Source organism: Salarias fasciatus, chromosome 22 (assembly GCF_902148845.1).
Source record: "Salarias fasciatus chromosome 22, fSalaFa1.1, whole genome shotgun sequence".
NCBI classification, from domain to species: Eukaryota; Metazoa; Chordata; class Actinopteri; order Blenniiformes; family Blenniidae; genus Salarias; species Salarias fasciatus.
Genome location: NC_043765.1, coordinates 346,372 through 490,550, shown reverse-complemented (window position 1 = coordinate 490,550; position 144,179 = coordinate 346,372). Strand labels below are relative to the sequence as shown.

Here is a 144,179-nt window from a genome sequence, read left to right as displayed (position 1 = left end):
GCTACGCAGCGCTAAAACGTTAAACCATGACCGGGACACTGTCACGCCAGTATATCTATAACTTTCAGTGAATCAAATGCAGTTTTTATAGCTTTTTAAATAGTATACAGAAAGCAAGCTTACATCTGTGCGACTCCTCGGTGGGCGCCATGTTGTTTTTTTTCTGGCCAATGCGAAACTCCGCCTACCCCTATAGAGAATAGGGAGCATTGATGCAGACTTCTCTTAAAGGGGTGAATAGCCCTCCCCTCTCCCCTCCCCCTATTCAAAAAGCAGAATTGGGATAGTCCTTAAAGGAATACTCCACCCAAAAAACGATTTGGCCTGGTTTTGGACTCACCCTCATGCTGAGCAGCTCTCTGGAGCACCTCAAACATGTCTCCAATGCAGCCGGAGGTCCAGGGGGTTTTCGTTGTCAACAAACTTCCTGATAACAGGGACCGTTAGAGCCCGGAAGAAAAAGGTCCATAAAGTCCACAGAACGTGTCCATTTTCCTTCATGCTGCTCCTCCGCTGTAATCCGAGAGTCCTGAGCGGTAACGTCCAGAATTCATTCTTAACGAGGTCATTCAGTACATTTTAGAGCCTAAACAGTGCTATATCGTACTTCCCCACTGCACGTCTGCACACACCCTGAACTACGGAAGCCGCGGCAGACCAAGACAGACGCTTGGCGCTTCCAGCAGGACACCGAAGTCAAAGCTTTAAACAGTCACCAATCACTTTTGTGATTGTCCACAGCTCGGTCACTCAGCAGAATATAAACAGCGGAACTTCTTCTTCTATGCTTGCAATTTAGCAGAGTCGTCGCTGGAAGCGCTAAGCGTCTGGCTTGGTCTGCCGCGGCTTCCGTCGCTCAGGGAGCGCGCGTTGACGTGCACTGAGGCAGTAGAGAGAGCGCTGCTTAGGCTCTAAAAATGTACTAATTGACCTCGTTAAGAATGAATTCTGGACGTTACCGCTCAGGACTCTCGGATTACAGCGGACGAGCAGCATGAAGGAAAATGGACACGCTTTTGTGGACTTTATGGACCTTTTTCTTCCGGGCTCTAACGGTCCCTGTTATCAGGAAATTTGTTGACAACGAAAACCCCCCGGACCTCCGGCTGCATTGGAGACATGTTTGAGGTGCTCCAGAGAGCTGCTCAGCATGAGGGTGAGTCGAAAATGAGGCCAAATGGTTGTTTGGGTGGAGTATTCCTTTAAGCCTCGTGAACGTGCATATCATAGGGGTCGGGCTGAGGGGAGGGGTGAGGGGTAGACCTGGGACTGGCCCTTACCCTTCACTGGATTCATGTTCCCGTTACCATATGTACCTTCTGTTAGTTTTCCAGATTGAGTTCTATGTGAGGTAAATATCCCTCTGACTGTCTGAAATTATGCTGAACTGGACTTTAGGTTCCCGCTCTGTGAGCAGAATCATCCAGGACCAGGAGCAGGACCGTCCAGGAGCTGCTGGTGTTTCTCTCCCAGTGCGGAGACGGAAATAAAGACAACAGAAACAGACGTAGACGACCTGTGATCCTTCCTCAACAGGGATCCAGAACCTGAATTCATCAAAACTTCCTGAGACCATCGGAGCACTCTGGTCCTCTGCCGCTCTGGAATCAAACCTTCAACCTTTTCTCTTAAACTAGAAGCTCTGCTCAGCTAACTTTGTCACGTTGTAAATTCTGTCATGTATGTACGCGAGCCTCGGCAGAGTTTGGACTCTTTCAGTCCTCTGTGTGTCTCTACAGCTGGTCCCTGTGTCCAGAGGACAGACCGGGCCATGGACGGACTCTATTAACGAGCCCCAGAAGCTTCATGGTCGTGTTGCTCCATACCTGATCCAGAAGAGTCCCCTCCATGATCCGTCCAGACCAGATCCCGTAGCCCTGCACGGAGATGCAGCTCCTCCTCCAGCTCCTCCTCCTGTAGCTCCTCCTCCAGCTCCTCCTGTAGCTCCTCCTCCTGTAGCTCCTCCTCCTCCAGCTCCTCCTGTAGCTCCTCCTCCAGCTCCTCCTGTAGCTCCTCCTCCTGTAGCTCCTCCTCCTCCAGCTCCTCCTGTAGCTCCTCCTCCAGCTCCTCCTGTAGCTCCTCCTCCTGTAGCTCCTCCTCCTCCAGCTCCTCCTGTAGCTCCTCCTCCAGCTCCTCCTGTAGCTCCTCCTCCTGTAGCTCCTCCTCCTCCAGCTCCTCCTGTAGCTCCTCCTCCAGCTCCTCCTGTAGCTCCTCCTCCAGCTCCTCCTGTAGCTCCTCCTCCTGTAGCTCCTCCTCCAGCTCCTCCTCCAGCTCCTCCTGTAGCTCCTCCTCCTGTAGCTCCTCCTCCAGCTCCTCCTCCAGCTCCTCCTGTAGCTCCTCCTCCTGTAGCTCCTCCTCCAGCTCCTCCTCCAGCTCCTCCTGTAGCTCCTCCTCCAGCTCCTCCTGTAGCTCCTCCTGTAGCTCCTCCTCCAGCTCCTCCTCCAGCTCCTCCTGTAGCTCCTCCTCCTGTAGCTCCTCCTGTAGCTCCTCCTCCAGCTCCTCCTGTAGCTCCTCCTCCTGTAGCTCCTCCTGTAGCTCCTCCTCCAGCTCCTCCTGTAGCTCCTCCTCCAGCTCCTCCTGTAGCTCCTCCTCCAGCTCCTCCTGTAGCTCCTCCTGTAGCTCCTCTCACAGACTTGTTGCTGTAGTGGTCGGTCTTCCAAACCATGTTGAGGAGACGGTGGACATGGTCCACCACGGGGACATTCCTCTGGACGGACAGCTCCAATCTGCAATTGAAACAGATTCAACATAATTTTAAATATTCAGGACATTGCTTAATGTCCTGTCTCCAGCCTGGCGATCCAGCGGAACTCCCTGTGTGGCAGAAAGTGACCGCTGACCACCTGTCTCCTCCACCCACCTGTCTCCTCCACCCACCTGTCTCCTCCACCCACCTGTCTCTGTCCCTGGCTTGTGGACGGCCTCTCTGGTCTCGTCACACACACCTTCAACTGAAATCATGTTATGCTGTGCACAACAGTTTATCGCTCCTTCAGTGATTACTGTAGAGACAACCAGCCTGTCCTCACTCCTCCCAGCACCATCATCAGCATCAGCACCATCATCAGCTTCATCATCATCATCATCAGCATCACCATCATCAGCATCAGCATCAGCACCATCATCATCTTCATCATCTTCATCATCAGCATCAGAATCATCATCATCGTCAGCAGCAGCATCAGAATCAGCTTCATCATCATCAGCATCACCATCATCATCATCAGCATCAGCACCATCATCATCTTCATCATCAGCATCATCTTCATCATCATCATCATCTTCATCATCTTCATCAGCAGCATCAGAATCAGCTTCATCATCATCATCATCATCATCATCATCATCATCATCATCGTTATTGTTCTGTCAAAACTGGCCGTGAGCTGGCTCCGCCTCCCGTCCCCCATTAGGAAGTCCAGGTGAGTTCAGTCACCTGATTGATGCCCCTGGCCAGCTGGGTGTGAAGGAGAGACCTGTCTTGCAGCGTTCCTTCCTTCTTTGTGCAGAGCTCTGCATAAGGATATACCGGAGCACAGCAGTAGCAGCCACAGACTCAGCCGCTGTGCTCCGGTATTTCCTTCCACAGCTCTGCCATGTGCAGGTCTGTGTATCAAAACGTTATTTAACGGATTGAAAAGAAAACGCGTCTTTTAAAATGTTTTATAACCATTGGGATTGACTTCCCGTGCTAATACGCCGTCCCCTGGACCACTGGAGGGAGGATTTTGTCCACTTTCATCAGTGCGGCTCTGTCTCCTCTTCACCTCCAGCAATTGAGCTAAGCTAACTACGATGCTAACAGCTGGGATCCAGCCACTGGACACACAGACACATAAAAGGTATTTATGAGCTTGTCCCACTCTGTAAATGATAGAGAAAGGGCGTGGGTCCAGAGTCTTCGGAGTATTCTTTTAAAACCACCAGTGCATAATTATTGAGACATAGCAGGAACCTAGCTCTCAACCTAGGCCAAACCACCGGTCAAACAGCGGTGCAGAGTGAGGCGGACGACCGGACCAAGATGGCGGCCGCATTTCTCCACAGCGCCCATTGCTGGTAGGGGTCGATGCAGGGTCTTCTCTTTATTATGTCTATGGTCTCCCTACACCACATTTTTGAAAATGAAACTGAAACTTAAGCTGAAACGGTGGAGGGCACGTGCCTCTGACTGTGCCCCCACCGTGTGTGAGAGAGTGGGCGTGGCCAGATGCGTTCAAGTGCATCCCGGAAAGTAGGCTGTGAAAATCAGGCTGTTCTGACGAGGGCTCCTCAGAGCCACTTTCTAGACCCTCAAACTCCGAACATAAGATGAATTTGGGGCAAACAAACCTATATACTATGTTTTTGGGCTTCTGTAACCGATATGACGTGACTGAAAAATAGCATATTATGGGAGCTTTAAGTTAAAATTCACTGAAAATGAACTTTAAGATGTGTATCTGGGAGAAGCATTTGATTTATTTCTGTTTATTTTCCACCTCTGCTTGAACTGTTCAATAAGTTTAACATTTAGAATCTACCTTTGTCCTTCATGGCCAGATCATTATTGGTTCTTTATTATTTTTGTAAGAGAATCAAAATACTACACCCAGGAGTAAATGGCATATTTTGTGTTTCCCTTAAGGTTTTCACCTGAGAACCTTCTAACAACCATGAGCTAAACTAAGAAACTAAAGAAGAGCCCAAAGAAACTAAGAACCCGCTAAAGGGTTATGAAGTTAAAAGAAAACTAAAAGGATCTAAAGGAACCAAAAAACTGTTGCCAATAAAAGAATTGAAAGAAAACCTGGACTGGTTCTTTGAGTGAAATCCTGTTTAAACATCCATACGAAGAGAACGCTTCGTTCAAGTCCGGAGCAGCACCGAAACTCAGATGACTCGACAATCATCATCATCATCATCATCATCATCATCATCATCATCATCATCATCAGCAGCAGCAGCAGCAGCAGCAGCAGCATCGGCATCATCATCAGTATCGTCAGCATCATCATCATCATGGTTCTCAGGACTGGACGCTGCTGTGTTTGCTGAGTCGTCTGAAGGAGGCCGCAGAACGCCGCGATAGAACGCCGCGATAGAACGCCACCACAGAACACCACCACAGAACACCACAGCAGAACGACTCCACAGAACGCCACCAGCAAAACGCTGCCAGCAGAACACCACCGCAGAACGCCGCAGCAGAACGCCGCCGCAGAACGCCGCAGCAGAACGCCGCAGCAGAACGCCGCAGCAGAACGCCGCCGCAGAACGCCGCAGCAGAACGCCGCTGCAGAACGCCGCTGCAGAACGCCGCCGCAGAACGCCGCTGCAGAACGCCGCAGCAGAACGCCGCCGCAGAACGCCGCCGCAGAACGCCGCCGCAGAACGCCGCAGCAGAACGCCGCTGCAGAACGCCGCAGCAGAACGCCGCCGCAGAACCGTTCCAGGTCCAGTACAAGAACAGCCAGATGGAACCACAAACGCAGACCTGCCAGGACAGAATGCCGGCGTGGCGTTCCGAGCAGCGGCCTCCTGAGAACATCCGGGTTCCACATCCCGTCACACCTGACCTTCAGGCTGTCTCCCCCATCCCTGCTGCTCCGAGGACCTGGTCTGGGACAGCAGCGGTCAGACCTACGGGTCTGGATCTGCACCGTGATGTGAGACAGCAGAGAACTCTTTAGAACCGGTATGAGCACAGAGATCAAGTTTGGACTTCACCGGAGACAGAGATGATCGGACAGGGACCGACTGGCTGAGCAACAGCTGATTGACTCAGAGACGAGCTGGGATCCCATGATCCTTCAGGTCAGTGAGAGCGAAGAGGAGATGGCGCCGTGGAGAACGCCAAGATATATGTTCAGAGCTAACAGACATAGAACACTGACCAGAGACCAGAACCTTCACCAGTCTCCCTCCAGAGACCAGAACCTTCACCAGTCTCCCTCCAGAGACCAGAACCTTCACCAGTCTCCTCCAGAGACCAGAACCTTCACCAGTCTCCTCCAGAGACCAGAACCTTCACCAGTCTCCTCCAGAGACCAGAACCTTCCCCAGTCTCCTCCAGAGACCAGAACCTTCACCAGTCTCCCTCCAGAGACCAGAACCTTCACCAGTCTCCTCCAGAGACCAGAACCTTCACCAGTCTCCTCCAGAGACCAGAACCTTCACCAGTCTCCTCCAGAGACCAGAACCTTCACCAGTCTCCTCCAGAGACCAGAACCTTCACCAGTCTCCTCCAGAGACCAGAACCTTCACCAGTCTCCTCCAGAGACCAGAACCTTCACCAGTCTCCTCCAGAGACCAGAACCTTCACCAGTCTCCCTCCAGAGACCAGAACCTTCACCAGTCTCCTCCAGAGACCAGAACCTTCACCAGTCTCCCTCCAGAGACCAGAACCTTCACCAGTCTCCTCCAGAGACCAGAACCTTCACCAGTCTCCCTCCAGAGACCAGAACCTTCACCAGTCTCCTCCAGAGACCAGAACCTTCACCAGTCTCCTCCAGAGACCAGAACCTTTCGTTCTTCCTGCACAGAACCAGGATCAGGGATGAAGCTGGGATATGTTGCTTATCCTGGATAGAAAAAGCGCATCCAAGAAATGTGGGTGGAGCCACGGGGTGGGCGGGGCTTCATCAGAGGAGACTGTAAAGCTCCGCCTCCTCCTGTTCCTCCAGGAGAACTTCCTGTTCCTGGAGAGAAGGACTCCTCTCAGGTCGTCATGGTGACTCAGTGACTCTGGGATCGATTGCTGGGCCTGTTTCAGGAATCTGATCCTGGATCAGTTCCACCTGCTGGATGGATCCTGTCTTCTCATCCTGGAACCAAGTCATCCTGAACCCTCTGGTTCTGGACTGGATGATCCTGGACCCCTCCTGGTCTTTTCTTGCTGTAGTGTTTTCTTGGTGTTGTTCTCTCTGTTGTTTCTGACTGTCCCCACTGCTCCTGTTGCCCCCCCCCCCCCCCCCCCCCCCCCCCCCCCCCTTGTGTAACCCTGCTGGCTGCTCTTTGCCTCGCTGCCCTTCGACTTGTTGTCAACGATCTGTTTTTTTCTTTGTTTGTTTGACCTCTGACCTCTGAAGCAGTTTGCCAGCTCTGAGTCACGAGCAGCAGAGGATCACCGCGACGTGACCTGCTGCCCCCCCCCGACCCCTGCTGACGGGGGTCCAGACTGACGGGGGTCCAGGCTGACGGGGGTCCAGGCTGACGGGGGTCCAGACTGACGGGGGTCCAGGCTGACGGGGGTCCAGACTTATGGGGGTCCAGACTGACGGGGGTCCAGGCTGACGGGGGTCCAGACTGACGGGGGTCAGCTGCTTCCCCCGCTAGCCGCCGCCTCTTCCAGACAGTTCTTACCGTCTCAGGCTTGAGGGTTTGTGGGGAGAAGCGTCCGCCGCTCGCCGTGCTTCCTGCCCGCCGGGGTCTACACGCCACGAGCGGCCGAACGGTTGAACGGTTCTCTACGCCTTCCTGATGATGAGGAGATGCTGTATGAAAGCCTGGATTTCTTCGCATTCCCGTCCGTTCGATATGTTGAAGCATTTGATTCAGGTTCAGGTTCGAAATTCAAAATATGACAATGACAATGCCGAAATGTCGAAAAATAAGTCCCAAGCTCTGAAGGGGGACTTTATTCCACGTTAATATTTTTCATAAAGAATAAAATTTGATGAAAATGGACGACTGCACTTTGGAGGTGTGTCTGAAACCAAACCAAGAGAATTTTGTAAACGTGGAACTTATTCGGCCCCAGAAAACCCGGGACAGTAGTTTCACTGATGTCTCATTTTGGTGTCTCTGGAGCTGCCCAGGTGCATGCTGGGATACAGACAGGTTTGGACACTTCCGGTCGTTCTGTCCATCTCACCCACTGTCTGCGGGGCTGCAGTGCATGCTGGGACGTGAGTCCTCTGCCCGAGCCGCTGTGCTTCAGCTGTGTTTGGCAGCTCGTTGGGGCCGAGTCATCGACGCTCCAGAGGTCAAGCCCCGCCCCCAGCTTCCTGCCCCCCTGTGTTTGCGCGACCTTGACGGTGGAGGACGTTCAAACAGATCAATGAATGCTTGACGGCGGTTTCACGGTGTCCTCAGGAGAACCTCCCGCTGTGGAACCGCAGAACGTTCCTGCCGGGGAACCCGGCCGCGGAGCAGCACCGCCTGTTTTTGCGTAACCGGGGAAACGCCCAGCGGCCCACGGCCCCGGCGGCGGCTATAAAAGCCCGGCGGCGGCCAGAGACACCGCACTGCCCTCCCAGCACTGACGCCATGCACCGCCTGCTCGTCTGTCACTTCCTGTTGGCGGCGTTCTGCCTGATCGGCGCCACGCCGACAAAGGAAGAATGCGAAGAGCTGCTCAAGCCGCTGTCTCTGGAGGACCGCTCTGTGGTAAAACACTCCTCTGCTTCCTCACAGCGCCGCCGCTGCCGTCGCCGCCCCTCAACGTATCAGCCAATCACAGGGTTCTGGGTCCAGTTCCAGGCGGGACCGGCTGGTCGGGTTTGGGACCGCTGGTTCAGGTCAGCTGGTTACCAGGGGTTAAAGAACGGGTGGAGACTCGCTGGTGGTTCCCATGCGAGCAGAGAGAGAACATGCAAACCCAGGACTCTACCTTTAAGTTAGCTGCTAATCTTTCTTCGTATATTTTTAACGGGATTTAAAGGCAACTTATTGTTACCATAGCAACCTGAAGGTCTGCTATTGGCTGAAGGAGACTGTGAAGCCCCGCCTCCCTCTGTTAGTGTTTAGAGCGGAGCAGGTTCACAAGAACCAGGTTTCCTCAGGTCCAGAAGTCCTGCTTCTGACGGCATCCTGAGCCGAGGCGGATTGTAAAATAGTCCTAAACCCTGAGAGATCCGCTGCTCTCTGAGTGGATCACATTCCAGATCCAGATCCAGGTCAGTAATCCGCTCCGGGTCTCAGAAACAGCAGAGCGGATTAAACGGGATTATTGGTTCTGCCAGGCATTCCCTCGTGCGGAGTGACGTGATGACATGACAGGAAACAGGAAGCAGGAAGCAGGAAACAGGAAGCAGGAAGCAGCAGAGCTGGACGGTGCTGAGAAACACTTTCTAATCAAAGAAACACTGCAGAGCAGAGGTGGAGCCGGGTGTTGAAAGAGCTCGGTGGTAGACTACCAGCAGACCGCCGCCCGGTGTTCTGGATGAACTGGTTGCCATGGTAACGAGTGACGGTTCCTGTAAACACGCTGGAAGCAGCAGATGTTAGAATCAGACTCACTGACGACTCTGAACTGATGAATTTACTGGAGCTGTAGAGAACCGGCGTCACTAGAACCTCTACAAGGTTCAGGTTCAACACCTGCTGGTCACCAGTTAACACGGACACCAGTTCATCTGGAACACCGGCAGGCAGAGCGGAGGCGTTCCGCCGGGCGGGGGAGGGGCTCTCTGAGCAGAGAGGATGACCAGAACCTCAACGGTCCTGACAGAACCCAGGAGCTGGGCTCAGGACACCAGATAATCCGCTCCACCCAGAGCTCCACCCAGAGCTCCACCCAGTGATCCACCCAGGGATCCACCCAGAGCTCCACCCAGAGCTCCACCCAGAGCTCCACCCAGGGATCCACCCAGAGCTCCACCCAGAGCTCCACCCTGGTGAACCAGGACTGAATGTGGATCAGAAACACATTTCATCCGATTGTTTTCAGTCAGATTGATAAAAACAGCATGAGAACTGGGCCACTGAACAATGTCTGGAGGCTTCAGACTGTAGTCCGATTGTAGTCTGACTGTAGTCCCACTGTAGTGTGACTGTAGTGTGACTGTAGTCCCACTGTAGTGTGACTGTAGTGCCACTGTAGTGTGACTGTAGTCTGACTGTACTCCCGCTGTAGTGTGACTGTAGTGACTGTAGTCTGACTGTAGTACGACTGTAGTACGACTGTGGTGTGACTGTAGTCCCACTGTAGTGTGACTATAGTCTGACTGTAGTGTGACTGTAGGCCGACTGTAGTCCCACTGTAGTGTGACTGTAGGCCGACTGTAGTCCCACTGTAGTGTGACTGTAGTGACTGTAGTCTGACTGTAGTGTGACTGTAGGCCGACTGTAGTCCCACTGTAGTGTGACTGTAGTGACTGTAGTCTGACTGTAGTGTGACTGTAGGCCAACTGTAGGCCAACTGTAGTGTGACTGTAGTCCGAATGTAGTGTGACTGTAGTCCAACTGTAGTGTGACTGTAGTCCCACTGTAGTGTGACTGTAGTGACCGTAGTCTGACTCTAATGTGACTGTAGTCTGACAATAGTCCGACTGTAGTCTGACTGTAGTGTGACTGTAGTGACTGTAGTCTGACTGTAGTCTGACTGTAGTGTGACTGTAGTCCCACTGTAGTGTGGCTGTAGTATGACTATAGTCTGACTGTAGTGACTGTAGTCTGACTGTAGTGTGACTGTAGTCCCACTGTAGTGTGACTGTAATCTGACTGTAGTCTGACAATAGTCCGACTGTAGTCTGACTGTAGTCCCACTGTAGTGCGACTGTAGTGACTGTAGTTCCACTGTAGTGTGACTGTAGTCTGACTGTAGTCTGACTGTAGTGTGACTGTAGTCCCAATGTAGTGTGACTGTAATCTGACTGTAGTCTGACAATAGTCCGACTGTAGTCTGACTGTAGTCCCACTGTAGTGTGACTGTAGTGACTGTAATCCCACTGTAGTGTGACTGTAGTGACTGCAGTCTGACTGTAGTGTGACTGTAGTGTGACTGTAGTCCGACTGTAGTGACTGTAGTCTGACTGTAGTGTGACAGTAGTCCCACTGTAGTGTGACTGTAGTCTGACTGTTGTGTGACTGTAGTCTGACGATAGTCCGACTGTAGTCTGACTGTAGTCTGACTGACGGCGGCTGCTTCACAGGTGTTGGGAACAGGAACCCTGCTGTTGGGCTTCGTTGACCACGACGCCTTCACCGCCATGCTGGAGGTGCTGGAGAAATCCCACATCACCATGAAAGAAAAAGGCGACGAGCTGGTGATGGACGAGGAGCTCAAGATGTGAGAGCACACACACACACACACACACACACACACACACACACACACACACACACACACACACACACACACACACACACACATACGTTTGACTTCTCCTGTTCCTCCAGAAATGGAACCTGCTTCAACTTGACGACGAGCATGAAGGTTGAAGGAGACAGAGCCGTCTTGTCAGGTGAGTCTCGGCTCAAAGTTCTGACGGCACCAAACCAGGAACCCGAACTCACAATAGTCCTGGAGAGCTGAGAGCGCTGTGGTGCGTTTCCTCTAGAACAAGTGTTCAAAGAAATGATGTGGAGAAACCCTTTACTTCCAGTCTAGCAGCTCACTGAACCAACAGGCTTCCAGCTGTGAGGCGAACGCTCCACCCGCCAAGGGTTCAGGGGACAGGGTGTTGGATGGAGGGTCTAGGGCAGGGGTGGGGAACCCTGGTCCTGGAGGGCCGCAAACCTGCATGTTTTCCATGTCTCCCTGCTTCAACACAGCTGATTGCAATGAGGCTCGTTATCTGGCTTTCTGCTGGACTTGGCCATGAATCTTGATTCGATTCAGGTGTGTTGAAGCAGGGAGACATGGAAAACATGCAGGTTTGCGGCCCTCCAGGACCAGGGTTCCCCACCCCTGGTCTAGGGTCTAAGGTGTAGGGTCTAGGGCAGACATGAGCAAACTACGGCCCGCGGGCCACATACGGCCCGTTAGGCTTTTCAAACCGGCCCGCCGAACTCGTCCAAATTATAGTAAAAACCTCGTTCATTTCCCCCTTTCCTGCAATGCCCATGTTTCCCCACTAGATGGCGCGCTCTAAAAACATTGTCCGATGTTGGAGTGGCGCCACTCTTTGTTTCACCTGTCTGTCGCCATCGAGCCCTTCTGTAAACATGAGCGACCAAAGAGAAGGACAGTGGACAGTGGCTGCCGAGTGTTAACAGCAACAACACTGTTCACTCTGAAATTAGTGAGTTTTTCTGCTGTTATGAAAAAATCCACATGGAAAGTTTGGAGGAGCGTCTTTTAACTTAAAGCACGGTGAGCATTTCGCACAGCGGCGGTACAGCAGCTTCATCAACACGCCGCATATCGGTCTGAATTTCCATTTCTGGTTTCTGCTCCAGGCAGGATATTTAATCCAGCCTGTCTGTCTGCTTGATGTCTTCAGTTTGCTGTTATTGAGCTTGAAAATATGTTTTGAATGTTGAAAGTGATTCCATTTATTTTTTCCCAATAAATGTTGATTTCTTTAACTTTGTACCTTTGATTGAAACGTATTAAAACAGACATAATCTCCAGGTTTTAGAAATCACAGTGCGTGTGCTATTTCAATCTATTTACATTTTCTCCTCCCAGTATTGTGCATAACAGTGTAGAAACACCGTATCTCGCACGTTCCTTGAGACAAAGTTCTGAACTGATCAGGGCTGCTTTGTATATTTGAAAGTGTCTTCTCAAGAAGGACTGAAGCTTCAAACTGATGTCTACAGAAGAGCATCAGGGCTGGGAAATGGAATTTATAGTCCTCACCAACTGTTAGTGCTCACATCTCTCCAAAAATAATGACCCAGCACTTTAAAAAAAAATGTATTTCTAATTAAAAGTTCTTTTAAAGGCAGGACAGAAATTATTCACATCAATTGTATTCAAAATATTTTGATGCAGTGCTTTAGTATATCCGGCCCAAACAGTCCAACACTCCTGGCCCCGCCCCTCTGACAAATTTTAGAACTCATTGTGGCCCTGAATCAAAAAGTTTGCCCACCCCTGGTCTAGGGGATAGGGTCTAGGTTGTTGGGTTTAGGATTGAGGGGATACGGTGTTCGGTCTGGGGTCTAGAGGACAGGGTCTGGGGTCCAGGGTCCTGGTTGGATGTTGTGTCCTGCTGTGAAGCAGCTGAGTTCTCGGGTGGATGCTCACTGACTGGTTCTTTGTATTTCTTAGATATTTTGGTTCTTCGGTTTCTTCTTGTAGTTTGGTTTTCTTGATCGGTGCCTGAGCCGAGTTCTCGGTAACTGCTGCAGACTTTTTGCTGATTTCATTTGGGTTCCAGCCGTGAACTTCACCTCGGTGTACCACATGCTGCCGAGCAGCGAGAACAGCTGGGCGATCTACGGGAACAGCAGCGGAAACAACATCAACCAGATGTTCCAGTTCATGAGGCTGAACATCCATGTGGAGGGCGACGTCAGCGCGTCAGGCCTCTACTTCTACGGTACGGCGCCGACCGTCAGAACGCCGCAGAGGAACCGTGGTTCCTCTGGAGACTGCCGCTCACTGTCGCCGTCTGCTTCCAGCCAAAAACATAACCGCCGTGACGGACGCAGATCGAGAACGGTTCCTGCATCAGGCCAGCTGCCTCGGCTTCAAGGGAAACTCAGCCGTCACGTACGACGAGGAGAAAGGTACGTCACCTGCAACCCAGGGTAGAACCCAGCGAGAACCGACTGCTTCCTCTAAGAACCGAGTGAGAACGCAACTGACTGTTTCCTGTTTGTGTCCCTGCAGGTCATTGCAACCCAGAGGAAGTCATCACGATGCCCGTTGTGAGAACGTCTGAGAATATGTGAGAACGTGAGAGAGCGTGAGAGAACGTCTGTCTCTGGAGCTGAAATAAAGTGTTGAAGAGAACCATGAGTGTGCGGTGTTCTTTGACTCCACGCAGAACCCTGTAGAAGCTGAGAGAGAACGTCTGGTTTGGCTCGGTCCTGGTGAGACTTGGTTAAACTGGTTAAACTGGTTAAACTAGTTAAACTGGTTAAACCTCCAATGGGCTATTTTCACAGCTCCACTACTTCCTGAAATTAACTGTGCACATTCATTTCCTGTCTTGCATTATTGGCCAAAAGGATTAATCCAGGTGTGTCTTGTTGCAGCGGTCTAAACCAGACACACCTGGATTAATCAGTACGGCCAATAATGCAAGACAGGAAATGAATGTGCAGTTATTTCCAGGAAGTAGTGAAGCAGCTGTGAAAATAGCTTATTCAGCCGCAAACAACAGGACAGCGTTCCACACCGGTCCAACCTGGGTCCTGGTCCTGGTTCTGGTCCTGGTCCAGATTCTCCTGGACCATACTTTCTTTCTAAGTGGTCCTGTCCAGCATGGACGCAGCAGAACGGAGGTTCTGCTGCTGTTCTGGTTCAGACGGATCTGCTTGTCGAAGAGGAGCTCCTGTTGTTGACACTAGAGGTGTCCCCGACTAAGAATTTCCATAGTCGAATCTGATTCGTCCGATTCTGGGTGGGGGGGGGGGGGCTGCAGAGCGTGCCTACACGGGAGTCGGAGCAGCGCACAATGCAGAGCTGTGCTCACACAGCACACGGAGCGTCGAGGCGCCTATACCCACAGCCGGCCCTGATTGCACTAATAATAAAAAATACAAATAATTTAAAAAAAAAAAAAAAAAAAAAAAAAAAAAAAAACAGTGCAGGCAGGTAAAACAACACTCTTTTTTTCCTCCACACTGAAACACAGACTTGAACAAAGTGTCGGTGACTCTAAACATCAAACAAATGAAGTATAGTTCAAATGAGCAGAACCAAACCCTCTTCTAACAAACGGGCTAAAGCATGTCATTTATTTATATCTATAATCTCTGCAGATAAGCTCACATTTTTTGGCTAAACAGTTTCTCACATTATCTGCTCAAATTAAATGAAAGGCTTAATTGCACTGTGTCGGTCCGTTTCGCAGCGCAGCATCCATGCAAAAACAAACACTAAATTAAATAGAATTAGCCTTTTAGATCAATAAACATAATAATATAATAATAACCTAAAATATTACAATTAAACGAAATAAAAGTCAGCATTAAAAATGAGAATTGAGTAACAGAACCGTCTTTTATTAGCCCAATTATCTGGCTACTTACCCGTTTAAGGTGGAAAGCCATGTTGTTGTGAAGTGATATGAAAGGACACAATCTGCATTTGACTTTTTTTGGATCATCTTTGACTTGGTCTGAAGTTCTGTTTTTTTCCGACATTGTAAGACTTTTAAAGTTCAGCCAAATCACCACCGAGATGCTGCTCTGTGACGGAGCTCTGCGCAAAATGGGATTGTGCCACTCACCATGGTGGTTGATTCACAGACACTAAATAGATAGAATATTGAATAAAACTACAAGTTAAGTAAATTTTTCCACAGTATATTTGATAGGCTAACATGTATATCAAATAGGCTTTATATCATGTTTATTTGGGGAAAAAAAAACCAAGCAATTCTATGTAAAATCAATCATTCAGCACCCCCATACAGCTGTGATGGAATGGTCCTCGTTTAATAATCACATTTTTTCGATGCTTCGACTGCGTGATTGGCAGTCGAATCAGGCCCCTTCGAACGAATCGTTGAATCGTCGACTATCTGAGGACACCCCTAGTTGACACGCTTTATTATTTTAGTTTATTTTGAGTTTTGATACATGACATGCTGGACCTGACAGAAAGTGAGAGAAACACAAGTGAACAACAACAACAACAACAACAACAACAACAACAACCAAAGTGGGTGAAGAGCAGAGAGGGAAGAGAGCGAGGACGGACAATCGGCCACTGCTCCTCCATAAAGACATGCCAGAGGACGTCTTCCGGACTCTTGTTGCAGAACCCAGCTGGTGGTGAACTGGGCCATGAAGCTGAGGATCCAGGTGTCGAATTACACCTGGGGTCTATTTCACCAAGCAGGTTTACAGAAAACTCTGTGTTCAATAACCCGGAAATGAGGGAAACTCTGAGATTTCCATCCCACAAAGGGAGAGAACTCAAACCAGAGACAGAGGAGTAACTCCAGCTGTTCCACCAGGAGAGGGAACCTAACCTGCCGCTCAGCCACCGCAGTAACACACTCCCTGACTCTAACCTGGTCAGAAGCAGGTTTTTCTCAGTCAACCCTGAAGTTTCTCTCTGGCTCCGCCCCCTTTCAGCCACACCACTGCTCCATTTCCTCATTCTTTCAGTCAGCTGGAGAGTTTTTGTGTAGCTGTCAAAATGTCATGTCCTTTTCTCAGCGATCCTGCAGATGAAGCAGCAGCTTTACTGCAGCGGGAACTGAATCTTCGTCGGGAGATTATTTACAGACCGCAGAGATGTTTTGGCGTTTCCGGACAGTTATCTTTATGAACGGTACCGCTTCACGTCTCGATCCATACGCTGCATTTCACAATCTTTTCCGTCCATATTTTGCAACATAACCAAACATAGTCGTGCACTCACATCCCAGCAGATGTTGTGTGTTGCGCTGCGGTTCTTCGCAAAAGGGAGTTTTTTATATAACACTGGAGATGCAGAGCACTGAGGAGTTTAATGACCACCATCATTACACCACAGCAGATAAAAGACATGACACACATTTCATTTTGTCTTCTTTATTTCCTACTAAATAAAATAAAGGGTTCAGTTCATGTTCCAGTAGTGAACATAATTCACTGTGACCATGAACCCACCTGCAGCTTCTGCTCCAGTGTCTCAGTTTCCAATTTCATCTTCTTCATCTGGAGGTCCAGATCCTGCTGTTCTTTAAGGGATTTCTCTATCTTGTTAAGTGGATTTTGTAAATGTCTCTGACTGGTAACTGGGAATACATAGAGGACATTAAATGATCCAGCTGCTCATGAACTGAATGAAATGAGCCTCTGGTGTTTACTGAACATCATCTCACAGTGTTGATCTGTGATGTGGGAGTTGAGGGACCATCCTGCTGCTGACCAGCCAGGATCTGTTAAAAAGGACGACAATGTTGAATATTTCAGTGTCGGCTAAATGTCAAGCTCTATGTTCCACAGGAGGATTCAGAGTTTTAATGGAAGAGAACAATCAGTAACGTACCTCCATATGACTCTCTGGATCCTCTGTGAAGGCAGCAGACACGGTTTCATCCTCATCCTGGATAAATAATATCTTTCAGTATATTTGCGTATATTTTTCCAAACTAATGTTTGGCAGAAATATTCTGAGTATTTCCTGCTGACAGTTTCAGGTTGGTTGTAGCATGAAGGGGCTCCAGCAGGGAGAACCTTCACAATCTGGGCCAAAAGAAGAAAAGGACAGGAAAGACAAAATAAATATTTGTATCAATAACATTTTTAAAGTATTATACTCAAATAATAGATAATAATATTAGATTAAATAGGATTATTTATTTAACATAACATGATATAGATGTGTGACATAAAACAGCTGCACAGTCCATCAGCCACTTAGTATTTAGTATCATGCTTAAAAAGATGAACCTCAGTGAGATTATGCCGAGGTCTGTTGAACAATGTGTTTATGTTTCATCTTTAGCTGCTGCCATGTGGCTTCTTCCCCGCTGGATTACAACTAAATGAAATACCTTCACTGGTGACCATTCAAACCGTTTCCCTGTAATAATATTCAATATTTAATAATATTCTGATATAAAGGACGACATTTAAACTTACTCATTGACACGGGCAGCAATTTTCTGCCACGCCATCTCCCTCTCCTTCGCTGCTGTCGCTCTGCGCTTCTCTGTTGCCATGGTGACTCGTCTATCGGCGCTCCATTGATGCTGGCTTTTTATCGTTGTCGTGCTCGTGCTAAACTCCAGGTGGAACTACTTAGGGTTGAGTAATCCAACTCTAATCAGCTGTTGTGGAACCAAAAACCCGGCGTTTCCCTTCAGAGGAGATCCACAGAGTTCAGGATTTCTCTGAGTTTTTTCAACCTGCCTGGTGAAACAGACCCCAGGTCGTCATGGTGACTCAGTGACTCTGGGATCGATTGCTGGGCCTGTTTCAGGAATCTGATCCTGGATCAGTTCCACCTGCTGGATGGATCCTGTCTTCTCATCCTGGAACCAAGTCATCCTGAACCCTCTGGTTCTGGACTGGATGATCCTGGACCCCTCCTGGTCTTGTCTTGCTGTAGTGTTTTCTTGGTGTTGTTCTCTCTGTTGTTTCTGACTGTCCCCACTGCTCCTGTTGACCCCCCCCCCTTGTGTAACCCTGCTGGCTGCTCTTTGCCTCGCTGCCCTTCGACTTGTTGTCAACTATCTGTTTTTTTCTTTGTTTGTTTGACCTCTGACCTCAGTTTTCCAGCTCTGAGTCACGAGCAGCAGAGGATCACCCCGACGTGACCTGCTGCCCCCCCCCCTCCCCGACTCCCGCTGACGGGGGTCCAGGCTGACGGGGGTCCAGGCTGAGGGTGTAGCGTCTCTTCAGGTTCTTTCAGGCTTCATTGTTTGTAGAGAGAAGCGTCCACCGGGTCACCACTTCACCCTGCCAGCCGCCGCTCGCCCTGCTTCCTCCTCGCCCTGCTTCCTCCTCGCCGTGCTTCCTCCTCGCCCTGCTTCCTCCTCGCCGTGTTTCCTCCTCGCCGTGCTTCCTCCTCGCCGTGCTTCCTCCTCGCCCTGCTTCCTCCTCGCCCTGCTTCCTCCTCGCCGTGCTTCCTCCTCGCCCTGCTTCCTCCTCGCCCTGCTTCCTCCTCGCCGTGCTTCCTCCTCGCCCTGCTTCCTCCTCGCCGTGCTTCCTCCTCGCCGTGCTTCCTCCTCGCCCTGCTTCCTCCTCGCCGTGTTTCCTCCTCGCCGTGCTTCCTCCTCGCCCTGCTTCCTCCTCGCCGTGCTTCCTCCTCGCCCTGCTTCCTCCTCGCCGTGCTTCCTCCTCGCCGTGTTTCCTCCTCGCCCTGCTTCCTCCTCGCCGTGTTTCCTCCTCGCCCTGCTTCCTCCTCGCCGTGCTTCCTCCTCGCCGTGCTTCCTCCTCGCCCTGCTTCCTCCTCGCCCTGCTTCCTCCTCGCCGTGCTTCCTCCTCGCCGTGCTTCCTCCTCGCCGTGCTTCCTCCTCGCCGTGCTTCCTCCTTGCCCTGCTTCCTCTCTTCCTCTCCTCCTCCTCCCCAGCTGCCGGTGTTTCTCTCAGCGACCCCTGACCCCTGTGGATTTGCGACCCGAGCCGTGACCCTGCAGCTCAGCAGTTCTCTTTTACAAATACAAATGTAATACAGTCATGTAAATTATCTTGTTGTAATTATATTTGTGAATAAACAGAATTGATTGATTGATCGATTGATTGATTGATTGACTGTTAGCGAGCGAAGCCTGAGGCTGGATGAAGCGGGACGACGGAGCCTGGATCCAAAATGAAGCAGAACCGACGAGAACCTGGAGAACCGAAGTAGCTTCAGGCTGGTTAGACGTCCCGCTCAGGAGCTCAGAGGAAGACAGCAGCTTCCACATTCCAACACGTTCACTGTTTACAGGACGCAGGACCGCAGGAGTGGACAACAGAACCTCTGAGGGTCTTTAGAGCAGCTGATCCAGGAACTAGTCCTGGTTACAGTGAACCAGGAACTAGTTAAAACTGGTCACCAAACCGAGGCACTGTGAAGACCAGAACCTAGAGCAGGGGTGGGCACCCTGGTCCTGGAGGGCCACAAACCTGCATGTTCTCCATGTCTCCCTGCTTCAACACACCTGAATCGAATCAAGATTCATGGTCAAGTCCAGCAGAAAGCCAGATAACGAGCCTCATTGCAATCAGCTGTGTTGAAGCAGGGACACATGGAGAACATGCAGGTTTGCGGCCCTCCAGGACCAGGGTCCCCCACCCCTGACCTAGAGGATGAACCTGGACGAGACCTGCTGAGAGCTGGAGGGGCCTGTCAGTCAAGAAGCCCCGCCCCCTCGTTAAGAGCCAGCTGGACCAACTGAACTCTGACCCGGAATGCAGCTGGGAGCTGCAGGAGCTGCCCAGGTGCATGCTGGGATACGGGCGGGTTTGGACACTTCCGGGTTGTTCTGTCCGTCTCACCCACCGTCTGCAGGGCTGCAGTGCATGCTGGGACGTGAGTCCTCTGCCCGGGCCGCTGCGTTTGGCGGCTCTTCACTGAGGTGAGCGTTGGGGCCGAGTCGCCGACGCTCCAGAGGTCAAGCCCCGCCCCCAGCTTCCTGCCCCCGCTGTGTTTGCGTGACCTTGACGGTGGAGGACGTTCAAACAGATCAATGAATGTTTGATACGGCGGCTTCACGGTGTCCTCAGGAGAACCTCCCGCTGCGGGACCGCAGAACGTTCCACATGCCGTGGAGCATGTAGGCGCGGCGCCTGAGCCCACCCGGCCGTGGAGCAGCACCGCCTGTTTTGCGTAACCGGGGAAACGCCCAGCGGCCCACGGCCCCGGCGGCGGCTATAAAAGCCTGGCGGCGGCCGGAGACGCCGCACTGCCCTCCCAGCACCGACGCCATGCACCGCCTGCTCGTCTGTCACTTCCTGTTGGCGGCGTTCTGCCTGATCGGCGCCACGCCGACAAAGGAAGAATGCGAAGAGCTGATCAAGCCGCTGTCTCTGGAGGACCGCTCTGTGGTAAAACACTCCTCTGCTTCCTCACAGCGCCGCCGCCGCCGCCGCCGCCCAGCTGGCTCTCAGCGTATCAGCCAATCACAGGGTTCTGGGTCCAGTTCCAGGCGGGACCGGCTGGTCGGGTTTGGGAGCGCTGGTTCAGGTCAGCTGGTTACCAGGGGTTAAAGAACGGGTGGAGACTAGCTGGTGGTTCCCATGCGAGCAGAGAGAGAACATGCAAACCCAGGACTCCGCCTTTTTCTCTGAGTGGATCACATTCCAGATCCAGATCCAGATCCAGGTCAGTAATCCGCTCCGGGTCTCAGAAACAGCAGAGCGGATTAAACGGGATTATTGGTTCTGCCAGGCGTTCCCTCGTGCGGAGTGACGTGATGACATGACAGGAAACAGGAAGCAGGAAGCAGGAAACAGGAAGCAGGAAGCAGCAGAGCTGGACGTTTCTGAGAAACACTTTCTAATCAAAGAAACGCTGCAGAGCAGAGGTGGAGTCGGGTGTTGAAAGAACTCGGTGGTAGACTACCAGCGGACTGCCGCCCGGTGTGACAGATGAACTGGTTGCCATGGTAACGAGTGACGGTTCCTGTAAACACGCTGGAAGCAGCAGATGTTAGAATCAGACTCACTGACGACTCTGAACTGATGAATTTACTGGAGCTGTAGAGAACCGGCGTCACTAGAACCTCTACAAGGTTCAGGTTCAACACCTGCTGGTCACCAGTTAACACGGACACCAGTTCATCTGGAACACCGGCAGGCGGAGCGGAGGCGTTCCGCCGGGCGGGGGAGGGGCTCTCTGAGCAGAGAGGAAGACCAGAACCTCAACGGTCCTGACAGAACCCAGGAGCTGGGCTCAGGACACCAGATAATCCGCTCCACCCAGAGCTCCACCCAGAGCTCCACCCAGGGATCCACCCAGGGATCCACCCCGGGATCCACCCCGGGATCCACCCAGGGATCCACCCAGAGCTCCACCCAGAGCTCCACCCTGGTGAACCAGGACTGAATGTGGATCTCAAACGCATTTCATCCAATTGTTTTCAGTCAGATTGATAAAAACAGCTTGAGAACTGTTCCACTGAACAATGTCTGGAGGCTTCAGACTGTAGTCTGACTGTAGTCCGGCTGTAGTGTGGCTGTAGTGTGACTGACAGCAGCTGCTTCACAGGTGTTGGGAACAGCAACCCTGCTGTTGGGCTTCGCCGACCACGACGCCTTCACCACCATGCTGGAGGTGCTGGAGAAATCCCAAATCAGCATCAAGCAGAAAGGCGGTGAGGTGGTGATGGAGGAGGAGCTCAAGATGTGAGAGCGCACACACACACACACACACACACACACACACACACACACACACACACACACACACACACATGTTTCACTCTTCCTGTTCCTCCAGAAATGGAACCTGCTTCAACTTGACCACGCCCATAAAGGTTGACGGGGACAGCGCCGTGGTGTCAGGTGAGTCAGGGCCGGCTCTGGGTCTGGGTCTGGGTCTGGGTCTGGGTCTGGGTCTGGGCGAGCTGGGCGGCCGCCCGGGGCACAGCACACAGGAGGGGCGCCGAATTGCCTTCCAAAAGTTCTTCTTACTCCCTCCAGACCTGCCACCTTAACGTGGAGGGGGAGTTTGAGCTCTGTTGTCGGGGGGCTTGATGCCAGAGACCGGCTCTAGGGACCTGGACTTTCTCCTCGCTGAGGGGGAGGAGCCTGAGCTGGTGAGGGAGGCGGCGAGGGACTGGCTGGATACAGTTGGACCACTTCCACACAGCCGGGGCTCCAGAAGCCGACCCCTCCAGAGGGGCTGGACTCTCCACTTCTCTGGCGTTGCCCGCGGTGACAGGCGGTGTTCTGGTCTGGTCTGGTCTGGTCTGGTCTGGTCTGGTCTGGTCTGGTTCTCTTATAGCCCCACAGCTCAGCCGCCATGTGTTGGAGTTCTCCCCAGTGAACCAGAGGGTCCCTGGTCCTTCGGGTCGGGGACAGGTATCTCACTGTTGTTTCGGCTTACGGGCCGAACAGCAGTGCAGAGTACCCGGCCTTCCTGGAGTCCCTGGGAGGGGTGCTGGACAGTGCCCCCCCAATCCGTCCACTGGGAGGAGTTTGGGGTTCAATGTCTTGCTCAGAGACACTTCAACATGCAGAATCGAACTGACAAACTTCCAGTTGTGAGACGACCACTGTACCAACCAAGGGGTACAGGAGGGTTCAGGGTTCATGGCAGGGGGCAGGTTTGGGGTTTGTGTCTAGAGTTAGGGTATAGGTCTGGGTCTTGGGGACAAGACTGAGTCTTGGGTCTGGGGGAGAGAGGACAGGGGGTTGGGTCTGGGGTCTAGAGGACTGGGTCTGGGGTCCAGGGTCCTGGTTGGATGTTGTGTCCTGCTGTGAAGCAGCTGAGTTCTCGGGTTGATGCTCACTGACTGGTTCTTTGTATTTCTTAGATCTTTTGGTTCTTCGGTTTTCTGCTGTGGTTTGTTTTTCTTGATCGGTGCCTGAGCCGAGTTCTCGGTAACTGCTGCAGACTTTTTCATTTCATTTCATTTCATTTCATTTGGGTTCCAGTGGTGAACTTCACCTCGGTGTACCACATGCTGCAGAGCAGCGAGAACAGCTGGGTGATCTACGTGAACAGCAGCGGAACCGACTTCGGCCAGACGGCAACGCTGATGAACCTGAACATCCAGCTGGAGGGCGACTTCAGGGCCCAGGGCTTCTACTTCTACGGTACAGCGCCGTCCGTCAGAACGCCGCAGAGGAACCGCGGTTCCTCTGGAGACTGCTGCTCACTGTCGCCGTCTGCTTCCAGCCAAAAACATAACCGCCGTGACGGACGCAGATCGAGAACGGTTCCTGCATCAGGCCAGCTGCCTCGGCTTCAAGGGGAACTCCACCGTCACGTACGACGAGGAGAAAGGTACGTCACCTGGAGGCGGGGCGGGACGACCCCCCTCACTACTCTGTCAAAGACGTTAACCACTCTCTGGACGTAGCCTACGGTAAAAGAACAGCGAATGTTCAGGATTTTTTCCCAAACCTGAACGGTTTTATAAACTCGGTTAAGAAAATAAAGAAACAGTCTGGTCCTGAACAGCTGAGCCAAAAGACGAGGTACAGGTTCTCCACATTGTTAAAGGACCTGTATCCTGCATTTTTAGCTCGTCCAAACCCTAGAAATGGCATTAACATGGTAATAGTTCATTTTTGGCGCGAAGGAAAAGTCATTTTGTGTGAAATAAAAGATTTTCTGGGGCTAATTCTGAAACCCGGAAGAGAAAACGCTCCGTTTCACTGAAATCCCGCCTCTCCCCCTGTGGACCTTGACTGACAGCTACTTCAGCCAATCAGCGCTTCAAAACAAATATGCTAGCTAGCTTTAGCTCTTTAGCTCTAGCTTCTCTACACGCAAAGACACGCAAAAACGTCTTTTCCTGTTAGAAACTCACCAAGCGCAGACCCTCCAGACCCTTCAGACCCTTCAGACCCTTCAGACCCTTCAGACCCTTCACACTAGGGCTGTCGCGGTAAACCGGTATTGACGATAATCGTGGTAATAAAAAATGAAATTTCAATATCTTGCTCAAAATGCGCACATGATAATATCGTAAAGAGGATCTAGTGCCACTTGAAACGTGTATTTTCAAAATCCGCTCCTGTTCTTCCGCCCTGCTTCGTCTCCCTCCTGCAGCTCCTCCCCCTCTCCTCAAATGTAAACACAGCAGAGCAGCGGTAGCGGCACGGCTCCTAGCTAGCGTGGCTCCCAGTTAGCGAGCGTCACGAGTGAACTAAACATGTCGGCGGTGGCCGACAACGACAGCGAGACGCTCTATCCTAACCCGAAAAAAGTGTGTTTAGCAACACTGACTGCAGGTTGAAGCTAGCCGGGTAGTAGTGGGGCCCCATTAGGTGGGTTCCAGACGTGTCATTGTAATGTGTCCGGGGGATTTCAAGTTGTGTCGCTGATATCCGCCGTCTTCTCCGCCGGCCCCCTTCTAGCAACTAACTGCTGAGCCCTCAGAAAAGGGCCCCATGCGGGGGATTTTTGACACGTTGTCGTTGCAGCGTCTAGTGTAGCGCCTTAAATTTGTCATTGAAATTGACTGATGTCAGCCGTCCCTCGGGGCCCCCTTCAGCTCGGGGCCCTAGCCAGTAGCGGCGCCTCTGCTGGAGAGAAGCAGCTGCTGCTCATTCCGCCTCGGATTTAAACAAACAAACAAACAACAATCCTCGGCAGTGTGGTGGTGGGACAGGATTTCACCCCAACAGGGCCCGAGGGTTTTCAGAACCCACCAACCCGACGGAAGTGACGCCTCTGCTGTGGATCCTCTGTTCATCAGTTCATCAGATTTTAATTAGTTGAGTGTAACTCCACTTTTGGTTTGCAGCTGTACAGTTACTGTTCTCATGTTGTTTCAACACCTCATTTGACAGGTATTCTGACTGTAATTCATCTGGGAAAAGAGAGAAAACAAACAAAAATAAAATTAAAGATGAATCTGAATGTTTGTACCATTATTAGTTACATTTTTGCTGATATCGTGATAATATCGTTATCGTGATATTTTTTGCCCACGATAATCGTCAAGAGAAAATTTGATATCGTGACAGCCCTACTTCAGACTCTTCAGACTCTTCAGACTCTTCAGACCCTTCAGGCCCTTCAGACCCTTCAGACTCTTCAGACCCTTCAGACTCTTCAGACCCTTCAGACTCTTCAGACTCTTGCTTGATTGTTGCTTGATGGTTAAAGTTTATCTCCGTAATCGGAGATACAAAAAGCGGCAACGCTGATTGGCTCAGCCTTTTCACGATGGAGGGCCTGCAGGGGAGGGGGGGAGGGGCGGGCTCAGGGGGAGATGGGCACCATGCTGCCCCTACTGGCGACTCGGTGTTACACTCCCGCAGGACGCTTCCTCTCGCCAGGCTCCGGGCTGCTCTGGGAGCAGTGGAGGTCCAAACAGGTGGAGTTTGAGAATGTCCTGGAGTGGGGGGGGGGGGCTGTCCAGCAGGACACTGCACCACTCGTCATACAGGGAGGGGGCGGCTGGAGGGGTCTGTCCTGGAAGACGGGGTCATCAGTGGGACAGGAAGCTCCACCGCATGGCGAAGCAGGAGAGGTGCGCTGAGAGCGTTCTGAATGAGAGAGCCAGGGGGCGCTAGTGAGCGGCAGACACTCTGACTGGAACAGATGCTCCAGCGCTTCCTTAACCTGGACAGAGGGTCCAGGACCGGTCCGGAGCTCAGGCGCCTCAGCGGGGGACGGGGACAGACCATCGGACCTGGGTGAGGAGGGACGAGCAGCAGGCCTCGACTCAGACCTGCTGACGTTCTGTCAGAGCCAGATGTTTGAGGGTTCAGCACAGCTGGAAGCGTCTCCGTGGTCTTCAGTCCGTGACTTTTGAGAAGTGCTGCTGTGCGTTCTGATTGGCTGATGTTCAGTCCTCTCTTTATCGTTGTAACCTTTGGCCAGGCGCCGGGCTGCCGGGGTTCATGTCAGTAAACTGTTCTGTGACTCAGTGAGACGGCGTCACCTGGTCAGACCGAGGGGGGGGCGTGGCCAACGCTGGTATGGCGTCAAATTCACAGGACGACATTCAGAGCCGTCTTCCACAACGAAGACAAAGGTGTTAAACTCAATGTGTGTGTGTTGAACAATATATTTGAATGAATAGCTGTGGGAGGGCAGTTAGAGTGGGCGGGGCCCAGTGAGCCTCAGTGCCCAGGTGCCTCTGGAACTACTAATCCGGGACAGGGTAGAACCCAGCCAGAACCCAACTGTTTCCTGTTTGTGTCCCTGCAGGTCGTTGTAAACCAGATGAAATCAAAGCTTTGGACGTCTGAGAACATCTGAGAACATCTGAGAATGTGTGAGAACGTCTGAGAACATCTGAGAATGTGTGAGAACGTCTGTCTCTGGAGATTAAATAAAGTGTTGAAGAGAACCATGAGTGTGCGGTGTTCTTTGACTCCATGCAGAACCTTGTAGAAGCTGAGAGAGAACGTCTGGTTTGGCTCGGTCCCAGTGAGACTTGGTTAAACTGGTTAAACTGGTTAAACTGGTTAAATCAGTTGAACTGGTAAAACTAGCTAAACTGGTGAGACCGTCTAAACTAGTTAAACTAGTTACACCTGTTAAACTGCAGTTCAGCAGCAAACAGCAGGATGGCGTTCCGGACGGGTCCAGCCTGGGTCCTGGTCCTGGTCCTGATCTTGGTTCTGGTCCAGGTTCTCCTGGACCATAATAACACTCTGTCAATATGAAGGTCCCTGTGTGTGTGTGTGTGTGTGTGTGTGTGTGTGTGTGTGCAGGGGCGGACTTACCATTAGGCAAAACTAGGCAGTTGCCTAGGGCCCCAAGTTCCTGGGGGCCCCATAAAACTCCTCATACACTTAGGGTTAATACAGTTATTACTTATTTGTACACATTAATTACGTTTTGATTGAAATCCTGTCCCTAAAATGCCAGCAGAATGCTTATTGTATTATGTGTGTCTCGGCCCCCCCTTCAGTCTCCACTACATTGGATCAGTCCATCTCACTGCGCATGTGCAGAGAGGATCCAGGAAGAGCAGCAAAACATACGAAAACAAACGGTGCGAAGACAAGAGAAGAGCAGAGAAAAGAACAGGAAAGAAAAAGACGATGAAAAGAAGCTGCCCCAGTGGTGCTGAAAAAAGGAGGAAAGCAGAAAGCTGCTCTCAAAATGCCCCAAAGTGACGACATGCTTCACCGCAGCAGCGGCTCCAGCAGCAGCAGCCCACCACGGCCCCAAGCCAAGCTGCCCCTGACCAACTCCACCCTGACCAACTCGGTCCCAAGTAACTGTTCCAATGGAACAGAGCACATTTAGAGCTAAACGAGACTAAAGGGAATAACATTCAGGGCTGTATTTTCACGACGCAACGCAGAGATCGCTAACCGGCGGTGGCGCAGTCATATTTTCGTGAATGGGTTTCTGACCGGTCTGCTGCGCTTGCGCCGAGATGGGCGTGGCGGCGGAGGGGTCGACAGAATCAGCTGGGCGCAGTGATAATTTTGTGCAGAAGGCGCGCTCGGGCTGGGGAGGGGATGGTTTGGTGATAATTAATCTGAGGAAACCTCAGAGGCCGGTCTCCAGTTTGTCAGTGTCATAAAAGATACACAAAATCACATTTGAAGCATACATCTATATTTTTTTTATTTAAACTATCTTTTGTAATAATTATGGAGGATGTCTCTGCACTCAGACTGTGAGGAGTCTGTCAGAAAATTTGAATGGTACAGGAAAGAAGAGGGAAACATAGTTTATAATTTTAGCATTTGATAATCATTCAGCTTATTCTTGTGTGTGTGTTTTTTTTTTACTTTTGACTCCAGAGTGGAGCAGTAAGTTACAGTAAATTAAATTAAATCATTATTATTATTATTATTATTATTATCATTATTATCATTATTGTTATTAAATAATTAAAGCAAATAAAGGCTACTAAATATCTTAAATCATCATTTTTGTCCACAGATTAGATAGATAGTTTAGACCACAATTTTACACGTTTTGCTTTGATTAGGAAAACTTTCGTGATACCGTCAGCTGATTGCCAGGCTCCCAGGACCGGATGCGCCTGCATGGAGCAGCGGTCCACTGCAGACGGAAGTCCGCTACTTCCCGCCGACAGCGCTTTCCTCAGTGAACCACGGTCAATTCTCCGTTATTTTCTACAATGACCTAAGTCGAAATCTCGGTAAAATAAAATAATAAGGGATGGTAAAAGGAAAAACACGAAAAAAAATCTGAAAAAAATAAAGTAATTGTTGCCCCTTCTAAATGAACACCGTAGTCCGTAGTCCCTTGAAGTCTTTATTTTGAGCTCAGTTTTAACGGGTTTTTTTGTACAAGTGTCAACACGGAAAAAGTCCCCTGTGAAAACACACAGTGTGACAATCAGCGTAATTTAGGATTAAGTTAACAGTGAATCAAATGAAGAGAAAAGGAAACTTACACGTCTTAGCCACAATCACATTTCTGCAGGCCACAGCCTGATTACTGCACCACATGCCAGCTCGCCATGAACCGGCTGTGGACCTACCCTACATAACAAGACCACACCCCGAGCTTGGCGTGGACCAGGCGGTCACGTGACACGGGTTTCCTGAGACGTATCAAAATAAAACTAACTATAACGAATGTAATGATAACTGCAGAAGTTCCAAATAAACATACCGTATTGGCCCGAATATAAGACGATGTTTTTTTCCAGAAATTGTATCCTCAAAAGTGGGGTTGTGTTATAATCTTGGACTTACGGTAGATGGTCATTACGCATCCGCGCCGCTAGATGGAGCCAAAGTATCACTGAGCAGAGAGCGAGTGGAGCGATGAAATGAGATCAAATGATCTGATGAAAAACGGCGGATTATCTGGAACAAAGGGGCTGAACGCTGGACAACTGAGCAACAACAGAGGAGAAGTTATGATACCAACTTTAAACTGATGGTGATCAACGCAGCAGAGTCATCAAACTACTGCCAAGCCGCCAGGAGGTCTGGTGGAGCAGAGCCTCGTTCTGATTGGAGAGCACAGAAAAAACACTGCAGATGCTAACGCTATGAGAAAAGCTTTCCTGGTCCCAGAGCGACGCTTCAGAGAGACTGATAGAAGGATGAGTGAATAGACCTTTTTCACACTTCCTGGTTTTTTAGCCGGAAATACGCAATCCGTGGGTGACTTTGCTTCCGGTAGCCCTGCCACAAGCTAAAAACAGACGATGCTGTCGAGTACCTGGTTGCTTTTCTAATGGGCTGAAGCAGCCTTATCTTAATTTTTACTCGTTTCCAAAGAACGGAGAGGTCAGACAGAAGTGGGTTCAGGCGATTAGGCGGGGAGGGGCCGGATTTGTTCTTATCGAGGGGAGCAGCACGTCTGCAGCTGACATGTCACTCCGGCGGCTCCGTCCAGGAGCTAAGTGTTAACCGCCGTAAAACTGATGCTGTTCCAGGTCTCTTCAGCTGGAATGAGTTCACACCACATCCTACCAGGAGTCGGTGTCGGCCGCTGCTCCACACGGCAGTCTGTGGAGCGTCTGTCCAGGAACCGGGGAGCAAACAGAGAGAAACTGCAGCGATGGAGGATAAACTGGACCATGACTCTGCCACCCGCCTCCTGCAGGTAAGAAACTCCATCTGTTGTAAACAACGGATTACATACACATTTTATTTTTCTTATATAAGTGTGTGTGTGTCTGTGTGTCAACAGGGTCTATTATTTTAATAAATTGTATAAAGACCAGAATTAATCTTTCTTCTGAATCACCACAGGTGTTCTGGATGAGGTGTCAGGTTACATCAGAGAGCTGGAAGCCAAACTGCAGAGTGTTTCCCTGCCGTCCCGGCCGTCTTCAGTCGAATTGATGTATAAAAAAAGTTTGATTGATTTACATGAAACACATTCTTTTGTTACTGTTCCTTTGTGGGGAGAGGATTTGAATTTAGCCGTGCAACCACATCTGAAAAAGTGAAATCATACACACTGCAAGAAGCACAATTAATTCAACTGAGGCTTAAGATATTTTATCAATAAGAATCCATTCATTTGATTTAAACACATACAGTACAATACAGGCCAAGGCCATGTTCTGAACAATTCATTTAACAAATGAAATATCAAATGAGCTGTTTAACTAATCACCATGTGTGCATTTACAAGTATGAACAATGTTAGATCACTATGCAATACAGTAAAATAATCAATGTGATAAAATATCAAAATAATCCTGTTACAGCAGTGCAGCAAATATTTATAACAGACAACAGAAGTATAAGTTAGAGAGGGAATCCTGAGACCAAGGAGGAGGAAGAACTGGGAGTTCAGGAGCCGAGTGGTGCTGGATCAGATCACTGGATGTTTCAGGTGGATAAAGGTAAGGCATGGGGCATCCAGGTGGGACAGGGCCATGGAACCTGCTCTATTTCAGACAAGCCATCCAGCACAGGAGCACTGAGGGGCCGGGGTTGTTCCTCACACAGCCTGGGTCCAGCTGCCATCAAGTCAGGGTCGGAAACCGTCCTAAAAAAAGATACATAAAGCCTCGACTTATTTGTGCTTCTGTTTTGGGAAAATGTAGTTACAGTAGTTACACCTGGCCATCATTACACAAAGGCATTAGCATTTAGCTGTCACAAAAGTGAAATGTTGAATATTATTACCTGCATTTGCCTGGTACAGCGTGGACTGAAGACCACTCTCACCAGCTGCTGTTGGCTTTCACACCACATCACTCAGAGGTTCTGGATGAATTCCCTGAAACCAACGAACGGAGAAATATGTTCATTCTTGCAGAGAATTGTAGTAATACACAGTCTGTGTGTGTGTGTTGTTTTTTTATTAATTTCAGGACAAACAAAAAGACAACATACGGTAAACAGAGTAAATAAACGACCTTATTAAACACCACCTGAGTCCTCGCTCTGTGCCACTGCTGTAGCTCATGCAGGCCAGAGATGGAGGACAGTCTGCAGGCCAGACTGTGTGGAATGCGCTGTCTGATGAAGCAGGGCCACAGCGTGGTTGAAAAACCCTCTTCCTGCTGCACAGCTACAGGAAAACGCCATCAGACGTCCACTGTCAACAGCAAGCATCATCTGTACAGAAATGGAGAAGAATGATGAACAAGACGTCATGGAGATACGTCACTGTCAGTGGTCAGAGATGGTAACAGCTGATGGCAAGGGGCTCTGTAGTGCACCACCACCACCCTTTTTATCCCCCAAATAACTAACTTTTACAATATATTTTCACACACAGACACGACTTTATTCAGTACAACAGAAACACACCACACACAGCTGGTTTGGTTGAGTGGGGATGCTCTCCTCTGGCCACAGGTCTGTTATAGAAACAGATAACAGCAGTAGAGACTTATCACCTGTGGAATGAAGTGAAATAAAATGACAAAGAGAGCGGAGTCGAGGCTGCTGTATAAGATAAGGCTGGGACGGACGGCAGTCAGCAGAGAGCTGCAACGGCAGGAACTTCTGTTTTCTGTGGTCAAACCTCTGGTTTGAGGCTCCTAGCTGTTCCTCTACGACCGGCAGCACCTTGCCCTCACTGTCAGCTGGCTTTTTAATGCATCTGATACTATGATGACGATAAGACGCACTAAAACACGTTAGCTGAGAGCTAACGCTGTTAGCTGTTGGGCTAATCAATGACAGCATCCGTCTAATATCATATCTGAAAGACGTTCACTGAAACAGCCAGAAAGAGAACAAACGGTTGTCGTCATGCTGCAAATGAAACTTAAATGTTCGGATACGGTTATCAGGATCTACACATGAAAGAGTATGTCTCAGTACAGTCGCTAGGGTTCAGTAGCACTTAGGCTAACATGCTAACTCTCTACTTACCTTCGTGTTTTTCTATGAAGTTTTCGTGGAAAAACTTGTATCCTTTCTTCATCTTTGACTTTTTTGTCACCGATTTCTCTTCCACCATCCTCTCCACATCAGCGAAGGAAATGCTGGGGAAATGTTGGAGACAAGCACTGAAAACGCGACCCATCTCGGAGAAAATGAATGGACTTGGCGCTGGACCGAAAGAAAAGTCACCCACAGGATGCGTATTTCCGGTTTTTGTGAAAAAGGTCTATACGTCACTGAAAAACGGAAAGACGGAATGTCCACCACCAGAGCCTGATTCAGCTGAAGGCACTGGAAAGTTATCTACATTATGCAGTTTTGACCCCTTAAAGGTTCTTATTTGTTGCTTATTGTTTCTTATTTTGAGAAATATATATATATATATATATATATATATATATATATATATATATATATGTGTGTGTGTGTGTGTGTGTGTGTGTGTATATATATATTTTTTTTATATACTGTAGTAATATGTTTTCATTCTAAGTTTATAATAATTATATAATAAAAAGTTGTTTTGTGAGTGACCTTATTGTCTTCAGCATTTTTTTTTTTTTTTTCACAAAATGATCTTTGAAAAATAGGGGTCGTGTTATAATCGGAGTCGTCTTATATTCGGGCCAATACGGTATATACCGTTATACTCAGTGAACCAATAATATCAGATAAAGTGCAATAATACATATGAAAAACCAGTGGGCAACACCCTCCCCCACGAAAAAAATGTAAGGCCAACATTTTCTTCACCTTGCCAGGGCCTTAGGATAACCCCATAGCACAGTAGCAAATTATTAACATTAGCAGCACTTCAAAAGAGTTCAGACTATATAGTGTCTTTTACTTGACAAGAGTCCTTTAACATGGAGACACACAAGACGAAAGTCCACTTGTGCTGCTGGGTAGACAGTCCGGTGAAGCATTGGTGGGCCCGCCAATCTTCAGAAATGACTCAAGGAAAATACCTTCACCCAAAATCATGTGGCAGCATAATATACCATGTTTCCAAGACTCAAACATACATATTTACACTACAATAAAGTGCTTTTAATTCCTATTGCACATGCCTCTATTGCACACAAAATAATTACTTTAAGGTGCTAAATTTAAAGTGCATGTTGCTCACCACCCACCGAGGGAACCGTAGGGGCCGGGTGCAGTGTGGATTGGGTGGCAGCCGACGGCAGGGTGCTCGGCGACCCGATCCCCGGACACAGAGACTGGCTCCAGGGACATGGAATGTCACCTCGTTGGCGGGGAAGGAGCCCGAGCTTGTGAGGGAGGTTGAGAGGTACCGGCTAGATATAGTCGGGCTCACCTCCACACATAGCCTGAGCTCTGGAACCCAACCTCTGGAGAAGGGCTGGACTCTCCACTTCTCTGGCGTTGCCCGCGGTGAGAGGCGGCGTGTTGGTGTGGGTTTGCTTATAGCCCCACAGCTCAGCCGCCATGTGTTGCAGTTCACCCCAGTGAAAGAGAGGGTTGCATCCCTGCGCCTTCGGGTCGGGGATAGGTGCCTCACTGTTGTCTCGGCTTATGGGCCGAACAGCAGTGCAGAGTACCCGGCCTTCTTGGAGTCCCTGGGAGGGGTGCTGGACAGTGCTCCAACTAGGGACTCCATTGTTCTACTGGGGGACTTCAACGCCCACGTGGGCAGCGACAGTGAGACCTGGAAGGGGGTGATTGGATCGCACGGCCTCCCCGATCTAAACCCGAGTGGTGTTCTGTTATTGGACTTCTGTGCTAGTCACAGTTTGTCCATAACGAACACCATGTTCAAGCACAGGGGTGTCCATAAGTGCACTTGGCACCAGGACACCCTAGGTCGGAGGTCGATGATCGACTTTGTTGTCGTGTCATCTGACCTCCGGCCGCGTGTTTTGGGCACTCGGGTGAAGAGAGGGGCAGAGCTGTCGACCGATCACCACCTGGTGGTGAGTTGGATTCGCTGGCGGAGGAGGAAACCCGACAGACTTGGCAGACCCAAACGTGTTGTGAGGGTCTGCTGGGAACATCTGGCGGAACCCTCTGTCAGCATGGCTTTCAACTCCCACTTCCGGGAGAGCTTCTCTCATGTCCCGAGGGAGGCTGGGGACATTGAGTCCGAGTGGACCATGTTCTCCACCTCCATTGTCGAAGCAGCTGCTCGGAGCTGTGGTCGTAAGGTCTCCGGTGCCTGTCGTGGCGGCAACCCCCGCACCCGGTGGTGGACACCGGAAGTAAGGGCTGCCGTCAAGCTGAAGAAGGAGTCCTATCGAGCCTTGCTGGCTCATGGGACTCCCGAAGCAGCTGACGGGTACCGGCAGGCCAAGCGAACTGCAGCCCGAGCAGTTGTGGAGGCAAAAACTGGGGTCTGGGAGGAGTTCGGGGAGGCCATGGAGGAGGACTATCGGTCGGCCTCGAAGAAATTCTGGCAAACCGTCCGGCGCCTCAGGAGGGGAAAGCAGGTCTCCGCCAACACTGTTTACAGTGGAGGTGTGGAGCTGCTGACCTCAACTGGGGATATTGTTGGACGGTGGAAGGAATACTTTGAGGACCTCCTCAATCCCGTCGCCATATCTTCCGTGGAGGAAGCAGAGGCTGAGGTCTCAGAGGTGGACTCGTCCATCACCCAAGCTGAAGTCACTGAGGTGGTTGGCAAGCTCCTCGGTGGCAAGGCACCGGGGGTGGATGAGATTCGGCCTGAGTACCTTAAGTCTCTGGATGTGCAGGGACTGTCTTGGTTGACACATCTCTGCAACATCGTGTGGCGGTCGGGGACGGTGCCTCTGGATTGGCAGACCGGGGTGGTGGTCCCCCTGTTTAAAAAGGGGGACCGGAGGGTGTGCTCCAACTATAGGGGGATTACACTCCTCAGCCTCCCTGGGAAAGTCTATTCCAGGGTACTGGAGAGGAGGATCCGACCGATAGTCGAACCTCGGATCCAGGAGGAACAATGTGGTTTTCATCCGGGTCGTGGAACACTGGACCAGCTCTATACCCTCCATAGGGTGCTCGAGGGTTCGTGGGAGTTTGCCCAACCAGTCCACGTGTGTTTTGTGGATTTGGAGAAGGCATTCGACCGTGTCCCTCGTGGTGTCTTGTGGGGGTGCTCCGGGAATACGGAGTCCGGGGCCCCTTGTTAAGGGCCATCCGGTCTTTGTATGACCAGAGTAGGAGTCAGGTCCGCATTGCCGGCAGTAAGTCGGACCTGTTCCCGGTGCATGTTGGACTCCGGCAGGGCTGCCCTTTGTCACCGGTTCTGTTCATAATCTTCATGGACAGAATTTATAGGTGCAGCCAGGGGCCGAAGGGGGTCCAGTTCGGGAACCACAGGATTTCATCTCTGCTTTTTGCAGATGATGTTGTCCTGTTGGCTTCATCGAACCCGGACCTACAGCATGCACTGGGGCGGTTCGCAGCCAAGTGTGAAGCGGCAGGGATGAGGATCAGCACCTCCAAATCCGAGGCCATGGTCCTCGACCGGAGGAAGGTGGCTTGCCCCCTCCAGGTTGGTGGAGAGACCCTAGCCCAAGTGGAGGAGTTCAAGTATCTTGGGGTCTTGTTCACGAGTGGGGGACGGATGGAGCGTGAGATTGACAGGCGGATCGGTGCAGCGGCTGCAGTGATGCAGTCGTTGTATCGGTCCGTCGTGGTGAAGAAGGAGCTGAGCCGAAAGGCGAAGCTCTCGATTTACCGGTCAATCTACGTTCCCACCCTCACCTATGGTCATGAGCTTTGGGTCATGACCGAAAGGACAAGATCCCGGATACAAGCGGCCGAAATGAGCTTCCTCCGTAGGGTGGCTGGGCGCTCCCTTAGAGATAGGGTGAGGAGCTCAGTCACCAGGGAGGAGCTCGGAGTAGAGCCGCTACTCCTCCACATCGAGAGGAACCAGCTGAGGTGGCTCGGACATCTGTTTAGGATGCCTCCTGGACGCCTCCCTAGGGAGGTGTTCCGGGCATGTCCCACTGGGAGGAGACCCCGGGGAAGACCCAGGACACGCTGGAGAGACTATGTCTCTCGGCTGGCCTGGGAACGCCTTGGGATCCTCCCAGAGGAGCTGGAGGAAGTGTCTGGGGACAGGGAAGTCTGGGCATCCCTGCTGAGACTGCTGCCCCCGCGACCCGGCCCCGGATAAGCGGTAGAAAATGGATGGATGGATGGATGGATGGATGGATAGATGTTGCTAAAAAGTGCATGTTTCAAAGTGCACAGTGCAAAGTACTACTGCATTATTACTGCATTATTACTGGTGTGAAAAAGGATATAGGTCAGCAGACGGTGTTAAGTAGTCGTCTCGGACCCTCTCTGATCTGGACACATCGACAGGACAGATCTGCAGGTCTCGGAGAGTTGGTTCTCCCAACCGGTCATAGGTGAAGACACGCCTGGGCTGTCTGGTCCTCTGAGGTCTGGCTGGGGGCTCAGGAGCTTCCTCAGAGTCAGAGGAGGACGGGTCCCGGTCAGATGGCTCCACCTCCTGCTCTGGTTCAAGATCCACCTCAGGCATGACCACTTCACCTCTTTCCACTGGTTCGGCTCTTCGCTCAACCTGTCGTGGTGTGGGGGCTCTGGGCTGGAACTCTCTGGCACCAGGGTTGAGTGGCCGTTGCACAGGTATTTGTGGCATGAAGAGGTGGTAGTCTTCCTCACTTGAGCTCTCCGTATCTACAGGCTGGATGTTGTGCTGTGCTCCTCTTCTTCCCCCTGGTGATCCTCGGGCTCTTCAGCTTCTCCCTTTTCTTTCAGGACTGGCAGCAGCGAGAACAGGATCAACCAGGTAAGGACAAGGTAAGAGTAGGTTTCTGTGCAGCACACGTCTCCTTCATGCAGTGTTGAGGGGCTCCACGACGTACACTGGACTTTCTGGACTTTTGCTCTCTCTCACCACATGGACAGCTTCCTCCCAGTGACTCCGGAGTTTTCCTGGACCGCCTTGGGGCGTGAGGTTCCTCACCAGCACATGGTCACCTGGCTTCAGGGTGGAGCTCCAGGCACGCTGATTGTAGTAGCCTTGTCCCTTCTTCGCAGATTTCCTCATGTTTTTGAGGGCAATGGCATAGGCTTCCTGCATCGCCTCCCTCCACTTCTCAGCGTAGACAGCCGGGGTCTGTCTTTCTGTATCACTGGGCTTCTTTGGAAACAGGAGATCCACAGGGAGAGTTGGTTCACGTCCAAAGAGCAGGAAGAAAGGAGAATAGCCCGTTGCCTCATGGATGGTGGAGTTATAGGCATGGACCACTTTATTGAGGTGCTCCTTCCATCTGGTCTTCTCCGTCTCCTCCAGAGTCCGCAACATACTCAGCAGAGTCCTGTTAAAGTGCTCAACAGGGTCAGCTTGCGGATGGTATGGCGTGGTGCAAGAGTGATACATACCACTGTACTTTTGAAGTTTGTGAAACAGCTGGTTCTCAAACTCTCGTCCTTGGTCGTGGTGAAGCCTGGATGGAAAACCAAAGCGTGGGATGAAGTCATCAAACAGCTTCTTTGCAGCAGTTTTCCCAGCCTTATCTTTGGTTGCATAAGCTTGCGCATATTTGGTGAAATGGTCCTCTAAAACCAGGATATACTCTTCACCTCCCTTGCATCTCTCCAGATGTACAAAGTCTATGGAGATCATCTCAAATGGGGCAGAGGTCTCAATGCTCTGGAGTGGTGTTCTTGTGATTCTGTTTGGCTTCTTCCTCTTGATGCAGGCACAGACCTGTGTGACATGATGTTCCATCTCCTGTCTCATTTTTGGCCAGAAGAAAAGTCCTCGAGCCAGAGCAACCATCCGGTCAGCACCTAAGTGTCCCATCTCCTCATGGAGGTACTGTACACCAGAGGCTTCATTGGCTCTGGCACCACCAGTTGTGTCCTGTTTGTTTTTCTCCACAGGAGCCCATCCGCATCCAGCTCCAGCCTTGGCCACTCCCTGAGAAGAGCTCGGACCTGCTTATTTTCAGCTGCTTTGTCTCTGTACTTCAGGTAAGTATGGTTCCTTTTCAGGTTGATGACTTTCTGGATTATTGGGTCTGCCTGCTGCTGGACCAGGATGTCTTGGATGGTGAAAGGCTGGATTGGTGATACAACACTGCCATCTTGTGATAAAACATCCACACTGCAGGTGACCGCACAAATCCAGTTAATTTCACCTGTTTGGGTGTGTGTGATGCCTTTACACACAGCCTCCATGACCTCTGGCTCACATTCCTCAGTACACTCTTCCATGATGGTTTCCATGGGTGTGGGCCTACGGGACAGGAAGTCAGCGTCCCCGTTAGCTGTCCCAGGTCTGTACTTCAGGGTGAATCTATAGTCTGCCAGCTCTGCAACCCAGCGATGACCAGTAGCATTGAGTTTTGCTGATTTGGTGACATAGGTGAGTGGGTTATTATCGCTGTAGACAGTGAAGTGAGGTGCATGGAACAGGTAGTCACGGAAACGTTCAGTGATAGCCCATTTCAGTGCGAGGAATTCCAGTTTACCTGAGTGCAGCTTGTAATTCTTTTCAGCTGGAGAGAGGGTTCTGGATCCGTAGCCGATAACTCTCAGAATACCACCCTGACGTTGGTAGAGCACAGCTCCGAGTCCTTCTTCAGAGGCGTCAACATGAAGGATGAAAGGTCGCTCGAGGTCAGGATACGCCATGACAGGTGGATTGGTGAGCTTATTCACAAAGGTCTCCAAAATGGCTTTGTGTGCATCTGTCCACTGTACAGCTGAGGAGGGCGAGAGCTGGTAGCTGGCACGCTTCATCCCCTTCTTGTGGTGGTGCTTTGGCTCACATTTTGGCTTTGCCAGCAGCTCATACAGTGGCTTCGCAGTCCTGGAGAAGTCCTGGATGTAAGCTCTATAGTAGTTCAGGAATCCAAGGAGCTTTCTCACCTCCTTCACTGTAGCTGGGGTCTGGTGTGCGAGTGCCTTTACTGCCTCCACCTCTTTTGGGTTCATCCTGTATCCTTCTGCAGAGATGACACGACCAACATAGGTTAATTGTGGCTTGAAAAATTCACATTTACCTGCTCTGAGCTTGATTCCACAGGCTTTCTGTCGTTGCAGGACTTGTCTGACATTGTGCACATGTTGGTCAAATGTGCGGCTAAACACAAGGACATCATCCAGGTAGGGCACACAAACTTCGTCCCTCAGATCTCCCAGGCATCCCTCCATATGGTGTTGAAAAGCAGCCGGGGCATTTGACAGTCCAAATGGGATTCGGAGCCACTCGTAGAGTCCCCAAGGTGTTATGAAGGCTGTACAGGGTCTGCTCTTCTCGCTCATGAAGCCTTGGTGGTATGCTTTGCCTTGGTCCAAGACCGTGAACCAAGAGTTTCCTCCCAAGTTCTCCAGGATTTCTTGGATTCTGGGGATGGGATGGCGGTCTGGTAGGGTCTTCTCATTCAGCAGCCTATAGTCAATGCATAAACGTAGTGTTCCATCCTTTTTACGCACACAGACTGCAGGAGATGAGTAGGATGAGTACGACTTTTGTATCCAGCCTCTGTTAAGCATGTCCTGAATGTGAGTTTTGACCTCTTGATACAGGTGACGGGGTATTGCATTGTAAGTTCTTTGGACCGGAACAGAGTCTTTCAAATTAATGTCCATCTGCAAGTCTGTAATGCAACCAGCATCCCACTCATCTCTGGCAAACACGTCACACTCCTCCCTCAGCATCTGCCGGACTTTATGCTGCTGCTCTGTAGGAAGGTGACTTAAGTCCACGGGCGGGTCCCAGGGCTCCCCTTGTGGTGTTTTATTAAACTGCTCCAGTGATGATGTGGTGCTGTTCTCTGATGGCTGACAGTCAGCGGACTTGGACTCAAGTGGATAGACAGCGTCGACACTATGTAACCAGCCAAGTGTTGTTCGGCCACACAGCGTAATGTCACAAGTTGTTGTGTTCTCAACAGTAACTTTAATCCTTGTGTGGTCTCACTTTGAGTCCAGTGGGCCACGGTGTCTCTGGGTTAGGCTCTAGCAGAGCATTAGGCCCATTCAGCACACCCTGCTGTACATAATTACAGTGCACTTGAATAGCTTTGTTCTTAGGGACAGTGACTGATATTCTTCCCACCCGAGCAATATGGGGATTGTTCTCAGGTGGCTGCTTCTTTAAGACTGTTAGAACAGCTCTGGCAGTTTTCTGCCCCACTTCAAGTGCTGAACAAAGCCTCTTCACCATGTGACCAGCAGGAAAACAGTTCTCAGAGTCCCCATTAGTCAAAGCCAGTTCTTCAATTACATTAAATCCAATAATAGGACGTTCAAGTTCTGTGGTGGCGACTAGGATGGGGACAACCACAGGCTTGTCACTCATCCCAGCTACAGCATTCTGGGACAGTGTGAACTCCACTTCAATCCAGCCTTGGTACGGGATCTGGGTTCCATTGGCGGCAGACAGGTCCAGTCCTCCTTCCTCCAGTAACTCCTCCACCGGCCGCACGGCAACGTCTGGTAAGTGTCTCTGCTTCCACTCTGCCCCAACTATAGACACTTGTGAGCCAGTGTCCCACAGCACTCTGGTGTGAACGTTATTCATAGTGGCTCGGACAAGACACCTCCTCCCCACTAGCTTAGCTGTTTGATGTTGTTTGCCAGTGAGAGGTGCAGCAGTGAAAAATAAATGCACATTCTTACCGAGATGTACACTGCTTTCAATCTTGTTGATGGAGGCTGTGGCATTCCTGGGTACTCGGCGGCAACCGATAGCCCAGTGGTCGGTGCTCCTGCACTTGTAGCAGTAGTCACACCTCCCACCTGGATTGGTCCGCTGGCACTGGTGACACTGTCGCATGGGGCGTGTCCTTGGTGACGGTCGGCTGTAGCTGCGGCTGGCTTGCCCCCTTGCTGCAGGCGGGGGTGATTGTCTGGGCAGCTGGTGGATTTGATTTGATTTATTTGGATCCCCATTAGCATGGCAATGCCAAAGCTATTCTTCCTGGGGTCCATACAGCATCTTCACAATGTGTCAAAGCAGCCACATTATCTACAAAACAATCCATATACAAATTCCAAAAACAAAAACACAAAAAAATACATAACACAACAACAAACAAACAATACAAGAGCGCTCCCAGGTCAGCAGAGATACACAACATTCACATATCATATCTATGTAGATCCACACATATTATGCACATTGGTCACACAAAAACTCGAATCTCTTTTGCCCTTTCATCTTACACCTAAACATCCTTGAAGCAAAAACCCTGATGTAACAATTAAAACTCAAATCAGATTTGACAGTCACCCATTCATTTACTGTTTATGCCAGGAACCATTTCTGTTGCAAAGGTGCAATTTTAAGTAATATTTGTAATTCCAGTTGACCCATATTAAGTCTCTATTATACACAGATGAGATATACAAATGAGGACTTTTTTCCAAGATGGCGCCTGTGACTGGCTGTGCCTCTGCTCGGCTCCTGTGTAGACTCTCTATGATAATTTTTTCTGCATGTGTGATCTTATCAGCCCGACTAACTAATGGATGCGCCTTGGCTTTGCAAACTTATGACCGGGACTCTCTGTTTTGTATCAAAGAGACCATGGAGAGCCTGTTTCATACTCAGGAACGCTACAAACAGGCATTTCCTCCCCCGGTGTCTATTGACCTAAACTCACCGGAATATTTGTTGCTGTTCCGGGCGACTGGCAAGGTCCGCAGGAGATCGAGGAAAAGGCGAGGATCCCGGGGCGGTGTCCAGGTACGGCGAAGGCGTGAGGCTGCTCGCCTGGGCTCTGCCACTGCACGCTGCGGAGGACGCGCTCGATGTCTCCGCCACGTCCTGCTCCTCGATGATAGCGACAGCGCATCCACGCCGCTGTTTGCCCGGGCCACGACTGTCCTGAATTCTGGGCAGCGTTTGAATCCTGGTCGCGGATCCTCATCGGAGCAGCGCACTTCCGTGTTTCCATCTGCACGGTCCAGCTGGTGCCCGCGTAGCAGCTGCCTTCGCCCAATCACGCTGGACACTTCGGACCCAACCTCCGTGACGTCACACTCGATCCATCTCGGTCTTCTGAACGCCTGTTCCATCGGGAACAAATCCTTTTCCCTGAACGACCTCATCTCAAGGGAAAACATGGATATAATGTGTATCACGGAGACTTGGCAGAAAGAAGAGGAGTTTATACATTTAAACGAGCTCTGCCCCACTGGCTTTGCCGTGCATGGGAAGCCACGCCCCCGTCGAGGTGGAGGGGGGTTGGCATTCGTCCACAAGGAGGATTATATTTGCAAAGTGATTCCTTCACAGGACTACCCTTCTTTTGAATCCCAGATGGTCAAGGTGGGAACCCTGCACCCTCTCTATTGTGTTGTGGTCTACCGTCCTCCTGGCTCTGCTGCTGCCTTCTTAAAGGATTTTAGTGACTTTTTATCCTCTATTATAAAGCTGGAACCTGTTTTAATCCTTGGAGACTTTAACCTTCATGTTGACAGCACCTCCTCACCCTATGCAATGGAATTTTTATCACTGACTGAAGCTTTTAACCTTGTTCAACACGTTTCATTGCCAACCCACCGAAAGGGCCACATTTTAGACTTAGTTTTTGCACTCGGCCTGGACATCTCGAATGTGTCTGTGATTGATGTCCACATGAGTGATCACTGTCTTGTGTCATGTGATTTGCATTTCAGTCTCGAGCCCAAACTTTTAAAAGTAAGGTCTCAGAGGCGGATCATCACTGCTAATACTGCAGAAAGGTTCTCTGTTTTGTTTGATCCCCCTCCTTTTACAAATGGCTCCAGTGTAGACGACCTAATCCAGTGCTTTGATGACCACTGTGTAATGGTTTTGGATCAAGTGGCTCCTGTTAAAGTCAATCTGTCTACGCAGAAAAAAGCATGTCCTTGGATAAACGAGCACATTTTAAGCTTTAAGAGATTGTGTCGAAAGACTGAACGCCTGTGGAAATCCACTAACCTTGAGGTTCACAGGCTCCATCTCAGGGATCTTATTTCCTCATACAACAAAATGGTTGAAAATGCCAGGTCCAACTATATCCGCCAACTGGTGGCAGCAAATAAGAAAAACCCTAAAGTACTGTTTGATACAATTAACTCTTTCATTTGCCCTGCTGCTCCTGTCACCCCCGTTTTCATCGAAGCTGACAGCCATGCTTTCCTGAATTTTTTCGCTGATAAAATCAAGAAGCTCAAGGACAACATGCCACCCCCTCTGTGTGGTGCCTCGGCTGCTGCTGAGCCTATCTCCAGCTTGTGGTCCACCTTCGAGCCTGTAACTCTTGCTGATGTTCTGGCTCTAGTAAACAAGACGAAACTCTCATCCTGTTCCTCTGACGTCATTCCCTGTAGACTGTTCCCAGAGGTTCTGGAGGCAGTTGGTCCCTCGGTCACTGAAATGATCAACCTCTCTCTGTCATCAGGTGTGTTCCCGAATGCCTTCAAGCACGCCATTGTGGAGCCTCTTCTAAAAAAAGGAGGTTTAGACCCGGTAGACCGAAATAGTTATAGGCCCATCTCTAAGCTGCCTTTTCTGTCAAAGATTCTTGAGAAGGTGGTCTGCAATCAGCTGTCTTCCTACCTCGACCAATACAACCTCTTCGACAAATTCCAATCTGGCTTCCGTAAGCACCACTCCACAGAAACAGCCCTACTAAAAGTGTCCAGTGACATAATGATGTCTGCCGATTCGGGCAGTTGCACCGTCCTAGTTCTCCTGGATCTGTCCTCAGCGTTTGACACTGTTGACCACCAGGTCCTGCTATGTAGACTGAGGGACCATGTGGGACTGTCGGGGTCGGTTCTCCAGTGGTTCACTTCATATCTGTCTGGACGCAGCTTTTGTGTGTCTATAAACCAGGTTAAATCAGAGTCCATGAATCTGGCAAGTGGGGTGCCTCAGGGCTCCGTCCTGGGCCCTATTTTATTTCTATTGTATCTGCTCCCCCTGGGTAACATAATCCAAAGGTTTAAGGATGTCTCTTACCACTTGTACGCTGATGACATCCAGCTCTACTGCTCTTTCAAGCCAGATGGGATACAGAAGCTGGATTCCTTTTTCCACTGCTTGGCAGAAATCAAACAATGGCTCAGCAAAAATTCTCTCCAACTTAACGCAGACAAAACTGAAACACTCATCTTCGCCCCTGATGTCTCAATTCCAGGGATCAAACAGTGCCTTGGTGACCTCGGGCAGTCTGCCAAATCCAGTCTTAGAAACCTGGGGGTTTTCTTTGATAAAGACATGTCTCTGGTGCAGCACTGCAAGCAGCTGACGAGAAACTGTTTCTTTCAATTGAGAAAAATCTCTAAACTTAGGAAAATGGTCTCATTCAATGATTTAGAGCTCATCATTCATGCTTTTGTCTCTTCGCGCTTAGACTACTGCAACAGCTTGTTCTCATGCCTGAATAAGAAGGAGCTTTCGAGGCTGCAACTTGTGCAAAACTCTGCAGCAAGAATCCTGACCCGCACAAACAGATGGACCCGCATTTCTCCCATTTTGAAGGAGCTTCATTGGCTGCCAGTCTCTTATAGAGTTAACTTTAAGATTTTGGTTTTAACCTTTCGGGCCTTGCACGACCAAGCTCCCTCTTATATTCTCGACCTGCTCCAGCCTTACTCCCCTGCGAGGGCTTTAAGGTCTGCGGACCAGAATCTCTTAAAGGTGCCGCGTACCCGCTTTAAGACCAGAGGAGCCCGATCATTCCAGGCCGTTGCTCCCAGGCTCTGGAACGATCTCCCGCTCTCTCTTCGATCAGTTGTGACTGTTGACACTTTTAAGTCACAACTTAAAACTTTTTTATTCTCTCAAGCATTTGCTTAGTTTTTCGGGCCTGTTTTGATCACATTTTTAGTGCTGCTTATTTATGTATGTGTATTTAATTGTTGTTTTATTTATGTATGCTGTGAAGCACCTTGTGACTTTGTGTCTGTGAAAGGTGCTATATAAATAAACTTTACTTACTTACTTACTTACTTTACTTACTCGAATCTCTTTTGCCCTTCCATCTTACACCTAAACATCCTTGAAGCAAAAACCCTGATGTAACAATTAAAACTCAAATCAGATTTGACAGTCACCCATTCATTTACTGTTTATGCCAGGAACCATTTCTGTTGCAAAGGTGCAATTTTAAGTAATATTTGTAATTCCAGTTGACCCATATTAAGTCTCTATTATACACAGATGTTTTTTGACCAACTTCTTGAAAATTATTTTGCTGTTTTCTTGTGTAATGTTTTCTGGTAGTTTATTCCATTCTTGCAGAGCTCTACGTAACCATTCGTTTGACTGTATTTGTTTTTGATTTAGGTAATGTAAAATTTCCTCTGGTAGCATGTCTGGTTGCATAGCTATGTCTAGCTGAACTAAAATATACATTTTTATACAAGATTGATGGTTTATTTGTGATTAAAATGTTTCTAAAGAAAACCAGTAACAGATACAGTAATCTTTCCTTCACCAGTAACCAGTCCAAACACTTGTGCATAGCTATGATATTTGTTCTGTAACCACAATGCAAAGCTATTCTTGCTGCTCTATTTTGTACAATTTGCAACTTTTTCCTATTTTCTTGTGACGTACCAGACCAGATTACTGGACAGTAGTCCAGAACTGATAATACTAGAGATTGCAAGACTAGTTTAATTACACTTAGTGACATGAAAGCTGCACACCTTTTCACAACAGAAACAGCACTTCCCATCCTGGATACCATCTTATCAGTATGTCTAGTCCATGGTAATCTATTATCTCACACAACACCAAGTCATTTTGTTTCTTGTACTTGTTTTACAGGCACATTATTTATAAAAAGATTCAATTCAGGCTGTTCTTGTAAAGTATATGTTGTACCAAATATAATACTGTTTGTCTTCAATACATTAAGTACCAGCTTATTTTTCCTGATCCATTCCACCACAGATAGCAATTCCTGCTGTAGGGACGTATTTAGCTCTGAGCATTTAGGAGCCGACAACCAGATTGTAGAGTCATCTGCATACATTGATACAGCAGCCTTATCTAGTACTAGTGGTAAATCATTTGTATAGATTGTATATAATAACGGCCCCAAACAGCTCCCTGAGGCACTCCACAGCTGACCTCCCTCTCATCAGAGTAACTGCCGTTGAAGAAAACCTGTTGTTTTCTATTTGTTAAATAACTTTCCAACCATAACATTGACGACTGTGAAAACCCAGAACATTCTAACTTTTTAATCAATATTTCATGGTCAATAATATCAAAAGCAGCTGTAAAGTCCAGCATAGCTGCTCCTACTAATTTCTTTTGTTCTATATCCATTAACCAATCATCTGCCCTCTGAGCTCGGGCAGTCGCTGTGGAGCGGCCTTTCCTGTATGCAGGTTGGTAATCCGTGGTTAAATTATTTAAGGAAAAATAAGTTCTAATTTGCTCACAGACCACAGTCTCCATTATTTTACTTAACACAGGCAGTAGACTTACAGGACCACTATTAGGTCCAGAAAATGACTGTTTTGCATTCTTTGGCAGTGGTGTTATTTTTGCCTTTTCCATTCTTGAGGACACAACATTTCTATCAAACTTTGGTTAATAATATGACAGATGACTGGGGCAATCAAATCAGCCCCCATTTTTAGAAGTCTACCGTCCAATCCATCAATACCTGGTGGCTTATCTTTACAATTTCTCAACATATTTTCTATATAACTAATATTTACAGTATCAAAGTTAAATTTGCAATTTTCCCTAACATTATTTTATCTCTTATTAATGAATATGATGATTCATTAGCTATGTCTTGAAAGTTATTTCTTAAATTATTTATTTTTTTATTAAAATAATTATTTAGGTAATTTGCTATCTCGGTTGGTTTGGTGAGAAAATATCCCTCTGTCTCCAAAAAAGATGGAGTAGGTCGATGATTCTTTCCCATCAGACTGTTAAGTGCACTCCATACTTTCTTACTATCATTCTTTATCTCGTTTAACCTCTTTTCATAATATAATTTCTTTTTCTTTGTATTTAATTTGGTAACAAAGTTCCTCAATTTACGGTACACTTGCCAGTCTGATTTAAAATTAGACCTACTAGCTATTAATTGGAGACTTGACAGTTGGGTGGTAAGGTTCTGGATCGCTTCACAAATGGCTTTGTTTCCTTGGTCCACTTTCTCCATTAATGTGTCTTGTTTCTGTAATTGTCCTTGTCTTTTATGTGTAGAATTACTCTCATAACTGCAGCTCTCCGAATCAGTTGAGTTTGTGTAATAACCTGATAAATATCAGTTGTGTGTTTCTCTGTTGTTTCTGAAATATCTGATGGTTATGTATGTTCAGAATCAAATTCATAAATGGTTATTTAAATGTTTTTATAATTCATTGTGAGGTTGTGAACTGAATTCAAAAATAGTTAATTGATATTGATTATTTTTTTGTATTTGAAGAAAGTTTTCTTTGCGTGTATGACGACACAGCAGGAGGGACTAGTTTTGCGGCGGCGCGGAGGCTCACGGGGGCCGCGCATGGGGAATGGGAGAACGAGAGACGTGTGGGGAAAAGCTGGACTTGGACGCGGTATTGGAGAGCTAAATCTGGATTATATCCCAGCCAGACGGACTTTTCTGGGCCGGACCTCGCTCATCCTGTTGGGTGGAGCGGGTTTTGATGACGGAACCCCGTGCTTAATTGCCGTGCAGCTGGAGCTAACTAAGTTAGCTTAGCTTGCTGGAGCGGCCTTGGCACGGCTCGCTTGAGGAACGTCGGACGCCACAGGAGCGGGGAGCGCTGCCGGTGGGAGCTGTGGAATCAGCACGGACGCTGCCTGGTGGAGGTCAGTCCGTGGTCAGCAGGAGGGACCGAGCCCTGCAGTTGGCCGCTGTTTCCTCGCCCAGAGGGAGGACAGTCTGCCGGCAGGGGATCCACACGTGTGGTAGGAATACCGTCACCTTTGAAACTGGGGGGGACCGCCATTTAAGAGCTCCAACGTAAAGCGCGCCAACGAACTATAAACTGAACCTAAAAACAAGAGTGCACTCAGGTTCACAGAATATAGTTTTTTCCATTTAAATCCTGGGTGATTGTGTTTATATTGATTGATTCATTGTCCATTCAAGGTGTTAATTTGATGTGGTTTTGAAAGAGTTCAATACAGAGTTCACTTCAGTCATTGTGGTTGTGTTATTTCTGCGGTGTATTCATACAAAGTGAAGTGAGAATCATACATTACCCTAGACTGTTTTTTTCATTGGAATGTCTCTCTCACCTTAATTTTGTTAATCTAAAGGGACTCTTATTTCATCCGTCCATTATACAGTGTTTTATGTAGAGCCGGTGTTGAGAGGGTTACATTTGAATCATGACTCACCGCTGACACCTTCACTTTGGATTTTGGTGATAGCTTGCTCCTTCTCTCCATCTCCAGGTTGTAGGCAGCAGTCATTTTCTCCAGTAGGACCTCATCTGTTACTGTTGGATTCTGTAGGTGAGGCTTTAAATCTGTGCGAATGGTGTCATCATGGAGTCCGGTGAGTATTGTTTGCAGAAACTGATTTTGAATTATCTCTGGGCTGTACTTCAATCCTGTATCTGCCCTCTCTGATGCAAAGAGTATTTGTTGCCTCAGGTCCATGGCTCGAACTAGAAACTGGACTGGAGTCTCTCTGGGATCTTGTGCAGCACGTGTGAGTGAGTGGTACAGCTCGGTGGCATCTTTCTCAACAAAATGAGTTCTTAATATTTGCTTTAGAGCTTGCAGTGGCAAATCATCTCTACTTTCAAGATAGCTTCTTAATTTTTGTTCCTGGGATGATAGCTTGAATAACAGCATCAACAATTTCACATTCATCATATCCTTTTTTAAATGCTTTTGTTATTTGTCTTTCTAGACTTGCATAACCAAGCTTATCCTTCTGATTATGTTCACCAATTTGTCCATTAATTTTCAAGTCCTTTCTGTACATAGGGTGAACGGCAGTAGCACTCCTTTCAGAAAAGTTCATAGCAGTAGTGGTGGTTGACATTGTGGCAGAGGTGCGTTGTCTTACCACGTTCTCTGGGATGGGTGCAGTACCATCTGTGGCCGCTGGGGAGCGGTGTAGCGACGTGGGACCGGACTTTGACAACGCTTTTAATTCATCAATTTTATCAGTCACTTTCAACAATAAGGACAGTCCTTCATCTTCAAGCGATGTGACGTCTTCCCCCTCTAACTGCAGGAGAATAATCCTTCTCACTTTGCGAGGTGAGTCCTTATCATCATCCTTAACAGTGATTTCAAGTGTAGTGCAAATTTCTGATAGTTCCAGTGCAGATAAAGTAAACAGCTTCCCTTCAATGTCCTCCAACAATTTCTCACTTTCAGAGGACATGGTTGAAAGTTCTTTTACCTCCGCTTTGATGGTGGATGGAGTTGTTTGTAGCGTCTTCGTCTTCCACTCCCGATCCAAACACGGCTCTGGTCGCTCTAATCCACAGCGATCGACATCCACAAACTTAATCCAACAGGGCGGAAACACCAGATTTATGTTGCCCCTTCAAAAATGAACACCGTAGTCCGTAGTCCCTTGAAGCCTTTATTTTGAGCTCAGTTTTAACGGGTTTTTTTGTACAAGTGTCAACACGGAAAAAGTCCCCTGTGAAAACACACAGTGTGACAATCAGCATAATTTAGGATTAAGTTAACAGTGAATCAAATGAAGAGAAAAAGAAAGTTACACGTCTTAGCCACAATCACATTTCTGCAGGCCACAGCCTGATTACTGCACCACACGCCAGCTCGCCATGAACCGGCTGTGGACCTACCCTACATAACAAGACCACACCCCGAGCTTGGCGTGGACCAGGCGGTCACGTGACACGGGTTTCCTGAGACGTATCAAAATAAAACTAACTATAACGAATGTAATGATAACTGCAGAAGTTCCAAATAAACATATATACCGTTATACTCAGTGAACCAATAATATCAGATAAAGTGCAATAATACATATGAAAAACCAGTGGGCAACTTAATCCTAAATTGCATGTTTTTTAACAGACTGGTGCCAAAGTGGAGCCACTGAAGAGACCGTGATTTATTACATGGAGCAGAAAGCTGGCAGTTTTCATCTTTGGAATAATTAACTGTCCGTGTACATGTTTACATTACTTGTACCGCTTTTTATCTAACAAAATGTTACTAATATTTAATGGAGAGCTGGCTGCCTCTTTTGGTTATTTATACATTGAAAATGATTCTGGACCCAGATCGTGTTTTTGAACTTATTTTATTTAATGACTGAAGCGAACACATTTTCAAAGGCTGGATTTCATGACTTTGATAAGATGTTCTTCAAACATAATGGCTTTATTTTGTCAAGATACCAAAAACACTTCATATCCCCATAAATAAGAAAATCCAACTTGCATAGTCCTCACATCTCTCCAAAAAATAATGAACCAGAATTTTCAAAATTTTTTATTTCTATAAGTTCTTTAGGCATGGCAGAAATTATTAACATTGATTGGTATATTGAAAATATTTTTATTGGATTCTTGATTTTAAAATTAATCAATCACGCCCCTATAATTCCCTCCTGCCAGGCTCAAGTCCTGGAGGAGTCTGGAAATCTAAAGAAAGTCATTTCTTGTGCCCGGGCTGCTGGAGATGCTCGGATCGGACGGTCTCTCTATGGTCCTGGAGGTTGCTGGTTCCTCCACCCTCAAGCTGCTCCACCTTGCATGAACCAAACTGCGGTGCAGGTGGAGTTAGTGGATGTATCTGGAGGCATGCAGTAGCTGCATCTGTACAGATCATAATCAAATCATTTTCAATGCCTTGCCTGTTGAAGAGCTTCTCCTTCAGCTGCGACTGGATCCTGATGATTTGATGGTCAAAGCAGGAACGGAAAATCTTGTGAAATTGAAATGTATTAGATTTTTTTTATTAATGTAAAAATAAAATACATGTTATTTATAGACTGGAAACAAACTTAAAACATTTTGGGGACAAATATTACTGGGGAAAATTGAAATATTTCATAATAAAAGAAAAATAGAAAAACTGATGAAGTTCTTGCTGTCAAATCTGCACCTCTCTGATCTGTTTACCATCTAGCAACCTGACTTGCTTCTAGCCATAAAAATATAAACTTTTACAGCTTTTGCAGAGCAAAAATGGGCTTATTCCTATTTATTTTATGCACAGACAAGAGATTAACTGATCACCAATACCTGAATGAGGATGGGTGAAGTTGAGTATTCCGTTGAACCAGGAGACTGGACTCTTCTTTTCTTCATCTGCTAATATTTGCTAATCAAATGCAAATTTCAACAATAAATCCTTCATCAATTCTTCCACAAAAATGCCACTGTTACACCTTTGGGCGATGTAGCTGCAAACACCTGGGCCTGCAGTGAGGGGGCGTGGCCTTGGAGTTCTCTGCTTCTGCTGGAGGATGAAATGAGAACTTTCTTCTCCTGCTGCCATCAAGCCGAACTTTATCCTGCTTCTTGTGGAGAAGTGTCACTGAGAAAGGATTATTAGCCTCTAAATGCAGGATGTCTGCATTTTTATTTCATTTGTCCAGCTCCCCCAGCTCTTCAAGAGATTAATTACATAAAAAAAAAAGAATCATGTTGGTTTATGGTTTAGTATTGGAGTTTATTTTGTTTCGTTTTTCTGCTTCTGAGTGGGTTTGAATGGGGGTGTGGGGGGTTGTAGTTATTCAATAAATAATCTGAACACACATATACATACAATAAAGTCATTAAGTCTTTTTCATTTATTATTTATGTGCATCTGAACCTGAATTGTGGCACAAAGAAGCAGAAATAAGCTCAATTCTCCTCAGACAGTCTGGGATGTGGAAGAGCGGCCAGGAAATGAAATGTATTTAACCATAATCCGTGTATCATTCGTTCAATTGATATTCAATTAAGAATCAAAAAACAAAATATTGAAAAATGAGTCGTTTTTCCTTTTTTGTTTCTAAAATAAAAACAAATAAATGAAAACTGGTTTGTTTTTCAATATCCCGTTTGTTAAGACAGATCAAATAAAGGAAAGTTGAAATACGGCCACAGAGCAGACTTTAATGTGATTTTTCAATTTCTTCGATCTCCGTGACCCGGAAGTTCTGTCGTCTGTGTTTTGGTTTTTGCTGGCAAGAAAGTGGGCGGGTCACGTCAACCTGTGGGTCAGTTTAAGCCCAGCACACACTACAGAATGATCAGGCCGAATTTTGCCCCGATCTTCTCCTCCCGACCGAAGCCGACAGGGTCCGACTGTCGGGAGTATGCAAATGAGTTCGGGTCCGATCTTCGTGGAGTGTGCGGGGGGTTCCGAGAGATTTCTTCCGGTCGGAGCCTCTGGGGAGGCGTGGAAGAGGAGATCGTAGATCATGAACATGTTTAATATTTCTGATCGCAAATCCTGTGGTGTGTGGAGCTCCGAGAGGCGCCGATCAGCTCCGAGTAGAGCTGTCCACACCCTCGGAATTTACATTTCAGTAAAAAAAAAAATGATTAGCAAGAAATTACAAAATAAATAATAAATTAAATAAATAAATATAAATAAATATATTAATATATAAATATATAAATATAAAAATATATAAATAAATATAAATAGCAAGAAAAAACAACTATATTGGGAAATTTCATGTACATTACAGATAAAACAGGAGAGGCAGATATCACATTTCTTAAATCTTCACTGCAAAAATTAAAACTGAGGTGCAATATCTTGAATCAGGACCTTTAATCTTATTTGTAGAATTTTAGATTTAATTCATAGGATTAAGAAAATAAAGCTTGTTTCATGACATTTTTGCTGTTTTAAAGTAATTCTTTCTTGAAATAAAATAAACCAAACTGCTAATGGGACGAGCAAAATGTTATCCCATTGGCAAACAATTGTCATGAAAAAAGAAATCACCTTTAAAAACATTTAAGAAACAACTTGGAACAAGTCAAAACTGCACAAATACATCTCATTTACCCAAAATAACTCCAAATTCAGATTAATATTGTGAATATCTGTAATTTAAACAAGATTTAATTTTTTAGCAGTGTTACTGAGCAATACAAAAACAATCTGGGGCGACAGAGGAAGTTCATGCTATTTCACGGAGAATGGGTGTTTGTAGATTTGTAAGACAAACGCAAACTTTGAGTATCTTGTTGGCATGCTGTTTATACTGGTATGGGATGTAGGACAAAATGTGAAAAGTTATCAGCCGCTGAATGGAACGTTCCACATGACCTCTTGCAGTGGCAATAAGTCTGTTGTGGTCGACTTCCTCCATGGTGAACTGTCCGTTGACAAGGAATGTTGGGATGTTTAGAAAAACACCTGGAGGAAGAATGTCACGAATTGTGAAGCCCTTGTCAGCCATCACCATGTCCCCAGCTTCTAGCTGTTGAAGTATTCCGCAGTCTGCAGTAATCGCTTTGTCTGATGTGCTTCCCCCATAGAGGTCACTGGCAAAGGTTATAACACCACTGGGTGCCACACCAATCAGAGCCTTAAGCGTTGTGCATCCTTTGTAATGACTGTGGAAATGGCTTTGGGTGTCCAAACTTTCAGTGTTAGAGACAGCCACTTCTGTACAGTCAAGCACAATCCGACATTTTGGGAAATGGCTGGAAGCAATCTGGCTGGGAGGTCTGGTTTTTGAATCTGGAGGGGATTTTGTTTTCCATCATGCCAGCAAACAAAATTTCATATAGAGCACTGGAAATGGTTATGAAAATGTTGGTGACTGTCGCACGACTGCAATTAAACCGCACCGAAAGGTCCAAGATGCCGGGATTTACTCGGAGCTTCATCAAAGTCAAGAACAACTGATCTATTAGGGGCAACTTTTGTACATTCCAATCAAAGTGATACTGGAGTTCATATCTGGAAAGGAGGGACTCCAAGAAGAACACTGTGGCAGCATCTGGAAGGCCAGTGTAATACTTGACTTTGTCAGGGTCATCGGAGATTTGCTTAAATGAAAATGTTTGTTTTTGATTTTCCACTTCTTTCTTTAGTGTTTCATTTTCTTGTCTGAGCATATCATTCTCAATTTTGAGCACCAAAACATCAGAACATGTTTATTTTTGTTTTTCTAATTCTTTCTTGAGTTTGTCGAATTCATTCCCCAACATCTCATTCTCATTTTTGAGCACCTCGACACTCGGAGCACTAGGGGTCTTTGGAGTAGTGTCAAGGTCACCTGGGCCGGGTTCAGCACTTTCATCGTTCTCTACAGTCACAGACAGCTTTTTCTTTTGCCGTTTGGCTGGAAGGCTGTTGAAGACAGGGAAAGCCTTTCCCTCATTCCAGGCAAAACGTGTCGGCCCTGCTTCTTTGCCATGTGGAAAATGCCATCCACACACTCTTGAGTTGTGGTTGGGGGTGAAATCTTTATGCCTGGAAAACAGATAAAAAACAAAATGTAACTAAGTGGCTTTAAATGCAAAACAAACTACAATTTTCTGTAGACAGACATATTGGACTTTTTGTTTATGCATCTGTCATTATATAATAATGATTTTATTATCATATGCAGCATAAAAACTGCAAACCTTTCTGTGTAAATATCTACGTTATTGTACTGATCAGGATGCAAAATCTTAAAGTTAAATCAGTGAGATTATTTCTTGAGAGACGAAAATAAACACTGTAAAAAAAAAATCTTAAAAAAAATGATATTTTCTGGCAGCTGGGGCACCAGAAAAATACGGTAAAATAACAAAAAGAGAAATCACTTCAGGAATGGGTGAGCTGTGTAGTTTCACCATTAGTTCCTCGTAATTTTAATGATTGTAATGATTTTTCCCTCTTTTTTTTAGTTGTAAAGTTTAATTTTAGTTTATTTCAGTAAATAACTGAAAAATATTTGTGAAATTACAATATTTGTAACTATTAATTTGTATGTAATTTTAAGTGATTTTTCCCTTTTTTGAGAGTTGTAAAGTTGAATTTTACAGTTCACAGAGATAAAAAAGTGTACAACTTTAAACTTTATTCTAAGAAATAATGAACTGAATCATTTCGTCTCACCAATGTAGTAAGTAATCATTTTATTCTTGTATCTAATGTTCTCTCACAAAAATATGTTTCTCTTGAAAACAAATATTAAAAATTATTTTAATCATGTAAGTTACATCTTAAATTCTTGTTAATAATTACTCTATTTTTGTAAATAATCTCCTAGTCTGAGTTACATTTCTAAAATGCCTACATGTGGTATTGTATTTATGGTAATTATCCAGTAGAAAATGAACGCTCCCTCATCTTGTATTTTCCACGGGAAATCTGAATTTATTTTGATACCGAGGAGGTGATTACCTTTGACTTTTTAACACAGAAGATAGCTGAAATCTTACTTTTTTTGTTTAGTTTTAGTTTTACAGCATATTTATATATATAACATGCACCTGAACGAGTTTTGTTTTCACTCACATTACCATTGAGTAAAGTATGTTACGGTCATTTTCGCATCTGTATATCATTTCCATACTTCAGTTTACTTGAAGGCAACAAGACAACTTTATGATCAAGAAAACGACTTAAAGTGTAGACTCAATAATGACTTTAAACTCAACCACTGTTATTTTGTTTTTTAATGTGAACCAACACTCCAACATAATGAAACGGTAACGCTGTCTTGCTAGCTAACGTTAGCTTCTGCTGCTAGCTTATACTTAAAATTACATTTTTAAGATAAGAGATTCAACTTGCCGCATCAGTGTCAGCCATCTCTTCTCTTTTTCATCCAGTGGAAAGCGATAGTAGGATATTGTTTTGTTGACATTGTTTCTGTTCTTACAACAGGGGACACAGCACTGCACCATTGTAGTCGTTTTTTGCTTTGGACACGGAAGTGACGTATTCAGCTTCGATGACGTAGCTACTAGCCATCCCCATAGAGAGGTGGGAGAGGTTGTGGCGTCAGTACATCTGTTATTTTTTTCTTCCTCGACATATAAAAAGGAGCTCTCTCTCGACTTCAGCTATGCAGAAGTACAGCAATAGGAGATTTTCTGCCGGGTTCAAGCGTCCTCATCCGGGGTACCCTGAGCTGCTGAGTGAGGACTCTCTGCCTTTATTTTCTGAAACCCTCAGCCAGGAAGAAGAACAAGAAGACTTTCAAGCGTTTTCTCCATCATTGTTATCATGCTCTCAGGACCCGAATATTTCTGCATACGGACCATCCTCTGTCCTGAACGAGGATGAGCTGACGTGCGACTGTCCTCATGCCCTCAGCCACGAGGAAGCTGTTTCATCATCATCATCATCGTTGTCTCCCTGCTCTCACCCGCCAACTGGCTTCAACAACGAGGAGCTGGCCTGCAATTGTGATTTTGAAACTCTTCATCAGCGCAGTCTGGTGCAGGCGGACAGGGCCGCTCCTGTGCAAGCGGGTGAGGGTGAGGAGGAGGAGGAGGCTGCCCCGGTCTTGGTCAAACCCGGGGGAGGTGCAGGGCCTCCATCGCCAAGTGCTGGAGAATCTGGAGAGGATGATGTCGACGGCTGGATCTCAGCCGGTCTGATCGGTACAGTGAAACTGGGTTTGCTTCACTTGCTGAACCTGGTGATAGGCAGATACCAGAAGGAGACCTGTTACGGGTGCAGAACCAATCACCCTAGTCAGAAGCATCACCCGTGTCTTGATGTTGAGACAGATGGCTATTTTTCGGAGCATTACAATCGCTTGATGGCCAGACTCTTCACACCCGAGCTGATCCCATCCATACAAAACTGTTGATTCTCAGGAAAATCCGTTCCGACGGGGAGAGAATCAGATCCATCGTGGAAACCCTGCTCTTTGAACTGAAATCGGTTCGGAGAGTGGCAGAGCTGATCTGCGACTTTTACGACTCTGATGTCGGACAGTCCGTGAGCACTGATCAACTCTCTGCTGTGAGTGACTGCTGGAAGAGTGAGTGAGTGAAAAACAAGAAGAAGAAGAAGAAGAAGAGGGAGGAAAGATGGGGAATTTGTTAAGTCAAACTATAAATGGTAAATGGACTACACTTATATAGCGCTTTTTCATCTGCAGTAACAGAGACCAAAGCGCTTTACACTGCAGGATCACATTCACCCATTCACACACACATTCACACACAGGTGGACACTATCGAGCTAGATGATGTTATTTCTCAGTTGAAGAGACTTCTAACCAATGTTATCTGTAAGAGAGTTCTGGGTTGCACATACAGTATGATTACTGATGCTGAAATTCAACGCATGGAAAAAATTCATGCCCAAGTCCGGTCGTGTCGGGGAGATGCAGCATGGTGGGTTATGGTGCAACACACTATAACGAGTGCTTCCGAATCCAGTCTGTCCTCTGTATTTGAGAAAATTGTACATAAATTTTCTAAAGATTCTCTTTCTACAACCAAGTACCACATAATATCTTTGTACACGCTGTTTGTCGATGCCGTCTCACTTTCCATGCAATGCGGCCTCCGTCTCAGTCCTTCGGATGAAGTGGACAGACTTCATTCTGCTTTGCAGATGAATTTGGATTGTTCTATTCTGCGTAATGTGTTGGTGATGATAAAGCCGTATTATTACTAGTCTGTAGCGATTGCTTTCACTCTTGTAGAAGTATTTCTGCTTTAACTGTACGCCTCGATTAATAAAAATACTGTTGAGGACTTCCTCCTCCGTCTGTCTATCTGTTTGGTCGTTTACGACCCGACTGTAAGGGTGTGAGTGTTTGAAGCTCGCTACAGCTGCAGATTCTGGATAGAAAACAAGACCTCACCATGCAGAGACGCATATGGTGTGCTTGATTTAAGGAAGTAGAAGGAAGTCACATCCAAGCGAGATGTTTGGGTGTGAGGATAGGAGCGGGTGTGTTCTGAACTGAGGAAGTCAGGCATCCTCCGTAGGTGAAGAAAGCAGAGGAAGATGTCATGAACGAGAGGAACAACCCATAAAAACGGGGGTAATTTAGTTCAAGGGTCTACTTCAAAGCTTTTATCCGAAAGCATACGAACAGGGGACGTCTGAGAGTCGATTGTGGGAACAGCATAGGTTGTCTTATGAACAGGGTCACGCTGATAGAATTAAAGAAAAGAAAAAAAAGAGTTTGTATAGTTCAGATACTATATTTATATTATTCTTGGAAGAAAATTGATTGTGAGCAGGTCAAAACTTTTCTTAGAAACAAACTATGATACCTTTGAAGGATAAAAATAAGATCTTTAAGTTCTCATCTTCTACTTTTCTTTTCTTTTTTTTTTTCTTACTATTTCAGCACTCAACATTCAGGAACACGTTACAAAGTACCACCCATAAAAAAAAAGTCTACAAAAATCTTTTATTCCTCCTGAACAAAATAAAATAAGACAGAGAGTACCACATATTTATTTTATCAGCTGCTGTTTCTCTCAACATCTCTTTACCCGTGAGGTTGCGTCTTCGAGTGTTTTTGTAATTTATATTCTTATTGATGGAGCCTATCAATGAAGAATTTCTATCACCACCTTGGGCAGACAATAAAGTCTATCTTTCTTCTATCTTCTATTGTTTTAGCCGTGATCAGTTTCTCACGAAGACTAAATCCGGTCTAATCTTAATTCGTATGAGTCTGATCAAATGTTAAAGGTTGAGTTTAAAACAACAAGAGTTCAAAAAAACAACTATCAGATCTAGAAGAAGAAAAAAAGAAAAAAACTTTGATAAAACTCTGAAAATGCTATGGTTAGTGTTCTTGTGTTTAATTAATTAGAAAAGAAAAATGGTTTAAAGAGTCTCTGGGTTTCTCTTCACACCCTAATACACTTCCCCCTCAGGAAGAATATTCACTTCCTCTGTGACCCAACCTCTCTCTAACACCTCATGCCGATCCTGTGATCTTATTGGAAGGATCAAAGTCATAAAAAACCATCAAAAACAAATGCAAAATAGCTAGCTAGCTAGCTCGGCTATAAGTGACAGTCAGTCACTTCAGCTTGCAACAGGCAGAGCGAGGAAGGAGAGAGAAGAAGAAGAAGATCGCTTCTTGAGAAAAAACGGACCCCAGTAAAGAAAAAAATGAATATTATTAGCATCACGTTACCTCGACCTGTCCTCCTCCTGCAGCCGCTGGAATGGCATTCTTTTTGAGGTTCATTCTCTGGATCTTCTGGCCTTCATTTCATTCCTGAACTGGGAAGAAGTCCTCCGATGTGAAGTGGGCACTACACACCCGATAATCCAAACGTTGTAAAGTTTGAACTTTGATGCTGGGGTCCGTGTTGAGCGCTATTAGCCATAGCTTCAATAAATCCCGGTCACGAAGTGGGAGCCTGTGAGCTCAGTGACGTCCAGCTGGTCATTTCACTTTCACAGCCAGGATATCTTCACACTGGAACCATTGTACCAAAGTTACAACCAGCTGAAAATAAACTCTGACTGACTAAAAAAGCCGATGGAGATGCCGTGGTCTGACTGCAGAGCAGAGACGCTACTTCCATGTAAACAAACAGAACGAATGTGCGCCACGGCGCAGTGTGATGACATCATCGCTTCAGCGCTCCCGGAGAGTTGCTCAATCTAGCCGGTTTACAGACTTCCCAATAGCGCTAAGTGATGCTGACTTAATACATTTACATGTATCTACCACCCCTCAACAAACATAAGAGAAAAGAGCGTCTGTAACGGCTGCATGTCGGTGCCCCGCCCGCTGCCGTTATATGGATATGGGAGGAGCTAATTATCTCCAAACCAACTGCAAATCACACGAAAGTCAAACGGGTGAGTAAATGTTGTTGTGACGAATGTGAAATAAGGTCCAGATTGTAGAAACAACCGTTCCCCTTTAAATTATTCCTGTATTTTTAAGGGCCTACGCAGACCTATCCTCCTACTACAATCCAGGGGCTCAGAGGCATGTATTTTTCTTTCTATATTCTTTGTTTATTTATTTACTCAGTCTTAAATGATCCCTTTATTAATTTTATTTATTTATTTATTTATTTATTTACTTATTTAGCTCTGTTCCAAGAACACCATCTCCACCGATCGCTGATCACGACCCCGAAACTGTGTCTGAGCCTGAGGCTGATCCTGGACATGACAGTGACACTGATGGTGATCTGACGGGTAAGTTTTACGATTGAGAGGTGGAGAAAAAAAAGTTTATATTTATAGCATGCATGTATGTATTAATTTTTTTTCTTTTCATTTATAAGACCAGCGGAGGTACCATCACCACCACATCAGGATGGTGCGGACATCCACTATGTGAATGGTAAGTACTTTATCTTGTTCTCACTAAGTGTTCTGTACATACTTGGAAAATATATATCCAATACGTGACTTTTTCCTCCATCATCATTTTTTTTTTTTAGATTTTTTTTGTTCGAGATACCGACTTGGGAGAAAACCGGACTCTTCTCAGCATCGTTAGAAATGCTGCATTCGACATGGCGCTTTGGAAGGCCAAAGTAGTTGCTGCTGACGTTCTGAACTGGAGCTTCATGCGCGGTGGGATAGCATATCTTCAGTACAGTGATCTGCAACCAGTAGCGGACCGTGCATTTCACCCTAAGGCCTTCAGAACAGATCCGTCTGAATCAATCCACCTCTCAATAACTATTTTGTCTACAAAAACAAAAAAAATTCTTATTATGCAGATATGCACATAAAGAGTTGTTGCACAGCAGATAGATACTTGTGCAGCCAGAATAAATGCCTTTGCTGAAGAGCACAATTCTCCTGCTACATCTGTGCACATACAATAAGCATCAACAACTTAATAAAACAGCAATATTATTTAGGAAAAGAGGAACATTTTACTCACCAAAATCCTGATTATTTGTAAACAAAATACATCATCCTGTCCTTCCTCAAAAAGAGTTCAATTGCTCTGTCATATAGATTATCCGTGTTTCAGTTCCATAAAGCCAGGGCTGAAAGTCCAGCTGCCCTGTGGGATTTCTGGCCTAAGTGTTATTTCTCTTTAGGTCTTCTTCTTCTTCTTTGGAATAATTGAGGTAGGCGACCAACAACTTAGGTGCATACCGCCACCTACTGTATCTCTTGGTGAATGTAAATAAGAAGGCCTGGATATGCTGTTGTTAGTGTAGCTAGCTAGAAGGCGCTGAGTCGCCAACTCGAAATCTGATTGGTTGAAGCAACTGTGTGATTGGTTGATTTGGCTGACTGGTTGGTCTGTTTGACGCTTCACTTTACTTCACTGCGCCATCAGAACGGACAGTGAAGGCCTCAGGCAGATTTCTTTGACCCTAGCAACAGATGATGCCTGAAATCTGATTGGTTAAATGATTTAATATGAAAAAAACATGTCTGGAAGCAGCGCAACCACGGGAAAACTATGAAAGGAACTGGAACATACCCTTTGGAATCATTTATTAATTATTTATGGACAAAATATAATTTACATCAGTCTGTAATTCAGATACTTTGTAGGCCAGCAGAGAAGGCTTTGCAGGCCCTGACGGCCCACCACTGTCTGCAACGGCTCATGGCTCCTGTTAAAAAAAAAAAGAAATAAAACATCCTAAAGCCGTAAAGCATGACATTTCAAAATAAATGAATGAAAATCCCCGAGCAGTGTGATTTCAGAAAATAAAAAAAACCAAAAAAAAAAACCCATGGCTCGCATTTTAGACTTAGACTTCCTGTTAGAGTGCTTGGTTCGAGATCCTGAAACATTCATAACTAAAATTTGGCACTCAGACAGGCAGACCTCCACCACAGCTCAAATCAGTCACCAACAACAATAAGAACACCAGATATAATAAAACAACACTGTGATCGGGGTGTGATCGGAGCGGAGCGCTGCAGCGTGCGGCGCCTCTCTCTGTCGCCCCCTCTCCCTGTGTGTATGTGTGTGTGTGTGTGTGTGTTTATCTGAAAAGGAAAACCGAAAAGCAACATAATTTATGTTATTTTACTTCATTTTAATTTGAAAATTGACCGGATTCTCTCATATTTTCCGTTCCCGACTTCCTGTGTGGTGCGATCTGCTCTGTCCAGCTTTACAGCTGGCGGTGCACGGCGCGGCTCGCGGAGAAAATAGAGAGGAGCGGAGCACCGCGGTCCACGCGCCTCCTGTATGAACCGTCAGATAGGTTAACAGTTGTGCCGATCTGACAGTCGGTCCGCGGCGCTTCCACTTCCGCGCCGGAAGCAGCGCGTCCTGTGAACCAGGCGTTTGTCGCCCCCTGTCGGCGGGCCTGCCCAACCATGTGAAACACTGCCCTATCTCTCAATGATAAAGAATCCTTTAAAAAATTCCTGGATCCAGACAGTGATCCGGATCTTCACCAAAATTTAATCAATTCTAAGTTAGCCCAAGACCCACCTTTCCACAAAGTTTCATTGCAATCCGTCCATTACTTTTTCCGGGATCTTGCTAACAACCAACCAACAAACCAACAAACTGACATGATTACATAAACGATGTGAATTTATCACCGAGTGCGTTTCAATCTGGGTCTGGTTACCATTCCAATTCGTCAGCATCATACCCCAGTGTCAGTCATGAACCTCCTCCTCCTCCTCCTCTTCCTCCTCCTCCTCCTCCTCCTCCTCCCAGTCTACCCTACTCCAGTCTACCCTACTCAGAGCCATCTTGCTCCAATTCAGATTTGCAAAATGATGCTTCAGCATCAAGAATTTTGCGTGATCGATTTAATAATGTAGAGATAAGACAGACGTTAAACCTTCCAACAGAATGTACCAGATCTAGCAGAGTTTTACGAGAATGTTATGAGAGTCATCGAACATCTTGCAGAGAGAACCAGGTTGGAATCTAACCGTAATGACCTGGTTCAATTGGAAATTGTCGGTGAGAATGTGCGAGAGCACATTTCTTTCACTGTTGACCAGCATGGTGATAACATTCTCCCCGCATTTGAAAATTTACTTGAGCAGATGGTTCAGTCGAATACAGATGTTGCCGCTGACGCAGGACTCGAGTTTGATATTCAGGTTGTGCGTGATCCTAGAGGTGGAGTTAAAAGAAAATTAGAATGCATTAGAATGGACATGAGGTGTTAGAGCGTAAGAGGCGTCACCTCTACATCATCTACAATAGGACCGACAAGCTGTGTTTCTCCATCTGTCTGGCACATTTAACAGATCCCAAATTAAATGATTCACAGGCTGAAGAAAGGGGAAGATGGTTACAGCAACAGGCAGGTTTGACCAGTCAGACTGAAGTTTCCTTCACTGACGTCCCTAAATTTGAGGAGCTCTTACAACGGAAAATAGTCATATTTATGAGAAATCGTGAAAATAGAGCCCTCTCGAAATTTGAGACAGCTTTCAGTGACCGATCTCGTCCGATTTTCTTGTACTCAGCTGAAAGCCATTTCTCGGGGATTAAAAACCTCAGAGGGTTCCTCGGTGTCCGGCACTTATGCAGTTTCTGTTTTCAAGGACACCAAAACCCGCATATACACATCTGTGACGGGTACTGCCCTGTTTGGAATGACTCTGACTGTAAACAGAGTGTGTCAAGGCCTGTGACCTGTGATCGTTGTAACAGAACCTGTCGTTCGTCAGAGTGTTTCGACAAGCATAACGAGCTAAGAGAGAGAAACCGTGGTGAGACGTATGCTAGTAACTGCGATATTTACAAGAAATGTCTTAAATGTAACTGTAAATACAGGAAAAGCTTGACCGGAGAGAACAGAGAGCATGTGTGTATAAAGAGACGCTGTAAAACCTGTGGTGAGACCCTCGCAGACGAGTCAGAAACCGCTGGAAATCAGGATCGTCACCTCTGTTACTTGCAGCCTTTAAAGGTTGATGAGAAACACTCGGAGAAGTTGATTTTTTTATGACTTTGAGACATTTGTTGATCAGACAGGTGTGCATAGACTGTATCTGGTCTGTACAAAAACCCTGAGTGGTGTCGAATGGTATGCTTTCGGTCTTGACTGCATGGAGAAATTCATCGCTCATTTCAGAAAGCCTCGCTACAAAGACTCGGTCTTCATTGCGCGTAATTCGAAAGGATTTGACAGCTACCTGATCGTTAACACCATGGTTAAATTAGGTATCGAACCCTCTCTTATTATGATGGGAGGTAAAATTCTGAAGCTCAGTGAGTCGGATTATAACCTAAAATTCATCGACTCTCTCTCTTGCCTCAGCATGCGTCTCTCTGATATGCCTAAAGCAATGGGGTTCGAGGATCAGTCGAAAGGCTTTTTCCCTCACATGTTCAGCTCCGCAGGGAGGCTGAAATACACGGGACCGTACCCCCCACCTGCTGATTATGGTTTCGAGCGTATGTCGCGCCCCGAACAGGTGAAATTTCAGGAGTGGTACGATTCGGTCTCTCGCAGTGTCTTCGACGTTGAGAAGGAAGCTTTGTTTTACTGCAAAAACGATGTCCAGATTCTCTTTGAAGGGTGCGTTAGATTCAGAAATCAGTTTCTGAATGAAACAAAAGTTGACCCGTTCAGCCGGATAACTATATCCTCAGCCTGTATGAAAGATTTTCTGACAAACTTTCTACGTCCTCGCACGCTCGCCATTCCTCCACCCGATGATTACCATCGTCAGGTCAGAAGTTACTCTCACGCTTCTATCCGGTGGTTGGAATATGTGTCACACAGCCAGGGTGTTTTCATCCAGCATGCCTCTAAACAGAGGCGAGAAGCAAATGGGTCCTTACTTTGTTGACGGGTTTGCAAAGATCGGTGATATGGATTGTGTTTTTGAGTTCCAGGGTTATTTTTTCCACGGCTGTCCGATTTGTTTTCAGCCACATGAAACATGCCCACTGACCGGAAGCCCTTTGAAGAGCTGTACGCAGCTTCAGAGGAAAAATTACATTGTCTGAGATCCGTTTACGGTCTACAGACCTGTGTGATTTAGGAACACGAGTGGCTGGACATGAAAAAATCAGATCCAAGAGTAGGCGAGTTTCTGAAGGAATCTGACCCTCCCGAACCTCTCTCCCCCAGACAGGCTCTGTACGGAGGCCGTACGAGTGTGCTGCGGCTGCTGTACACCACAGGTGCTGGAGAATCTGTGCATTACGTGGATGTAACTTCATTATATCCGTACATAAACAGCAGTTGCGCTTATCCTCTGGGCCATCCCTCCATCATTCATAAAGATTTTGACGACCCTCAAAACTACTTTGGGTTAATTAGAGCCGTCGTCAACCCCCCGCGGGGTCTCTTTCACCCGGTGTTACCTGACAAATCTTCCAAAGGTAAACTGTTGTTCACTCTCTGTCGCACCTGTGCTGAGATAAATAACCAGATGACCTTATGCGATCAGGATGAAAACGCCCGTGCATTGACTGGGGTGTGGGTCACTCCTGAATTCAACAAAGCTCTGGAGCTCGGCTACAAAGTTGCAAAAATCATCGAAGTTTGGCGCTTTAGCGAGTGTAGCAACTCTGTTTTTCTAGGATACGTTCACACTTTTCTGAAGGGGAAACAGGAAGCATCAGGCTACCCGGCAGATGCAGTGGATCAGGAAAGCAGGGACAGATACATACAGCAGTACAAACTTGAACAAGGCATTCCGCTCAATGCGGACAGAATCCGGTTTAACCCGGCGCTTCACTCTGTTTGCAAACTGGCTCTGAACTGCTTCTGGGGAAAGATGGCAGAGAGGCCTAATCTAACAAAGACCTTGATCGTTTTTGATCTTGCACTTCAGTTATCTGTTTTCAGGAAAGTATCAGATCAAGTACTTTTCTTTTCTGAACAACGACGCGGCTTTGGTTCAGTGGAATTACAGCAACAGGTGTGTCGTTCCACCTGGGAGAACCAATAAGGTACCGTATTGGCCCGAATATAAGACGACTCCGATTATAACACGACCCCTATTTTTCAAAGATCATTTTGTGAAAAAAAAAAATGCTTAAGATAGTAAGGTCACTCATAAAACAACTTTTTATTATACAGTTATTATAAACTCAAAAACTAACAACTGAGATAACATTTCACGAGATACAAAATGAAAAAATATGTCTACAGTATTGAATAAAAAATATATTCTCTCTCTCAAAATAAGAAACAATGAACAACAAATAAGAAGCCTCAAGGGGTCAAAACTGCATAAATGATGTAAATAACTTCCCAGTGCCTTCAGCTGAATCAGGCTCTGATGGTGGACATTCCGTCTTTCCATCTTTCAGTGACGTATTCACTCACCCTTCTATCAGTCTCTCTGAAGCCTCTCTCTCGGGACCACGGAAAGCTTTTCTCTTTTTTTCTGTGCTCTCCAATAAGAACGAGGGACTCTGCTCCACCAGATCTCCTGGTGGCTTGGCAGTTGTTTGATGACTCTGCTGCATTGATCACCATCAGTTTAAAGTTGGTATCATAACTTCGCCTCTGTTGTTTGCTCAGTTGTCCAGCGTTCCAGCCCCTTTGTTCCAGATGATCCGCCATTTTTCATCAGATCATTTGATCTCATTTCATCGCGCCACTCGCTCTCTGGTCAGTGATACTTTGGCTCCATCTAGCGGCGCGGATGCGTATTGACCATCTACCGTAAGTCCGCGATTATAACACGACCCCTATTTTTCAAAGATCATTTTGTGAAAAAAAAAAATGCTTAAGATAGTAAGGTCACTCATAAAACAACTTTTTATTATACAGTTATTATAAACTCAAAAACTAACAACTGAGATAACATTTCACGAGATACAAAATGAAAAAATATGTCTACAGTATTGAATAAAAAATATATTCTCTCTCTCAAAATAAGAAACAATGAACAACAAATAAGAAGCCTCAAGGGGTCAAAACTGCATAAATGATGTAAATAACTTCCCAGTGCCTTCAGCTGAATCAGGCTCTGATGGTGGACATTCCGTCTTTCCATCTTTCAGTGACGTATTCACTCACCCTTCTATCAGTCTCTCTGAAGCCTCTCTCTCGGGACCACGGAAAGCTTTTCTCTTTTTTTCTGTGCTCTCCAATAAGAACGAGGGACTCTGCTCCACCAGATCTCCTGGTGGCTTGGCAGTTGTTTGATGACTCTGCTGCATTGATCACCATCAGTTTAAAGTTGGTATCATAACTTCGCCTCTGTTGTTTGCTCAGTTGTCCAGCGTTCCAGCCCCTTTGTTCCAGATGATCCGCCATTTTTCATCAGATCATTTGATCTCATTTCATCGCGCCACTCGCTCTCTGGTCAGTGATACTTTGGCTCCATCTAGCGGCGCGGATGCGTATTGACCATCTACCGTAAGTCCGCGATTATAACACGACCCCTATTTTTCAAAGATCATTTTGTGAAAAAAAAAAATGCTTAAGATAGTAAGGTCACTCATAAAACAACTTTTTATTATACAGTTATTATAAACTCAAAAACTAACAACTGAGATAACATTTCACGAGATACAAAATGAAAAAATATGTCTACAGTATTGAATAAAAAATATATTCTCTCTCTCAAATAAGAAACAATGAACAACAAATAAGAAGCCTCAAGGGGTCAAAACTGCATAAATGATGTAAATAACTTCCCAGTGCCTTCAGCTGAATCAGGCTCTGATGGTGGACATTCCGTCTTTCCATCTTTCAGTGACGTATTCACTCACCCTTCTATCAGTCTCTCTGAAGCCTCTCTCTCGGGACCACGGAAAGCTTTTCTCTTTTTTTCTGTGCTCTCCAATAAGAACGAGGGACTCTGCTCCACCAGATCTCCTGGTGGCTTGGCAGTTGTTTGATGACTCTGCTGCATTGATCACCATCAGTTTAAAGTTGGTATCATAACTTCGCCTCTGTTGTTTGCTCAGTTGTCCAGCGTTCCAGCCCCTTTGTTCCAGATGATCCGCCATTTTTCATCAGATCATTTGATCTCATTTCATCGCGCCACTCGCTCTCTGGTCAGTGATACTTTGGCTCCATCTAGCGGCGCGGATGCGTATTGACCATCTACCGTAAGTCCGCGATTATAACACGACCCCACTTTTGAGGACGCAATTTCTGGAAAAAAACATCGTCTTATATTCGGGCCAATACGGTATTTGTCGCTGCTTTCACCACAGCTTACGGACGCTTGAAGCTTTACAGTTATCTGGAGAGATTGCAAGAGAAGGTGCTCTATACAGATACTGACAGCATCATTTACGTCCTGAAGGATGGTGACACGCCTCTTGAGCTGGGTAATTATCTGGGGGATTTAACGGATGAACTCTCGGGTGACAGCATTTCTGAATTTGTGGCGGCAGGTCCCAAGACTTATGCGTATCAGACAAAAAATGCAAAAAAGGTGGTGATGAGAGTGAAAGGAACTACTCAGACTCGAGACTTTTCTGACCAAGTCAACTTTGACAGCCTGAGGGAGCTGGTGGAAGGCTATCTCAGATTCCAAAGGAGTGATTCGATTGACATTCCTCAGCAAAACATCACCAGAGACAAAAGGCGGTTTCTGCTGAAAAATTCTTCATTCACGAAAAAGTTTCACATCGTTTACGACAAGCGTAAGCTCTCCCGTGATGGGACCTCGGTTCCTTGTGGTTATGAGTAAATAACCTGATCTCGTTGCTGTTGTTGATGATTTTTAAAAAATTTTTTTTTAATGAAATGTCAGACTTTACCGTGATGGAAGAAATTGATTTTGACCCGAGATTTTGTACGCCTTTTTCCTGTTTAATCGTAGGCCCGAGCGGGTGTGGGATATCATTTTTTGTAAAAAGTGTTTTGCAAGATTGTGAACATGTATTGTATTGTATAAAATATTGTTTGGATTTATACTTCGTTTCAACCTTTGTATGCTGAGCTGCAGAAGACAGATAAAAACATAATGTTTGTGAAAGGACAGCCTGAATCATTCGAAGATGAGACCCTGTTTCCTCCTGATAAGCAACATCTAGTGATATTGGACGATGTGATTTTCCAGGCTTCAGATCATCCCGACGTGGTCAAGATCTTTATTCAATACAGACATCACAAACAGATGTCCGTATTCTTGCTGACACAAAATGTGTTTCATCAAGGTAAATACTCACGTACAATCAGTCTTAATTCAAACTGCTTTGTCTTATTCAAGAACCCGTGTGACAAACTTCAGATGAAAACATTAGCTCAACAGATCTTTCCATCACAAAAAGCTTTTTTCCTGGTGAGTTTTGACGATGCTACAAAGGATCCTCATGGGCATTTAATCGTCGACCTGACACACAGTTGTCCAGAACAGTACAGACTTAGGATGGGTGTACTGCCTAACCAGTGGCCTGCGGTTTATATTCCAAAAAACAAATAAGACGACATGTCAGCGCGATTAAAAAGGAACGCTCCCTTTCTGAAAGCTCTGTATTATGCCACGCCTAAGAAGCGGAAGGACAATTTAAAGGACTGTCCGGCGGAGCTCCTTCAGTCTTTGGCCGAAATCGCTCTCAATCTGTTAAAAGGGAACATTCCTCTCTCTCGCTGTCAATTTAAAAAACTACAGAGACATAAAAACTTGCTCAGACAGCTGGCTGATAGAAAGATCAGTCTAAAGCGGAAACGCAGCGTTTTGCAGACCGGTGGTTTTCTTCTGCCTCTACTAACAACAGCCATTCCTCTCCTGGGAAACTTGATAGGAGGCTTGATCAATAAACGCAATTGAAAATGCAGAAAATGTATCTCGTGTCACCGCATCAACTAAACCGCCTGACTCACACAGCTTCAACCGTGTCAGATGCAAATGTGTCTCCCAGCAGCAGCAGCAGCAGCAGCATGCGGCAGAATGCCGAACAAGACTTGGATTTCAAAATGAGGCAAATATTACAAGAAAGAGGACTTAGCGCCTATGAAAAACTTAAAAAGTACAGCAGTCTGTTGCAGCGTTACCTTAACCTGGTCAGACAGGGAGAAAATGAACTCCATTCTCTGACCCTAACGCTGCCTCCTGAGGAGGGATCTGACAGACGAGCTAAGGTGCTGAAAAGATCAGAGGAGGAAGAGAAGCGAGAGGGAATGCAGGAGATATTAACAAACCTACCTACCCGTGATCGCAAAAATGCAGGGTATGTTTTAAATAAGTTATCGGAGACCGACAGCGGCTGCAGTTCCAGAGGAGAGTTTATCTATAGAGGTAAACCGATAAAGGGTTCTCATGTGATTGATCTGCTGAAAAACTTAACAGCTGCGTATAAGAAACCCCCAAAGTCACAGCCCAGAGGGTCGAAGCTGTTTCTTGAGACGTTATCAGAGCTGAGTGTCCCAGAGAGTGCGGTGTCTAACCCTTTCGATCGTGAGCAGTTTAGAGTTCTCAAAAACCAAACACATACAGACTATGATGACATGCTATCTTCACAATCCTCGCCGAGTACCAAGATGAGAAAGAAGAAGAAAAAGTCTAAGAAGAGAAATATTCCATGGATCGACTTCACACCGTGATTTAAATAACACCATGACCAGAGATTTTTTTTCTTTTTTGTCTTTTAGAATTTTATTGACATGAATTAAGTAAAAAATGAATGAGATACAGAGTCTGATTTTTTTTTTCACAAAAGCAAAGCAGTACAATGCAATTCATATTTTATAACAATCTCTAAACATTTGTACCGTACATGCGAGTTGATGTGGAGAAGAAGAAGGAGAAGCACTGATGCATCGTTGAAATTTCATAACAAACTTTCTCACCAAAACAGCTTTATGTATCACGCTGTCTGTGTAGCGAGCTAGCACTTGTTTGTAAGACAAACCACTGGCTCTATGACACAAGTAAAAGACACAGTGATGCCCGCAGACGGTAGACAGCTCGTGTTGGTGATGACGGTTGTGATAAATGATGTTTCTCGTCCCACGATAATTTTCCAGAAAACGAAGGATGCTTTTCGGATAATAATGGCTGTCAGGACTTAATCGGAAGGAGTCGAAATAGGTCGAAACCCCTCCTTCTTCCAGCATGATTGCTAACCAGTGTTCACCGGGTAGATAGTGAGGGTGGGTGTTTATGATATAATACGCTGGTAGCTTTGACGGGGATGGTTCAGTAATTCATCCGAAGCCCAGACACTGCAGAACGTGTCACCCAACAGATGGTTCATGAGTATTTCCAGTTCAGCCGTGTTCATCCTTTATTCAGTAATAATCCACCTACACCTGTCGTTTCGAATTGATTTCGAGGATAGTATCGTATACTGCGTAAACCACCAGAGTCGCTGTATGAGGTAAGGGGACCCTGAATCTCATCTCCAGTCTTAAAGTCCCGCTTTAAATGGGGTTCAGAGCTTCCACGTCCTCGTCAGGGTTTAGATTAAAAACAAATAAGCTACAGGCGTTTTCAAAATCTCCCTGTCGATGCATAGAGGTAAATCTTTCAGGTGTCTCCCGGTGGCGGTGAACAGATTGGAAAACTCTCTGACCGAAATGCTTTGGTGAAATCGAGGCTGGAAAGCTTTCGAGGGGATTTGTCAAAGCCAAAGACGTTTTTGGAATGGACACGAATATGCTCAAAGATCTGGGTTCAATTCTGGCTTCTCCAATTGCCTCAATTATTAATCTCTCCATTTCAACTGGTGACTTTCCTTAGGCCTGGAAATCTGCTATTGTTACCCCTGTCTTTAAATCTGGTGAATCGACCTCCTTGAATAACTTCCGCCCCATAAGTATTCTCCCTACCATTTCCAAAGCAGCAGAAAAATGGGTCGCAGAGCAGATTGTTCAGCATTTAAACAGCAGCTCCCCCTCTCTTGACGCCATGCAGTTTGGGTTTAGATCCAATCATTCTACTGAAACAGCGACGTGCTTATTCATTGAAAAAATAAAATCTTCTCTGGATAAGGGTGGAGTAGTAGGGGCGGTGTTCCTGGACCTCCGGAAAGCTTTCGACACAGTAAACCATTCTGTATTTATCACGAAGTTGTCACAATTTAATTTCTCTAGGGAAGCTGTATGTTGGCTTCAGTCATACTTGCATGACCGTGTACAATCTGTCTCTGTAAACAACTGCTGCTCAGCACCTCACAACGATCAGTTTCCCTCGTAGGATGTCTGGTACTGAGCAATATCTTTGCGGGTTGAAGAGTTACATAGACAGGTTTTCAGGTAGCGGGTCTAAAGTGGAGCGTAACAATAGATTTACCAAAGGTGAAGTTTGCCGGTTTGTTTTGATCCTTTTTTTATCTGTACCTCGATATTTTCAATATGCTGCTTGGCCACAGGTAAATAATAGGCGGGGTTGAAGCGATGTGTGACAAACTCAAAAGTGGAGCGTAAACATCCCCTACTAACTGCGGGCGAACCACATCGCTGTAACAGTAAAGATGATAAAAACCTGCCCTTAAATCCACAGGGTAGGGAGCTGTCTTCTCAAAACTGAACCATTCTCCGGCTTTGAGACCCATCATGTACACCAAAGGTGGTTAGAAACGTACGTACGTTTTACCACTCGTCAGGAAATCAAATTTCTTCCAGATGTTATTAAAAACAGGCTTGAATGGGTGTACGTTGCTGAAATTTCCTCCATTAATATAATGACGAGAAACTTGGCTCTCTGTCCCAAGTTCTAGAGCTGGGCTACTCAACCCGCGGCCCGCGGGCCGCCACATGCGGCCCGCATGCTGTAACGGTGCGGCCCACGGCTGATTGTAAGCAGTGAAAAAAAAATCGACTTTTAATGAGGAAAAAACGTTTCTGATATGCGGACACCAGAGGGCAGTGTGTTTGACCTGCTGACAACAGGCAGATAAGTGTTGCAACTGTGGGGCTGTACCAGCTGGGGGCGGTAATGCGCCAATAGGCTGTTTGCTCACCGCCAAAAACAAAAGACTTGAAGAAGACCGATGCAGTGGAGTTCATGGCTGCCGCCGGTAAAATTAAACTAAAGTTATGTGATGAACACAGGAAAGTTCAACCGTCATGGGAGGAAGAATTTGCTTTTCTGGAGGTAAATAACAAGCCAGGTGCCTTCTTTGCCAAAAACCGTCCATTCCTAAACGAGCGAATCTTCAGCGTCGCCACGACAGCTGTCAGGAATTTATTACAGTAGGACTGCACCACTCAACCTGTGACAACACTGACACTGTTCTGTCACTGAGACACTTCTGAAAGTTTTGTTTTCCTTATTATTAATCCTACGTGAATTTGACTTTGCTAAGAAATGTGATACATCGTCCTGATTTCAGGAGAGGGTAATTGTTTTAGCTGTGACCTTCTGTAGGGCTGCTGTTGTGCACAGTTTCTGTGAGTGATGCACACCTGTGTTTTTCTTCTGTCACTGTTCTCCAAAAAGTAAGTCACCTGCAGAGCTATGTTTGTATGCTTTACAGTGATTGGTTTTTTTTGTTTTGTTTTGTTTTTTGCCACCGGCGATCTTTTTTGTGATGCACAAGATTTAATTTTTACTTCATTTATTTTTTGCAGGAGTAGGCCAATTATTTTTATAAAGAATCCCTTAATTTATTTAGCTTTTTGTGGAAAAAGACCTGCTTTTTTGTTGTAATTTAGTGAATTTCTCAAACGCATTGCTTGAAAAATATTTAAAATACTTATGTTTTGTTACAAAAAGTGCTCATATGTGTAGTAAGTATATTCATATTTTGTGAAAAAAGCCTCATTTTATAATTTGATATCTGACTTTTTTTAAATGTCATGCCATTTCACCTTTTTGCTTTTTATTGGAAATGCAGAAAACAGCCACAAATAGATCTATAAGGTTAAGTGTAATGTATTTTCAACGAAGTCTTATTTTAGTTTTACAAAAGACTAATGTAGTTGTCTTTCTATTGTAATGCATTTAAAATTTCATTATTGAATATTAATTACATTATTTAAATGTCTTTTACATAATTCAGTCATATAAATTATCAAACCGAGGTTGCGGCCCACGCAAACAGAAATGTTTTTCTATGTGGCCCTCGAGCAGCGGTAAGTTGAGTAGCCCTGTTCTAGAGGCTTCCGCCTCCAGTCAAAGCAAGCCTTCTCTTGAGGTACGTTATACCAGGTATGTGGATAGGAAATCTCTGTTAAAGCGACATATAGCTTTTTACTGTCTGGTAGGACTTCCATGTATCGTCTAGTGTTCTTAGCAGTGAAATATCTCTACATTCTGGTCTTTAACGTTCGGTTAAATCTTTCAACCACGCAGGCTTTTAGATCACTGGCTGTGGCAAAATGTATGATGTTGTGTTTCCTCATCAGAATCAAAACTTTGTTGAAAAATTCTCTTCCCGCATCAGTCTGTAGTTTTTCAGGCATCTGGCTCTCGCGAAAGACGGATTCAAAGGCAGACACCACCTCAGCCGCGGTCTTCTTTCTCAAAGCTCACACGTACGCAAATTCCGTAAACACATCTATGACGGTGAGTAAATAACTATACCCATCATTTTTGTCGGCTAACACCCGCCTATCGCAAAGGTCTGCCTGAAATTGTTTGAGAGGTCTTGTAACAAAAACTCTGTTCCTTGGAAAATGTACCCTGGCTGGTTTATGCAGAGTATAGGTGTCTTGAGATGATAAAAAAAAAAATCTTTCACATCTTCCACCCTGAATTTCTTTCCTGTCTCATCTTGAAGAAGCCGCTTATGAAGCCACTCTACCCCGTCGAAACTACCGGGATGACTCGGCTTGTAATATAACCTCTTCATGACACGCTTCTCCACCATCTCTAGGTACAGTATAAACTCACCCCCCTCTATCCGTCTGTCTTGCTCCTACTCATCTCCTCAACCTAACCCATCATAAAAACTTTGAAAGACCTTAGAAAGAAGGAAGTTTTGGGGGGGGGGGGGGCGGATGGACAAATGTGCAGTGGACAAACGGTGGACAAATGGTGCACAAATGGCGAGGGGAGGGGTTTATTGGGGGCCATAAATCTTTCAGTTTTACATATATACCGTATTCCCTTTTTTCTTGTACCCTTTGAATTTCTATCCTATCTATCTTAAAGCTAGGGTTGACGATCTTGGAAAACTAGCATGTAGCATGAATGTAGCATCTCCCCAAGGCTCCGCCCAGCTCCCACCCCATTGGAGGAGCTCCGTTGGGAGCGGAGACGTCTCCGCGTCCAGTGTGTCCCTGGCGTAACCTGTCCTCAGCGCTTCGTTTCTCTTTATTTGCACTACGCCGAGTTATGGCGCACTCACCGGTAAGTAAACCCCCAAACATTCTTCTCCGCCATTCTGCAACGACGCTCCGTCCTTCTACGTGCACTGAACCAGGGTCAGTGCACGCCATTGACATGTACGCGCAGGGGCAGGTCGAACGGCGAAGGGATTTGATTGGTTTAAAAAAAGGTGTCCCGTCAAGACGGTAGGTTGCTGTTTTTCCCGTTTTACTCCTGCTGTAGATAGCGGATATTTTCCAAACTACTTTAAGAACACGCCATGAATTGCGTCCTATCAGGTCATAAAGATCATTTTAACTAGTATTTAAAAAAATGTATCTCATTCAAATCGCCAACCCGAGCTTTAATTGATATATCTATATTATTTCCTCTATCAATAAACAATATAAAATTAGTTTTTTCAACATTTAAAACTAATTTGTTGCCATCAAACCACTGTTTTATCTTCTTGAGTTCTATATTAACTACTTTTATTACCTCCTTTAAGTTTTTTCCTGAATAAAATAGTGTTCTGTCGTCAGCAAACAAAATACTCTGTCGTACTTCCGATGCTTTAGGTAAATCATTCATATACTGTATATAGTAGGCCTGGGTGATTATATGATCGTGATTGGTGATCACGATTAATTTCCAGTTGATCACGGTGATCAGCTGTGAGCACATTTACTCGATCAGACATGGTAGAAATGTGCGTGACCACAGCCAATCACAGTCAACTTTTTCCTGCTCAACTTCCGCCTGTAAGTTGTCTGAGAAGTAAACAGAGATGAGCTGAGTGGAGCTGAGGACAGCAAAGCAGATGAAGTCAGCCATGCCTCGGCGTTATCCTCTGAAGATGAGGCTGCTGCTGACAGGACAGGCTGCTGCTGACAGGACAGGCTGCTCCACCCGCACCGCTGCTAGCTCACCGCTGCTAGCTCACTGCTGCTAGCACACCGCTGCTAGCACACCAATCCGCAAGGAATCTGGTCTTTTGAGTCCAGGAACTACTTGTGATACAGTTTAACTAACAATCGTTCAGTTCTTCTCTTTTATTGAAAAAACGATGCATCACATAATTGAACATATCACCACGTCTTGCCGCTAACGCTCTTCTCCTAACAACATGCAGAGAGCCTGCAGCGCTGCGGCGCCCTTCTTCCTCTGTGGTGTCTGTGTAAAATAAGGTTGAACATGCAAACAGCACACCTAGTGGCAGGAAGTGCAAATGCAGTCATGGCGTCGTCTGTGGCTGTGGTCTGAATGAGGATCTCCCTGGGGTTATTCCAAATGTTTCAGAAACCAGAATATTTATCTTAACACAAATATTGACTGCACGTAAACGTAGCCAGTGTCGTCTTTTCAGGCCACTGCACCATACGAGCAACATTCTAAGAGGAGAAAAACGATTACTTTTGTCTATTTTTTTTTTTGTATTATTGTAGTTTTGTACTGTTACATTTTAAATCCAATCTGTCCAATCTAGATTATTTATATTTTGTACATTTGATGCAAGCATTAATGCTGGCAGCAGCATATTTAGCATCATAACTTGAAAATAATGCTTCCATTCTAAAGCACCTTCATTATCCCCAGGCGGTTTCTTTAGTTTTTAATCTTTTATAGCAACAAAAATCCTCAGGGCTGTAAACTGTCACACTTTAACTAACGATCATTCAGTTCTTCTCTTTAACTGAAAAAACCGGTGCATCGCAAGATTTTATTATCTTGGTGCTAGATTTTTCTTTCTATTTACTGCACTGTTCAGTGAGATTGTTCTTATATTTTTCTGTTTATATTATTTAATTTGCATTGCTGTTTACTTGGTTTGTTAATAAAATGTTAAACTATTCTATAGTTTTCAGTGCAGATGGTTTCAAACAATATAACATATCGTGATTATAATCAAGATTGAATGATATGAAAAAAAAACCGTGATCATTTTTTTTTTGCCATATCGCCCAGCCCTAATATATAGTATAAACAATAACGGACCAAGAATCGAACCTTGAGGTACCCCGCAATTTATATCACACAAAGTCTGATTTTATTTCATTCATTTGAACACGCTGTTTTCTATTTTCTAAATAACTAGTTATCCATTTATGAGCAATCCCTCTGATCCCATATTTTTCAAGTTTCCAGAGCAACCGTGAGTGGTTTATCACGTCAAAAGCTTTTTGTAAGTCAATGAATATACTTACAAAACAATTTTTATTGTCAATTTCTCTTGCTATTTTCTCTGTTAATTCCATTATTGCCATTGCTGTTGAGTGATTTGCCCTGAAACCGTACTGATTGTTAATTAAGAGATTTTCCTTGTGTATGAATTTGTTGATTCTTGATGCAAAAATCTTTTCTAAAATTTTAGAAAATTGTGGAAGCAGTGACACTGGCCTGTAATTTGAGAATCTGTGTTTATCCCCATTTTTAAAAAGAGGAACAACTTTGGCTATTTTAATTTTTTCAGGAAAAGTTCCGGTTTTCAAAGACAGATTACAAATGTGTGTTAGTGGTTCAATGACTGACTCAAGAACATTCTTTATAATCGACATGTCTAATCCCTCACAGTCAGATCATCTTTTATTCCCAAAGTTCTTCACTATTTTCCTTATCTCATCTTTTTCTACGTTCACAATAAAAATACTATTTACGTTATCAATCTCCATGTTTTCCCTTGTATTTGTTGTTTGTGGAATTTTTTTGGCAATCATAGTCCCCACACTTACAAAATATTTACAAAACTCGTTAACAATTTTCTTTAGTTCTGTTATTTCAAGATCTTCCTTTGTAAAATATTCAGGGTACATATTCTTAACTGTATTACCCTTTGTGACAGTTTATTATTCCCCATGTTGCCTTTGCATTGTTCTTGTTTTCATTTAATTTTTCACTATAGTAATCTTTTTTCCGGTTTTTGATGATCCACAGGAATTTATTTTTATATTTCTTGTAATGGTTTTCTGCCTCTTTTGTTTACGTTTTTAGAAAATGTCTGTATAAATTATTTTTCTTTTTGCAAGCATTTTTATCCCTTTTGTTATCCGTGGTTGATCTCTTATTTTGTCCTTATAACATATTATTTTGCAGTTTTTATTATACAACCTTGTCACAATTTCTATAAAAGAATTGTAAGCCAAGTTGACATCCTCTACTATACTGTTTCCCATTTCTGTTTATTGAGATCATCATTGAGTTCCCCCAGTGCCTTTAATGATCTAGCTCTAATCTTTTTGACTGTGTTATTGTGTACCACTTTATGATTGTATTTAAATACTGTAAAGATCAGCAAATGATCACTATTATCAGTGTTTAAGATTCCTCTTGCTATAATATCCTCGACATTTGTTAAGATGCTGTCCATTGCAGTGGCACTGTGTGTTGTTGTTCTCGTTGGTCTTGTTATTAATGGAAAGAGACCCAAACTGTTCATTGAATTTAGGAAATCTGTTGTTCCTGAGTCTTTCACATTTTCAAAATTTATATTAAAATCTTCACAAAACACTTGTTTCTTATATTGCGTCCTTTCCAAATTTTCCGTCATTTTATCAATGAACAATTGCATACCTCCTCTTTTGTCTTTCCAGTGTAGTGAGAAGAGGGAATAACCCTCCATTTGAAACTCAGTCACCATATCATCTTTATGCCATGTTTCCGTTATTACAACAAAACTGAATTTCGTTTTAAACCCATTTAAGTAGTCTTGAATTCGCGAAAATTTATTGTACATGCTTCAAGCATTTAGATGCATAATGGATAGCATATTATCTTCACTTTTTCCTGTGTTAAGAGCCTCTTCGTTGTAGTATTCACATTTATTTGTAATGTTAAATACATTTTCATCTACTCTTGTGTCTGTCATATATTTTGTTTTCCTGATCCATGTGTTGTATATATGTGTATGTTTTTAGTTTGATGGTTTTTCAACTCACATCTTGCTGTGTTTCGAGGTCATTACAATGCAACTTTTCTTGATCAACAGTTATGATTGTTTGTACTTTGCGAGATCCTTTATGCTTTTTACTTACACAGCATTTGTTCCTTCTTTTTGCTTTATCCATATTTTGCAGTTCTAAATCCATGTTGCTACTATGTGATTTTGTTTTCTAAGCAGTCTTGCTTCTTTTGCAATCTCAGCATTTCTTTTGGTCAAGTACATATATATTTTCTTTTTTATGCTTTCTATTTATTATTTATGTGTGTGCACTTTACGGTGAAGCTTGAAATTTCATTGTACTTGTATAATGACAAAAAAGGCTTTGTATTCTATTCTATTCTATTCTATTCTATTTCTGTCCGTCTCACCCACCGTCTGCAGGGCTGCAGTGCATGCTGGGACATCAGTCCTCTGCCTGGGCTGCTTCATTTGGCGGCTCTTCACTGAGGTGAGCATTGGGGCCGAGTCACCGACGCTCCAGAGGTCAAGCCCCGCCCCCAGCTTCCTGTCCCTGCTGTGTTTGCGTGACCTTGACGGTGGAGGACGTTCAAACAGATCAATGAATGTTTGATACGGCGGCTTCACGGTGTCCTCAGGAGAACCTCCCGCTGCGGGACCGCAGAACGTTCCTCCTGCCGGGAAACACGTGGGTGCCGCGGCCCCCAAGCTGATGCAGTCCACGGCCCTGGCGGCAGCTATAAAAGGCCGGCGGCAGCTGGAGACGCCGTACTGCCCTCCCAGCGCCGACGCCATGCACCGTCTGCTCGTCTGTCACTTCCTGTTGGCGGTGTTCTGCCTGATCGGCGCCACGCCGACAAAGGAAGAATGTGAAGAGCTGCTCAAGCCGCTGTCTCTGGAGGACCGCTCTGTGGTAAATCACTCCTCTGCTTTCTCACAGCGCCGCCGCCGCCGCCGCCCGGCTGGCCCTCAGCGTATCAGCCAATCACAGGGTTCTGGGTCCAGTTCCAGGCGGGCCCGGCTGGTCAGGTTTGGGACCGCTGGTTCAGGTCAGCTGGTTACCAGGGGTTAAAGAATGGGTGGAGACTAGCTGGTGGTTCCCATGCGAGCAGAGAGAGAACATGCAAACCCAGGACTCCACCTTTAAAGTATCAGTTAATCTTTTTTTATTATATGAGGGGGTACCCAAATGAAACCGGAATTTGGTTTTAACTGTTTATTTCTGACATTTCAAAATAAAACACCACTGTCGCCTTCAAAATAATCTCCATCCGCATTAATGCAACTTTCCAGCCGTGTCTCCCACTTGACGAATGCGTCGGCAAACTTGTGTGTAATGATCCCTTTAAGGACTTGCTGCGATTTGTCTGTCCCCTCCTCCACGTCTGCAACCTGCTGTCCCTTCAGCTCCTTCTTCAACCTGGGGAACAAGGAGTCACACGGGGCCAGATCCGGCGAATCAGGCGGATGGGAGAGGAGATTCATCTCATTCTTCTCCAGAAACTGCGTGAGGCGCAGCGCCGTGTCCGCTGGCGCTCTGTGGTGGTGGATCAACCGGCTCCACTCCGCCACGACGCTCTGCTTCCTCCTCACATCCTCACGGAGCGTCTGAGGACTTCCTGTAGTAGTCCTGGTTTACAGTCTGACCTGGAGGGACAGACTCGCTGTGGACGAGACCCTGGACAGCCAAGAAGCAGCTCAGCATTGTTTTCACGGCTGAGCGGACCTGACGTGCGTTCTTTGGCCGAGGGGATCCGTGGTGTTTCCACTGGCTGACTGCTGTTTGGTCTCTGGATCAGACCCGCAGTACCACGTCTCGTCCCCAGTGATGACCTTGGACCACAGCCCGGCGTCATCCTCCAGCTGTCGTTTGATCTGCTGGCACACGTCCACGCCAGTCTCTTGCTCCGGTGTGACCAGGCGCGCCACCATTGTGGCAGAGACCCGGCACAGCCCCGAATCCTGGCTTATGATCCTCTGGCAGGGACCCCAGGAGACCCCCGTCAGATCAGCCACCTCTCCAACGCCCCGGCGTCGATCTGCCATCACAGCCGTTTCAATTTCCCCGACAATTTCGGCTGTGCGGGAGGTGGAGGGTCGTCCTGATGTGGGCTGATCCTCAATGGACATCTGGTCCTTCTCAAACCGCCCGAACCACTCATGGACCTGAGTCTTCCCCAGAGCATCATCCTTTTAGGCTTGCTGCAACAAGCTGAGTGTTTCTGCTGCTGTTTTTCTCAGCAAAAAGCAAAATGTGATGTTTGCGCGCTGCTCAAGATTTCCAGTCACTGTCGCCATTTTGGAAAAATCGCAGAGGGGCGCGGCACTCTGTTACTATAAATAGCGCCTGAAGGACGTCAGTGTCACTGTGGGAGCTCAGCTTTTTCACAGATGTGCACGAGGCTTACCTGTAGCACATCTGACGGCCAGAAGTCCAAACTCATTATTATTAGTATTTTATGACCTAATTCCGGTTTCATTTGGGCCCCCCTCTCGTATTTTTAACTTTATATTTCTAACGGGATTTAAAGGCAACTTATTGTTACCATAGCAACCTGAAGTCTGCTATTGGCTGAAGGAGACAGTGAAGCCCCGCCTCCCTCTGTTGGTGTTTAGAGCAGAGCAGGTTTACCAGAACCAGGTTTCCCCGGGTCCAGAAGTCCTGCTTCTGACGGGACTCTGAGCCGAGGCGGATTGTAAAAGAGTCCTAAACCCTGAGAGATCCGCTGCTCTCTGAGTGGATCACATTCCAAGATCCAGATCCAGGTCAGTAATTCGCTACGGGTCTCACAGAAACAGCAGAGCGGATTAAACAGAATTATAGGTTCTTTCCTCGTACGGAGAGATATGATAGACATGACAAGAAACAGGAAGCAGGAAGCAGAAGAACTGGACGGTGCAATCAAACAAACGCTGCAGAGGAGAGCTGGAGCCAGTTGTTGAAAGAGCTTGGTGGTAGACTACCAGCGGACCGCCGCCCGGTGTCCTGGATGAACTGGTTGCCATGGTAACGAGTGATGGTTCCTGTAAACACGCTGGAAGCAGCAGATGTTAGAATCAGACTCACTAAAGACTCTGAACTGATGAATTTACTGGAGCTGTAGAGAACCGGCGTCACTAGAACCTCTACAAGGTTCAGGTTCAACACCTGCTGGTCACCAGTTAACACGGACACCAGTTCATCTGGAACACCGGTAGGCGGAGCGGAGGCGTGGCGCCAAGCGAGGGGAGGGGCTCTCTGAGCAGAGAGGAAGACCAGAACCTCAGCGGTCCTGACAGAACCCAGGAGCCACCCAGAGCTCCACCCTGGTGAACCAGGACTGAACGTGGATCACAAACGCATTTAATCCGATAGTTTTCAGTCAGATTGATAAAAACAGCAAGAGAACTGGGCCAGTGAACAACGTCTGGAGGCTTCAGACTGTAGTGTGACTGTATGTAGTGTGACTGTACGTAGTGTGACTGACAGCAGCTGCTTCACAGGTGTTGGGAACAGGAACCATGCTGTTGGGCTTCGCCGACCACGACGCCTTCACCACCATGCTGGAGGTGCTGGAGAAATCCCACATCAGCATAAAGCAGAAAGGCGGTGAGGTGGTGATGGAGGAGGAGCTCAAGATGTGAGAGCACACACACACGCACACACGCACGCACGCACGCACGCACGCACACACACACACACACGTTTCACTTTTCCTGTTCCTTCAGAAATGGAACCTGCTTCAACTTGACCATGCCCATAAAGGTTGAAGGAGACAGAGTTGTGGTGTCAGGTGAGTCTCAACTCAAAGTTCTGAAGTTCTGACGCCAGGGCCGGTTCTGGGCCCAGACGAACCAGGCAGCCGCCTGGGGCACAGCACACAGGGGCGCCGAATTGCCTTCCAAAAGTTCTTCTTACTCCCTCGAGAACTGCTACCTTATCGTGGTGGGGGAGTCTGAGCTCTGTTGTTGGGGGGGCTTGATGCCCCCTAATAGGGTCTCCCATGGCAAACAGGTCCTGGGTGACGGGCCAGACTGAGAGCAGTTCAAAAGCCCCTATGTGAAGAAAGAGAACAAAGGTCGTTACGTCGCCCGGTATGGTGCAGCCGGGGCCCCACCTGGAGCTGGGCCTGGAGTTGGGCCTTTGCCCACGGTGCCCGGCCGGGCTCAGCCTGAAAGGGCGACGTGGCCAACCCTCTGGTGGGCTCACCACCTGCCGAGGGAACCGTAGGGCCCGGGTGCAGGGTGGATTAGGTGGCAGCCGACGGCAGGGTGCCCGGAGACCCGATCCGCGGACACAGAGACTGGCTCTAGGGACATGGAATGTCACCTCGTTGGGGGGGAAGGGGCCTGAGCTGGTGAGGGAGTCTGAGAGGGACCGGCTAGATATAGTTGGGCTCACGTCCACACATAGCCTGGGCTCTGGAACCCAAACTCTGGAGAAGGGCTGGACTCTCCACTTCTCTGGTGTTGCCTGCAGTGAGAGGCGGTGGTCTGGTCTGGTCTGGTCTGGTTCTCTTAGAGCCCCACAGCTCAGCGCCATGTGTTGAGTTCTCCCCAGTGAACCAGAGGGTCTGGTCCCTGGTCCTTCGGGTCGGGGACAGGTATCTCACTGTTGTTTGGGCTTACAGGCCGAACAGCAGTGCAGGGTACCCGGCCTTCTTGGAGTTCCTGGGAGGGGTGCTGGACAGTGCTCCGACTGGGGACTCCGTTATTCTACTGGGGGACTTTAACGCCCACGTGGGCAGAGACAGTGAGACCTGGAAGTGGGGGGATTGGATCGCACGGCCTCTCTGATCTGAACCCGAGTGGTGTTTTGTTATTGGACTTCTGTGCTAGTCACAGTTTGTCTATAACGAACACCATGTTCCAGCACAGGGGGGTCCACAAGACCACCTGGCAACAGGACACCCGGGACAGAGGTTGATGATGGACTTTGTTGTCGTGTCATCTGACCTCTGACCTCGTGTTTTGGACACTCGGGTGAAGAGAGGAGCAGAGCTGTCGACCTCCATCTGGTGGAGGAGGAACCTGGACAGACCTGGCAGAACCAGACCGGTTGTGAGGGTCTGCCGGGACCATCTGGAGGAACCCTCTGTCAGCAGGATTTTCAACTCCCACCTCCAGGAGAGCTTCTCTCAGGTCCCGAGGGAGGCTGGGGACATTGAGTCCGAGTGGACCATGTTCTCCACCTCCATTGTCGAAGCAGCTGCCCGGAGCTGTAGTCGTAAGGTCTCCGGTGTCTGTCGTGGCGGCAACCCCCGAACCCGGTGGTGGACACCGGAAGTAAGGGCTGCCGTCCAGCTGAAGAAGGAGTCCTATCGAGCCCTGGTGGCTCATAGGACTCCCGAAGCAGCTGACGGGTACCGGCAGGCCAAGAGAACTGCAGCCCGAGTGGTTGTGGAGGCAAAAACTGGGGTCTGGGAGGAGTTCAGGAGGCCATGGAGGAGGACTACCGGTCGGCTTCGAAGAAATTCTGACAAACCGTGCGGCGCCTCAGGAGGGGAAAGCAGGTCTCCACTAACACTGTTTACAGTGGAGGTGGGGAGCTGCTGACCTCAACTGGGGACATTGTTGGACGGTGGAAGGAAGACTTCGAGGACCTCCTCAATCCTGTCGCCACGTCTTCCGTGGAGGAAGCAGAGGCTGAGGTCTCAGAGGTGGATTGAGGTCTCAGAGGTGGACTGAGGTCCCGTAGGTCGTCTCGTCCATCACCCAAGCTGAAGTCACTGAGGTAGTTGGTCAGCTCTTCGGTCTCAAGGCACCGGGGGTGGACGAGATTCGCCCCGAGAACCTTAAGTCTCTGGACGTTCAGGGACTGTCTTGGTTGACACATCTCTGCAACATCGCGTGGTGTTCGGGGACGGTGCCTCTGGATTGGCAGACCGGGGTGGTGGTCCCCCTGTTTAAAAAGGGGGACCGGAGGGTGTGCTCCAACTATAGGGGAATCACACTCCTCAGCCTCCCTGGGAAAGTCTATTCCAGAGTACTGGAGAGGAGGATTCGACCTTATAGTCGAACCTCAGATTCAGGAGGAACAATGCAGTTTTCGTCCTGGTCCTGGAACAGTGGACCAGCTCTAGACCCTCCATAGGGTGCTCGAGGGCTCGTGGGAGTTCGCCCGACCAGTGGACTTGGAGAAGGTGTTCAACCGCATCCCTCAGGGTGTCTTATGGGGGGGCTCTGGGAGAACGGAGTCCGGGGCCCCTTGTTGATGATGTCTCTGGCCTCTGTATAACTGAAGGAGGAGTCTGGTCCGCATTGCCGGCAGTAAGTCGGACCTGTTCCCGGTGCATGTTGGACTCCAGCAGGGCTGAACTTTGTCACTGGTTCTGTTCAGAATCTTTATGGACAGAATTTCTTGGTGCAGCCAGGGGCTGGAGGGGGTCCGGTTCAGGGACCAGGGGCTAGAGGGGGTCCAGTTTGGGGAGCACAGGATTTCTTGTTTGCAGATGATGATGTCCTGTTGGCTTCATCAAACCTGGACCATCATGCACTGGGGCGGTTCGCAGCCGAGTGTGAAGTGACAGGGATTCAGGGTTCAGGGTTCAGGGTTCATGGCAGGGGGCAGGTCTGGGGTTTGTGTCTTGGGCTAGGGTATAGATCTGGGTCTTGGGGACAAGACTGAGCCTTGGGTCTAGGGCAGGGGTGTCAGACCCGTGCCAGAAAGGACTGAGTGGTCTTCATCAGGTCTTCAGGGTAGCTTGATGAAATGAGTGGAGTCTGGTGCTCCTGCTTGGTTGGAACAAAAACCTGCAGCCACTCAGTCCTTTCTGGCACGGGTCTGACGCCCCTGGTCTAGGGGATAGGGTGTTGGATCGAGGGTCTGGGGTTGAGGGTGTTGGGTCTAGGGGATAGGGTCTAGGTTGTTGGGTTTAGGATTGAGGGGATATGGTGTTAGGTCTGGGATTCTCGAGGACAGGGTCCGGGGTCCAGGGTCCTGGCTGTATGTTGTGTTCTGCTGTGAACCAACTGAGTTCTCGGGTTGATGCTCACTGACTGTTTCTATGTATTTCTTTGATCTTTTGGTTCTTTGATTTCTTCTTGTAGTTTGGTTTTCTTGATCGGTGCCTGAGCCGAGTTCTCGGTAACTGCTACAGACTTTTTGCTGATTTCATTTGGGTTCTAGTGGTGAGCTTCACCGCGGTGTACCACATGCTGCCGAGCAGCGAGAACAGCTGGGCGATCTACGTGAACAGCAGCGGAACTGACTTCGGCCAGACGGCGAGGCTGATGAACCTGAACATCCAGCTGGAGGGCGACTTCAGTGCCCAGGCCCTCTACTTCTACGGTACGGCGCCGTCCGTCAGAACGCCACAGAGGAACCACGGTTCCTCTGAAGACTGCTGCTCACTGTCGCCGTCTGCTTCCAGCCAAAAACATAACCGCTGTGACGGACGCAGATCAAGAACGGTTCCTGCATCAGGCCAGCTGCCTCGGCTTCACGGGGAACTCCACCGTCACGTACGACGAAGAGAAAGGTACGTCACCTGGAGGCGGGGCCGGAAGACCCCCTCACTGCTCCGTCAAAGACATTAGCAAATTTGTGGATGAACCTATGGTCAAAGAACAGCGAATGTACAGGATTTTTTCGCAGACCTGGATGGTTTTATAAACTCGATAAAGAAAATAAAGAAACAGGCTGGTCCTGAACAGCTGAGTCAAAAGACGAGGTACAGGTTCTCTACATTGTTAAGTAAGGTTAAAAAGCACGGAGGGGTGAAGGAGTTGTGATCTGCAGTGGTGGGCGGGGCTCGGCAGTGTCTCTTCTTTACTTCTTTGCTTCTTTCACTGTTCTCTGCCTCTTTTCTCCATTCTCTATGGACAGCCTGACATTAGGACCGTTAAGCATTAATGGCAGCAGGGATTGCACCAAACAGGCAGCCTTGGCTGAACTTATGAGGCTGAAGAGCAGAGATGTGTGACTCCTACAGGAGACACGCGGTACTGCAGTGGAGTGGGGCCTGTCCTGGGTCAGGTTCCCACAGCTCAGTGCGAGCACTGGGACGGCTGTCCTCGTCTCCGACCGAGTCCTCTTCAGCAACGTGACCCATGTGGAGGTGGAGGAGGGCGGGCTACACGTCGTACACAGAACAATTAGAGATCTGCAGTTTGTTTTTATTCACATTTACGCACCAAATATACCAACAAACCGTGTGCAGCTGTTTCACGTTTGGACAGAATATATAGAGATCAAACTCACAGTAATTGTGCTCGGGGCACCAAAGTCCATCCTGTTGCTTCTTCAGACCATCATCGAGCAGCGCTGGACTGCAGCGCCGCCTCGTGCACCATGCTGCCCCTACTGGCGACTCGGTGTTACACTCCCGCAGGACGCTTCCTCTCACCAGGCTCCGGGCTGCTCTGGGAGCAGTGGAGGTCCAAACAGGTGGAGTAGGAGAATGTCCTGGAGTGGGGGGGGGGCTGTCCAGCAGGACACTGCACCACCCGTCATACAGGGAGGGGGCGGCTGGAGGGGTCTGTCCTGGAAGATGGGGTCATCAGTGGGACAGGAAGCTCCACCGCATGGCGAAGCAGGAGAGGTGCGCTGAGAGCGTTCTGAATGAGAGAGCCAGGGGGCGCTAGTGAGCGGCAGACACTCTGACTGGAACAGATGCTCCAGCGCTTCCTTAACCTGGACAGAGGGTCCAGGACCGGTCCGGAGCTCAGGCGCCTCAGCGGGGGACGGGGACGGACCATCGGACCTGGGTGAGGAGGGACGAGCAGCAGGCCTCGACTCAGACCTGCTGACGTTCTGTCAGAGCCAGATGTTTGAGGGTTCAGCACAGCTGGAAGCGTCTCCGTGGTCTTCAGTCCGTGACTTTTGAGAAGTGCTGCTGTGCGTTCTGATTGGCTGATGTTCAGTCCTCTCTTTATCGTTGTAACCTTTGGCCAGGCGCCGGGCTGCCGGGGTTCATGTCAGTAAACTGTTCTGTGACTCAGTGAGACGGCGTCACCTGGTCAGACCGAGGGGGGGGGCGTGGCCAACGCTGGTATGGCGTCAAATTGAACAATATATATGAATGAATAGCTGTGGGAGGGCAGTTAGAGTGGGCGGGGCCCAGTGAGCCTCAGTGCCCAGGTGCCTCTGGAACTACTAATCCGGGACAGGGTAGAACCCAGCCAGAACCCAACTGTTTCCTGTTTGTGTCCCTGCAGGTCGTTGTAAACCAGATGTAATCAAAGCTTTGGACGTCTGAGAACGTCTGAGAACATCTGAGAACATCTGAGAATGTGTGAGAACGTCTGTCTCTGGAGATTAAATAAAGTGTTGAAGAGAACCATGAGTATGCAGCATTCTTTGACTCCACGCAGAACCTTGTAGAAGCATTTTTTTTTGTCTCCCTTGTCCTGTTCGGCAGCTGGGGCGTGCAATATTGTATGATTGTAGCCTTTTCCTATCTGAACAAATTTTAATGTTAGCAGCAGGACGGGGGGGGGGGGGGGGGGGGGGGGGCACAACCTATGTACAAATTCACAATACAAAACAGTGTTGTCGACGCACCACACGCAACCAAGAACAATCCCAAACCCCAATCTAGACAACACCAAAACAGAGCCGACAACCAACACAAACACTGACAGAACCACACATATATATATATATAAATATATATATATATATATATATATATATATATATATATATATATATATATATATATATATATATACATATATACATATATATATATACAATTTTTTTTTTCCTTTCCCCCTGACGAACCATAGTAGTGAACAGACCAGGCCACAAAAGTAAAAGGAGGTGTAGGGGAGGAAGGAAAGGCAAGGACACCACAAACCTTTTTTTTTTTTTTTTTGAGAATATAGCTAGTAGTAACTAGTAGTAACTAGTAGTAAACTCGGGGCGTGCAACAAGAGAAGGCTACTACAGATCACCATTAGTCTAACCACCACAAGAAGACAAGGTAACCCAGTATGTCAAGAGTGATTAAAGATCAACGTGATCATGTGAATATGATGGTGATAGTGATGGTGATAGTGATCATGCATATATGACCTCTGACCCCTGAGAAGGCCAGAAGCAGGCCAGAGAGGCCCTCAGAGCCCAGACAGCCGGCGGTCATCACAGAGCCCGGATCCAAGCCGCCCCCCCAGGCAGACGCCCCCGCTCCGGTTCAGAAACGGGGCAGAGGAAAGCCCCGGCCGGGGACCCCGGCAGTCCCGGGGCCCGGGCCCCGCAGAGCCACGACAGGCAGGAGCCGGTCCACCCCGGGCGCCGGACGCCCGGGGCGGGCAGGGCCGAGAGCCCAAGGCCCAAGAGCCCAGGAGCCAACCCCCCACCCAGGCGGAGGGCCATGACCCCCCCGGGAGAACCAGCCCACACGGGCGGCTACCCACCCCAGGCCAGTACCCCCCCCAGCGCTCCGGCCACGCACCCGGAGATCCAGGGCATCATCCCCCCCCACCCCCGTCCACCCCCCACCCTGTCCTCTCCCACCTCACTCCCCCCCACCCCAACCCAACACTCACTCACACTGACACACACACATACATTCATACATACATCCATACACACACACACACACACACACACACACACACACGCTCAGTCTTGTATTTCTATCCTTGTGGGGACCGTCCATTGGCTCCCATTCATGTCTAGCCCCTGACCCTTACCCTAACCCTAACCCTAACCCACACCACAACAAAGCCTAACCCTAAAGAAATGTTTTTGCACTTTTACTTTTTTCAGTAACAACAACATGGTCAAGAAAACACTGTTTCTCCTACTTAGGACCGGAAAAAGGTCCCACAAGGCACGTCGTTCCACGTTTTGCTATCCTTGTGGGGACATTTGGCCCCGACAAGGATAGAAATACGAGAACACACACACACACACACACACACACACACACACACACACACACACACACACACACACACACACACACACACACACACACACACACACGAGGTAGAAACATGGACTCAAGACTGAGGACTAAAATAACACTGTTTAGATTTCAAAGATGCATTAAAACTTAAAAATCCACTCTTTGAGTCTGGATCTTGGAGATGTGGAGAAAGAGTCAGAATTCCAAGTGCAGAACTGCCCCACACCCTTCTGGGTGGAATCCTCCTCCTGACACAAAAACCCTCTGAGATGATTCTATTCATGGCTTCCCGCAGTTCGAAGGGATTTCTGATCCTCCGGATTCTTTCTGACCCTCGTGATTCGATCATTTCTGCAACCAGAATGTTGACCGTCAGTCTACTGCTGCATCAGACAATGTCTTCATTCTGTCCAACTCTGAAGACATGTCCACCGTTAGGATGGGACGTCACAACAATCTCGACTTTCTGCAAAAAAAAAAACAAAACTGGATCCTTTTTCTTCCGAAGCATTAAATAAATTAACTGTTTTATTTTTGACAGCAAGTTTTGTTGAATTTAATGAACCACAATGAGTAACAACAGTTCATGTGACGACACTGATAATCTGAAACACTGCAGATGCTTCAGGTTTACCTGCCGTGCTTCAGGGCGAAGCAGCTCTCGAGCCTCTTCCATCGTCTGCAGACGGGAGAATAACGGCTGGATCTGCTGAAATGGAAGAAGCTGCTGATGCTGAGGGGACGAGCAGTGAAGCTAATTCGTCCTCCACCACATCCATCTCAAGATCTGAAACAGTCAAAAGAGGAGTTTTATGTATTGATTTAGTAGAGTGTGACGAACAGCACTGCACTTTGCACAGAGACACTTTTTCTCTCTCACTTAGCACTTTAACGCACACAGCTCTTTAAAGAAGGCTAATTTGCACATGAAGAAATTTGCACAACGATTGTCTTTTTAAAATATTTATTTATTTATTGAAAGGCTGTTTGCCTGTGGGTCGGGTGTGGGGATGGCGACGGACCGGCAAGACAAACGGGACAAATCAAATTGGGAATGTCTAACATATGTGCCTGTTTTAATTGGCTGTTCTTTTAGGTGTTGGCATGCAGTGAGTGTGAGAAGGTGTTGGGTGTGTGAGTATCGTGAAGTGTGTGTGTGTGATTTTAACACGCCTTCTGCTCTTGTGTCCAGGAGTGGTGTCTGGCCAAAAGATTCCCCGGGGGACGGACACCACTGAAGAAGGTTCCATGCTGGACCAAGAGTGGAAATGGGTGGGGGTGGTTTCACGGATTTTAGATATGGTTTAGGATTTCATGGGTTTATTTGGGGTCGTTAGTTTGGTTTATTCTTAAGTACGGGTTTTGTTTTCTTTAGGTTATTATGAGTTTGTAGTGGAGGATTTTAACATAGTTTTAATGAACTAATATTAAGTTTTACACCTCAGGGAGTTTTATGTGTGTTTCAGGGCCCAGAGACATTCAGTCATCACACTCAGTGGTGCACTTTTTTTTTTTTTTTGCACTTTTTCTTTGTTTTGCACAAGAAAAATAAAAGAGAAGTGGAACACTCAACTTGGACTCATCTCCTCTTAGTGCTCAGTGTTTTTCACGTCACACTGCTTCTATAGAGACATGACATGTTCATTTCCCCTTTGAAACCACATCCAAACAAAAACCAAGCTGAAGACATCAGCACGATGTAAAAGGAATCAAATTGGTATGATAACTTATTAAAAACTATTTCCTAAAACAATCTGATGTGACAAAGTATTGGCTTAATACTAGGGGAAATACTGATTTATATCAAAGTGAGTCATCCCTTTCCCATCCTGGATAACCTCACCAGGAAGCGGGTGCTGGCGGGATCCAGACTTCATCAGCAAAAAAAAAAGGCAGCACGGCAACGACCATCTGAGCTGGAGCGCAAAGGGGAGGCGGGCCGAACCACACACTGCCTGGACTGATGAACTGAAATGCCACACGCACACCACACACACTCCCTCCCCCACTCTCAGCATCTCCTCCCCTCTCTGCTGCCCCCTAGTGGTGACGACGTGTTGCTGATGATGAAGCTGCGACCGCTGATCTGTTGGTCTGAAGCCGCTTGTCTCACGTGTCTCGCTGTGTTTGGTCGCAGGTCGGCTTGTTTTTGGTCTCTCACTTATAATCACGACTCCCTTTGGAACCGAGATCTGAACTGACGTATCTTTTCTTTGCCACCCACCCCCACCCCCAAACAAACCGGACATAGCCGTGTATGATTATGTCTGCGACAGCAGCTCGTCGTTTCCACGCTCATGCACGAATGCTCATGTTTACCAGGGGAGAAGGTGTGAAAGGACAGCCGGCTTTCCGGGAGTGCTTTTCCAGACTTGGAGAGCTGCGATGGATTGTTCGTGAAGGTAAGTAAAGATTTTTTTTCATGATTCACTTGAGGTGTTTCCCTTTTTTATGAAAAGTCCTTTCCTAAAATGAATTACTAAAAACAAAAATAAAACTTGTGCATGCCTGAAAACGTTATTTAAGAAGTAAAAAACACAACTTTACTTGTATTTGTACTGCTTTTGTCCAACAACAAGCTGCTTTTGGCAATATGAAATCATAGTACCAACAAAAGTGTCAATAATATCGTCTTTAATTGGCAAATGAAATGGCATAGGCCTACTGCATTTTTCTGTATGTTCAGTGTTACGGCCCTGGGGCCGTCTTGTGTCTGAGTGCTCTCCTGCTCTGCACCTCACCTCCCTGGTTCTAGGGTGACCAGATCCCAATTGACCACCTGTGGGACAGAGACTATGGGTGCTTTCACACCTACAGCATTTGGTCCGCTTGAAGCGGACTAGCGTCCCCAACTCCGGCAGGTTCGGTTCGTACGCGCTGGTGTGAAAGCAGACCAGTTAGTTTTGGTCCGGGACAAAGAACCGCACCGAGACCTCCTGGAGGAGGCGGTCTCGGTGCGGTCTCGGCGCGGTCCGCTGCTGGTGTGAACGTTGACCAGCCTCGGTCCTGTCCGCTCTGTTGTGGAGAAGGCTTTTTGGTCGGCGGAGGCTTCCGTAGCAAGCCGCGCAGCACATTACGTCACACATGCTGGCCAATCAGGGTTCACTTCCGCCACCCAAAACACATTATTATGTGAACAGCGCCACCAAGGGGCAGGAGGGTCATAGTGGAGAGTTCATCTGCAAAAACAAGTGGTGTGAATGCGAACCGAACTAGTTGACAGCTGCAACATTTATGAATAATTTATGTCCGAACCGAACCACTCTAGCGGACTAGTAGGTGTGAAAGCACCCTAAATCTGAGTGGGACAGTGTGGGACACCAAGATGTTGTGGTTGTCTTCAATAATTAATCAAAAAAAATTACCAGTATTCTGCTCAAGTATAGGTTATTTCATTTTAATGCAACTTTCCCAGGTTCATGTAAGATCACAACAAAACCTTCGCGCAACTCCAAACACCACAACATTAAAGAGTTTGTTCTGAACAATACTGAACCACATGTTCAAGTCCAAGATGAGGCTCCTGAAGAAGCTCCATTCACCTCTAGGCTCAACACATCAAATCCAACAATCTGAATAAAGAAATGCTGCAGGGAGCTCACCTCACTCCTGCAGTTCAGAACTGCAGACTATTTAGAGCTCTACCAAATGCATTTTAAATGATGTATTAACCTGTTATTTACTGTGCATCGCCACATTTTATGTGAGATGCAGATGGTGCATCTCAAGGGGCTACTCCTCTATAAATAAAATATAAAATAAATTAATATTGTGGTACTGAAGGCACAAAAAGATATAAAACACAAACACCACACTATTAAAGTGTTTGTTCTGACAGAACAATACTGAAGCTTATATTCAGATAAGACGTCCTGCAGCTCACTGCCAGTGTTCTGCCCTGTATGAGCAGAGTGCTGTACATCGTGTTAGACGCTCGTTAGTTCAGCTGCTGTCACTTTATCTGTGTTCAGTAGTTTGGGTTTCAGCAGGAACGTATTGATGGAACGGGAACTGCTCTTTTGAGCCACACGTTTTTTGTGAGTCTGGGACTGTTGGTGTCTCACTTCATATTCACCTCCATGTGAAGCGGAAAAACTGCTCTGACGAACATCACAGAAAACTTTGGTGCAGTCACCCTGCACTGTTCTTACCCATGAGGATGAAATGGCATCCCACTCTTTGCTGCATTTTCTTTTTTTTTCTTTTTTTTTTACAGGTCGTGTCTTTATCTTTTTGTCTGCTGCTGCAGCCGAAGCGACGCTGTTGTTGTTTGTGGCGGGGCGGGGTCGGGCGTCTGGCTTGATTGACAGATCATCCCAGAGCTAGCCCCGCCCCCTGAGGACAGCTCTGTGTAGCCTGGAAGTTACATTTTAATGATCGGGAAGATTCTGGGCAGTGACCAATCAGAAGACTAGATCAGCTCATGGAGTGGAGAAGTAGGAGACTGAACACGTCTGAGTGAAGCGGTACCTTTTTTATATAAATGCAACACCACAGACAACAACAAACATAAGTGAAAAAACAAAAAAAAACAATGAAGCCTTAACCAATGAAGTGATCTTCGTACAAACAAATCAGTGTCGACAGCGGACACCAACGCTGTTTTCTTGATTGTTGATCACCCAGCCGGGGATCAATGAGGTTCCCGTCAGAGACGGAGCAACACAGTTCTTGAGTCCACCTTGAAACGTCCAGAGAAAAATCCAAGGGTTTAGGAGGGGAAATGAAATGATAGAAAGGTGGCCCAGAGATAGGTTGCAGAAAGGACAAGGAGATCAAGCTGCAGGGTAGAAGCCGTCCTACCAACCCAACCTGAGCAGATTGGGTTCCACTTAGACTTGCTTCTCAGGTGCAGCTTTCAGCTCGGGCCTAGCGGCTCGCCATCGACCTGGCCTGCGTCAAAACAGGTCCAATCAATATTGTGCACATTGAATCAAGACTAGTCATAAATACAAAAATATAATTCCATGTTGTACAACACATCGTCTTATTAAAACTGGATTTGAATAAATACAGACTAAGATCTTCAGTGCATAGTATCACAGACAAACAAACAGCTCCAGCGATTGGCTGGGCTGCAGGAACAACACCAGCATCATAACTGGTGTTAAAGTGCATAATTTCATTTCATGATTACCAGACTAGTAATCAATTGTCCGATAAATAAATAACAGTGTTTCACATCTTGATTGACATAGACATATTCGGAATACAATGATGAAAAGGAATGAATGGAGGCTAAGCTAACGCTAACGCGACTCACCAACTCCTCAGATTGATCGCGCACAGCTGGCTTCCACACAGCACCGCGGCTCCGGTAAACTGCTCCTACACCCCAACATTCATGATGTTTAGTTCGGAGATGGTTTAGATTCAGTTTGTGTCAGCAATGCTCCAACCTACCGGCAGCGTCCCTGTCCGTCGTGCGCCCCTCTCATTACTTCCGGGTGCCAGCCGGCCACCGGTGTTTATAGATCGTGATTGGACGCACGGCGTCACGTGACCGCGTGACGTAATGACGCGCGGAGAACGAGGAGGATTTTGAATAATTATTTAGGGAAATTAATAAGGGATATTCTGAGGCAAAAACCCATTTTCCCACCTGGGTTACATCCTCCCCGCTTTAGATCATGCAACTCCCGGTGCATGCTAAACTTCATAAATACGGGACGGCACGAGATCAGTTGCTGCAGCGGTGCTAAGCGCATTACTATAAGCATCGATGAAGCCATGAAATAGTGTCTGCACAACTGAAATAACCGGATTACCTAACGCCGCATACTGAAGACGATTAGGAGGCTGACGCTGCCGACTAGACTGTCGGACAACAGGGATCGCATCGACAACCGGATCAGGTACATTTGAGGTTTCAATCGGTACTTCCTGTGGACTGAATAACTGCTCATTTTGGCTGGGTGACATCTCTGCTTGACCAGCGAGCACTGGTTCTTCAGGAACACAAGGTGGTAGTATTCCCTCAGGCTCAGATACATTTTCCACAGGCTCAAGCTCTTCTACTACAGATGAAGAAGCGTCAGGCTCAGCAGGGGATTCACCACAGACAGGCAAGGGCAAAGCTTCTGGACTAGAACCCACAGGATTCACTGAAGACACCGGTGAGCTTTTGAACAGGAATGTGGCTGGACGGATCTGCATTTGAGGCACATCCCATTCATCTTCCTCCTCGACCAGATCTTCAGCTGGATCAACACTGGTTTGTTTCTGACTCCGTGTCTGAGGACGACGTGGTGGCGTGACTGGTACAGGGTCTACATCACCACAGGTTGGCAAAAAGGGACATGGGAGAAGCAAGTCTCGGTGCAGTGTACGAGTTGGCCCATCCGCCTTATTCTCTGGCCGCACTGTATATACAGGCAGGTCCCTCGCACGGTTCACGACGACGTACACATCTCTCTCCCACTTGTCCTCAAGCTTGTACTTGCCACGAAGTCTGACATTTCGCACCAAAACGCGATCACCCTCCTGAAGACTTGATGGAGTGACTCGCTGATCGAAGCGAGCTTTATTTCTTTCACCTGTTCTTGCAGCATTTTGTGAAGCCAACTGGAAACTTTCTTCCAGTCTGGACCGCAGGTTCTCAACATACTGAGAATGGGAAACAGACTTACTCTCCCGTACAGGTAACCCAAAAGCTAGATCTACTGGAAGACGTGGGGAACGACCGAACATCAATTCATATGGTGTGAAACCAGTAACGTCATTCCGCGTGCAGTTGTAAGCGTGCACTAACGGTTTCACATAGTCCTTCCACCGGGCCTTCTGCTTGTGCTCCAAAGTCCCAAGCATGTTGAGCAGGGTCCGGTTGAATCTCTCAACTGGGTTTCCCCGAGGATGGTAAGGAGTGGTCCTGGTCTTGATGATACCAGCGAGTTGACAAAGTTCTCTGATCAATTTTGACTCAAAATCAGGCCCTTGATCTGTGTGAAGACGTTCTGGTATTCCATAACACACTATGAAGTTCTCCCATAGACATTTTGCTACTGTCTTTGCCTTCTGGTTTGGTGTGGGAATAGCCACTGAAAACTTTGTAAAGTGATCAGTGAAAACTAGAATGTCCTTCACATTACTTTGATCAGGTTCAAGTGACAAATAATCCATACAAAGTAACTCCAAAGGACGAGTGGTCTTGATGTTAACCAGAGGTGCCGATCTTTCTGGAAGTGCCTTGCGTCTCACACAACGGTTACAGGCCTTGATCTTAGCTTCAATATCAGCTGCCATGCGAGGCCAGAAAAAACGGGAGCGTATAAGGTCTATGGTCCGCTCGATGCCCATGTGGCCCATGTCATCATGCAAGCTTTTGAAGACAACTGACCTCTGATCCTCTGGCAGCACCAGCTGGAACAAGACTTGTTCCCCATCTTGTCTCCTCCGGTACAAGATATCCTCCTGCAGCTCAAGGCGGTTAAGCTCCCTCAACAACAACACAATATCTGGAAGCTCCTGCCTCGTTGTCGAAGAAACTTTCTCCCCAGTCTCCATCTGGTGGATGACCTCACGAATCACAGGGTCAGCACGTTGCTTCTCCCTGAGGTCCTGATGTGACACGGAGGGAACGACTGGTAGACCATGGAGGTCCTCACTGGCATAGCAGTCAGGAATAGCCTGAGCTGACAGGCTCAAAGACTCAACGAGGGCGATGGGGCTCTCTGCCCAGCCGCTCGGCTGGCTGGTAACAAGACAGCGGTGACAAATGGCAGAGACAACAGCTGAATCAAGCTCTTCCACCTCACCAGGCTCGATGACATGTTCTCCAACGAACTTGTTGATCAGATCCCTGTCTTTCTGAGTTGCCTGGTCAGTAGTGTGGCTGTGAGGGCGACGAGACAAAGCGTCGGCATCGAGGTTCTGCTTCCCAGCTCGATACTGGAGCCTGAAAGTGTAAGTGGACAAAGCCGCAAGCCATCTGTGACTAGCAGCATCCAACTTTGCTGTTGTTAACAGGTAAGTGAGCGGGTTGTTGTCAGTCACCACCATGAAGTTGGTCCCGTACAGATAGTCATGAAACTTTTCACACACACTCCACTTTAATGCAAGAAACTCTAATTTGTGCGCCGGATACCTCGATTCGCTCTCTGAAAGACCACGGCTGGCATATGCGATTACTCTCAGCTGGCCCTCCTGCTCCTGATACAAAGCCGCACCAAGCCCAGTGGTGCTGGCATCAGTGTGTAGGATATATGGCAGTTTCGGATCAGCAAAACCAAGAACAGGGGAACTGGTCAACTTCTCAATGAGCGTCTCAAATGCAACCTGGCAGGCTGACGACCATCGCTCTCCGAAAGGCTGTTTCGGGTCCTGGGCTTTAGTTGGACTAGACCTCGTCTGGGCTCTGGAGGCAGGCGCATAACCACGCGTCAGGTCATTTAGCGGCTTTGCAATGGTGGAATAGCCTTTTAAAAACCTCCTGTAATAACCGGCAAACCCCAAAAAAGATTTAAGCTCCTTTAAAGTTCTAGGAATTGGCCAGGATTTCAAAGCAATGATCTTCTCCGGATCAGTCTCAACTCCCTTCTCTGAGACAATGTGCCCCAGATATTTAACCGATTTCTGGAAAAACTTGCACTTTTCAGGAGAGAGCTTCAACCCGAATTCTTTCAAGCGCTGCAGTACTCGCAGTAACCTCCGCTCATGTTCCTCCAGCGTATCTGAAAAAATAATGAGATCATCAAGGAAAACTAAAACTTCCTTCAAATGAAGATCTCCCATGCTCTTCTCCATCAACCGTTGAAAAGTAGATGGAGCATTGGTTATTCCTTGGGGCATCCGATTAAATTCCCAAAATCCGAGGGGTGTCACAAAAGCAGTTTTTGCTTTGTCTTCTTCATGCATTTCGATTTGATAATACCCAGATTTCAAATCAAGAACACTGAACCACTTAGAACCAGACAGGGCAGACAGCGACTCCTCCAGGTTTGGCAGGGGATATGCGTCTTTAACTGTCTGCAGGTTCAGCTTTCGATAATCAATACATAATCGTATGTCACCATTCTTCTTACGGACCACGACAATTGGTGATGAAAATGACGACTCAGATTCACGAATAACTCCAGCTTCCAGCAAGCCTCTCAAATGCTGACGGACCGCCTCAATGTCTCGAGGGTGGATAGGTCTGGCCCTATGCTTAAATGGAGTTTCGTCATGGAGCTTTATCTGATGTTTCACCTTGTCTGTGCGTCCGAAGTCCATGTCACTGAGAGCAAAAACATCAGGGATCTCATTAAGCTTCTCAGTGATTCTGGTCTTCCACTCTGAAGGAATAGGAGAATCTCCGAATTCTAACTTCAGAATAGGGGAACTTTCTGATGAACGATTTGACAATGTATGCAATAGAATTTGGGGTGCAACTGCAAGTTCAGCAATGATAGAGAGAGGTGGAATGGTCACATCCTGATCTGACTCATTTCTAAGAATGACTGGGATCTTCTCATGAGATTGATCTGGGAGCATAATCAATGAGTTCTGCACACACAGCCCACCCGGCAGTGGCGAAGCTGGATGCTCCACCAGCGCCCATTGGTCAGATAACAACATGCTGGTGTGGATAGAGCCATCGACACGGGTGGTGTGACCAGCGGGAATCAGGACTGGGGACTTGCCAGCTAACCTCACAACACTGTCACTGCCCACCAGTTGCTGTTGGTGGCGGATCTGCAGCAGTTTAAGCACTGCTCTGTAACCATGGGCAGCTGGTTGGAAGTTGGCGTATTCACTCCCCATACACTGGCTATACAGCGGCTCCAAGGTGTTCATACCAATCAACACCAGGGATTGATGATTCTCGCCATCAGGAACAACAAGTGCCAGTGTAGAAACATCAAAATCAGCTCCCAGGAATTCACTAGGAAATGTACGTCCTACCAACCCAACCTGAGCAGATTGGGTTCCACTTAGACTTGCTTCTCAGGTGCAGCTTTCAGCTCGGGCCTAGCGGCTCGCCATCGACCTGGCCTGCGTCAAAACAGGTCCAATCAATATTGTGCACATTGAATCAAGACTAGTCATAAATACAAAAATATAATTCCATGTTGTACAACACATCGTCTTATTAAAACTGGATTTGAATAAATACAGACTAAGATCTTCAGTGCATAGTACCACAGACAAACACAAACAGCTCCGGCGATTGGCTGGGCTGCAGGAACAACACCAGCATCATAACTGGTGTTAAAGTGCATAATTTCATTTCATGATTACCAGACTAGTAATCAATTGTCCGATAAATAAATAACAGTGTTTCACATCTTGATTGACATAGACATATTCGGAATACAATGATGAAAAGGAATGAATGGAGGCTAAGCTAACGCTAACGCGACTCACCAACTCCTCAGATTGATCGCGCACAGCTGGCTTCCACACAGCACCGCGGCTCCGGTAAACTGCTCCTACACCCCAACATTCATGATGTTTAGTTCGGAGATGGTTTAGATTCAGTTTGTGTCAGCAATGCTCCAACCTACCGGCAGCGTCCCTGTCCGTCGTGCGCCCCTCTCATTACTTCCGGGTGCCAGCCGGCCACCGGTGTTTATAGATCGTGATTGGACGCACGGCGTCACGTGACCGCGTGACGTAATGACGCGCGGAGAACGAGGAGGATTTTGAATAATTATTTAGGGAAATTAATAAGGGATATTCTGAGGCAAAAACCCATTTTCCCACCTGGGTTACATCTGTCCCAACCAGACACAGTTGTTTGATCAGCGCCGGATAACAGCCTCGGCAAGACTGCGTTTAAAAAAAAATCAAGTGCTGCTGTCAGTGCGGGACATTATCTCAATTTGCGGGATGCGTGAACAGTATGTAAAATGCGGGACTGTCCCGCACAAAGCGGGACATCTGGTCACCCTACCTGGTTCCGATCAGCCATGCCAGGTGCAGCCAATCAGCCACAGCATAAGAAGCTGGAGCTGCTGCCAGTGAGAGTGTGGACTCCGATCTCCAGCAGTAGCACGTCCTGACCCAGCTTTGTATTGCCCATTGTTTCCCTTTTGTTAATCGCCTCTCCTGTTTCTTTTTCCCTTTTGTTTTGTAAATAAACCTCTACCTTTTGGTGCACCATACCACCCAGCTCCACTGCCTCCTTTTTGGCAACCACCTGACCCGGAACAGACAACAGCCGATCGTGCCCTCAGCACGTAACAACAGCTGCACAAAATGTTAATGTGAGGTTAATGATCTTACTTATTTCTGACAGGAACTCCATTCTTGGCACCGACTGCGTCTGCTGAGATGAAGCACAGAGACCGAGAGACCGAGCTGCTCCACACTGAGCCCCGGCAGGACCCCCAGGCCGGGACTGTGCTAAGTAACAGCTGACAGTTTAAGCTGTTTGGACTGGATTGTGAGGATGATTCAGGACAAAGGACTGTCCACGTCGCCTCTTATAATCTATTGTAGGTCACTGAAGTTAGTAGGGAAGGTTTTCTGCTCCCTCAAAGCAGAACTGGGTGGAGGAGCATGGACTGATGGAGACCACAGATCTGAAAACCTCATCGGAGTGTTCCACAGCATCACAAGGACGGGGTGCTCGAACCGCTGGGCGGGAGGGGCACTGCAGAGTTGTAGCAGCCACAGCTGCATTGAGGACGGGTTTAAACTTCCCTCGAGCGTCCCACGTCGGGATGTGTGGCTCCCCAGACGACGTCCAGGCCGTTGTTCAGCAGGTTGGCAGAGCTGGAAGGCATGGCTCACAGTCAAACAATTCACAAGACAGGATCCTACAGTGGAAGAAGTCAAAGCAAAAGCGAGCACGAGCTGCTTTCGTAAAGCTCTGCATTCTCATTTTGAAGAGGCTACAGCAAGCGTAGAGCCTGGTCATCGTACGTGTGAACCTGATGTTGTCCAGCTCCCGTACCAGTGTATGAACCGTCTGAGGACGATGCTTCCTTCCACTGAGGAGCAGAGAAGTTAATCCGCCGACAGACCGCTGGTTGAGGATCTGCTGGAGGAATACACGGCGTCTCTCGGTCGTCAAACTAGTCAAACGTTCACGAGCAAACCGTCGTGTGCAGGATTCAGCACAGACCTCAGTGTAGCAGTTGTGGAACATTGTGCACACATTTGAGATCTCAGCAACACTTAACAAGCTTCCTGTCTTCAGACTGGAGCACGCCAAAGAAATCTTATTAATAATTGGGGGGGTTTGGAGATATTGAATATGAGCACACAACTTCACATCAAGAGGTTTTGCCAGACGTTTATATTGAGGATTATGATGATGATGATGGTGAAGAGGATGAGTCTGACACTGTTACGCCTCACAGCAGCCAAGACTCAGATTCATGGTATCATCAGCTGCCACTATCTCTGTATTACCCCTTTCCCACTGGCCAAAAAACCCGTTTAAACCCACTAAGTCGTGGCAGTGGGAAAAGGTTTGACCCGGGATTTCGACCCGGGTCGTTCACCCTGCAATCGACCCGGTAAATTCCCGGGTCAGCTTTCTACCGGCTTTTAGTGGGAGGGACACATCCGGGAACTTACATGATGGCGTCGACGCAGCGCGGCTAAGTTAGCGCGCTAGTTGTTGTTTCTGGACACAGCGTGAGATTTCCTCCGTCAACATGACCCAGCAGCAGCAAGACAGCGAGACCAGAGAGCTTCCCCTGATCCGTGGGGAGGAGCAGATCCGTCTACAGGTAACGGGGACTGTTTTCCGCTGCATTGTTTACTTTCGTTTTGCTCCGTCGCGCTGATGATGTCATCAACGTGGGACACCATCAGTGCGGGGAAACGCAGCGACGCGGCTCGCCAGCAGGAGGTGAGACGCGGGTCTGCAGGCGGTGGGAAAGGCGTCTAAAAAGGCGATCGTTAGCGGGTCGCAGACACGGGTCGACCCGCTAGCTGCAGGGGGAGAGGGGTGTATGTAACTTGTGTAAAACAACCATGATTGTACATACTGTAAATAAACAACTTCACATGTTTTTTGTCTTTTATAATCACACAGGTTTGTAACAGAGCAAGTCTCATACATGTATACACACACACACACATACAAACGTAAATTTTCTCAATGAAGTAAAAAATCTAGTGAATAACAAATCGAATAACTAAAGCAAGAACCGAGTGTTAAAACACTAAACGGGTCACTTCTCCACTCTTAACTTTGACCTCGTCCGTCCCCACGGCTCACTGTGATTCAACCTGGCAAAGAAGTTCCTGTTGAATCTGGGAAGTGCGCTGAACTCCCTACCAGCGACTGGCTGAAACACCCTGGCCTCTCCAGAAACATCCACAGGACAGGCGATGTCGTCAGTCACGTTCAGAGCTCGATGGGCTCCGCTGCTTTTGGACACTAAGAGCATCGAGTGATTTACTGACCCTGCCTGCTGCCTGCTCCGTCATATTAGGACCGCTGCGCTTCAAAAATGATTTCAGGAAGTTATCGAGGAGCTCCAGGTGCAGGTCCAGTGGACCGAAACCGGTTCCCTGTAAGACTATGGGCTGGAGATGGTGACAGAGTGGCACTGACCTGTAGGCATACTGGTGATGTCCATAAGTGTTGTAGAACAACGTTTGCAGCAGTCTCTCTCCATCTGCTTCCTTGACGGCATCCTGCATGTTTGTGAGGAACAGTCCTGAACCGAGTCTGGCCTCTGTGTGCTGCTTCACGTGATCTTCTGAAGGAGGCCTGGTGCTGCTTGTCGCAGTCACCGATGTAGAAGCAAGACCATGAACGTTGTTCTCATGATTCTCTCTGCTCTTTTGGTATTTGTAGATTTTGGGGCGGCCAGGCTGGCGGCAGGGAAATGTGTCTTTCAGTGGACGCTCTTTTGAAGCTTCCATCAAACCAGCCACAACGTTCTCCATGTCCTCAAACTTGACCAATTTGTCCACAACTTGACTCACTGCGTCATGCAGCCAGAATCCGTTCATCTTTAAAGAACCACTTTGGACAGTATGAGGAATAAAACCATCAGGAACACCTGCTGACAGAAAAACATGACATTTACTAAAGATACACATTTTTGAATGAAATAAGATTAACATAACATATTATTATATTTATTACTTAAGTTGAATTTATTATAATTCTGCATATAATGACACAGAAGAGTTCAATTGTAGCCAATGAAAAAGCTATATGATTAGTGTGTAACGATCATGTGTGTAATATGTTTCATTTGTGACACAACTAAAGGAAAAACAAAAACTCTTAGTTATGGGAGTGGAACTGACTTGTACATATATATCTATATATATGTATATAAGCTACTACTGTTGGAGAACACGGAAAATAAAACACATTTTGTTTTACCTTCAAGATCTTTTAGCCCAAAATGTTCCCGTGCAGCAGCCGAGAACAGAGCAGTGTCATCTGTCTTCACAAAGCTCTTACATGCGTTGAGGCTGCATGTGGGCCTCGGTTGGCATTGCTCCATCTGCACTGAAAAACACCACAATGTGACTGAAGTCATAGAGCATTTGATTCAGGAAAGATATGTCGTATTCATGCTAATAGGCATATCGTGCACGGTACTTTTCATGCACTACTTGTCATGCGTTATCACATCAGCAGAGCCACACAAATCAAAAGTATCATCCAGGTTGGATGTTGTCTGCCGCTGCTCATGTGAGGCAGTGGTTTAATCGTGAGTGCCAGATGCTGAACCCTGGCTGTCTGCGACACAAAAAGAAGGAAAACACAAAACAAAAGGACATGAATACAGAGAAGTACATCATTTTGCTCTACCTCTCACCTGAGAGTGAGCCCTTAGCTTTTTCAGAGTCTGCTTCTGTGGTGCTTGTTGAAGCGGCACCTGGTGCGTCGTCTGCTTCACCGCAGGTTTGGGCAACCTCTTTCTGCTTTCCAACAGCATTTGAGTGTGTAGTGGTTTTGCCCAACTTTGATAGTCTTTTAAAATCAGCTTTCTTTGCACCAGAGTAAAGCAGGACGTTATTAATGTAACATGTAAAGGCTGACAGGCGTGGCTCTCTTCCCCTCAGCGCCATAGAACGGTCTGTTGTTCGTTACAGTGGAGAAAAGAGAAAAAAGGAATCCTGACTTTGTCTGCAGGTCTGTCAAAACTTTTTCAAGGAAAATGTCTTCAAGGCGTCTGCTGAGGACTTCACAACACAAAACCTTTGAATGGGTCAGCGAGCTCTTTGGCCTCATCTTCCACAAGATGGAGAATGGGTTTTTTTACTTCTGAAAACAAGTCATTGTGTCTAATCAGAAGATTTTCCTGTGGCTATGTTCAGTGTCTGTGGGACAGTCTGATCTGCTCTTTCTGATGGATTTTCAATGACAACCTACGAAGAGAAATGAGAGTCGGTGTTATTGCTGCGCTGGCTGTGTGGCAGCCCTTGGACTGACGAGGCGTGAGCTCGTACTGACACGCAAGGTTTCTTTATTCCAATCAAGATGTGTTGCTTGCTTCACCGTGAAACTGTTTTTTAAAACATGTATGCAAACAAAGAAAAGAAACATTTTAAATGAAGATTTCACAGTGCAGTCGGATCATTCTGTTTTCACAATCATAAGTTCGCCGACGTACCTCGAGCGCTCTCCAAGGACTGAGACTGAGTGAAGCGGCCGGCAGCAGCGGCTGCCTGACGGCTGCGTCAAACAAACGGCTGACAGCCGAGCGGACGCTTTTAAAGATGGCACAGGTGACTCCCAGGTCGTCGTTTACAGTGCAAAGAATATAAAATATACGAATAAATCACAACATTACTCAACAATGTTCCCCCGATATTCAAATCCATATTTGTCCAGCGCCTTGTCTTTCCGCCCCTTTTGTTTTCCTTTAATACATATTTAAAAACGCAATAAAACAACATTACGGCCATTTACAGGCTGTAATTTAAGCAAACAACTGTAGCAGGCTAAACGTAAGAAGGCCACATCTGATAAAGATCTCCTTCCATACATCTATGCACTAAAACAGTGTTTTTAATCAGCAAGCAGACAGGAACATCATTTGGTTCTTTTGCTGAAATCAAACACACAAAAGGGAACGTTTTACTTACCTGTACTGGACTTTGTCGAGATGGAATGTCAGTGGATGCTCGCGGTAATCTGGGCCCAACTGTGGCAACATCTTGTGGTGTGGAAGCTTTAGGCCGCCGTTTCCTGATGTCCCCGGGTGTTCTAGATGGCGTTGAGTGTGTCTGGCGTTTATGCGAGGCTCCTCTTCACCTCGTCCAGCCGCTCCGTGCTCCTTTTCTCTCCGTTGCTTCGGGTGCTGATGTCCGCCTCCAGGCGTCGCAGTTTGTTAAAACACGGCTCACACATGCGCGTCCACTTGGACAGATCATCTGAGAGCTCACAGCCCAGTTCTGCCGATCCGTCCGCCACACATTTGTCGTTGGTCAAGCGGGGTTTTTCAAAAATTAGCACAGTGTTTGTCAGAAGGCCCGTAATGTGCAGATTGTCACTGCAGAAACGGCAATAATCACCCGACATCTTGTCGTGATCTCTCGCTCTCTCCACTGTGGGCTGTTGCTGATCTTCACTTGCCCGGCGCCTGCTGTCCACGTCATTTTTTTCTTTGCGGTGATTGGCTGAAACCAAACAGTTAGGCGGGCGCACGGTGTCCCTCCGTCCAATGAACGCAAAGCGTTGTACAGCAAGTCCCTCCTTCCCCGAACGGATTTGCTGGGTGAAATCCCAGCCTGACGCGTGCAGCAATGCGTTGCTGCTCATGTGAAGATGGCTTCTGCCAGGTTGGAATTCTGATGGAAGCTGAAGATTCGTGGAGAAAAGCCCGTCGGCAGCACTTCTCTCTGCTTCAACGCAGCTCGGTGATTCTGACACGCAGAGCTGGTTTTAAATGAAACAAAGTTGAAGACGTGGTCTGACCGATCAAAAAGAGAAGGCGCTAGCGGCGTGGTTAGCATCATGTCCGCGGTCTGAGCATCAGCCACGATTCATTAGTAAAGTCCAGGCTTTCAGCAGAGCGCTGGCTCCTGGTTGGCGGTCGCCATGAACAGAAGGTTTGGCTTTAGCTGCTGCTGAAACCAGCTCCAGACGCTCGGTTCATGCTAGCTAGCTCCTCTGCATGAGCAGCACAGCAGGAAGTGTCTCAAACCTTCATCTCAGCAGATAATCTCCAAAGCCGCTTTCACACCGGCCAAAAAACCCGTTTAAACCCGCTAATTACTCGGCTCCTCATGGCAGCGTGAAGCGTTCACTCGGCTTTAGACCCGGGTTTTTCAACCCTGCAGCCGACCCAGGTTTTTAGCGGGTCGCTGCTATCAGCTTTTTAGTGGGAGGGGCGAAAGGGAGCGTGAAAGGCAGACGCGAGTCGACGAGGTAACTTACGTGATGACGATTGGCAAGATAGCGAGACCAGAGAGCTTCTCCTGATCCAGGAAGAGGAGAGAGGAGACTCGTCTACAGCCAACAGGGTCGGTGCTCCACTGCATTGTTTACTTTCACTTTGCTCCGTCGCGCTGATGATGTCATCAACGCGGGACACTGTCAGCGCGGGAAGATGCAACGACGCGGGTCGCCAGCAGGCGGCGAGACGCGGGTCTGCAGGCGGTGGGAAAGGACACAAAAGGCGATTATTAGCGGGTGGAAAACACGGGTCGACCCGCTAGCTGCAGTGTGGCGGGGTAAAAGAACAGACCGAAAGCTTTAGCAGCTGCGGAGGCTAACGAGGAAACACCGCTGGCAGGACGGGACGGCGGCTGCGCCTCTGAAACACAGAGTGCCGGAGAGGAGACGGCGTCCGAAACACCACGCTGTCCGAGGGTTTCTTTACTAACCGAAGAATGAGTGTAACGACCACGGAGGTCCCTGCAGGTTCCACCCAGCAGGGCTGGTCTAATGTGTCCTGTGCCGTCACTCTAATATGTAAACTTGGGTCACTGTGGCTATTTAATCTGGGGCAGAGTTTGGTGTTTTGAAACCGTGACAGATGTAATCATCAGGACACTGGTGCGGGGGCGGGGCTTGGTTATTTAAGGTGAAGCAGCGCACCTGCAACAGGGGGGAGTGACGTCTCACGCAACTCACCTGCCGGAGGAGCGAGGCCGTGGAGCGTTGACCAGGGAGGATCTGCACCACTGTGGAACATAGAACTTGGTGATCTTTCGTGGGATCTACTGGATCAAACTGTTTTTCCACCACGGAGCTGCCGGACTGGAGAGGAGGAGCTACGGGGACCAGCGGACTGAGGATCGGTCCCGGCGCAGGGACGTGCGCCTCGAACTTTGGGAAACTTTGGGCCATAAAAGACAGGACTTCGTGTCCATTTCTGGACTTCCCGCGTTGTGCGGCGTCTTCGTTTGATTTATAAGGGGGAGCGCCCGAGCGGCGGGTGGCTTGTTTTCTGCTGGGAGGGGTTTTTGTTAGAATAAATGCTGCTTTATGTTCCGATCTTAACTTTCTCTTCTGCTTGTTAATCAGCCCTGCTGGTTGGTGTTTTCCGCCCGTGACCTCTGAAGGCGTAGTGGCGAGATCGCCTTGGAAATATGCCTTGGACTTCCTGGAGCTCCTCAGTCCTCTGACCTGGAGCTGCTGCTGGGGCGGGGTGCGGGTGGAGCTGGGTGGATCCGGGTGGAGTCCTGGTGGAGTCTGGCTGGATCCGGGTGGATCTGGGTGGAGTCCTGGTGGAGTCCTGGTGGAGTCTGGGTGGAGTCTGGGTGGAGTCCTAGTGGAGTCCTGGTGGAGTCTGGGTGGATCCGGGTGGAGTCCTGGTGGAGTCTGGATGGAGCTGGGTGGAGTCTGGGTGGATCCGGGTGGATCCGGGTGGAGTCTGGGTGGATCCGGGTGGATCAGGGTGGAGTTGTTCCCACACAGGGAAGGTTCCTCCGTTGTTCTGACGGTCTGAACAGAGACTCGTGGTTCCTTCAGGAACCTTCAGTTGAAACGTTCCTGCAACAAAAACATGAAGCGTTCCGCAGAGACAGGATCAGGTCTGGAACCGAAAGATCAGGAAACCCACCTGCAGGTAGAGAGAGAACCAGTCCACAGGGTGGAGAACCTCAGCTGGGCTCAGGTTCGCCTGGCTGCTGGAGGACCTGGGGATTCAGCTGCGGGACGGTTCCTGCTTCTGTCCTCGGCTCCTCGAGTCCTGATCCCGGTCTTTACCAAGAACCCTGAAGAACAAGATAAAACCAGAACTGTGAGCTGTGAGAAAGAAGCCTGGAATCCTCGAGCCGATGGAACGTTCTGGAACTTCTGGTTCTGCTGGGTTCTGGACTCGGTTCCGCTGGAGGGTTCCGAGTTCTACTGGGTCTTGGTGACAAAGTTCAGTGGTTTTCGACTCCAGGCGAGTGGAACCTGGAGGGACCGTCTGCTGCTCCGCTTTGTCCCGGGGTTTGTGAAAGAAAACACTTCTGAATAAAGTTTTGAAAAAATGACATCGTCTCTCCGCCTGTCCCCGTCCCCTCACCGCCTGTCCCCGTCCCCTCACCGCCTGTCCCCGTCCCCTCACCCACCCGGAGGAGTTCTGCAGGGTTCTATCGTGTGTGTGTGTGTGTGTGTGTGTGTGTGTGTGTGTGTGTGTGTGTGTGTGTGTGTGTGTGTGCGGGTCTGTGGTCCCGGGCCCGGGGTTTCGGGGGTCAGAACCGGGCCCTCATTAAATTAAGGAACACATTTTCAAAACCTCTCAAAACAGGCCAGGAGGGAAACCTGATCCCGAGTTACACTGACGGCTTTTATTTTCCTTCTCACTGTCCCTGAAATCGTGGTTACGAACCCGAGAGGAGGAGAGGAGAGGAGAGGAGGACGAGAGACGAGGAGAGGAGGAGAGGAGGAGGAGAGGAGGAGGAGAGGTGGAGAGGAGGGTTTGGGTTTTAAAAATCCCTTTATTGGGCCATTCTAATTAATTAACAGCAGTGTGCAGCACACACTTACAAAAAACAAAGAAGCAAAAGCTAAAATCAAAGCTCAAAGCTAAAGTCAGCTCGTCGTCTTCCCCCACCGAGCACAGAACCCCCCACAGCCCAGACCTTACTGAAGCCCAGCAGATTCCCAGTCAGCTTGTAAAATGCGTAATCAACCCTCAGTCTGGCCTTTAGCAGACCCTTCAGGACCGACACCAGGTCCACACTGCCCACACCCTGACCCGGGTCTTGCGGGTCAGCCAAATGGCCAACTTGGCGGATCCAGACAGGTGGTTCAGTAGTACGTGCACGTTCTTCTTCCGTGCACAATACTTGGGACTATAAATGAACAAAGCAACTGAGAAAGCCTCACCAAACCGTGAAACCACCTCTTCAGAAGTCCAAAGAGTGCAGACAGCCGGGGACACTGGGAGAACAGATGAAACAGGGTCTCTGACTGCGAGCAGGAAGTACAGTTCCCCCCCCCACCCGGATCCAGGTGTGCACGGTAGCGATTGGTTGCAGTAGCACCATGTACCACCCTCCACTGAAGATCCGCTGTCCGTCTCTCAATGAGGAGCTTGTCCAGGTCCTCCAGCTGCCTCTTGGGGAAGCGTCCGAGCCGACAAGCTCCGCCCACCTGGACTCCCTCAGACCCTCCAGGAGACGCCGGTGGAGCAGCTTCACACAGAGGAGCTGCAGGGCTTTTCTCCCCACATCCTGAAAGTCATCCAGCTGGGGAGTTGACAGCAGCTGTCCTCCCCCCTCCTGCCAACCCCCCACCGCTGGAGTAATGCAAAAGGAGGGGAAGCTGTACCCCTCCCCTTCAGACCACTGGTCACACTGTCTTTCAGCAAAGCTCCTCAGGCCTGGTGGCAGGGCGGCGCAGACCTCCCCAACCAGCCTGTTGAACAGCCTGACGGACGTGATGCTGCACCTCTGTCTCATGGTGTCCTCAGATTGAGTCGCCATCTTCAGCAGGTGACCAACCTTGGTGCAACCGGCCTCCCTGAGGCTGGTCCTCACGCTGGCAGACTGCAGGGTTTGTGTCCTCAAAAAGCTGTTGAAAAATAGAGGTTCCTCAAACACCCACAGCCCAGGACTTGGAGACGGGAGGCGGACACAGTTGACAGTTCGCCACGCCTGCAGCAGGGAGCTGTAGAACGGCGTCAGGCCAGTGAGGTCGATGTTCTCCTGCTGGAGGAGAAAAAGCTGCTTCCCATAATCCAAACGTCCAGCTGTCCTCAGCAGCAGTTGGGCCGAGGTAGTCCAGTATGGACCAGGGGTGTAGAGCAGCCTTTGAGCAGCCTTCAGTCTGAAGGCGGCAATCTTGGACTGGATGTCCACCAGCCCCTGTCCCCCTTCAGCCACCGGCAGGTACAGAACAGCAGCTCCAACCCAATGTTTCCCAGACCAAAAGAAGTCCACAATGGCCCTCTGAATGTCCTTCACCAGGCTCCTCGGCGGCGCCAAAGCAGTGAACTTATGCCAAAGGGCCGAGGCGACCAAGTTGTTAGCCACCAGGACTCTTCCCCTGTATGACAGCCGGGGCAGCAGCCACTTCCATTTGGCCAACCGTGCACACACCTTCTCCTTAACACCCTCCCAGTTCTTAGCCTGAAACCCCCCTGTGCCCAAAAACACACCGAGCACTCTGAGCCCCTCCTTCCCCCACTGCAATCCTCCGGGCAGACTGGGACCGCCTGGCCGCTCCAGCGACCATCAGCAGACCCTCACTTTTCTCCCAGTTCACCCGAGCAGAGGAGGCTTTCTCATACAGAGACAGAGTGTCCTGTAAGTGTTGAACATCACCCTGGCTCGTGATAAAGACATTGACATCATCAGCATAAGCTGAGACGGTCAGAGAGTCATCAAGGTCCGAGGACCCCGGCAAAGAGAAGCCGCTGAGCCGCTGTCTCAACCTGCACAGCAGGGGCTCAATAGCCAGGCTGTACAGCTGTCCCGAAAGAGGACAGCCCTGCCTGATGCCCCGCTGCACAGGAACCGGGCGGCTCAGCCCCGCCCCCGTCTTTACCAACACCTGGGCACCAGAGTGCAGTAAACCAATCCACGACAGGAACCCATCACCAAAACCAGAAGCCCTGAGTGTAGAAAACAAATAATCGTGATCCACTCTGTCAAACGCCTTCTCCTGGTCCAAACTCACAATGCCAAGACAGACAGTACTGTCAGAAAAACAAACATCAATAACATCCCGCAACAGAAAAATGTTGTCCATGATGGTTCTATCGGCACACAATAAGTTTGGTCACTGTGTTCAACCTGACCAAGGAAGTTTTTAAGTCTGTTCGACAAAGCTCGAGAGAGCACTTTATAGTCCGAGCAGAGCAGGGCCACCGGCCTCCAGGTCTTCAGTAAGGCCAGGTCTCCCTTCTTCGGAAGGAGCGAAAGGACAGCTCGCCGACAGGAAGTAGGGAGGGATCCTGCTCTGAAGCATTCCAACAGGACAGCATGCAGATCAGGTCCAAGAACAGTCCAGAAACGCTTCAGGAAGTCAGTGGACAAACCGTCAATCCCTGGCGCCCGTCCTGATGCCAGCTGATTGACAGCAACTGTCAGTTCCTCCAGGGTCAGCTCACAGTCCAGCTCAGCTTCCTCCTCCTGGCTGAGTTGAGGAAGCCCATCCAGGAGCTCCCCCCGACACTCCACGCTGCACTGCTCAGCCCTGAAGAGTCCGGAGTAAAAGTGCTTAAAAGAGAGTAAAAGAGAGAGGAGGAGGAGGAGGAGGAGGAGGAGGAGGAGAGGAGAGGAGGAGGAGAGGATCAGAGGGTTTGGGGTTTTAAAAATCCCTTTATTGGGCCATTCTATTTCACTAACAACATTGTGCAGCATACATTTACAAAAACCAAAGAAGCAAAAGCTAAAAGTCAGCTCTTCATCTTCCCCACTGAGCACAAAACTCCCCCGGCAGCCCGGCGGCCTCACCCATGAAGCTCTGCGGGAAACTCTGACGCAGCGCAGCGCGGGAACCAACCAAACTTCTGTCCGCTGAAAAAATTCAGGAGCCAAAAAAATTCCGCCGCTCAGCTGTTCGCAATTTCAAAGTAATGGATCCAAATCCTGCGGAGAACCTGACGGAGGCCGACCCCGCCCACAACCCCCCCAACTCCACCCCTGGCACCATATATGGTGTGCAGATGAACTCATGAATGGAATCTGGGTACATTAGAGGGTGAGGGATCCGCGGTGAGAGAACCGCGGATCAGGCGGAGGACGAGTCGACAAACGAAGATTTTAATGACATTGGGCGGGTTGCAGTTGAAGCACTCAAATAAAAAAAAAGCAACACTGTAAATCTCGTCATCTTCAGCAGGAGCCCAGCGGTGGTGCAGCCCCCCCCCCCCGAGGCTGCTTCTGGCAGACTGCAGGGCTGAGTCCTGAAAAAACTGCTCAAAAATAAAGGTTCCTCGAACACCCAGAGCCAGGACCTGGAACCAGGACCTGGAACCAGGACCTGGAACCAGGACCTGGAGCCGGGAGGCGGACACAGTGGACAGTCCGCCACGCTGCAGCGGGAGCTGCAGAACGGCGTCAGGACAGCGAGGTGGACGTTGTCCTGCTGCAGGAGGAAGAGCTGCTGCCATAACCCAAACGTCCAGCTGTCCTCAGCAGCAGCTGGGCCGTGGTGGTCCAGGACGGACCAGGGGAGTCCAGCAGTCTCTGAGCAGCCTTCAGTCTGAAGGCGGCAGTCTTTGACTGGATGTCCACCAGCCCCTGTCCCCCTTCAGCCACCGGCAGGGACAGAGGAGCAGCTCCAACCCAGTGTTTCCCAGACCAGAAGAAGTCCACAGCGGCCCTTTGAATGTCCTCCACCAGGCTCCTGTCCTCCACCAGACTCCTGTCCTCCACCAGGCTCCTGTCCTCCATCAGGCTCCTGTCCTCCATCAGACTCCTGTCCTCCACCAGGCTCCTGTCCTCCATCAGACTCCTGTCCTCCACCAGACTCCTGTCCTCCATCAGGCTCCTGTCCTCCACCAGGCTCCTGTCCTCCACCAGGCTCCTGTCCTCCACCAGACTCCTGTCCTCCACCAGGCTCCTGTCCTCCACCAGGCTCCTGTCCTCCATCAGACTCCTGTCCTCCATCAGACTCCTGTCCTCCATCAGACTCCTGTCCTCCACCAGGCTCCTGTCCTCCACCAGGCTCCTGTCCTCCATCAGACTCCTGTCCTCCACCAGGCTCCTGTCCTCCACCAGGCTCCTGTCCTCCACCAGGCTGTCCTCCACCAGGCTCCTGTCCTCCATTAGGCTCCTGTCCTCCACCAGGCTCCTGTCCTCCACCAGGCTCCTGTCCTCCACCAGGCTCCTGTCCTCCACCAGGCTGTCCTCCACCAGCACTCTCCCCCTGCAGGACAGCCGGGGCAGCAGCCACTCCCGTCTGTCCAGCCGTGCACACTCCTTGTCCTGAACACCCTCCCAGTCTCAGCCTGAAACCCCCCTGAGCCCAAAACCCCACCGAGCGCTCTGAGCCCGTCCGTCCCCCACTGCCGTCCTCCAGCAGCCTGGGACCGCCTGGCCGCTCCAGCGTCCATCAGCAGACCCTCAGTGTCCCCCCAGCTCACCGAGCAGACGGGGCTGTCCCACACAGAGACAGAGTGTCCTGTGAGTGTTGGACATCTCCCTGGCTCCCGATGAAGACGTCCACATCATCAGCATAAGCTGAGACGGTCAGGGAGTCATCAAGGTCCGAGGACCCCGGAGAGGACGAGTGAGGGGAAAGGACAGGTCCAGACGTGGGGGGGATGGGGGGCCGTCTAACATTACCTTGTCCCGGGCCCAGGCACAACTGTCAGCTGGCCTGTGTGTGTGTGTGTGTGTGTGTGTGTGTGGGCGTGTGTGTGTGTGTGTGTGTGTGCACACCATGGTGCATCACTGTCAAATATCTGCTGTCCTCAACAGAACTTTAATCACAAAGATTAAACAAAAGTAAACAAGTCAATCGATGACACACTCTGCCAAAGTTCACCACACACACACACACACACACACACACACACACACACACACACACTGGACCCTGCACTCACTGCAGTATAAAGCTGCTGTCGGTCCTGAGGCTGACAGACTCACTGAGGTGCGTTTGATGTGCGTGTCTGAGCAGGATGACGGCTGCAGTGAGACGGGTGGTGCTGCTGCTGCTGGGGGTGGGGTGGGGGGGGGGGGGTGGGAGTGGGGGTGGGGGGGGTCTCCGCCGCCGAGCCCGAGGACTGTGGAGCGGTGGTGAGGAGGACCAGCAGAGGAGACTTGGACAGTGTGAGTCTTCCTCCTCCTTCCCTCCTCTGGGGATGTCCACACCTGTCCACACCTGTCCACACCTGTCCATACCTGTCCCCATGTGCCTAGACTTTGTCCAGATGTGTCCAGAATGCATCCAGATGTGTCCAGAATATGTCCGGTTGTGTCCAGCTGTGTCCACAATGCGTCCATGTGTCCACATGTCCAAACTGCATCCAGTTGTGTCCAGAATGCGTCCAGATGTGTCTCGGCTTGTTTCGGTCCCTCATTTGGTTGGACAGTGGACGGAGACAGCTCGTCTGCTGATGTTCCGGGCCGTCCATCCACAGTTGACGGCCCGGCGTTAAGCTCCGCCCCCTCCGCAGATCGCGGGCGCCTGGGTTCTGGTCTGGGCCGTGGCCGACGCCGATCAGAGACTGGTGGGGACAGTGTCCAGCTCTCACCTGGAGATCGGGCCGCTGACTGACAACACAACCATGGACTTCACCGAGAGGAACGTGTACCTGTGAGTTACCATGGCGACGGAGCGCCTGTTCAGACCCGGCTGTTCTGAGTGGAACCTGAACGGCACCAGTTCTCCTCTCAGGTCCAACAAGACGTCCTGCACACAGTACCGCTGCAACATGACGGTGGTCCAGGAGGACAACCTCACAATACACGGAGAACACATAGGTACCGCACACACACACACACACACACAGGTGCATACACAACCAACATGAACACCATGTACATGTTTCAGACTATAAAGGCATTTGATTCCGACTGTAGAGACGTTTGAGTCCGACTGTAGAGACGTTTGAGTCCGACTGTAGAGACGCCTGAGTCCGACTGTAGAGATGTTTGAGTCCGACTGTAGAGACGTTTGAGTCCGACTGTAGAGACATCGGAGACCGACTGTGGAGACGTCTGAGTCCAACTGTAGAGATGTTTCAATACTACTGTAGAGACGTCTGAGTCCGACTGTAGAGATGTTTCAATACTACTGTAGAGACGCCTGAGTCTGACTGTAGAGATGTTTGAGTCCGACTGTAGAGACGTCTCAGTCCGACTATAGAGGCATTTCAGTACTACTGTAGAGATGTCTAAGTCCGACTGTAGAGATGTTTCAGTACTACTGTAGAGACGTCTGAGTCCGACTGTAGAGACGTCTGAGTCCAACTGTAGAGATGTTTCAATACTACCGTAGAGACGTCTGAGTCCGACTGTAGAGATGTTTCAGTACTACTGTAGAGATGTCTGAGTCCGACTGTAGAGACGTCTGAGTCCGACTGTAGAGACGTCTGAGTGCAACTGTAGAGATGTCTGAGTCCGACTGTAGAGACATCTGAGTCGGACTGTAGAGACATCTGAGTCGGACTGTAGAGACATCTGAGTCCAACTGTACAGATGTCTGAGTCCGACTGTAGAGATGTCTGAGTCTGACTGTAGAGACGTTTCAGTACTACTGTAGAGATGTCTGAGTCCGACTGTAGAGACGTCTGAGTCCAACTGTAGAGATGTTTCAGTCCAACTGTAGAGACGTTTGAGTCCGACTTTAGAGACGTTTGAGTCCGACTGTAGAGTTGTCTGAGTCCGACTGTAGAGACATTTGAATCCGACTGTAGAGACGTTTGAGTCCGACTGTAGAGACGTTTCAGTACTACTGTAGAGACGCCTGAGTCTGACTGTAGAGATGTTTGAGTCCGACTGTAGAGACGTCTGAGTCCGACTGTAGAGACATCGGAGTCCGACTGTAGAGACGTCTGAGTCCAACTGTAGAGACGTTTGAGTCCAACTGTAGAGACGTCTCAGTCCGACTGTAGAGACGTTTCAGTACTACTGTAGAGACGTTTGAGTCCGACTGTAGAGTTGTCTGAGTCCGACTGTAGAGACATTTGAATCCGACTGTAGAGACGTCTGAGTCCGACTGTAGAGACGTCTGAGTCCGACTGTAGAGACGTCTGAGTGCAACTGTAGAGATGTTTCAGTACTACTGTAGAGATGTCTGAGTCCGACTGTAGAGACGTCTGAGTCCGACTGTAGAGACGTCTGAGTGCAACTGTAGAGATGTCTGAGTCCGACTGTAGAGACATCTGAGTCGGACTGTAGAGACATCTGAGTCGGACTGTAGAGACATCTGAGTCCAACTGTACAGATGTCTGAGTCCGACTGTAGAGACATTTGAATCCGACTGTAGAGACGTCTGAGTCCAACTGTAGAGACGTTTGAGTCCAACTGTAGAGACGTCTGAGTCCGACTGTAGAGACGTTTCAGTACTACTGTAGAGACGTTTGAGTCCGACTGTAGAGTTGTCTGAGTCCGACTGTAGAGACATTTGAATCCGACTGTAGAGACGTTTGAGTCCGACTGTAGAGACGTTTCAGTACTACTGTAGAGATGCCTGAGTCTGACTGTAGAGATGTTTGAGTCCGACTGTAGAGACGTCTGAGTCCGACTGTAGAGACATCGGAGTCCGACTGTAGAGACGTCTGAGTCCGACTGTAGAGATGTTTCAGTCTGACTGTAGAGACATTTGCAAAGTGTTTTTTGCTATGAATGTTTCAGAAATGGATACAGACGGCGTGAGTCACTTCTACAATGAGACAGCCGATGTGGACGTCTACAGTCCTGGAAACAACAGTCTGCTGCTGGTTTACAGAGCGTCACAGAGCGGACGATACGTCCTGAGCTACAGTAAGACACACCTGTTAACCTGCTACAGTCAGAGCAACAATCCCACAACAGCAGCACCACCAAACAGATCTGAGCACCAGCATGGTCATGTGATCTCCATCAGCTGTGTGTGTGTGTGTGTGTGTGTGTGTGTGTGTGTGTGTGTGTGTGTGTGTGTGTGTGTGTGTGTGTGTGTGTTCTTGTATTTCTATCCTTGTCGGGGCCAAATGTCCCCACAAGGATAGCAAAACGTGGAACGACGTGCCTTGTGGGACCTTTTTCCGGTCCTAAGTAGGAGAAACAGTGTTTTCTTGACCATGTTGTTGTTACTGAAAAAAGTAAAAGTGCAAAAACATTTCTTTAGGGTTAGGCTTTGTTGTGGTGTGGGTTAGGGTTAGGGTAAGGGTCAGGGTTAGGGGCTAGACATGAATGGGTGTCAATGGACGGTCCCCACAAGGATAGAAATACAAGACTGTGTGTGTGTGTGTGTGTGTGTGTGTGTGTGTGAGCGTGCGTGTGTGTGTGTGTGTCTCAGGGAAGGAGGGCCACCATCGGGCTGTAGACCAGCAGACAGCCGAACAGGAACTCCTGATCAGATTTGCAGAGTGTCTGAAAATCCCCACAGAACAACCGTACGTCTACGACGGAGTGTCAGGTACGTGAGACAGCAGAGGACACTACAGTGAGACAGCAGAGGACACTACTGTGAGACAATCCAGAGGACACTACAGTGAGACAGCAGAGGACACTACAGTGAGACAGCAGAGGACACTACTGTGAGACAATCCAGAGGACACTACAGTGAGACAGCAGAGGACACTGCAGGGAGACAGTCCAGAGGACACTGCAGGGAGACGGTCCAGAGGACACTGCAGGGAGACAGTCCAGAGGGGTCCAGGTCTCGGTCAGGACAGAGGACTGGTCCTCTCTGGGTGTCCTCTTCAGTCTCAACGTGATTTTCTGTCCTCAGATTTTTGCCATAAGAAATCTGCTCCGGAGGCGGAACCTGCAGAGTCCTGAGAGGAACCAGGAGGGTTCCACCTGAGACCTCATGAAATAAAGACACCCTGAACCTGAACCTGAACCTGAACCTGAACCCGGGTCGTCTCCTCTCTGCTCATTTCGTCCCGCCTCACACCCTCGCTTTATGAAGAGAAGTTAGAGACGATCAGGAGGAGACAGAGGAAGATGCTCTATAGCGGGGGTCTCAAACTTCTTCCTGCGAGGGCCACATCACTTTTCCCTGACCGGACGGGGGCGGGGTCAGTTCGCAAAAGTCCAACTTCATTATTAAATGCAAAAACACATACTATATTTTTCGCACTGTAAGGTACACCAGATTATAAGTCAATGAATGAATGGCTTTGTTTTTCTTTTACTTTTTTCATATATATGGGACTCACCGCATTATAAGGCCCATGGAACAGACGACCCAGCCTCACGGCGGCTCACGCTCTGAGTCACGTAAATTAATCTGTTGAATCCTGTCCAGGAGCAGCGCTCTGCAGTTTTTCGTGTCCCACGCCTCTTTTTAAACGAATACATTTCAATGAGAGTCGCCTGGCCACGCCCCCTCACATTAAACGATGCATATACCATTGTTTCTTTTATTCAGACGCTCAGATGACAGCCAGCTTTACTGTCATGGCCCTGTTCACACTGAAGGTAACTTTAAAGATGTGCAGCCACACTGCTGAACAGGAACATTCTGGAGACATGGCGATAGTGTCCAGTCCAGTATAAAACGGGAGACAAAAATGATCCACGTTCTGTATGAGTGAAATACATGTTGGTGATCCAGGTGGTTCCACTCTCAGTGGAAATGTGTTCAATAGTGAGTAAAGCGACGCATCAAAGCCAGTGTGATGGAGGACCTGCAGCGCCGCCGCGACATTATGGGAACCGCAGTCCAACAGCTCGGCCTGACAACCGCTGGTCTTTATGACCGTATTTTCCACACAAAAAAACGCACTGTTGGCTTTTTGAGAAAATTAGAGGCTTTTAGGTGCCTTATAGTGCGGAAAATACGGTATATGAAAAAAATTAAAATGCTCTCTGGGGGCGGAACCAAATGTGGAGGCGGGCCGTAGTTTGGGGACCACTGCTGTACAGTCTGATGTCAGAGGAGGAAGATGCTCTATAGCAGGGGCGTCAAACTCATTTCACATTGTGGGCCACATAAGGCCCAGGTAGATGTCAAGTGGGCCGGACCATTAAAATGATGCCATACTCTGCTATAAATAACCAAAATATCATGTCTTTCCTTTGTTTTGGTGTAAAGAAGGACAAGAACATTTGGAAAATCTTGAAATTTAATGAACAATCCTTTTACAAAACATTTCACGAAACACCTCATACTTCCTCAGACAAATGTGAAATTTACTTTTATCATTCACATATCTGCATTGCAGCTGATCCCACTGATTGTACACGGGCACAAAACTTTAACAAGTAATTGGTCTTGAAAAATATAGTAATGCACTTTAAGATTAAATGACACTTATAAAGAAATGAATATTTAAACCTATTTAAACATATAAAATTGAATCCCTGCCTACACCTTAAAAAACTAATGAGAGTGCTATTAAATGTGTAAAGAAGAAAGTATTGACCTGTCCTGTAAATGTGTGAACTTCATCCATGAAACATACAGACACACACAATACATCCTGAAAACTGATGGAGTTGCATGAACACTAGAATTCCACCAAACTCTTTTGTAGTGAAGCTGCTGACTAACATTAAATTGCACATCTTTTTACTCACCACAGGAAGGTTTCATCTTCACAGAGCTGTATTCTTTCACTGCAAACAGTGTCTAAGGCAGCATTTTAAAGGAGTTCGTCTAGTCTGGACTGGTTTCTGTTCCTGAAACTTGGAATCTTTTGGCCTGTACAAGTGCATCAACGCCAGGTGTCCTGACTGGCTGTCACTTTCAGAAAGTCATTTAAGTGCTTGTTTGTGAGCCTTGAACACATTTTTGTTTTGTTGATATTCATTACTGAGAAAGTTTGTTCACAAAGGCTGGTTGTCCCAAACATGCACTAAATTTCAGCAGCCAGGGCTGTTCCTTTGGGGTACCCTGGTAGGAGATAATGATAACATTTGTCCAGACCTACAGAGCCAAATTTGTCTTTCAAATCAGCATCACATTGCAAATCAATGATTTCTAGCTGGATGTCAACCGGCAGATCAGAAGCTTTAGCTGTGAAAGGTGAGCGAAGAACGGAAAACTCTGCCTCAAGTTCACCAAATACCTGAAAACGTTTCTTAAACTCCCACAGTCCTGCAGTCTTGTCTCTGCACCGGTTCACGTCCGCATCAGGTCTGGTCACACACACATCTCTCAGGGGAGCGAGCAGGGACCGCCTGCTGTGGTCGGTCTTCTTCTTCTTTGCTGTTTTATGGCAGCTTGCATCTCCTGCAGCTGCACTACCGCCATCTGCTGATCGTTACCTCCCTCAGGAATGTACTCACATATCCTCCATCTCTTCTCCACTTCAATGCTGTGTTCGGTCTGATCAAAACAGTGCGCCCCCTAGCGGATAGTCCATGAATTGCAGCTAATTAAAAAAATAAATCCGTGTCTTTTATGCATTTTTTTCACTTTCAAATTATCCTGCGGGCCTGATCAAACCTTCTTGGGGGCCGGTTCTGGCCCGCGGGCCGTATGTTTGACACCCCTGCTCTATAGTCTGTCAGAGGAGGAAGATGCTCTATAATCTGATGTCAGAGGAGGCAGAGGAGCAGGTGATTGAAGATCAGTTTTTTTGCTTCACTCTGAGTCAAAAGGGAAAGAAAAGCAGGAATCAGCTGATTTCTGCAGCAGCTGGACTTCCTGCTGTCCCCTGCTGTCCCCTGCTGTCCCCTGGTCCCCCAATTGAGACTGTGGTCAAGCCAGCCGGCGCTCTGACAGTCAGGTGAGCCGACACGTCGTTTCGCGGTGCGCACTTATTCTACGCATTACGGTAAAAGCGAAACCGAGAGAATTTGTAAACTAACGTCGACTGAAGATCACAGCTCAGCCTACTCATCATTAACAGACGACACATGAATGCTGTTGAACAACAAAGCACATTAAAGCATGTGACTCTGAAGCACATGCTGCTGGTCGTCTTGACGAAGCATCTGCGTGTTTTTAAAGTTTTGTTTATCGTGTTGTTTGCTGTGCATTATAATGTAGTTTTTAAATGTTTTTATTTACTGTAGTAGAACTGCTCACGATATCCAGGGCAAAAAGGGACCTCAGGGTATAAACTCACTGACAAACGAGCAAAGAGCCAGCAGTACTTTGCACCTTATTTGCACTAATGACTTTTTTTTCATAAATACTTCTGGGTAATGGCACTTTTTGATGTGTTACATTTTTTTATTATATTTTTAGCATTGACATTTTTTGTGTGAAAACGGCAAAAAGAATTATTTTTTTATTGAAATGTTGACATTGTTGTAGTGTTCTTGTGTTGGTTAATAAAAATTGTTCTTTTATTTGGTTAAAATCTTGGTCCCGTGTTTTATTATCTTGGTGAGGTGATTACAGCTCAGCTCGCTCAGGCTCACTGTGCAGCTCCCCTCCTGCTGCTGAGCAGACAGACCGGCTCATTAACGGCAGCGTTAAAGCTCGTGTCCGGAGTTTTGAAAGAATGAGAGTTTTTTTAATCCAACGTCTCGAGGCTCCGCCCTCCCTCTGCCTTTGTGAGCTACCAAGCCACGCCCCTTTAATTGTGCAGGCGCATTACCTGTGGGGTGAAAATGAGAGCCTCCAGTCCTGCAGCATCCTCCATGTTCAGCTGTTTCCGGTGGATGTTCAGCAGACGGTGGATATATCTGCAGAGCTAACTCTCCTCTGCTGGGCGAGCGACGTGCTCTCTGGCTGCTCCACACTTTGACTGACAGCAGGACAAGGCGGAAGCTCGAAGTCTATTGGCTGAAGCTGACCGGTGCTTTTTCAGATAACATGGGGGTCTATGAGACGAAGGCGGAGCTCATAAATAAATGTTTATATTGCTTTATGCTGATATTATATTGTAGTATGAACCACACTGACACACTGAAGCTCTGCTGAAAAATGAAACTCCGGACACGAGCTTTAAGGTGAGGAAGAGGAGCAGGAACTGTTAGGAGCTACGTTACAGCGTCAGACAGTGAAACTGCTAGCTGTGATGCATGGAAAATAAAAGTAAAAATGTAAAAATGAAAAAATTAAAAAAAAAAAAACCCTAGTAAAAAGTATCGGTATCGGTATCAGCGATACTGGTGCAGTATTTACTTGTTATCGGATCGATACCAGAATCTGGAGTATCGCCCACCTCTACTCTCAGGACACACGGCAGCGGTCTCTCTGTCGGGGTCATTAGTGTTTCTGCAGCTGCTCCTCCCAGCAGCAGAGCTCCGTCTCTGGAACGTGGCCGCCGCTCTCTCAGCTGCATCGTCAGCATTCAAACTTCCTTCGGAAACTTTCTAGCTGCAGAGTTAAAACACAGGCACGGCTCATATTAGACGCCACCGCAGTCCTCCTGAACACAGCTGGGAAGAGAAGGAACACGTTCAAACAACACTTCTGCCACAAAGTTTACCTCTGAACAAACTCCAGAGTCCGTAGAATGCAGCGAAAACTGCAGCAGCCCCAAGATGAGGGCTTTCTGGGTTTCTTCAGAGACGAGCCAGCTCTCAGTCTGATCGTCCAGCGGCCCAACGCGACTCCACCACCGGCAGCTGGTGCAAACTGTTCTGCAAAACAAATAAGGCTGTGAGCGCCACATATGAGGATAAGACGTTAAAAGAAAAAGCAACGCATGATATATAGTTTTTTACTTTTAACATGACTATCCGGTCTATTTGATGTTGTCCAGCTATGCATGGCTCTGGTTGGAAGCTGTTGCTTGTGGCTTTAAGCAGTGTTTTAGGTCAAAACACACACAGACTGAACTGTAGTGCAAAGAGGACAGCAGGACAGACATGTTCAGTCTGTCCACTGCAGAGGCTGTAATGGCAGGACAACACACCAAAGACAGAACGTAAGTTACTCCGTTAGACTCGATTCGTTCCGTCCTCCATGCGATGCCTTTATGACAGTTACCCAGCAGGACCAGAGGTGGGCTGGTTCAGGGGTCGCTCTACATCAGCTGCATGGCAGAATCTGTAAAACAGACAGCAGTCTCAACATGAAGGACGGGACTCCATGTACCGTCACAGCAGACACAAGAAACGATGCTGAACAAAACCCAGACCAGCAGAGAGCATCAGTCTTCAGAAGCCTTCAGCGGCCGGAGGAGGTTTTCAGTCAGATCCCTCTTCAGACTAAACAGCTTTGCTCTTCAGTTTTTACCTTTAATACTTCTGAAGTCCTTGTCCACATCTTCATGGATACCTCCGAGGCAGCAAACTGCGGAGGCCCGTCAGCTCAGAGTGGCAGCAGATCCCTCTGGGGTGAAAAGGCAGGACTGCGATTCTGAGATCGGGGGCAGTGATCACGGAGCTCCGCTTGACTGACACAGCAGAAGGCTTCCTGCTCTGGTGCAGCGTGGAAAGCATTCATTTCTGGTTGACGAACAGCCGGACACGCCTCAGTGATGAAGAACGCCGCTGAATTCTTCTGAATGACAGCCTTTTGGATTTTTCCCACTAAGGCCATCATCATTATGAGCTATAACAACAGACATGTTGCTCTTAAATGTTTTCCCCTTCCCTGTCACGTCCTGACTAATGAGAGTTTTCAGACGATCAAAGTGAAGATGAGCAGCTGTCTGGTCTTACTGGAGTCTCCCACAGTGAATTCAGTTGCTCCTGCACCACAGCAGGGGATGGAAACAGTGTTCCAGCACTTAGAAAGGACTGACGTCTTTCAGCAAGGGTTCCTCAGAGGGTTCTGGAGTTGCGAAGCCGTCTTGCACACTGCTTGAAATCAGTGTGCTTAATCTCAAGTCTTGAAGTCCACAGACGGATGAGTGGCCCAAACTGAAGAATGAGTCCTGGATAGTGATTTAGGTAGTGATGCTTCAGCGGATGATCCATTGATGTGCAGATACTCATCTATCAGAACTCTGAAACACACTACCTGTCCTGTGGAAATGGCTGGAGCTCCACGATCTCCCTCAGCTGCAGAATAAGTTGCCATACCCCTCTCTCTCTCTCCGGGGCTTTTTATTCCATCACCAGTTAATAATAGCAACAATCCCAGGAAACACCAATTCTGAGCTGCATGTCCAGAGTCTTCCAGCCCCAGGGTTCACCTCACAAGGTGTGCTGTTGGCGTTACCTGGATATTTAAACTGGTTAATATTCAGTTCAACATCAGTAAACTGTTTTTCCTTTGAAACAAGGTAGCTGAGATACAACGCCAAATCTGCAGAGACCCTGGAAAAGGTCATGGCCAAGACAAGCAGGTAATCCAGGCTGACAAACATGAAAATATGCCAGCTGATTGAAAATAGAGAACAGCCGCTCGCTTCCACATGATGACTCGCAGCCTCGGTGTTTTGGCGATACGAGTGTGGTGTGCGGTCAGGGCCCCTGTGCCTGAAACGCTTCCCGACCAATCTCACAGTATCTGCAAAAATGCGAACTCTTCTTAAATTCTGAGTGAGGCCTCCAATGTGTGAGCCCAAAGTACCTCCTGCTGCAGCGCAGACGTCCGGCAGAGTCACTCATTCAGCTCAAGTTCCTTCAAGTCTTCCACAAGAGAGCCCAACACTGGATCCTGTCCAAAATACTTATAGTCTTGTTCTCGACAAAGTAGCACAAGTTGCATGTGATCAATACTGGATCTGTTGTAGGGCAAAATATTTGCAAGGGTCAGACATTCAGCTGAAATCTTGTGCTTTTTCCTCCTGGACCCTGGGGGGTTGACCACTTCGAAGGAGTCCTGAAACAGGATTACTGCTAACGACTGAGCTGTGTGGTTGAGCAGCAGCTTGTTTTTTTTTTTCTTTAAAAAATTTTTTTTCCCTTGTCCTGTTCAGCAGCTGGGGCGTGCAATATTGTATGATTGTAGCCTTTTACTGTCCGAACAGATTTTAATGTCAGCAGCAGGACGAGACTGAGTCTCCTCCTGCTGCTGCCTTTATTTAAAGCTGGCATCCAGCATGGCTGAGGACAGGACCGGGACGGAGACGCTCAGAGAGCGAGAGACAGAAAGAGAGAGAGATAAAGGGGGGGGGGGGGGGCACAACAAATGCAAAACAGTGTTGTCGACGCACCACACACCACCAAGAACCATCTCAAACCCCAATCTAGACAACACCAAAACAGAGCCGACAACCAACACAAAAACTGACACAACCATACATATATATATATATATATATATATATATATTTTTTTTTTTTTTTTTTTTTTGTTCTGTTTTGTTTTTTGAGAATATAGCTAGTAGTAACTAGTAGTAAACTCGGGGCGTGCATCAAGAGAGGGCTACTACAGATCACCATTAGTCTAACCACCACAAGAAGACAAGGTAACCCAGTATGTGAAGAGTGATTAAAGATCCGCGTGATCGTGCAAATATGATGGTGATAGTGATGGTGATAGTGATCATGCATATATGACCTCTGACCCGAGAAGGCCAGAAGCAGGCCAGAGAGGCCCTCAGAGCCCAGACAGCCGGCGGTCATCACAGAGCCCGGATCCAAGCCGCCCCCCAGGCAGACGCCCCCGCTCCGGTTCAGAAACGGGGCAGAGGAAAGCCCCGGCCGGGGACCCCGGCAGTCCCGGGGCCCGGGCCCCGCGGAGCCACGACAGGCAGGAGCCGGTCCACCCCGGGCACCAGACGCCCGGGGCAGGCAGGGCCGAGAGCCCAAGGCCCAAGAGCCCAGGAGCCAACCCCCCACCCAGGCGGAGGGCCATGACCCCCCCGGGAGAACCGGCCCACACGGGCAGCTACCCACCCCAGGCCAGTACCCCCCCCCAGCGCTCCGGCCACGCCCCCCGAGATCCAGGGCATCATCCCCCCCCGCCCCCCGACCCCCGACCCTGTCCTCTCCCACCTCACTCCCCCCGCCCCAACCACCCAACACTCACACCCACTCACTCACACTGACACACACACACGCATGCACACACACACACGCATGCGCACGCTCAGTCTCGTATTTCTATCCTTGTGGGGACCTTCCATTGACTCCCATTCATGTCTAGCCCCTAACCCTAACCCACACCACAACAAAGCCTAACCCTAAAGAAATGTTTTTGCACTTTTACTTTTTTCAGTAACAACAACATGGTCAAGAAAACACTGTTTCTCCTACTTAGGACCAGAAAAAGGTCCCCACAAGGCACGTCGTTCCACGTTTTGCTATCCTTGTGGGGACATTTGGCCCCAACAAGGATAGAAATACGAGAACGCACATACATACACACACACACACACACACACACACACACACACACACACACACACACACACACACACACACACAACCACTCATCCCTAAACCAAACACACTCACATTCTGACACACTCACACACACTCGCTAGCAAGCACGTACACACACACACACACACAAAGTCAACCCTACCCCAAACACACACCTTCCCACGTCATCCAACCGTCAAGTCCTGTGGGAGACCCCCCTCGGAAGGCAAGGGAACACCGAACCCCACATCCAGGCCCCCTGCCACCCACAACCGCCGCCCCCGACCCCCAAACCCCACCGCTGCAGACAGGTATGCACCCCCCAGAGCCAGCAGACCCCCAAACCACAGCCGGTCCAAACCCCAGGCCTGTAGGGAAAACAACACCCCCCTCCCCCGCCCCCCACCAGAAGGAATCTGGAAACGGGGACGCACAAGACCCCATTGCCCCCTCCCTTCCCCCCCAGCTCGTGAGTGTTGATGGAGTATATGTTGTTTGCGATTAAAATTGAAGGGCAGTAACCACACCGTGCCGCGAGTGAGGCCAAACGAGTAGTCCCATCTACCTGAACAGCCCCCCCCCTGACACAGCGTGCCAAGACGTGTGTGTTTGTATGTATTTGGTCGTGTTAGATGACTAAGCAATGCAATTAAGACTGAGAGGCGAGCCACTGAAGGGTGCAGTGATTGAGGCCACTTAGACGGCCCAGTCCTCCCCCCCTCCACCCTCCACCCTCCACCACACCCAACCTGATAAGCCCGCCTCCCAAAGCCCTACGTGTGTGTGCATGAAAGCGGGGGGAGGGGGTCCGGGAATGCCACAGCACCCCCGTCACCCAGGAGCCCCCGGATGAAGGACAGGGCCAGGAGCGCCACCCCCCCCCCCCCCCCCGCGCCCCCCCAGGACCAGGGCGGACAGCGACCATAGCCAGAGAGCCACCGACCCAAGAAGCACCTCCCATCATGCATCAGGAGGAGTGGAGGTGAGGACAGACAGGGGGCAGCGGAAGGACCCAGACCCAGGGCCCACCGCCCCCAGACCCACCGGGGCCCCCACCTATTTTGAATTCTATTTGTTTTCTAATTTTTCTCAAATGTTTAACTGAACAGACCAAGGACCAAGTCTCAACTGAAAAAGAAAATAAATACTATATTATACCGTAACATTACGGTTACAACTGTTTTAATGGAAAACGGTATGCTACTGTACTGGAGGAGGTCTCCAGGCTTCTTCTGAGCTCAAAACTGACAACATGTCCTCTCGATCCAAAACCCAACAGCATTCTGCAGACCATCTGGCCCATAATCAAACCTGCAGTCACGCACATTGTCAATTCCTCCCTGGAAACCAGCATTTTTCCTGTTACTTTTAAACAAGCCCGCGTCCCCCACTGCTAAAAAAGCCTCATCTCAACCCAGCCCAGGCTGAAAACTACAGGCCAGTCTCACTTCTACCATTCCTGTCGAAAATACTGGACGCTCAGGATTCAAATAAGTCTCTGGACACCTGTAGAACCAGAACCTGCTGGACCCTTTTCAGTCAGGCTTCAGGTGTGACCACTCCACCCAGACTGCTCTCCTGTCAGTCACAGTGTTACGGGTGGGGTCGGAGGCTCAGGCGCAGACGACACAGGAGAACAGATGGCGGGTAAAAAAAGGATTTATTTGAACAAAAGGTGAGTCCAGAAGCTGAGCCTGACCAAGCTGGGTCCGGGATGACTCTCGGCAATTTTCAGTCCAAGGTTGGATCCGAGTCCGGAGGAACTAGGAGCAGGCAGGCGGCAGGAGCGGCAGGCGGAGCGGATCCCCAGACTGCGAGCAGAGGGAAAAAAAAAGGTGAATTCACAGATCACGAGAGCAGGTCGAAGCAGGCACGTCTAACACACTGTAGCAGAGGTTAAGATCCAGCACCGATTCCAGCCAAGGACGCCACTTAAATAGGGACGAGAGCAGCTGACCCTCATCTGGCTGATGAGCTGGAACCACGCCTCCGAAAACCCGCTCCAGTGCCGCCCACCTGAAAATCAAACAAACGGCCTCCCTACGAGGAGGCCGGGGGGCTGGCCATGACACACAGTGTCTCTGGACAGTCCTCTGTCCTCCTGCTGCTGGACTGTCCTCTGTCCTCCTGCTGCTGGACAGTCCTCTGTCCTCCTGCTGCTGGTCAGTCCTCTGTCCTCCTGCTGCTGGACAGTCCTCTGTCCTCCTGCTGCTGGACAGTCCTCTGTCCTCCTGCTGCTGGACTTGTCTGCTGAACCATCAGATCCTCCTCTCCACTCTCTGACCTCAGCCTCTCAGGTTCTGTCCTGTTGTGGTCCAGGTCCACCTCACAGGCAGATCCTTCAGAGTGTCATGGCGAGGGGAGGAGTCCAGGTCACATGGTCTATCAACAGGGGTCCCTCAGCGGTCGGTGCTTGGCCCCTTACTCTTTTGTCTCTGTACACCACTTCACTTGGTGCAGCGATTCACTCCCATGGCTTCTCCTACCACTGTATGCTGACGACACTCAGCTCTTCCTCTCTTCCTCCTGACGACACTCAGCTCTTCCTCTCTCTTCCTCCTGACGACACTCAGCTCTTCCTCTCTTTCCTCCTGACGACACTCAGCTCTTCCTCTCTTTCCTCCTGACGACACTCAGCTCTTCCTCTCTCTTCCTCCTGACGACACTCAGCTCTTCCTCTCTTTCTTCCTGACGACACGACAGTCTCAGCTGATCAGCAGGTCTGGCTGATCCTCCACCTGGATGAAGGAATGCCACCTTCAGCTACATCTGTCTCAGACTGAACTCATGGTCTGTCCAGCTGTCCATCTGTCCTCAGATCAGTGTCCAGCTTCACTCCAGCCTACTTGTGCCACAAACTCAGTCAGAAGCCTGGGGGTCATGATGGATGACCTGCTGACCTTTAAGGTTCACGTGGCCTCAGGATCTCGGTCTTGTCGTTATGCCCTCTACAACATCAGGAAGATCAGACCCTTCCTGACCCAACAGGCCCCTCAGCTCCTGGTCCAGGCTCTAGCGGTGTCTCTCTTCTGGCAGGTCTCCCTGCAGGTCCAGTCAAACCTCTACAGAGGATCCAGAATGCAGTAGGTCTGGTCTTCACCCGGTCCAGCAGAGCTCAGGTCCTCCCCTGTTCATCTCCTTCATTGGCTTCCAGTTGCAGCCAGAATCAGATTCAGAACTCTCCTCCTGGCTTACAGAACACTTAAGAACGGCTCCGGCCTACCTGGACTCCCTGATCCAGGTCTGCTCTCTACCTGGAGGTTCCAGCCCAGCTTGGCTCTAAACCTCCAGCCAGACTCTTTTCCTCCGTTGTTCCCAAATGGTGGAACGAACTTCCTAACTCTGTCCGTTCCGCCGAGTCTCTGTCTACTTTCAAGAGACAATTGAAGACTCAATTGTTCAGAGAACACCTAGGGACTTAATCCGACCCCATGTTTGGGGAAGAATAGGTCAGGTGGTCTAAAACCAGCACTTATGTACCACTGACTAAGTTCACACACACACACACACACACACACACACACACACACACATACAAAAGAGGGTGGGGTAGTGGCTCCTCTTCTGCAACTTGATGGCAGCTCCCTCGACCAATCACAATTGAAGCATTTACTAATGGTGTCTTTCTTTCTTATGTCTGTATTCTTGCTTGTGTTGTGCGTCGCTTTGGACAAAAGCGTCTGCTGAATGAAGTTGTAGAATTGTAGAATTTCAAACATCCAGTTCAAAACATCCAGTATTCTTACAGTAATCTGTTACAGTGTATCCACAACCGCAGACAATTCCGTCCTGGAGCAGTCCAGATGTTCCAGATGTTCCACACAGCCCTGCACGACGGTTCCTCTGCAGGCCCAAGACCAGAACCCTCAGCCGACTCCGGGTCTTCCACCACCGAGTGAGAATCAGACCGAGGCCACGCCCCCCCCAGCACAGCTGGTCCTCAGCAGCCGCTGCGACTGAATCAAACTCACCGCCTCCTCCGGCCGTGCCCGACGGCCAGCCAGACCCCCAAACTCCGGCTCTGTGTTCGGCCGAGTCTTCAGACGCAGCCACTGACGCTTCCTCCACGTCCAGACTGCCCAGATCAGAGACGAGAAATCTGCACTTGATTTGGGATCCAAGAAAGAATCTGTAGGGTACGAGGAGCAATCAGAGGGGAGCCCAGCCCGGCACCGGAGGGAAGAAAAACTCTGTCCTCGACACCCGGTACCGTACACCGTCTGTCAACCTTCCCCAGTCTCTCAGGAGTCTCCTGACCTCTGCTCTTCAGCCCGCTGTCTCCAGAAGGTCTCCGTCCCCGTTTAAGGGAGGACAGCCCTCTGCACAGCACAGGCCAGCACACGGCCTCTCTAGTTCCTACAGTGGAATCACCTTCAAACCAGAACAGTCCGGGAGCTGCAGTCTGGGGGAATCGCGGCAGAACCCCCACCCCCAAACCCCACCGCCACAGACAGGTATGCACCCCCAAGAGCCAGCAGCCCCCCAAACCACAGCCGGTACAACCTCCAGGCCTGTGGGGAAAACAACAGCTCCCTCCCCCAGAAGAAACCCGGAAACGGGGGTGCAGAAGACCCCATTCCCCCCCGGCTCGTGAGTGTTGATGGAGTATATGTTGTTTGCGATTAAAATTGAGGGGCAGTAACCACACCCTGCCGCGAGGCCAAACGAGCAGTCCCATCTACCTGAACAGCTCCCCCCCCCCCCCGACACGGTGCACCAAGACCCCCCGACGTGTGTGTTTGTATGTATTTGGTCGTGTTAGATGACTAAGTGCAATTAAGACTGAGAGGCGAGCCACTGAAGGATGCAGTGATTGGGGCCACTGACCCAAGAAGCACCTCCCATCATGCATCAGGAGGAGTGGAGGTGAGGACAGACTGGGGGCAGCGGAAGGATGCAGACCCAGGGCCCACCGGCCCCAGGCCCCCCCCCCCCCCCCCCCCCACCACCACCACCACCACCACCACCACCACCACAGGGCACCACACTCTCTCCTCACATACACACCTCCAATCGCCCACACATATACACCCACACATACAGAAATACATACATACTTACAGATGCACACCCACACACACATACATACATGCTCACAGAAACATACCCACACATACATACACACTTACACATACACATTCACACTCATATATATACATATCCAGACACACACCCACACACTCACATACACATACATACATACCCACTCATACAAAAACATACACACATACACGCACACCCACCTTCCCCAACCCCCTAACCCCCACAGCCCACCACCACCACCCCCCTATCTACCCCCCTATCCACCCCACCCCCCGTCCGCCACCCCACCCCCCGTCCCCCACCACCACAACCTCCCACCCCGATGCCCTGGATTCCGGGGCAGCAACCAGACACCAGGGAATGCACCGACCCAGGGAGCGGCAGCACGCCCGAGCCGACCGGCCCCCCCAGCCAGGCCGACCCCCCCACCCCAATGGAAGGGGACAGCGCCCAGGCACCAGGGTCGGTCCTTCATCCTGCAGAGAAGCTCCTCATCCTCGTTCAGCTGTAACAGGAAGCGACCATATATGGTAAAGTCACCTCAGATCAACCTGAGCCCAAACTGCTGAGTCAGCAGGAGCCAGCAGAAAGCCAAGGTCGAACAACACACACACACACACACACACACACACACACACAAACACACACACACACACACACACACACACACACACAGACACCCACACAGTGACTCAGGCAGACCGACACGCAGCACACACACTCTTTGGACCCTCGGGGCCCCGGGGGGGTCCGGGTCAGTCCCATATAAACCGGGCCCTGAGGCCGGCAGACTCACCGAGGTGCTTTTGATTTGTGTGTTGGAGCAGGATGACGGCTAACATGAGACGGGTGGTGCTGCTGCTGCTGCTGGGGGTGGGGGTCTCCACTGCCGTGCCGGACCAGTGTGAAGCTGCGAACAAACGGCAGCCCACCGCCGAGCTGGACAAGGTGAGCCACCTCCACCTGATCCGCCGCCTCCACCCGCCTCCCGCTGCAGCTCTGACCTCAGTCTGACCTCTGCGTGACCTCTGACCCTGCAGATCTATGGGGACTGGGTCCTGGTCTGGGCTGTGGGCGACACCAACAAGACCAGGGAGATCCTGAGCGGCACCAACACCTCCTACGCCCAGATCCAGCTGCTGGGGGACAACCAGACCGTCCAGTTCCACGAGAGGAACCTGTACCAGTGAGTCCTGTCCGTCCCCGGGTCCCCAGCTGAGGACGGGGAGGACTGAGAGGACGGGGAGGACAAGGACAGCCTGGGAGGATGGGAAGGACTGAGAGGACAGGGAGGACAGGGACAGACTGGGAGGACGGGGGGACGGGGACAGACTGTGAGGACAGGGATGGATCAAGATAGATAGATAGATAGATAAAACTTTATTAATCTCCCAAGGGAGAAATTCCGGTGTCCAGCAGCACACAAATCATTCACATGCAAATAATAAATAACAACAGTACAATAAATAAAAGTGCTCGTAGTGTTCTTAGTTTGGCTCAGGCACATCTGTTATACAGCCTGATTGCTGAGGGGATGAACGACCTCTTGAAGCGCTCAGTTCTGCAGCGCAATGACAGCAGCCTGTTACTCCGCTCACTTTTTTGAGCTGCAACTGTGTCCTGCAGTGGATGTTTGGAGTTCCTCAAGATACTCTGCATTAGAGCCTCATCCTCCTCTCCAAGACTGCTCCAGCAGAGTCCACCTTCCTCCCCATCACAGACACACACCTCCTGATCAGTCTGTCCAGCCGATTGCTGTCTCTTTTTGTCATACTGCTACCCCAACAGACAACCCCAAAGAAAACAGCACTTGCAACAACAGACTGGTAGAAAATGTCCAGCATGTCACCACACACGTCAAAGGACTTAAGTCTCCTCAGGAAAAACAGCCTGCTCTGTCCTTTCTTATCCAGGGCCCGAGCTGCTCTGACCAGTCCAGTCTGTGGTCAAGGTGCACACCCAAGTATTTATAGGTGTGAACAACCTCAATACTCTCTCCGTCGATGATGACAGGTTGATGAGAGGCTTCCTGCCAAAGTCAATGATCATCTCCTTCGTCTTCGAGGTGTTCAGAATAAGACCATTGTCCCTGCTCCAGGTGGTGAATCCCGTGATGAGCTCCCTGTACTCCTTTTCATCCCTACCCTTCACACATGCCACAATTGCAGTGTAATCTGAATACTCCTCCTCAAGAGGATGGGGAGGACTGGGAGGATGGGGAGGAATAAGAGGACAGGGACAGACTGAGAGGACTGAGAGGACAGGGGTGATTGAGGAGGACCGGAGATGGACTGAGAGGACAGACAGTCCACCATGATGGACTGACGCCGTCTCTCATCCTTCAGGAACAACGTCTCGTCCTGCATCTCCTTCGACATCCGGCTGACGGTCAATTCTACAGCCGAACAGCTGACGCTGCACACCACCAACATCAGTGAGTCCAGCTGCAAAGCTACAACGCTACAATGCTACAACGCTACAAAGCTACAATGCTACAATGCTACAATGCTACAGTACTACACTGTAAAGCTACAAAGCTACAGTACTACACTACACTGTTACAATGCTACCTTTTGCAGCAGCCTGTCCTCAGTTGTGTGTGTATGTGTGTGTGTGTGTATGTGTGTGTGTGTGTGTGTGTGTGTGTGTGTGTGTGTGTGTGTGTGTGTGTGTGTATGTGTGTGTGTGTGTGTATGTGTGTGTGTGTGTGTGTGTGTGTATGTGTGTGTGTGTATGTGTGTGTGTGTGTGTGTGTGTGTGTGTGTGTGTGTGTGTGTGTGTGTGTGTGTGTGTGTGTGCGTGTGTGTGTTTCAGCTATTGAGGCTGATGGATCTAAGCGGGAGTACCAGGAACCAGGGGAGGTGAAGGTTTACTACAGCAGCGCCGACAAACTGCTGCTCAACTACAAGGAGGAGACGGGAAGCTACCTGCTGAGCTACAGTAACACACACACACACACACACACACACACACCACCAGCCTGGGCTCTGACCGGGCCTGACCACCTGTGTGTGTGTGTGTGTGTGTGTGTGTCTCTCAGGGAAGTTCGGCGCCCATCAGGACGTGGACGAGCACCGAGCCGCCCACGACTTCCTGAAGACACATGCAGAGTGTCTGAATTTCCCCACAGAGGAGGCCTACGTCTACGACGGAGTGTCAGGTAGGAGACAGAGGACACTGCAGGACACTGCAGGGAGACAGTCCAGAGGGGTCCAGGTCTCGGTCAGGACAGAGGACTGGTCCTCTCTGGGTGTCCTCTTCAGTCTCAACGTGATTTTCTGTCCTCAGATTTTTGCCATAAGAAATCTGCTCCGGAGGCGGAACCTGCAGAGTCCTGAGAGGAACCAGGAGGGTTCCACCTGAGACCTCATGAAATAAAGACACCCTGAACCTGAACCTGAACCCGGGTCGTCTCCTCTCTGTGTTTTCTTCTTTGCTGGTCAGCAGCTGACAGGATGTCCTCTGTCCTGCCCGTTCTCGCTCTCGGCATTCTCAGACATCAGGAACCGACAGCAGAAACCAATGATCACAGTCCTTCCAACATGCAGCAAAACCACCAGAGACATGGACGCTGCAGGCGTCTCGGCCGGACGGGACGCCTGCCGAGACGCCACTAGGCAGAGCGGTGTCCCGGCAGAGCGGCGTCCCGGCAGAGCGACGTCCCGGCAGAGCAGCGTCCCGGCAGAGCGGCGTCCCATATTCCTTCCCAGAAATCAGAGTTGAAATGCTAAATGAGACGGAGGACGGAGAAAGTCCTCGTCAGTCACTGATTGGTCAGAGTGTGATTGGCAGCTGCTCTCAGCTGAATGATGTCATCAGTATACGTCCATATATGGTCATAAGAGTCACATGAACCAGGAGAGCGACTCAGCAGGAAAACGAGATTTGTCCTCTGGAGCATCGCCTCTCAGATCCACACATTTCATCAAAACATCAAAAGCAGGATCGTTTGTGTCAGTAGAGACAGTAGAGTCAGTAGAGACACTAGGACAGTAGAGACAGTAGAGACAGTAGAGACAACGAAGCATTAGAGACAAAAGAGAGTGTAGAGTCAGTAGAGACACTAGGACAGTAGAGACAGTAGAGCTGTAGAGACAGGAGGACAGGAGAGACGGCGGCGGCGGCCCGAGGCTCCCAGCGACTCTTGCACCTTTTTATATTGTGTTTTTTTTTTTAACTCTTTTTGGGACACAGCCGTGTCACAGCCACCACTGATACAGCCGCCAAGACCTGATAGACATCGGCCTTCGGACTACAACGGATATTACAAGCGCTTTCTCACGGACACACAACGTCCCACTGGAGACAGCGAGACCGCCGGCACCCCGGGGATTGTTGTCGGGACCAGCAGGTGTCGGAGAGGAAGCAGAAAGACGGACGCCGGGCTGGCCTGCTAGCTCAACTCAGGAGACCACCACACAGACCACCGCACAGACCACCGCACAGACCACCGCACAGACCACCACACAGACCACCTCACAGACCACCACACAGACCACCTCACAGACCACCGCACAGACCACCTCACAGACCACCGCACAGACCACCGCACAGACCACCGCACAGACCACCACACAGACCACCTCACAGACCACCGCACAGACCACCGCACAGACCACTGCACAGACCACTGCACAGACCACCACACAGACCACCACACAGACCACTGCACAGACCACCACACAGACCACCACACAGACCACCACACAGACCACTGCACAGACCACTGCACAGACCACCACACAGACCACCACACAGACCACCACACCGACCACCACACAGACCACCATAAAGACCACACAGACCACCACACAGACCACCACACAGACCACACAGACTACCGCACAGACCACTGCACAGACCACTGCACAACCACACAGACCACCACACAGACCACTGCACAGACCACCGCACAGACCACCACACAGACCACCGCACAGACCACCGCACAGACCACCACACAGACCACCGCACAGACCACCACACAGACCACCGCACAGACCACTGTTTCCTTCCATCTTCCTGACAAACGCCAGAATAAGATGGATGAGCTACGATCACAGATCCCCTACAACCGCTACAGCTGTGAGTTCTGTCTTCTGATTATCAGCGAATCCTGGCTGCGCCGCACATCCCCGCTGCTACAGTCCAGCTAGCAGGCCGCCGTCCACCGCCACGACCGGACCGAAGCCTCCGGTAGGAGCATGGGAGGGGGGCTCTGTGTTTATGTGCACGAGGACTGGTGCTGGGACGGCAGAGTGATGGACGCCTACTGCTCTCCGGACCCAGAGGCCATGTCCTGCAGCGTCGTCCCGTCCAGTTGCCACAGGAGCGGTCTATACACCCCCGATGCTAACGTTAGCACGGCACTCGGCCAGCTCCAGCTCATGATCTCACAACAGCACAATCCAGACGGCGTACATATCGTTGCCGGGGATTCAACAAAGTACAGCTCAAGATTGGACTCCTCACATTCCACCAGGAGGTCGAGTGAGCAACCAGGGGAGAAAACACTCTGAACCAGGTTTATTCCAATATTAAGCTCGCATACAGGGCGACCCCCCTCCCCCACCTCGGACAATCTGACCACCTCTCTCTGTCCCCCCTCGTACACTCGCCCTTGTATGTTTTGTCTTCACCAAATGCCTGGGGTGTTTTCTGTTTTGTTTCTTCTGTTTTGTTTTTTGACCTTTTTATCGAGGTGAATTGTAGCTTTACATGAGCACCCACAAAATCTCGTCATACCCCCCTGTGCAATGACAATAAAGTCTATTGAGCTTTGGAACCGACGTCACCGCGCAATGCATTATGGGACGACGGCGCCATTTTGAAGGGGTAGAGAAATCAAAACAAACTGTGACAACACTTGGAAAATGCAAAAGAAAAGAGATTCTACCGCGACCGATTGCGTCTGGATGCACAATTAGGATACCTCGTTCTCTCGACATCTCGGGACAGGTCTGACATCGTGGAGCAAGTTTGCGTCAGTGTGGATTTACGGTGTAGTGCAGGAAAAACCTGGCGGAGCGTGAAAACAATTATAAAGCACATCTGAAACACGCCGTAAAGCAGAAGCAGCACATAATCAGCAAGATTAAAAAGTTAAAGAATGAAAAATAAAATAACGCCCTTACAGAATATCTAGTAATATCCCCTCTTGTGGGATTAATGATGGATTTTTAACTTTCAATAACTCCGCTGGTCCATCCTGCCACGGAGAGGAGCTGTTTTAACAAAGCGCAAAGACACACAGCTGCTGCTGTGGAGCAGCTTCAGACCAGCGGGGGAAACACTGATGATCAGCCCCGGAAAGATGGGACTTTATTTTGGCAGTTTTACACAATATTGCACTGGCCGATAGAGTTACTGTTGATGCGCCTGCGCCACGAGAGGAGCCGACGTGGAAACAGAGCCTGGACTGGCTGGACCAGGAGACAGGACCTGAAGAACCGCTATGAAATGTAAATAAACTCTGAAGTTTAGCAAATTATTAATTTACTCAGTGGTGCGAAGCCAGCAGCCCAGAAAATAACGTATCAGCTAAAGGGAGATAAAATACAGACAGAGGACGTTTGGTCAAACATTTTATGAGGACTTCTATTCTTTAATTTAAGCTGTACCGACAGCGGGTGGCAGGCGCCGCCCTCGGTGGCCTGAGTCCCGGGTCCTGTTCAGTCCCGGGTCCTGTTCAGTCCCGTGTCCTGCTCGGCACCGGTCCGGTGCTGGGTGTGTCTCGGTGGGACCGTCCCGCTGTGGGGAGCAGACCTGGCCACGGTGCTGCTGTCTGGCTCTGAGACATAATGAAGCGAAACAATAAAACTCTGAGCTGTGTCACGTGAGTTGCCTCATTATTTGCAATATCAGGGTTAAATTAACGGATCGATAATCTGTTCAGACCTCAGTCGGTCCGTTCGTCCAGACGACGCTGTTCATCGCTGCTGCAGCTTCCTCCAGACAGCGTTTTCCTATTCTCCTTTAATTCCAGTTTTTATTCTTCCAAAGAGCTCCTCCTGATTTACCTCCACCTGAGCGGTGATGCTATGATTATGAAAAACTCACTAAAATGTCAGTCTGACTGCAGGAGGGGGAGTGGCAGCAGGAGGGCTTGTTTAGAATAATTAATTAGCCATGTGCTGGTCTTAGAGTAGCTGTTTAACTGACAGAGTCATTTATTCATGACCAATATCAAGAACTTACCAGAATGAAAATGTGTGGAACATATCAAGAGATATCTTGGGATGACATCGAACTTTATGTCCACAAGTCTAACAGCAGCGATCCAGGCAAGCTGTAACATGATACGGTGCTTCCAAGCAGGAGAACCAAGAACAGACAGCCCATTCTCTCACTTCCTGCCCTGCGGTCGGCCAGGGAGCCTTACAACCAGCAACACAGCAGTTTCCAACCATTCGGTCATTACTTTTCCAGCTTCTAATGGGTTTGCACAGCAGTGCGTTTGTAGCACCCCTTCAAAATGGCGGATCAACATTAAAAATGGCTCCGCCCCTTTTTTGTGACATCACGCTCCAAAGCTCAATTCTGATTCTGATTCTTATTCTGATTCTGAGAGCAGTAGAGACAGTAGGACAGTAGAGACAGTAGGATAGTAGAGACAGTAGGACAGTAGAGACAGTAGGACAGTAGGACAGTAGAGACAGTAGGACAGTAGGACAGTAGGACAGTAGAGACAGTAGGACAGTAGAGACAGTAGGACAGTAGGACAGTAGGACAGTAGAGACAGTAGGACAGTAGAGACAGTAGGACAGTAGAGACAGTAGGACAGTAGGACAGTAGAGACAGTAGGACAGTAGAGACAGTAGGACAGTAGGACAGTAGGGACAGTAGGACAGTAGGACAGTAGGACAGTAGGACAGTAGGACAGTAGAGACAGTAGGACAGTAGGACAGTAGGACAGTAGAGACAGTAGGACAGTAGAGACAGTAGGACAGTAGGACAGTAGAGACAGTAGGACAGTACAGACAGTAGAGACAGTAGGACAGTAGAGACAGTAGGACAGTAGAGTGTTTTGTCCAATCAGCTCCATCAGCAGAGGACACAGTCAGACAGCATCAGACATTTCTGTCCTGTGTTCATCCTGCTGCTGTGACGCCTCGCATGGTCTGGGTCAGTGGACGGAGTCCCGGTTCAGCCCCCAGCTCAGTCCCCCGGTTCAGTCCCCCGGTTCCAGTACCGCAGCACTGTCCCCTGGAGGAGGTTGCCAGATCTGCGGCTCTTTCAGTCCAAACACCAACAGAAGCAGCTCGAACCTCCGTCTCCAGAGAAACACACGGTAAAACCAGAACAACCGGACTGATAGAACAAAATCCCGTCACAAGCACAGAACTGGCTGGAGCTGGAGCCGGACCGGAGCCAGACCGGAGCCAGACCAGAGCCAGAGCGGAGCCGGACCGGAGCCGGACCAGAGCCGGACCAGAGCCAGAGTGGAGCCGGACCGGAGCCGGACCAGAGCCGGACCAGAGCCGGACCAGAGCCGGACCAGAGCCGGACCAGAGCCAGAGCGGAGCCGGACCGGAGCCGGACCAGAGCCGGACCAGAGCCAGAGCGGAGCCGGACCGGAGCCGGACCGGAGCCGGACCGGAGACGGACCGGAGCCGGACCGGAGCCGGACCAGAGCCGGACCAGAGCCGGACCGGAGCCGGACCAGAGCCGGTTCTCTGCAGAGGCAGCAGAACGTTCTGCCTCTGCTGCACAGCTTTACAGAGTTCCTCCTCAGTCCACACCTTCACACACCTGTCCAACCTGATGAACGGATGAATGGATGATCCTACAGACAGGAAGCCTCAGGATGAATCCATGAACGGCCTCTGACGCTCGGTGGAAGAAAAGATTGTTCTGTTTCACCTCTGGGTTCTGGAGGAGCCACAGTTCTTCAACCAAACACACTGAGTCACTGTCATGGCTGCTGAGAGCAGCTGGTCTCCATGGCAACACACACCGCTGAGAGCAGCTGGTCTCCATGGCAACACACACCGCTGAGAGCAGCTGGTCTCCATGGCAACACACACACCGCTGAGAGCAGCTGGTCTCCATGGCAACACAAACACCTGCTGACTGTCCTCTCTGGTCTCAGCTCAGAGCTCACAGTGAATCAGTGAATATGGAGGGAACACACACACACACACACACACACACACACACACACGCACAGTCTTGTATTTCTATCCTTGTGGGGACCTTCCATTGACTCCCATTCATGTCTAGCCCCTAACCCTGACCCTTACCCTAACCCTAACCCACACCACAACAAAGCCTAACCCTAAAGAAATGTTAGAGACACAGAGTCAATATTCTCTACTCATTTCCTTGGAGGGGATATGAAGGAGCATTCTCCTGCCCCCTGGAGGTTTTCAGGATGATTTTGAATTATTTATTTATATTTTAACTGGTATTTATTCATTTATTGGCAAGTATTCAATAAACAATTTTATTACAATTAAGGATGCTTCTCATGCTTTTACACTTTAACTCACTCTTATGTCTTGGGTTTTTATCTATGTCAGTAAAACCTCCCTCGGCCCTTGGTTGCGTCCAATAAGTAGTTTCTGTTGCCCGTGCTTTTCTTCTTTATTATATCATACCTAACCCACACCACAACAAAGCCTAACCCTAAAGAAATGTTTTTGCACTTTTACTTTTTTCAGTAACAACAACATGGTCAAGAAAACACTGTTTCTCCTACTTAGGACCGGAAAAAGGTCCCCACAAGGGGGATACAGTCCGGTCGGCACCACTCCAAGTCGGCCCCGGCCAACTCGGCACCGCCCCGGGATACAGTCAACTCGGCATCAAGCCAAGTCGGCATCAAGCTAAGTCGGCATCAAGCCAAGTCGGCCTCGCGGGCGGGGGGGCTCTCGAGTGGCCGAGTTGGTCGGTGCGGACTTGACTGTAAGCTGCTTACCAACTCGGCCAAAAGCGTCTTTCTTTCTTTTTTAATCACGATGGTGGATAATGTACCTGGGAGCTTCATGTTTGACGTCCGAGTAGCTTTTAGCTACAAGCGCGCAGCGCTTAGCGGCTGTCTGGTCATGTGACCGGTCCCAAGGCATTCTGGGAATCGTAGTGCAGCGATGCCGGCTGCGCCGCGACGATTTGCAGTTTTTTTCGTGCCGGCAGCGCCGCTTCTCCTCACATAGCAGGCAGGGGACTGGAGGACAAACTGTGTGGTTATGGTGACTGACAGGTTAGAGGTGGAGAATGGACCTGGAGCTTCATGGTTGACGTCCTGTTTGAACCGAGTAGCTTAGCTACGAGCGCACAGCGCGAGCGGCTGTCTGGTCATGTGACCAGATCATGTGACCGGCATGTGATCCGCGAACGCCGCCTGATCAAACCAGTCGCCTGCATTATAATTTTATTGTAATGTTCTCCACCCCCGAAGTTTGGTCAGCCAGTACAGTTAATTTATTTTTACCCAATCAGTGGAAACCTAGGAAGACCGAAGCTGCATGACGAACTCGATCATACTTGTTTTATTTCATCCCAACCACAACATAATACCTGTATTGCATTATGCTTATGCTGATTTGTTCATTTCTGATCAACATTGTTAGTTTATCAGTCATTATTCTTTTCTTTAACAAACATTGTCATTTGCAAAAGCATGTATTTTGTTGTAAATGTTGTTTGCCCGCCATCTAGTGTGCGTCAACAGTAATAGCAACTGGGACTGTAATATCAAACGATTACCAGTAGTACATGTTAAGCTGTTCATGTGGTTTCTTGGTGTTCATAAGCTCATAAACGTAGCCCTCCGGTAAAATATTATATACATTTCATCTAATTGTACTGGCTGACCAAACTTCAGGGGTGGAGAACATTACAATAAAATTATAATGCAGGCGACTGGTTTGATCAGGCGGCGTTCGCGGATCACATGCCGGTCACATGATCTGGTCACATGACCAGACAGCCGCTCGCGCTGTGCGCTCGTAGCTAAGCTACTCGGTTCAAACAGGACGTCAACCATGAAGCTCCAGGTCCATTCTCCACCTCTAGCCTGTCAGTCACCACACAGTTTGTCCTCCAGTCCCCTGCCTGCTACGTGAGGAGAAGCGGCGCTGCCGGCACGAAAAAAACTGCAAATCGTCGCGGCGCAGCCGGCATCGCTGCACTACGATTCCCAGAATGCCTTGGGACCGGTCACATGACCAGACAGCCGCTAAGCGCTGCGCGCTTGTAGCTAAGCTACTCGGACGTCAAACATGAAGCTCCAGGTACATTATCCACCATCGTGATTAAAAAAGAAAGAAAGACGCTTTTGGCCGAGTTGGTAAGCAGCTTACAGTCAAGTCCGCACCGACCAACTCGGCCACTCGAGAGCCCCCCCCCCGCCCGCGAGGCCGACTTGGCTTGATGCCGACTTAGCTTGATGCCGACTTGGCTTGATGCCGAGTTGACTGTATCCCGGGGCGGTGCCGAGTTGGCCGGGGCCGACTTGGAGTGGTGCCGACTTGACTGTAAACCCCCACAAGGCACGTCGTTCCACGTTTTGCTATCCTTGTGGGGACATTTGGCCCCAACAAGGATAGAAATACAAGAACACACACACACGCACACACACTAAACTTCCTGATAGTGCTAACGGTCTTCAGGCTCTCCAGGCCGGAGTCCGTTCCCTGATTGGCTCCCTGATGGACCGGGAGCTGTGGGGGGCGGGGTTTTCATTGGTCCAGATCGATCCGGGGCGGTCAGACCAGGACCTGCTGGTTCTCTGAATCGTCCAGTCATGGTGTCCGGACTGAAGTCCAGGGTCAGGACTTGGCCAACTCCGGCGGTCCTGGACTTTTGTCCTCAGCCGGACGGCGTCCTGGGGCGGCGGTGGCGGGGGGCGGGGCTTCAGAGACCTTCCTGGAATCAGCTGACCGCTGGCCCGCTCGGTGCAGGTAAACAAGCGCTCAGTCACGCAGCACACACACTCTTTGGACCCTTGGGGCCCCGGGGGGGTCCGGGCCAGTCCCATATAAACCGGGCCCTGAGGCCGGCAGACTCACCGAGGTGCGTTTGATTTGCGTGTCGGAGCAGGATGACGGCTGCAGTGAGACGGGTGGTGCTGCTGCTGCTGCTGGGGGTGGGGGTCTCCACCGCCGCGCCGGACCAGTGTGAAGCTCTGACCAAACGGCTGCCGACCGCCGAGCTGGACAAGGTGAGCCGCCTCCACCCGCCTCCACCCGATCCGCCGCCTCCACCCGATCCACCCCCTCCAATACCTCCACCCGATCCGCCGCCTCCACCTGCCGCTCCTCCCTCACTGCCAGTGTGGGTTGATTTGGTGCAGTGGTTTGTCTCTCGCCTCACAGCCAGAATGTCTGAGTTCAAACTCTGTGACGGTTTCAACAAATCCAGACCTGGACCCGGGAGCTGCTCTGGTCCAGACCTGGACCCGGGAGCTGCTCTGGTCCAGACCTGGACCCGGGAGCTGCTCTGGTCCAGACCTGGACCCGGGAGCTGCTCTGGTCCAGACCTGGACCCGGGAGCTGCTCTGGTCCAGACCTGGACCCGGGAGCTGCTCTGGTCCAGACCCGGACCCTGCAGCCCCTCTGGTCTGACCTGGTTCTGGTTCTGGTTCTCCTGCAGATCGCGGGTCACTGGATCTCCGTCTGGGGCGTGGCCGACAGCCCGGCCGGACAGGAGGTTCTGGACGGCGCGGCCACGCTACACGTGGAGTGGACGGTTCTGCCCGACAGGACGGTCCGGTTCCACGAGAGGAACCTCTACAAGTAAGAGTGTGTGTGTGTGTGTGTGTGTGTGTGTGTGTGTGTG

At 48.7% G+C, this 144,179-nt stretch overlaps 2 protein-coding genes across 2 annotated transcripts in view; both read left to right on the top strand.

The window, feature by feature from the left end:
- The first annotated feature begins 29,385 nt into the window (after positions 1-29,385).
- On the top strand, positions 29,386-118,072 carry LOC115409709 (saxitoxin and tetrodotoxin-binding protein 2-like). Its single transcript, XM_030120984.1, has 12 exons — positions 29,386-29,430; positions 79,122-79,370; positions 80,378-80,546; positions 81,954-82,046; positions 85,566-85,727; positions 85,810-85,917; positions 113,618-113,718; positions 114,717-114,856; positions 114,938-115,023; positions 116,899-117,027; positions 117,542-117,661; positions 117,977-118,072. The coding sequence occupies exons 1-12, from the start codon at positions 29,386-29,388 to the stop codon at positions 118,024-118,026; spliced, it is 1,452 nt and encodes a 483-aa protein (XP_029976844.1). The 3' UTR covers positions 118,027-118,072.
- A 14,167-nt stretch (positions 118,073-132,239) lies between these two features.
- Positions 132,240-144,179, top strand: part of LOC115409708 (saxitoxin and tetrodotoxin-binding protein 1-like) — a 14,460-nt gene continuing 2,520 nt past the window's right edge. Inside the window, exons 1-8 of the mRNA XM_030120983.1 lie at positions 132,240-132,347; positions 132,440-132,585; positions 133,745-133,833; positions 134,214-134,339; positions 134,440-134,559; positions 134,896-135,016; positions 143,442-143,562; positions 143,994-144,136. Coding sequence (XP_029976843.1) covers positions 132,240-132,347; positions 132,440-132,585; positions 133,745-133,833; positions 134,214-134,339; positions 134,440-134,559; positions 134,896-135,016; positions 143,442-143,562; positions 143,994-144,136 — 974 coding nt within the window. The remainder of the gene's footprint in view (positions 132,348-132,439; positions 132,586-133,744; positions 133,834-134,213; positions 134,340-134,439; positions 134,560-134,895; positions 135,017-143,441; positions 143,563-143,993; positions 144,137-144,179) is intronic.

Excerpts from the sequence above, each read along its gene's own strand:
- LOC115409709 (XM_030120984.1), top strand. The coding sequence starts at position 29,386 with ATGGAGGATAAACTGGACCATGACTCTGCCACCCGCCTCCTGCAG. Across the intron at positions 113,719-114,716 it reads ACACAGAGACAGAGTGTCCT|ATCGCGGGCGCCTGGGTTCT; the intron begins GTGAGTGTTGGA and ends CCCCCTCCGCAG. Across the intron at positions 115,024-116,898 it reads AATACACGGAGAACACATAG|AAATGGATACAGACGGCGTG; the intron begins GTACCGCACACA and ends TGAATGTTTCAG.